At 40.6% G+C, this 139,897-nt stretch overlaps 15 protein-coding genes and 1 long non-coding RNA gene across 27 annotated transcripts in view; 7 read left to right on the forward strand and 9 right to left on the reverse strand.

Annotated features, from left to right (window-relative positions):
- Nucleotides 1-4,565: 4,565 nt before the first annotated feature.
- On the reverse strand, nucleotides 4,566-44,862 carry LOC124174337 (pituitary homeobox homolog Ptx1). 3 transcript variants are annotated; one of them, XM_046553383.1, is made up of 4 exons: nucleotides 44,529-44,862; nucleotides 16,271-16,468; nucleotides 14,644-14,900; nucleotides 4,566-5,619 (listed from the first exon to the last, which is right to left on the reverse strand). In XM_046553383.1, the coding sequence occupies exons 1-4, from the start codon at nucleotides 44,620-44,622 to the stop codon at nucleotides 4,834-4,836; spliced, it is 1,335 nt and encodes a 444-aa protein (XP_046409339.1). In that variant the 5' UTR covers nucleotides 44,623-44,862; the 3' UTR covers nucleotides 4,566-4,833. The 3 variants fall into 3 exon arrangements, with proteins under 3 accessions (XP_046409339.1, XP_046409338.1, XP_046409336.1); XM_046553382.1 differs by lacking the exon at nucleotides 44,529-44,862 and adding an exon at nucleotides 29,179-31,397; XM_046553380.1 differs by lacking the exon at nucleotides 44,529-44,862 and adding an exon at nucleotides 29,176-31,397.
- Nucleotides 44,863-45,089: 227 nt separating this feature from the next.
- Nucleotides 45,090-50,639, reverse strand: LOC124174338 (uncharacterized protein C1orf194 homolog). The gene is made up of 4 exons (XM_046553384.1): nucleotides 50,478-50,639; nucleotides 46,640-46,902; nucleotides 46,423-46,563; nucleotides 45,090-45,717 (listed from the first exon to the last, which is right to left on the reverse strand). The coding sequence occupies exons 2-4, from the start codon at nucleotides 46,865-46,867 to the stop codon at nucleotides 45,517-45,519; spliced, it is 570 nt and encodes a 189-aa protein (XP_046409340.1). The 5' UTR covers nucleotides 46,868-46,902; nucleotides 50,478-50,639; the 3' UTR covers nucleotides 45,090-45,516.
- An 8,807-nt stretch (nucleotides 50,640-59,446) lies between these two features.
- On the forward strand, nucleotides 59,447-62,319 carry LOC124174335 (cytochrome P450 4c3). 2 transcript variants are annotated; one of them, XM_046553378.1, is made up of 11 exons: nucleotides 59,448-59,781; nucleotides 59,857-60,063; nucleotides 60,145-60,330; nucleotides 60,399-60,468; nucleotides 60,585-60,711; nucleotides 60,787-60,847; nucleotides 60,913-61,028; nucleotides 61,097-61,165; nucleotides 61,255-61,429; nucleotides 61,512-61,691; nucleotides 61,768-62,319. In XM_046553378.1, the coding sequence occupies exons 1-11, from the start codon at nucleotides 59,625-59,627 to the stop codon at nucleotides 61,932-61,934; spliced, it is 1,515 nt and encodes a 504-aa protein (XP_046409334.1). In that variant the 5' UTR covers nucleotides 59,448-59,624; the 3' UTR covers nucleotides 61,935-62,319. The 2 variants fall into 2 exon arrangements, with proteins under 2 accessions (XP_046409333.1, XP_046409334.1); XM_046553377.1 differs by having other exon boundaries at nucleotides 59,447-59,781; nucleotides 59,857-60,330.
- A 160-nt stretch (nucleotides 62,320-62,479) lies between these two features.
- On the forward strand, nucleotides 62,480-65,238 carry LOC124174336 (protein ST7 homolog). Its single transcript, XM_046553379.1, has one exon. The coding sequence runs from the start codon at nucleotides 62,772-62,774 to the stop codon at nucleotides 64,320-64,322; it is 1,551 nt and encodes a 516-aa protein (XP_046409335.1). The 5' UTR covers nucleotides 62,480-62,771; the 3' UTR covers nucleotides 64,323-65,238.
- A 995-nt stretch (nucleotides 65,239-66,233) lies between these two features.
- LOC124174333 (phosphatidylinositol 4-kinase beta) lies at nucleotides 66,234-75,079 on the reverse strand. The gene is made up of 12 exons (XM_046553374.1): nucleotides 74,589-75,079; nucleotides 73,197-73,443; nucleotides 72,222-73,108; nucleotides 71,222-71,339; nucleotides 70,998-71,132; nucleotides 70,719-70,888; nucleotides 70,476-70,606; nucleotides 70,064-70,294; nucleotides 69,429-69,746; nucleotides 68,965-69,341; nucleotides 68,372-68,844; nucleotides 66,234-68,279 (listed from the first exon to the last, which is right to left on the reverse strand). The coding sequence occupies exons 2-12, from the start codon at nucleotides 73,379-73,381 to the stop codon at nucleotides 68,095-68,097; spliced, it is 3,210 nt and encodes a 1,069-aa protein (XP_046409330.1). The 5' UTR covers nucleotides 73,382-73,443; nucleotides 74,589-75,079; the 3' UTR covers nucleotides 66,234-68,094.
- Nucleotides 75,080-98,822: 23,743 nt separating this feature from the next.
- LOC124174334 (ATP-dependent RNA helicase DDX54) lies at nucleotides 98,823-104,335 on the reverse strand. Of its 2 annotated transcripts, XM_046553376.1 has the most exons (13): nucleotides 104,190-104,335; nucleotides 103,693-103,888; nucleotides 103,248-103,624; nucleotides 102,871-103,186; nucleotides 102,584-102,794; nucleotides 102,238-102,464; nucleotides 101,951-102,142; nucleotides 101,719-101,860; nucleotides 101,453-101,645; nucleotides 101,161-101,299; nucleotides 100,883-101,030; nucleotides 99,089-99,313; nucleotides 98,823-99,007 (listed from the first exon to the last, which is right to left on the reverse strand). In XM_046553376.1, the coding sequence occupies exons 2-12, from the start codon at nucleotides 103,885-103,887 to the stop codon at nucleotides 99,117-99,119; spliced, it is 2,337 nt and encodes a 778-aa protein (XP_046409332.1). In that variant the 5' UTR covers nucleotide 103,888; nucleotides 104,190-104,335; the 3' UTR covers nucleotides 98,823-99,007; nucleotides 99,089-99,116. The 2 variants fall into 2 exon arrangements, with proteins under 2 accessions (XP_046409332.1, XP_046409331.1); XM_046553375.1 differs by having other exon boundaries at nucleotides 98,823-99,313.
- A 2,643-nt stretch (nucleotides 104,336-106,978) lies between these two features.
- LOC124180110 lies at nucleotides 106,979-108,048 on the reverse strand. Its single transcript, XR_006870209.1, has 4 exons — nucleotides 107,964-108,048; nucleotides 107,645-107,771; nucleotides 107,293-107,380; nucleotides 106,979-107,113 (listed from the first exon to the last, which is right to left on the reverse strand). It is a non-coding gene; the product is annotated as an uncharacterized LOC124180110 (long non-coding RNA).
- Nucleotides 108,049-110,915: 2,867 nt separating this feature from the next.
- On the forward strand, nucleotides 110,916-113,252 carry LOC124187148 (eukaryotic translation initiation factor 4E type 2). The gene is made up of 6 exons (XM_046579443.1): nucleotides 110,916-111,073; nucleotides 111,448-111,523; nucleotides 111,619-111,861; nucleotides 112,038-112,190; nucleotides 112,309-112,445; nucleotides 112,532-113,252. Exons 1-6 carry the CDS (start codon nucleotides 111,054-111,056, stop codon nucleotides 112,566-112,568), a joined length of 666 nt encoding a protein of 221 aa, XP_046435399.1. The 5' UTR covers nucleotides 110,916-111,053; the 3' UTR covers nucleotides 112,569-113,252.
- Nucleotides 113,253-113,744: 492 nt separating this feature from the next.
- LOC124187124 (motile sperm domain-containing protein 1-like) lies at nucleotides 113,745-118,051 on the reverse strand. 3 transcript variants are annotated; one of them, XM_046579389.1, is made up of 6 exons: nucleotides 117,831-118,051; nucleotides 117,285-117,465; nucleotides 117,032-117,195; nucleotides 116,788-116,947; nucleotides 116,525-116,668; nucleotides 113,745-115,377 (listed from the first exon to the last, which is right to left on the reverse strand). In XM_046579389.1, the coding sequence occupies exons 2-6, from the start codon at nucleotides 117,430-117,432 to the stop codon at nucleotides 115,274-115,276; spliced, it is 720 nt and encodes a 239-aa protein (XP_046435345.1). In that variant the 5' UTR covers nucleotides 117,433-117,465; nucleotides 117,831-118,051; the 3' UTR covers nucleotides 113,745-115,273. The 3 variants fall into 3 exon arrangements, with proteins under 3 accessions (XP_046435345.1, XP_046435352.1, XP_046435362.1); XM_046579396.1 differs by having other exon boundaries at nucleotides 113,745-115,310; nucleotides 117,831-118,049; XM_046579406.1 differs by lacking the exon at nucleotides 113,745-115,377 and adding an exon at nucleotides 115,594-116,444 and having other exon boundaries at nucleotides 117,831-118,038.
- Nucleotides 118,052-118,738: 687 nt separating this feature from the next.
- Nucleotides 118,739-121,811, reverse strand: LOC124187025 (ectonucleotide pyrophosphatase/phosphodiesterase family member 5-like). 3 transcript variants are annotated; one of them, XM_046579283.1, is made up of 8 exons: nucleotides 121,631-121,811; nucleotides 121,200-121,446; nucleotides 121,018-121,116; nucleotides 120,577-120,940; nucleotides 120,226-120,435; nucleotides 119,894-120,145; nucleotides 119,318-119,408; nucleotides 118,739-119,144 (listed from the first exon to the last, which is right to left on the reverse strand). In XM_046579283.1, exons 1-8 carry the CDS (start codon nucleotides 121,705-121,707, stop codon nucleotides 119,078-119,080), a joined length of 1,407 nt encoding a protein of 468 aa, XP_046435239.1. In that variant the 5' UTR covers nucleotides 121,708-121,811; the 3' UTR covers nucleotides 118,739-119,077. The 3 variants fall into 3 exon arrangements, with proteins under 3 accessions (XP_046435239.1, XP_046435226.1, XP_046435231.1); XM_046579270.1 differs by having other exon boundaries at nucleotides 121,592-121,810; XM_046579275.1 differs by having other exon boundaries at nucleotides 118,739-119,188; nucleotides 121,592-121,810.
- A 23-nt stretch (nucleotides 121,812-121,834) lies between these two features.
- On the forward strand, nucleotides 121,835-126,436 carry LOC124187140. Of its 2 annotated transcripts, none has more exons than XM_046579431.1 (7): nucleotides 121,835-121,937; nucleotides 122,860-122,911; nucleotides 123,001-123,056; nucleotides 123,180-123,213; nucleotides 123,376-123,482; nucleotides 123,565-123,671; nucleotides 123,730-126,436. In XM_046579431.1, the coding sequence occupies exons 2-7, from the start codon at nucleotides 122,882-122,884 to the stop codon at nucleotides 123,990-123,992; spliced, it is 597 nt and encodes a 198-aa protein (XP_046435387.1). In that variant the 5' UTR covers nucleotides 121,835-121,937; nucleotides 122,860-122,881; the 3' UTR covers nucleotides 123,993-126,436. The 2 variants fall into 2 exon arrangements, with proteins under 2 accessions (XP_046435387.1, XP_046435377.1); XM_046579421.1 differs by lacking the exon at nucleotides 121,835-121,937 and adding an exon at nucleotides 121,958-122,581.
- Nucleotides 126,437-126,532: 96 nt separating this feature from the next.
- LOC124187154 (EEF1A lysine methyltransferase 1) lies at nucleotides 126,533-127,655 on the forward strand. Its single transcript, XM_046579457.1, has 4 exons — nucleotides 126,533-126,751; nucleotides 126,903-127,050; nucleotides 127,143-127,352; nucleotides 127,503-127,655. The coding sequence occupies exons 1-4, from the start codon at nucleotides 126,599-126,601 to the stop codon at nucleotides 127,634-127,636; spliced, it is 645 nt and encodes a 214-aa protein (XP_046435413.1). The 5' UTR covers nucleotides 126,533-126,598; the 3' UTR covers nucleotides 127,637-127,655.
- A 310-nt stretch (nucleotides 127,656-127,965) lies between these two features.
- On the forward strand, nucleotides 127,966-132,279 carry LOC124187012 (centrosomal protein 43-like). 3 transcript variants are annotated; one of them, XM_046579253.1, is made up of 6 exons: nucleotides 127,966-128,175; nucleotides 128,360-128,413; nucleotides 128,726-128,998; nucleotides 129,057-129,879; nucleotides 129,974-130,182; nucleotides 130,309-132,279. In XM_046579253.1, the coding sequence occupies exons 1-6, from the start codon at nucleotides 128,080-128,082 to the stop codon at nucleotides 130,384-130,386; spliced, it is 1,533 nt and encodes a 510-aa protein (XP_046435209.1). In that variant the 5' UTR covers nucleotides 127,966-128,079; the 3' UTR covers nucleotides 130,387-132,279. The 3 variants fall into 3 exon arrangements, with proteins under 3 accessions (XP_046435209.1, XP_046435221.1, XP_046435216.1); XM_046579260.1 differs by having other exon boundaries at nucleotides 127,968-128,175; nucleotides 129,075-129,879; XM_046579265.1 differs by lacking the exon at nucleotides 128,360-128,413.
- A 1,078-nt stretch (nucleotides 132,280-133,357) lies between these two features.
- Nucleotides 133,358-134,467, reverse strand: LOC124187164 (mitochondrial import inner membrane translocase subunit Tim13). The gene is made up of 3 exons (XM_046579481.1): nucleotides 134,219-134,467; nucleotides 134,076-134,144; nucleotides 133,358-133,780 (listed from the first exon to the last, which is right to left on the reverse strand). Exons 1-3 carry the CDS (start codon nucleotides 134,327-134,329, stop codon nucleotides 133,682-133,684), a joined length of 279 nt encoding a protein of 92 aa, XP_046435437.1. The 5' UTR covers nucleotides 134,330-134,467; the 3' UTR covers nucleotides 133,358-133,681.
- A 2,093-nt stretch (nucleotides 134,468-136,560) lies between these two features.
- On the forward strand, nucleotides 136,561-137,560 carry LOC124187158. The gene is made up of 2 exons (XM_046579467.1): nucleotides 136,561-136,776; nucleotides 136,851-137,560. The coding sequence occupies exons 1-2, from the start codon at nucleotides 136,750-136,752 to the stop codon at nucleotides 137,382-137,384; spliced, it is 561 nt and encodes a 186-aa protein (XP_046435423.1). The 5' UTR covers nucleotides 136,561-136,749; the 3' UTR covers nucleotides 137,385-137,560.
- A 621-nt stretch (nucleotides 137,561-138,181) lies between these two features.
- Nucleotides 138,182-139,897, reverse strand: part of LOC124187090 (venom acid phosphatase Acph-1-like) — a 2,279-nt gene continuing 563 nt past the window's right edge. Inside the window, exons 2-6 of the mRNA XM_046579346.1 lie at nucleotides 139,664-139,777; nucleotides 139,353-139,566; nucleotides 139,066-139,274; nucleotides 138,653-138,988; nucleotides 138,182-138,575 (exon numbers count right to left, since the gene is read on the reverse strand). Of these exons, the coding sequence (XP_046435302.1) occupies nucleotides 138,339-138,575; nucleotides 138,653-138,988; nucleotides 139,066-139,274; nucleotides 139,353-139,566; nucleotides 139,664-139,777 (1,110 nt within the window). The 3' untranslated portion in view covers nucleotides 138,182-138,338. The remainder of the gene's footprint in view (nucleotides 138,576-138,652; nucleotides 138,989-139,065; nucleotides 139,275-139,352; nucleotides 139,567-139,663; nucleotides 139,778-139,897) is intronic.

Below are 139,897 nucleotides of genomic sequence, written 5' to 3' on the forward strand. Positions count from 1 at the left end.
GGTAATATTAAAGGTGGTTTTGCGGTTTTTATCCTGTATTGCATGCGATTTTGAACTGGGTTAATTGTTTCGAGTAAGAGTTGATTCAATTTCCCAAACGATTAAAATTATAAAAATTCAATCACGTTTTGAAAACCTCAATCATTTATATCGACAAAAAAAATTCTACAATACGACTAAACGAACGAAATTACGGGTTGACTCGAACTAATTTCAGTTTATCCGTCGATCGACAGTTGAAATCAGATAATTGACTAATTTGAAACCTAACACACAGCATTATTGAATAATTTGCTGAATAATTCTGATTTCATCGTGTCTGTTCAACCGGCATCATTTACGAAAATGACGTCCAGTATACTAAAACGAGTTTGACAAGTCCGTTAATTACGACAAACCGTTGCCGATTAGTTCTAGATTGAAAGAAATGGATTCTTTGAGAAAAACAATTCAACTGTTAACAAAATCGGCTCCCGTTATCTCGAACATCTCGGAACGATCTACACAACTGTAATTTAACTAACGACACCTCGCAGTGTCTCGAAGTCATCGACGCATAATTACGAACGTCCGAGCGATATTGGTCCAGGAATTACATGTACAGAGATCGACAGACGGATTCACGCGTATATATATACATACATATATATATATATATATGCGTAAATTCAAGGGGGGACGGACCGCGGTGTTCGGGGAACAGACAGGGGGTTGGGATTACGTAATGGGGAACATACGGATCATAATATATCGTAATGGATATAACATTAGCGAGCGACGACGATACTGCAGTGTAATACGCGTTTAGTTTAGTTTGCGTGTTGGGGTTACCAAGTCTGTCCTTTCCAGCCCAGCCGCCTCACTGGTACCCCAAACGCGGTGAACCCCGCTTCCACTGACAGAGAGAGGGTGCATAATTTATCACCCCTTGGTCCACCCCTGCAGCCTCCCTCGCTTACCCTTCCCCCCCCCCCCCGCCCCTCCCCACCACTCCCGTCTCCTACCCTCACCACCGAAACTTCTCTTCACCGTTCGCGATCTCTCTCTTCTCGGTCCGTATAAGCAGCGTAATAGGGAACGTGCCCACCGCTATTCCGATGGTGTCTGTGCGTCGAATGCCAGCTAATAAATGTACACGTATTTAGGGACAAATCTATACATACATATATATATATATATATGTATATATATATATATGTATATATGTATGAAACACGTGATCGCGAAGATGCAGAAGCACTGCAGATGCTGGCAAGAGGGACGGATGGATGCCAATTTGCATTTGCAATGAAATTATTATACGTATAGGAGTCGTTAGCACCCTGCACAGACTGTGGAACCTGTACCCGCGAGTAAAACGGATGAATAGTTGATTACTTTGGGGGATGAAGGACGAAGGGATAGGAGGGTCTCCAATGCTAATCGCCTAAGGAGTTTTAGAAAATATCAGGCAGGGCTACATTGTTTTGCTTTCAAATGAATTAGCGTCGTTAAATTCTCGCTCTGTCTGTTGTTCTGCGTTGTTCAATTTCGGAAATCAACGATAAAAGAGCCGAATGAATTGGACAGTCGTAACGTTTTCGTTCCGGAATTTATGCGGAAGCTAAGGATATTCAGTTGTTTCTGTTGGCTTCGACGATGTCTCGCTATTCAAACACACCGCGGATGGCCATTACTACAATCCACGATTCATTGCCGAAACTGTTACAGTTATGGACCATTCGTCACAACTGTGAATTAATTATTGCACGGTCGTTTGTTTAACCGCCGTGTATCGCGACACCATGACAATAGCATTTCAACAAGCTGTATATTCGTCCTTTGACTGAAAAAACTATAATTAATTGATTTTTCAAACTTATACCAGTTTCAAGTCTCAAAAAATAATGGCAATCCGATTAAGGTAGTGTTTTTATTTATATATATATATATATATATTTATATATATATATCTCAATTATATCTGGTGTTAAATATCCTTTTAATAAAAGTCTTCAACCCGTGAAGCTGACAAAACGTTTAAGCAGGAGGCATATTGAGACAGCGTCAACAATAATAACTGGTATCGAGAATGATTAAATAGTCCAAACACAAACCCAGTCACAGAGATCCGAGAAGCTTTTCTTCGAGCGGCTTTTTCACCCCTTTTTATATATTTCTGTTTCTTTTTCCGGCAACGAAAATAACCAGAGGGAGTCAAATTTTTGTAGATACAGGTAAACATGCTTCCGGAGATATTTGTATAAGAAAAACCAACAAACAAACAAGCAATAATTTACGACGTTGTATTAAATGCGGATTGAAGACGGAAGCCAAGGATAATCTACAGGCGAGGAAAATATTGAAAATACACCGATTAAGGCTACGAGTAGAATAGAATTGGTTTTTATTGTGACTAGATTACAAACGGAACCCTTCGACGATTGCCCGTCGAGTTTTATATAAGGAACGCGTACACATGGAGCGAGTGAGTGATTCAAAGGATCGGTATAGATTATTATTATTATTATTATTATTGTTATTATTATTATTATTATTAATCTTATTATTATTATTAACTCGTTTCTCGTCTCTTTTTTCCTTTACTCCGTTGGTCTTAATTTTATACAACGAACGCACGTACATGAAACTTTATATTATACCTCGACGTTTTCCACACAGCCCGGCATACAGTCACTCGCTTGAAGATAAAATTTTTGCATGACGCACGTTACTTCGACGAACATTTTGTACGACATCGGTATTCGTGTAAAACAGCTGCAGTCGTTTTTCGTGCACTGTTTACCTCATACAACATATGGCTAGGGATTTGCGCGCATCGTTTGGCCTTTAAACCGTTAAATCTTACACTTATTCCTCTGCATCTTTTTCGCCTGGCTGCTGTCAACGATTTCGACGTATATCTCACCTTCGTCGATCTTAATTCAATTATTTCTGATCGCGAATTAGTTACATTCGGTAACCAAAAATAGAGCTAACGTAACTTTATCTTGGATTCTTTGAATTTTCAAACGACCAATCAACAACGTTCAACTCCAAGCTTTTAAGGAAATCGTATTTTTGATAAGTCGCAGCGCGGACCTTCGAAGAATTTCCTCGTCGGCCATATAAATCCGAGTACTTTACAACGAGACTCTGATCACCCGCAACGAAAGATTGACCCTTTTCTTTTCAACATGCATCAACCTTTGCGAAGAAGAGGAAAAAGAATATTTCACAGACCACGATCGAGACCAAACATCGCGTAAAGATATAGAATATTGTTTATATAATTATTCATTAGTAGCAATAGTATGTATGTCGTAGGATACGGCCAACTACTAGAATAATCTGTGCTCGTTATAGATATACTGTACACCACGAGTCGCTTTTTGCAAAACAGCCCGACGCCTATCGACGGCTATCCATCCCTTAACGACCTAACATTTGGTATTTGCTGAACGTTTATATTTGTATTATTCACGTATTATTGTTATTAATTCATTATTATTGTTGTTGTTGTTGTTGTTACATCTACTACTGTTGGTTTCAATACCGCATAATTATTATAATTGTTACTATTATCATTATTATTATTATTATTATTAGTAATGGTATCGTTACCATCATTATCATCATCATTATCATTAATAATATTATTACCATTGTTATCAATATTATCATCGCCCTCATCATGACCACCATCACCATCAGAATCATCATCATCGTCACCATCACCTTCATCATCGTCATCATCGTCATCGTCGTCATCAACCATCATCGCCACCACCATCATCATCATCATCATCATCATCATCATCATCATCATCATCATCATCGCCACCACCACCATCATCATCATCATCATCATTATCATCATCATCATCATCACCATCACCATCATCATCATCATCATCATCATCATCGCCACCACCACCATCATCACCACCATCATCATCATCATCATCATCATAATCATCATTAATCATCATCATCATCAAACTTATCATCATCATTATTATTATAATTATTACTATTAATATACGATCATTACGATTTATTTCATGACCTTGACATAATAATATAACAATTTGGTATACATATTATATTCGCACGCCGTATGGGTGCCTACTATACAGTTATCTACAGAGTAGTGAGTAAAGCAACGCGATCCGTACGAGAATTCAACATAGAATATAATTTATACATATCGAGCGTACACGATCAACGAATAATCGCGATCCGCGACGACACCTGCATTCATTTCCATAAAAACAATTCGTGTTTTAGAAATTTGGAAATAGAACCCTCGCTACCCATTCGCGTCGTAGAACCTACCTATCCAGCTCTCCTTCGTCGTCTCCGTGCATCGGCAATTCGGCAGGTACCGGATTCCAGCGAAACCTATGCATGAAAAGAAGAAATTCCATCCTACTGGAGACCGCGGTTTTCATCCCTCGGTAGGGCCAGCTGCTGGGGTCCGTTGGCGACCGAGGGCGCCGTCCAGCAGTCGAGGAGGGTTGGCCAGTAGCTGGCGGCTGCGGCGGTGGTGGCCGCGTGTTGCCAGTAACCGGCGAGTCCCGCGCCTCCCGCGGGGGTGCGTCCGTCGTCCTGAAAGGCCCTGGGGTCCGCCGCCGAGGGTTCCTCGTCGTAGAGAAGATACGGCGAGGGCGATGCCGTCGACGATGGCGTCGACGACAGGGCGGGCGAGGCGGCGGACCGGGGCCTGGGTCACTCGGTCTGAAGCTGGTGACCCTTGCCCCCGTTGCTCCCGTGGGCTACGCCGGTTCCTCCGGCCTGCGATACGGCCGTCGCGGGTGTCTGGTGGGGGCTCGACGCAGCCCCCGCCTCGCCTCAGACCTGGGCCCTGGCCGTCGCGTTCCCGTGTTCGGGTCCCGGCGAGTGGGGGTTGGTACCCGTCGTCAGGGCGTACTGGCAGGCGCTGAGGCCCCCGACCGACGAGGCCCTCGAGCTTACGGGGCTGATGCTGCCCCCGGTGGTCCCAGTCGTACCTCCCGTGCTGTACGGACTCCCGCTGAAACCGCTGCTGTGCTGCTTCGCCTTGAGCCGCAGCGAAGCGATGCTGCTCGACATGACGTTGCACGTTTCCGGCGCCGCCGCCGTCCTGTGGTGCGGCGTGTAGACCGGGGGTCCGTAGGGGTGGGGCGCGGCCGGCGCCGCGTAGGGGCACGCCGCCCCCGAGGCAGCGACCGGCGAGCCGGCGACCCCCAGGCCCGAGCCCATCCCCGGAAGCATCGAGGTCGCCGCCTGACCCACCGACACGGACATTCCGCCCACGTGGCTTCCGGCGACGGACGTCGCCGCGGCGTTGAAGCAGTTCACCGGGCTGACCTGGGCGTGATGGTGGTGGTGGGAGGCCGTCGGTACGACCGAACCCAAGGGGTTCACGGGCCACGGAAAGCTCTTGCTGCTGAGGGGTGAGGGCACCTTGGCCGCCCAGTTGTTGTAGGAACTGTACGAACTGTAGAGGGCGTCGGCGTCGGGAAAGGGCTGGGTCATGAAGCCGTTCAGACTGGCGGTACCGAAGCCGGACTTGAAGTCCGCGGCCGCGGCCGCGGCGGCGTTCATCGCGTTGCGTTCCCGCTTGCGCCACTTCGCTCGTCTGTTCTTGAACCACACCTGAAACCAGAGGCATGAAAAATGTGTAGGGAGGTTTACCTCAAGCTGGAATATTACAGTAACGCATCGCGGCGGGGATCTTTCACGCGGGATCGCGTGCGCCGCCACAAGCCCCCGACGGCGGCTCTTCTCCGACGGAAACCTCGCGTCAGCATTTTCCAGCCCTTGGTTCTCGGGGCCGGGAGGCGTACGTTGCCAAGGGGAACATCCCCTCCGGCGACAATTACACGGCTGGTTGCACACCCCGTACCTACACGTCGAGCTACCGCGTTACTGCTGAAGGTATATGTATATGTATAGATTTATGAATGTATATATATATATATATATATAGGTATACATATAGGTATAAGACGAGACGCTGTGTATCCTCCGGCGGAACCAAGGAGCCCTGGGACCGACTCAAGATGGATGGCCTCACGATCGCGTCGCGGAAACGGTAAGAGGCGCGACGAATCATTGAATGAGGGTAACAGGCTAATGAAGAGTAATGTCCTCGCTGTTCCATACCGCCTATGGTATAGGTATACCGCTCCATCAAGGACGCCTACCTCTCGCATCTCACCACTCGGTTAACGTCTACACGCGCTGACGGTGAATCGACTCCTTTATCTTTTAATCCGAACCTCTCATCGGCTCTTTGATCGTTGACCCGATGAACCTGCTTTCGGAAACGAACCATCCCGTTTTTCAAATTATTCACTACTGCGCGTGGTTCTTTTTTTTTTTTTTTATTTTCATGCACACTTGCGGTGACGTTGAAAGTTTAATATATATTTCTAAGACCCGTTGTCAGTATCAATTGAAGTAGCTAGTAAACCAAATGTTGAAACACTTGTACCGATGGGGCGTCGTGTAGTGGAAGGTACAGAGTTTCAAGAAAAATAGAAGATACAAAAGAAACAAGTACTCGATCACTGAAGTAAAAGACCGATGTTTATTCGAAAAAATGCAGATAATCAGGATCTCGGTGTGGTCACATTATGTTCGTGAAGCAAGGAACTACGAAAGATGACGAAACTTTGTCTTACTCTACCCGCTAATCTTTGAATCCGTATTCTAAACAGCGTTGGTATCGAAGCGCCAATTACACGTGCGAAAATGGCACCTTATGCCGATAATCCCTTATACGAAGGAAACACAATATCGATACCTTACAGCAGGGAATGTAACCAATCCTCGAAGGTAATTTGGAGTTCCTTAATCAGAAAGAGGGATCCGTTTCACTCCTGGATATTGCCGCGTCAGTATAGAAAGCTACAACAGAGGATACCTCGCGTGGATGCGAAAGAGTTATTGTGGAGGAACCGTGGGGGTGAGGGCGAGGGCGCGGAGGGCGAGAGCTGGTTGAGCCAGCGAGGGAGTCAACTCTCTGTAGCACAACAGCAGAACTGAACGTAGGCGGAAGATGCGAGCTTGGGAATCAATAAGGCCAGGGCAAGGGCAGAGGTTGGGACGGAGGGCGAGGCTGGGCTGCAAGCGGCAGGAGGTAATGCCGCGCCCATAAAGTTTAACGGTATCACAGGATTCTGGCAGGTATATAGTGCGAAGAGCCTCGGGTACTTCTTCCTCGTAAACTTTCTCCGGCGCGAAAATGCGAGCTTGAAAAGCTGCGCCGACTACCGGCAAAGGGTTCCGTCCGCGACTCCTCATAGCCGCCGAATTAGCATCGCCGTTGAAAAATTTTTTTTCCGTTTTTGGCGGGGCAGCTTTTTGCGACAACTTCTATTACAGACAGTCACTCCGTTCCTCGCGACTCGGGAGTGCTCGAATCGGGGAGCAAAAGTTGCTGTTGGAGGGTAACTGGTGTCTGGTGGCGAGGTCGTCTCGAGGGCCGAACAACACGTCAGGAGGGCAATAAAATCTCATCAAATCACAGTGTCCCTCGCTTCTTTCCGCCTCCTGCAGCCCTCCCGCAAAGCTCCTGCACCAGGCTCAATCTACGGAAGCTTATATAACTGTAATGAGACTGTGGTCCGTGGACTCATCAATCACTCGACGGACCCCAACGAAATTAACGTTTTCTTATACCGTTGTTACGGACGTCCGCTTCTTGGACCCGCTTCAACTTCCTCACGTCCAGAATCCGAGGATCCGTATCGTGGATAAAATCGCGCCGACAATTATGCGAGATATTTCTTCGGGTTCGTTTCTCTTTGCTTTCGCAAAATTGACAAAGTTCACGCGAGTTTCCGTTTCTGACGAGATTTCCTGCGCACCACCGGAGAAATCGGGGAATGTGTATTGCGTGCCGGAGTTTCGAGCTATCGGGCAACGAAAGGATAGAACCGGAGGGAGCTGCACGGGCCGTAGAGAGAGAACGATAGAGAGAGGAGGAAGGGAGGAGGATAATATTGATCCCCTCGTAGTCCCGCCCCGCCTGGTAGCCGCCGCCATCATTATATTACCCACCATCCCTCCGTCCATCTCCGTCTTTGTCCTCCTCGCCCGCAATACCGGCTTTTCTCGTCTGCCTACCGCGTTTCGCGCGTCTTGCAAAAGCACACGCTGTTTTCATTTTCCTCTATTTTTTTTCATTTTTTTTTTTTTTCTTTCTTCTTTACGTAAATGATACTCTGTTTTCTGTTTATCTCACGAGGGACGAGGAAATCCGAATGAAACAAGGACGATTTGCAAGGTGTACGCAAAAGTCAGGAAAACGAAAAGTTTGAACGAATACGATGAAGAAAAAGAAGAATAAGTGACCGCGTACGCGGCACCACTTCATTAAAAATAAATTCCGTGAAGGAGCCGCCGGATATCCGGGGCTTCGCGAGGATTTGATGCCGCAACCCCCGAGCAGTAGTATCCATAACTCTGAGCCACCCTTTCCTCCTCCTCCTCCTCCTCCTCCTCTTTTCCTTCTTCTTCTTCTTCTTCTTCTACTTCTTATATCTTGCGCCGCTGTTTCTCACCCCCTCCTCCCTATTCACTCTCCGCGAGTGCGACCAAACGACGATAGGTAGGTACTGTCTACCTGAATATTTTTCGCCTACCTCTCCAAAGCACCACCATACATGTATACCTGTAACGGTGCATTTATACTCCAGGTTCGCGTCACTGCGGCTCATTTATAAATTTTTTTTTTTCTTCTTCTTCTTCTACGCGCCGAAGCGAAGCTAACCGATGTTTGCTGTTCAAGGTGAGATTGATGGTATCTTTCCTGCCCTCTTTTCTGATAAACGACTCTCCGTACTATCTCGAATATCAAGTAAACGTCCAAACACCTCGTGACTTTCGTTCATTTTCACCCAAATCGCACGTTTCAAAACACTATGGATCGGTCTACATGGTTGATCGAGAATTTCTACATTCCCTTGTTTCTGCTTGCGCTCTTCTAACCGATCGATCCATCATGTTACACGCTTGTCAGATCCGCTGAGTAGGTGAACTGCAAAGAAAGCCGGTGCGCGAATTGCGATTAGTTGCAGGCACGGATTCATTAACTGCGTTCACGAAATCATCGGTTTATAGATAAGATATACATGCTCTAAACTCCAGTTTCAAAACACAGGCGATATAATATTTATACGAAACGCCGTCGAGCAATCGATTTCACAAGAGAATCAATCATCTCTGACGAATGAATTGCACAAAAGATGAGATCCGTAATCAACGTCCACGTGATATAGCGAAGACTTCATCCTCAATTTAAGAACGATTCAGTCTTCCCTGAATCCAGCCCGCGTCTCGGGGAATGCGAGGATATAGCGAGGCGGTGAAAATACTGAAAAATAGGCAAAAATAGGGGGAAAAAAACGAAACTGAGTTTGAGTCGAAATAAAGGAGCGAGAGCCAACCGGAGAGATATTCGCCGGTGGATATATACGCGGCTGCACGGACAGCTGCGCGTTGCGCGTTTCGAACGAACCAACGTCGGCCATCATGGCTGCCAGGTTGGATGTGCCGCGGTTTCCCCCGGTTCTTCTTACTCTCCTCCTCTCCTCTCCTCTCCTCTCCTCTCCTCCTCTCTCCTCTCGCTCCTTCTTCACCCCGAGGGGAGATCCTCCCTCTCAGATTCCCTGCCCTCGTCCCACGTTCTGCAAACCTCGCTTTCCAACAGCAGCTTCTCCATAAATCTCACTATGCCGTCGAGATGGATCAGCGAATACGTATATCTTAGGGTGGCATCCACCCCAACCACCCTCACTGTATACGTGTGCCCTGCACCTACACCCACACCTGCAACAGGGCTTCAAGAGCGAGACTGGTGTACGTTGATACACAACGCATCGGGAGTGGATACGGAGCGAATTCGTCACATCGAATACCGGCGAAGTGGATAGAGGTATGCGTTCACGTGTGTGCAACACCGACTCTATTCTCTTGACGAATCGCGACCGCCTCTTTTATACATATGCGCTCGTTACACTCGGCGACATATTTTCTCTCGGATGAATTGAGTTTCCGAAATCGTTTCGTATCCTGAGAAATGGAATCTGACTCGAGGAAGTCCTTTCCTATCGAACTTTCGAAAACATGCAAACGATCCGGACTTCGGGGTGTTTTATTCCCGTCAAAGTGTGATTATCAAGTGATTATCAAACCGCACTAACAACGAGTGAGAACGGAATCGAGAACCATTCGTGTACTTGCGTACAAGCCGACTTACTTTTACTCTTGTAAACAAAGTGGAACCAGGCGATGAGATTGGAAAATCATCGGCGGGTAGTTATTGGAGATTTTCAAGAAAAAAAAGAAGATTTCTTTCGACAAAAAGTCAAGCGACCGATTAAACTTGGCCAGGTTCGAATTGCTTCACAAACGTTTTCGACGGTCTGCATGCAACACGAACGGGATCTTCGGGAATTATACCAGGCTCTTGTTAACGAGACGTTTAAGCGTGACAAATCTTCTAGCCTGATTCAAAGAATTATGTTATAAGAGCCGTTTGGGTTTAGGGATCGAGAATAACAACGTGTATTTTTAAAACGATCAGTAAGTATATATCGGTTGGCGTTCCACGCCCAGATCGTATCACGCTGCACGCGTACGAACATAATTCATGAAATCCTATTTTCGACGTGTATTACTTCTAGCGTATGGAGTCCGTTTGGTCCGTCTTCTGGTCGAAAAGAATTTTTTACGTTGGCTAGGGACGATTTTTTTTTCCGATTGGGATTTGTTCGGTCCAAAATTCTCATCCGACGGGATAAAAGATCCACCTGCGGACAATTCGAGTTACCTATTGGTCTATTGGTTTTTTTCTTTCTCTTGGCTGATATCCCCCTCGGGAGGTGTGAAAATATTCGATTACTTTATCTGGAAAACGGAAGCTCTCGAGCCTCCGTCGCCTACTTCGCGAACGTTAAAATAATCTTTCCATTCCCGCGGTAGTTTGCGTGGCTCCACCAGGAACGCAGTGGAGCAGGTCAGGTGGGTATATAACGTTAATGTGATCCCGATGATCCTACGGGATTTGGCACCACGACCCTTATTTGTAATTGCCTGTGAACGTGAACCGCAGCCTCAGCTGCGCCGCGAGCGTCACACTCTTTTCGTTTTGCCGAACCATTTTATATATATATCCTCCTCGTGTTACATCCCTTCTTATACGATTTTATCGTCGGTATACGGAGCATTGTACACGATTCTACATATTTCTTTGTTCTTTTTCGAAATTAACTGTGTAAACATTTTTTTTCTATTCCACGAAATGTTATCGCAGCAAAGCTTTCGCGGATATTTTTCACGGCCTCGCGAGTTGATTCGAGAATACGCGAAAACTGGCATCGTTTCCGGGACCATGGAAACACACGTAGTTAAAAGTTGAATGGTTAAAGCGACGCGGTGCGATGGGATATGATACAAATGTTATTAGCCTTTACGTTTGCCTAATACCAGCGCAAGACTGAATACGTGTGTGCACAACGATCGGTAACCGGCGGAATGTGGAAATAGAGTAGAGAGAACGGGGAGTTTTATGGATTTTTTTTTCGTTCCGTTCGTCGTTGTGGTAGTGAAACGTATAGCTGCACCAGTGGGATTCGGATATTCAATGTTGGCGCACCTGTATGGATATTAAATTAACACCCGTAAGCCGCGAGTATTAACAACTTTGCAAAAGATTACACGAGATTATGAGCTCAAGCGAAACACGTGATTTTTAATGCTCATACCGCAGCAGCAGCGCGGTTTCAAAGTGGATCTTTCAAATTCATAAATTAATAAACAAACGTAATTGCGCGTCCCCCCAATTTTCGTCGCAAAGGTAACGCGACGCGTCTCGTTAACGGATTCGAAAACATCGTCCAACGCTTCAAAATTCTCAAATCTACGAACAGTGTAACGCGAGTAAGAGTCGGATACTCGATTTTCACCCTTTTCCAAAAGACGCGGGACTAAAGAATTCTCTTCTCACCGTCGGCCGAATGGATCTTGCGATAAGTATGGTAAAATTTTACGGCGAATGGTTGAGAGGGCGAGACAAGGGGTGCGTGGCGCGTGTATAAAGGGACCGATTTGACCTCTTTCCTCACTTTAAAGACTCGTCGAAGTGGCTCTCGAGCCGACTACAATGCAAATATACACGAGTCCCTCCTTTCCTGTCTACAGAGTGCAAACAATAACTCGAGAGAACTGAAAATCCCAAAGTGCAAGACCTTCGAGGATTGCAAATTCCGATTGATCGACCCTTCGGATACCTCCTCCCTCAAACGACACGAGTGACCGATTTTCCCGTGGCTCCAATGGTCTGGATCACCAATTTGCCAAACGCGGTTCGTATTGCGTAAATTTGCAGATCGCGCAAATGTGACGTCGCAGTGCATGGCTTGGACGTAATAATTGATATATACACCGACGGCGTTCCCCGTTGACAGCCGCTAACCCGGCGAATACGGATGACACCCGGTAATCCGCATCCTCGTGCCCGCCGCGCCGCTACCAACGTTCGCTCTCCGGCGGGTTGCAGGGTGTTCCAATCCGACCACCATCCCCGGTACCAACGGCACTCTCGCCATTCTCTGTGTGTATGTGTTTCCGTGCGCGATGCAGCAGCCATACTAATCCGCCGATGGATTTATGGTCTTAATCACCGCCGGATTACGAGGGACAGCCACGCCGCAGATAGACACGAACCGAAACATACGCCTGCCTCTTTGCAGATAACGCGAGTTCAACCACGCGACCAAAGGGATGGACAATTTTCTCAGGTAGAAAAACGAGGGATTTTAAAGCAAGGAGAAAGTCGTCCAGTACTGCTGATTTATCAACTTCTTGGCTCGAATTCTCATTTTCTTGTTTTTTTTTTTTTAATTCTTATTCGTTCTTTCATTTTTATTTTTCAACAGCGCGACTCAACGCAGATACAAATTTTCTCGCCCACAACGCCAGATTTCTCAATTCCGCAATTGAGGAATCAGACTTGATTTATACGATGTGAAATATTTACCGTGCGCGTGGATAATTATAAACGCGAGTATGCGACTATCCGTTGTTGGAAACGAATTCACGGTGAATTCCAAGTGACGTGAAGATTTATCGCTGCGAACAACGTAGGTTGGGAAATATTGTCGTACTCGACACGAGAACAAGTTTGTCTCGCGTATTTACGGACCGGACACACACGACGATTTTCTAACTCTTGTAAATCTTGGACACTCGTCTTGGCCTATAACGCATTGTCGAGCATGTGCGAATCGAATGAAGAATAACAGAATTACACGCGTTCTGCGATCACGTTGAGTAAAAATAAAATAAAAATCACTTCTTCGTTCAATAAAAATCCAACGATAATTGACATATTCGCGAAGACACGCGAGGCTGTTCCAATTCGATTGAATTTGAAAATGCGTACGAATACCGCACGTGACAAGTAATTGGAAAGGTGTTCCCGTCTCGAAGCGAAAGGACTGATTGTAAGCTCCGAGGTTTGAGAGGGTGATAAACCCCGGAATCGTTACGGGCACAGTACAAAACAGAATCGGTGTATAAAATAAATTCCCCAATGGCGAAAGGCTTAGAGACCGAGGGTAGTGTACGGGAGACGAGGTGTGACTTCGAGCCGTTTCACCGTCGGCGGCAACGTCGGACGGATAACGCGGTAATCGTATTTTAGCTGTTCTGCCAGTGCGTTAAACAAAGAGCCACGACCTCGCGGGGATCACCGATTTACAACAAAGAACCGGTGGTCGGTGTCGGGTTCCGCAGGATCCACTGCAGAGGTGCAGCAGCATCGAGGCTGGATATCGGCGAGATTTTGGCGAACATTTGCCGCGAGGTCGACGCCACTGTTGCCGTGTGTGGTTCGGTAAATCCGCGGGAGCTTAGCGTCCCAATCCTCCTCCGGACAGGGGGTGGACCCTCAACCTCTCGCGGCGCAATGACTCCTCTCTACATCGGCTCGCAAAATTCAAACGTGCAACCGGATCGAGCGATTCTCGTGATTCGGACGATTTTCGAGCGGGTTCATCGAGATCCTGACGAGACGTTGGGATTACTTCGAGGACTGTATAACGATGTTGCGTGTGTCAAGACGTGGAGAGGTGCCGAGGCTCCGCCCTGGCGCTATAACCCCCCCTGACGAAGGAGACAGGATGCGAGGATGAGTGTTTTACTTGTAACCGATATACAACCGGCGCGTCAATGCCCAGCCTTGTATTCTCCCCGAAGGATATACGTATATCCATACTTCAGATATTCGAGGATTAGAGTTTGTTATTTTGACCCTTCGGCTCGAATCTTACACCGCTCTACCAACGGCAGGTTGCAGACGTCTGGCGTGGATATTTCGAAACCCAGACTACCCTATACCCCTCGTGACATCGGACCGAAACTCGTCGACCTCGGTATCCAGACCTGAAGCTAAAGAAGACCTCTCAATGAATGAATACCACACCACGATTTCCCAAAAGTTTTTTCCTCCAACGAGTACAATCTTCGATAAAATTTTAATCGCGAGAATTGTCGCACAAAGTTGATTCGCGTCGTTTCTTCGTTTCGAGTAAATCACAATCGATATACAGAGACTTACGATTCGCGTGAAAACTTTTTTTTTTTTCTTTATCAACGAGCGTAACTCACCCTGACACGAGCTTCCGTGAGGTTCGTCCACATGGCGATTTCCTCCCTTGTCGACATGTCGGGATAACGATTCCTTGCAAAAGTGGCTTCGAGCTCCTGCAGTTGCTGCGAGGTAAAATGCGTCCGTTGCCTCCTCTGTCTTTTGCTCTTCTTCCCATCCTTGTCCTCGGCATCGTTGACCCCGACACCTCCTCCGGGCGAAACAACCCCACCGGCCGATCCAAGCTCGTGTTTAACTTCCGTCGGCGTTCGGACACCTGCAAGACAAATAATTCGATCGGCTATATTCAACGATGCGAAATTTATTCTTCGCCGATGATCGAGATGCGTCTCTCGGAATGACTCTGTACCGATATCTCTCTGCTGCGAATTAATTTAAGATTCAAAGAGATGTGACACGAGTAAGAAAAAAAAAATCTCCTCACGCACGCGTGAAACTCCAGAGTCTGTTTACGCTCGCCTAAAATTTATCAAAGAGTCCTACTAGAGCTCCGAGTGTCGGGGATAGATCACGCGGTGCTTTTGATAGATAATCTCAATACCGCGTTTCGTTCGGCATAGGTTTTAAGCGTCCACATATATAGGGCACACCAACACAGATCGAGCTCACGAGCCTCTCGTTTACCTGCGTCTAGACGGGTGAAAATGGGGGAGTCCGTGAATGTGAGGGTGACAGGTGAGGAAACGCCTCCTCCTCCTCCTCCTCCTCCTCTTTCTCTCTCTCTCTCTCTCTCTCCGCCCCTCTCGCCTATTTCTCTCTAGCCGGCCCCTAAGCGCGGCCAGTACTGACAGCCGCGTGATGGATTGGCTCTGGTCAAACGTACCGCTATCATCGAACCTCGCTGATGGTGATACCGACTCGAAATTTAACGGAGAAAACTAACCCGCCGAGGCCCACAACCGCTAACCGGCTAACGAACAAACTACGTTCAATGGGGGAGGGACGGGGGAAGCGGATGAGGTCTTCATCCCGGCGTCGCGGCGCCCAAAACATTACGCTAGTCTGACAGATAAGGGTCCTCGACGACGTCGAGCCCAATCGCTTAGCCGCTAAATTTACCGCTCGATATTTGCGACAATTTTTTAACACGCTCATGCGGAGGCGTTTCGGTATTTGGCTGAGCTTTTCCAACATCGCTGCTTTTACTTTTCGTTCTTATTTTCCTAGACCGTAAACACGTGTACAGAAGAGATCAGGGAACGCTAAGTGATCGGCAAACAGTATGGGAGGTGATCCTTGAGGAACAAACAGACTTCAGACTTGAAGAATGTATGTTTCACCAACAAGATCCGGACGGTGTTGTAATAAACTTGAGAAGAAAAGACGAAACTAGTTCCACTAATTTTCTTAGTTGCAATCAAAGCAGGGCAGAGTGTTTTTCACCTTAGTAAACCGCACGTCTCGTGCATGAAGTTCAATCCCTGGTATATTATGGACAAATGTCGAATATAACGAGCATATATAACTTCATTCGCGTTACGAGACAATTTACATTTTGACTTTAAAATCGCAGCTCCCGTTAATACAATCTCGAAAATGATCGTGTCGGATTGCGTCAACCCCTATCTCAAAACTTGGCAAAATTCCAATCGTCGCCGTGAAACAATAACTTTGGTCGCCACTCACCTTTCCGTATATCCGGCCTGTGCGTGTTGTTGGAACGATTCCTTGGCTGCGCCGAGGAAAAGCCTCCCGACGGTGTCGTGGGTGTAGCACCAGGGGTGCTCGGGGTGCTGCCACCCGGTGTGTGCGCTCCGTGACCGCTGGAGTCTAGTCCGGTCAGGGCCCCGTTGTTGCTGTCCCGGAAGTCGCCCTCCGCCCACACTGCAACGCAACACCAAACCTCTTGCAACATAGTTTAAACTGACCCTAAACACGTGTAGGGCAAAAACCGCGGGTGAAAATAAATTCGGAAGAAAGAAACCGCCGATTTGTCCGAAGTAAATCCTGCGAGTCAATTTTCACTGAACAAATTCGCGAGAATTATAAAAGTTCCTCACTGTGATACGGAGTTTCAATATTAAGTGTATACCTACATCGAGAAAAATTTCAGGCATTATCCTTGCGGGACAAATATTGAAATTCCTCGACACTTTCTTATGCATACGTATATCCTGTGTGCACACATACGTAGATAGCGTATGCAAATTTCAACCACTCTACGGGATAGAATTGTCCCGGAGTGTTTCACGGTGGTGAGGAATGAAACGAGAGGAAAAACGAGGAACGAAGATAACGTAAGCATTGGACCGAAAAAGAAAATGGATTGAAGCATTCGTGTCGGAAGTTTAATTAATTTCATTCTACTTGGAAATCCTGGATTGACGATCGAAATGACTGGGTAATTTTTTTTTCAACGGCGTGTTTTATTTTTGTCGTTTTTTTCCACGTTTCCTCAAGCGTAGCTCATTTCATGATTATACGGATAATAAAACAATACGATCTGAACGGTTGTATATTCCTAGGTATGTAATAACGTGTGCCTACCTATCCATATATATGTATATGTATATCAGCCGGCAATAAACTCGTCCTTGCCAAGTGCAATCGCGACAAAAGCTTACGCAGTTGTTATACCTATATAGTCCCCTTATCATTCCCAGGTGTTTTATATTTCTCTGTCGTTAATTATACAATCAAATATAATTATGTATACACGCGTAGATATATGGATGTTCCTTTACTATTGACTTTGCAGGCTTTGCTTATTACGCTAATTGGTAGGTGTACTTTACGCAAGCTCGCAATAATTTTGCCTTGATTTGGATATTTTTATATTTTTTTTTTCATTAATATACAATTGCGCAATCAGGCCTGTTTCTTGCAATTTGTCAAATAATACAGTCAAGCGAATATAACAATCATTTATGACACTCGTGATAGAAGTTCGTAAAAAAGGTTTGAACAATAAGAAACATAAAAGGAAAATACTTATTATTTCTCTGTCGGAGTAATAAAATCGATCAGCAATCAGTTATCGGTTTGTCTTTATTGCGTCCTTGCGCAACGTCTAAATTGCGCGGTTGAATTTTCTCGAATTTTACGTCGTACGCGTTACATAAATCCAAGTAATTTGTATAAAATTGTCGCAATTGTAATTTCTCGAGCTGCAGCGTCGTTATCAATCTAAAAAACAATTAACGAAACAAAATACAAATGCAAAATGTCAAACCCATCAAGAGTACGTATACGTACGTATATAAACGAGACTCGAGTTTAGTCGTGAAAATTTTCCTCTCTTTGCTTTTCTTCAAGCAAACATAGGTACCTATACCTACACGGATACACACGGATACGCGGAAGCGAAGAAAAGGAAACACTGGGACAAATAAACCGCGGGTCTCTCCCGGCTATTACTCGAAAAGATATATACCCCGCATGCGAAGGCAGTTTTACGAGCCTCAGTCCTCCCAGTTCCTCTGCCCGCCCATTTTTCGTCCAACATGCGTACGATATAAGATACGAGGATAAAGTTGAGGCGTCCAAAGATGCCGCCAGCTCCTACTTTGCGAACCCAAACTTAAATCTGGAACAATTCGTTTTTCTTTTCCACCCCCAAGTAGTGTGTACATAAATATAAGAGGTATAACAACTGCTGTAAGCTCCTCAATTTCATCCACCTTGCCACACTTGGCTAAATAATTTATCACGTCGATTTCGTGTGGTTCGGAAAAAAAGAAAAAAAAATATCTACCGTACATTCGTACATTATCGGTAATTACTCGGTATCTATGCAGGTTATCGCAGAAACGCGGTAAATTAAATCAACCCCAAAACGTCTCCAGTTCAGCAGATTGATCGTCACGGCTTCGAGTGAGAAGAAAAATAAATGAGAGTTGGAGGTTGGGGCACAAAAATGGATAAAAGATACCGTTCTTGCAGCACTCTCGAGCAAAGTCTCGTAGCTTTTCTTTAAGGCCTAAAGCGCGAGATGAGGATACTTAGCCGGTACAAGCTGCTAACTGAAATAAATCATAGCTGCCGCGTGGGGCTGGTTATATAGGTATAACACGTTTTATACAAAATGTTAAATGGCGGCTGCAAGCCCCGGGCGTAAATTCCGTCGGGCTCTCTCGTTGTTCGAGTTGAAGAGTGGTTTAAATTTGAGGCATTAATCGTGGCCCCGAGCCCTCGGCGCCCCCTCCTCCTCCTCCTCCTCCTCCTCCACCTCCCCCACCCCCCTCCCCTAACCAGTGTTATTTATCTACTCGCTGCGCGAGCGTCTTCTAAAAAACTTGTCAGCGTCATTCGACCCTCGAAGAGATCCCCGTAGGAGCGAGAAGAAGAAGAAGAAGAAGAAGAAGAAGAAGAAGAAGAAGAAGAAGAAGAAGCGAGGAAAGAGACGAAATACACACGCTCGGTGCATCCGGAGCTGAAGCCGAGGAGCAGCGAGTCGTCTAATCGACCGATCCACTAGTTTCACTCTCAGTTCCGTTTAGTTATATTTGGTTACCCCAGGGTCGAGAAGCGACGGGGTGTGGTTCACAATTAGTCGCCCCATAACTTAGCCTGATTTAGTGTATTGCCAACGCCGACACGCACAGGCTGCATCCACTGATCCCTGTATCGCGACACGGGACTCGTTTCGAACCGTGAAACCAAATCTCGCCAAAAATTTCGGCGAGACTCGTTCGTTTTTGAAAAATACACCTCTCCCCGTTCTCCGATAGATGGAAAAATTAATTAATAAAAAAAGAAAAACTTTTCTCGCCGACGTTGCACCGCAAGCCGTAACCTCAGGAAAGGTAGGAACCGTTGGGCATTAGCTGGCAGGTTTATCTGAGAGTAGTCCTTGGGGAATCTCCGGGCAAACAAGCCGCCACCCACCCGCGTTAACAAACAAATATACAAGGTTCGCCGGGTTTGAGGGCTCGCTTCGTTTCGGTTCACCCTTATTGTCCCTTTCCGTGTTGTTACACGTGTTCACGAAGCCCTTAAACGACGCGCAGTTGAACGCGATCAAACAGGTAACCGATCTGTTTGTTGCCGGCAGATTATATCAATGCTTTTCGTCAAGCCTATGTTTGCTCGCGACTAGAAACGATAATACGGATTACATATACGAGTACAACTCCCCGCCTGTTCCGAGGCAAATATCTCGCGGTAAACGACGATAAGTTAAAGATGAAAATTAACGGAATAAAAATATACAGCATTTTTATTCCTGGACGCACGTCCCCGAGTTTCTACGTAACTCAATTTGTCTGCTCCGATGCGGGAAAGACGAAGTTATGTTATTAAAGTTAAAGACCGGAGAGATAAGGTGAGAAAAAAAACCTCTAGTCACGGTTACTCGGCCTTAATTTATTTATTATTTCTCATATTGTTTTTTTTTTCTCCTCTCGCCATTCCTTTTGTTCAAATTTATTTCTTTTTACCTCTCGACTTTGTCCGGGTGATGATGTTATTTCTAAGATTGATAGAAGCCAGCTGAGAGTCATTCGTTACATGGATCTTTGCTCGGCGCGATATCCAAAAGACAGATTTCTATTAACGCATTTCTCGCCTTGTCTTCGCTATCCGCCTTGTTTAAGTCGGAAGTTTGACGGGAAGCGATTTTTCGTCTAGCCCACGGTCGATCTTCCTGGCCCGCATTTTCACCGCCTTGGCGTGTAAAACGCGTATGTATATTTTAAACGGAACATAATATCGCATCGTGTTGGAATGAGAGAAGCAATTTGTTGAGAATCAAGTATTTCGTGACGGTTTCTTCTATCCCTCTCTCTCTCTCTCTCACACACACACACACATCTTTATAAATAGCTTCATGGAGGAGGTTACCGATCTTTCGCCACCGAAAGACAACCGTGCGTCTATTCTGCTTACTGCATACTGCAGGTTTCGAATAATCATATTATATGGGTCACGAGACGGCGATGGAAATTGCCTTTGTAATTTTCGCCGATAAAAAATCACCTTCAATCAAGTCTCCGCGTAAACATAGGTATTATATGTACGTATACATTATACGCACTGCAGTTTCGACTGAGAAATAACGATTGAGAAAATGAAAGGGGTTTTCGTCCCCCTATAAAACGTAATCGAAAGTCGTTTCGAATCAGGGATCGGTGCGCTATATTGGCAGGGAAAGTTGCCAGCTTTCCCGCTCTCTCTCTCTCTCTGTCTTTTTTCCTACGTCGTAATCCTTGACGCGCGCCGAGCTTTCTTCCCTAGGCGCTTTTCTCTCGTTTTTTTTTGACTCAAAAAATTTCTTACGCACGATGCGGAGAAACGGTTTAACACCGTTCCCACGGGAGTCCCCGCCGAGTTCCGGGAGCTTCCAGATTTTAGGTCAATTTACGATTAAGTTACCCCGGCCGCAATCCTTCGGCTGACCGTATTCCGCAGCTTCCAAGAGGGTCGAAAACTATCCCGCCCTTCTTGTCAAACATTTCATCATTTCACACCCAACCGACCCTCACTCAAAGTCTGTACGTTTCAGAATTACAAATGTTGCAGGAGTAGAAACTTTGGACTATCACTGAAATAGAAGAATGATACATTGTCGGATAAGTAGTAAAAATTATAGATGTACTGCGAAATGTGAAATATGCTTGTGGATTCCTCCGGTTTGTTTAAAAATGAACAATCCGATTTTTCGCCTATTTTCACATCTTTGAATCACCAAAATTTAGAATATCAACATTTTTCGAAGATCTATTATCGTACATTTATCCGCACTTCGAACGTAATTCTATCACATTTCATTTCTCCTTCGAACCGTTAATCAACGTGACCTTACTTTCTTCTTCTACACATCGCTCGCGTTGCAGCTTTCCATTTCATCCGTAGCGTAAACGCGATCACTTCGCTAAATATGGCACCCTGTCATTACAACGAGAGTTAAGAATTTCTGCCAAGACCGGCTAAATTCGCATCGAGTGAACGTAATTTTGGCAGCGTTCGGGAATAAAACGATCGTAATATTTTCGCAGGCTAACAATAAGAGAGGACGAGGGTTTGGTCCCAGACGCAAGGGAAAGATGAGAAAGTTGCTGCAGCCAGGAAAATTTATCACTCTTCTTCCACGCTCCGCAAGTTATTTTATACCAAAGACAAACCAGCGGTGCAACCGCGAACGCGAAGCCTCAAGCCCACCCTACCGGCTGTCTCAGCTGCTCGCCGAGCTTTTTGCCCCGCGGGACTATCCAATATATTAGCGGCGACTAATCCCCGGATTTTAAGCTCCCTCAGCGAGATGCACTTCGGAAACGACGATTTTCGAACTCGGATCAAAGAGCTGCGAGGAGTAAGAGAATACGACGATTGGTCCAAAAGGGTGCGTCCGAGTTCGCTCCGCGAGAAACTGGGATAATTATCACACACCGCAACGATTCGTCTGGATGAATGCGACGAAATTTCGACGGGCAAAATGAAAAAAAAAAAAAGAAAAAAATAAATAAAGAAATGCGTGATTCGAGGCATAAAATGTTGGAACAAAAATTACCGAACTATGCTCGCTACGTAATATCGAGACGATTTTCCGCCTTCGCGATTCAACGAGGAGAACTGCTGCGGGGTAGCAAGTTGTAATTTATTATTATCAGTTTAACGGTAGAGAAGGAAGGCTTCGCGGCTATGTGAACGCGGTTCGAAGCGATGAATAAAACAGCACGTGACACTGAAAGTGGTGCCGTGGGTGGTTAGTGGGGTGCATCGGAGTGTGACAAGCATAATCGGAGGGTCGGAATTTGCGGCTCCCGTAATATATCCAGGGCTGGATGCTGAGCGAGTAAAACATGCGAGGCTGTTGCAGCTGTTCCATTGTGGCGGCCTCTCACGGCGTAATTATCCTCCGCGCGAAGGCGTGTAACCCGAAGGAAACCCGAAGGAAAATGAATCGGAAAGAAATTATAAGCAAGCGGCCGAGCGAGCTTTTCGACGAGGATGTAAAACGGGAGAAAAAAAAACAAAAACAAAACTGAAAACTGAATACATACGGTTGGAGAAAGTTACGAAAAATTATTCCTCCAGTCACGTAGGCGAGTTTTTATACTCCATCCGGGGAGCAGCTCATCCCTCCCTTCGATAATTACCCCTAGAGACATTTTCATAGACGCGACGCCTCCGACGACGGGTGACGCATGGCTACGTGGCGTCGGCACCTGTGAACGCCGGAGGATCCGAAGGAGGACGAAACCGCGCTAATCTCCTAATCCCCAGCTTCCTTAGGAAGTCGTTTATTAGTAAGCTTCGCTTCACGCTCGACGTCGCGACGCCTCCGTTGCTTTTGTCGTTAAATAGTCACAGCGCTACCCTGTCGCTATATATAGTTTGCACCCGCGCAAAACGTATACCCTCACACGGCCTCCAACACTAAATGTAAAAATTTTCATTCCCGTTCGTACGATGGGACATTTATGCCCTATACCCACAATGGACACCGTAGGATAGTCAATAATTGTAACTAATCTGATATTCTTAGTCTTCAGATACCTCTTCTATAACTTGACTATTTTTATGCAACTTGTCGTTTGTGATCAAACATATCAAACTTGTAAATTGAAATGTAAAAGCTGTACGTTATCGAGTAGCAATTTCACCTCACGGATTAAGATTTAGACACATGTCTACAAACACGTGTGTATTCGAATACAATTTAATTACTACAAATTAGATTCAAGACAGAGTCAATTAAGAAGAGAAACACTTGTCAAACAATTTTTGTTCTCTTTTATTATCGGTAGTCTGATGACGATGGGTTGGACCTGGTCGAAACGTCGCAAGACATAAATTTCGAATAAAACAAATCTACTATGAACAAACATAAAGGATAAAATCACCAAAATGCGTGTCGCATTCACTAACAAAAATGTAACAAATAACAAAAATATAAAGCGGACCCGCCGAGACGTTATATTTAATTAAATTTTTCTATAACAGCGTAATTTCGTAAAACAATTATTCATATCAACAGTCGTTCGCTTGTGCTGTAATTCCACATTCGTTTATCGTTCCAAAACAAAGGCTGTGTAATACGGGCAAATATTTGAAAATTCGAAATCTTCGTCAACCAAATTCTCATCCCGGAATGAATTATCACTTTACAGTGATATCGGAGTTACTATGTAAGCGTCTCATCGCGTATACCGAGTTGATACGCGTATGTAAGTCATAAAGTGTGGCCATAAGTTACAACCAATCTAAAAGACGAAGAAACGGGGGCAAAATGTTGATTTATCGCGTTACAACTGCAGCTATCCAGCGTTTCCGAAGGGGATCCTGAGATGAAGTTGGCAAGTCTCGAACGGATCGGGTGTCCTCGAGGTTCGACGCGAGTCCGAGTAGTAAGAGAGTATAAAACGAGAGCGTATGCCGGGACTCCTGGAAAAGCGTGTGTCGTTCAACGTCTAGACGTACCAAGTGTCACGGGTTCGCACAACTCGTTGGCCCTCGACGTGGCAATTTGTTTAGCTTCAACTTGACGCGGGGGGAGGATGAACGAGGAGGAAGAACGCCGGGCGGTTAGTCGAGTATGCGAACCATGTGCAGGAGTCAAAAACGGTAACCGGAGAACCGGAGTACCGGCCTCGACAACTTTTCCGAAGAAGGTTCGACCCGCCGTCCGATGAACGAAAACGAGGAACGTTTTCAGACTGCTTGGCGCGGCCGCAGCGGAATTAGGGGAGGAAATACGGGCTGCAGTCTGCCACGGGGAGAAATTTTCTACAACTCTCAACGATTTAGGGCTCCTCTTCCCTCCTTTCCCCCCTTCCCTTATTCCGCACGGAGATTCCGGCGCGGCGTTTCTCCCGTTTTCTCACATATCGGCACGCACGAGAAATGACAGAGTTCTTACCCTCCGATCTCGCCCTCTAAATATACAAACCGCACGGTTAAAAGGGCGGCCGGGGAACCTGCCGGGATCTCTTATATACGCGCAGCTGAGATAATGGGAACGAAATCAGTTCGTTTCTATGTTGATCCCTCGGCTATTCCTCCGGGGGCACTGATGGAGTTAGTAATTGAGCAAACCGCTTATCCCGATTCCTGTCGCGACCGTCCCTCACGAGTGCTTTATTCCGCTACGAATAAACGGCAAATTTTTCGAGATATCGTCACGGTTTAATACGAAATCCGAGATCGATTAAAACCGTTAAGTTCGGTCCAAAATTTATGGGGCTTGATGAGTGAGGGAAACGTCAAGAATCTCAAATTCTCGTACGAAAAACTTTCGAGTTTCTCAAACTCTCGTAATCCTGCACACGTGCCGTACTGGAACGATTATCAAACGTATAAATCCATCTAAATCTCAGATCAGGAATAAAAAAAAAAAAAAAATAAATAATCGTCTCATCGTCAAAACGATCAGTTACATAATTCGAATGTCAATTTTCGTTTCCATGCAGCGATAATACCGTAAGAGAGTATCGCGTCAGCGATTGACCCAGTTCAACGATACGCTCGTCTCTCCCGTTTGTCGTCCTGCGATTTATCGCTTATCGATAATCGGAAATATTTATCAAACCTCAATCGCAAATTGTCCATATCTTTTGCATATCTGAATTGAAATTACCAAATCACACTGAACTTTGCCCCGCGCGATGTGTATGTGATTAAAATTGACGTATAATAAGAAAGAAAAAAAAAACAAAAAGAAAAAATCACAGCTCATATTCTTTCAACGGTGATCGCGATCGATTAAATGTTTGCGAGAAAAGAATTGACAAGCTCTCAAACCCGATGATAAAAAATAAACTAGCCAGGCATGGATTCCACTCGCGACGCGACTTCTCCGACTTCGTACCTATACCTACGTACGCGTCAGTGGTAAATTTATATACACAACCGAGTCCTAAATTCCCGGTTGAACGATTTTGCGGTGCGAAATAAGCGGCTAGAAGGTCTCTCGGATCTCCCGAGTCCCCGTGGTGGTGGTTCCCTAGGGAGAAACGGGTCAGCCAAGGCAATTTGTCAACACCATTAGCGCGACTGCAATGGAAAGGGGTTGCGACTCGATCGGGTCGCATCTGCCAACCAATGCCGCGGTCAGACAATAATAAAGGGGTAGTGGGCAATGACTCGGGGCGTCAGGTCGAGTCGGCAACAACCCTTAAATCCCCCTTCGCGTTGTTGGCTAAATATTGGCGTTCCGAATTCGCATCGGGCAATTCAGACGACAGATTTTCACTTCGAAATCGATCTCGATGCGTCCCCGCATTGCAGTTTCGGGAAATTGGTCGATTACTTATTTGGTAGTGACTTGCTCATACCCTTGACTACAATCGGAATAGAAAAATAAATCGTAGTGTGAAACGATCGCCAAAAGTACAAGCAGGATCACAGTTTTAGGAAAAAATAAGTTCTTTAAGAGAGAGAGAAAAAAACTTGCAGTATATTATTTGTTCGTTGTCCTGTCCAACGATCATGTTTAACATTCGAAAAATAATGAAAAAACCTTCGATCCTGTAAGCTACTTTTCTCAAGCGTGTCGACGAAGAGCGAAAGAAAAATCAGGGTGTACATAATACGGGCTAGGAGTAAAAAAAAGGAAAGTGCAAGAAATCGGTGCCACGGAATGAATGAGAATGCGAAACGCGACGAGCGAGCTCCGGACTGTGAAAACGAAAAGACGAGACATGGCAATGGGAATAGGATGGGACGGGATTGGAATAAGATCGGGTTTAGCCGCGGTGTCGGGTTCGAGCCCCAGATAAGTCCGGCTTATCCCGATAAGCCGGTGAGTTAATGAATCACAAAACAGGTGGTGGGACTGGTACCCGCGGCACGGCGCCTTCGTGCAGGACCACGTCTCTGGCTAGATAATATATACGTTTATATACATATACATATATATACATGTGTGCATGCACGTACGAGCCCAACACCTTTCTGTGACCCAAGTTCACGAGTTGCGAAATTTTACGAAAACGCCAAAAAAAAAAACGCGCGTTTTTAAATCCTTTTCCGTTGTCTCACTGCGACAATTTTGTTCTACTCGAAAGGGTCGAGTGACAGTTTTCTTGACCCGAAGATGGGCTTGTTATATACTGGTAGAAAAACCACGTTTACGGGCAGGCCCGGATTAACCGTATGGCTAAAAGGGGTATAGTTTTAGGCTCTCGAAATTTTCTGCCCGTCAATTTTTAAAATCACATGTTTCAAAATAGTACCTAGATGTTCGAAAATCCGGACATGCGAACTCTTTACCAATCAAAGGATCGGATGAATATCAATGTCTCGCTGCAATCCGATTCCGAAAAGTTTTCTCCACAAAGTTCGCTAACTTTGTACACGTGTGTACAAAATATCGTGAAACCGCTAATTTCTTCCCAAGTATCACAGAAAAATCTAAATGATTTGTGTCTGTTGAGCATAGAGAGTGAAATCGCTTCGTGATTTGGATTTTGAAAATATAAAGAACGATTTTGTCAGCGTTAGGGCGAGAAAAAGAAATACCCAATATAATTACTCAATATCGTAATGGAAAATGTGTTTCCCTGTCCATCTTCCTTATTCCTAATACTATTTTATACAAATTTAATTACCCAAGAGAAATATTGTAATAAAAATATTTTTCTTAGCCTTAGTCGGTTTGATTTTCTGCCGCCGCTTTATACATCTGACCTATTCTATCATTTTACAGGACCGAAGTTCGAACTTTTTTTTTTATAGAACAGCTTTAGGCATCGTGCCCCCTTAATCCGAGCATGTTCACGTGGAATTGGGCGGAAAGAAAGCAAACAAACAAATATTCACAAGGTGAGTTTGGCAGTCGAAAGACAACCGCGAGGCTCGTTGTCGAACGTGAAACGACGAACTTTTACGATCTTTCCAAAGTCCCAAATTTACCTTATATGTAATTTTGTACACAAAAAAGTTTCGTACAAAAAGCAGAGGATAAAAGCACGTGACGCTTTCGACGCTGTACACTTTATATCGCGTGTGTATTACTCCGACACGCAAACAGTGCACACACACACGCAAACCCAAAACCTTATATCTCAGATTCACGGCTGTAAACAGCGACGAGTTTTATTCTGATAAGCGTGTGTGCCTGGATTTATTGTCCGCTTATTACACGACGTGTTCGATTGCTTCTCTGTGATAACTCTGCATAAAATTATGATAAATGTGTATCTTTTTTACGTTTCAAAAATGGGGAAAAACTAGGCAAATGAATCAGCGGAAAAACGGTGTTTATACAAACAAACGAATCGTGCGCGTATGTACAGTTTTTGTGCCTGTCATGGGATGCTGATAACGAGAAGGTGGCGGAGAGACGATGTCGTATCCCCGTATAGGTACATGTATTATTTTTCACAGATCAAACTTGACTGATTCAGATATAACCGTCGCACAAGCGATTACAATCGGTACAATCGCAAAGATATTTGGAATTTTCGCTGTCGCATTGAAGACATTATCTATCGTTGTCAGATATTATATTCTATACATATAAACACGTGTATGTGTATAGATGCGATCGATTGATCGGTGACTAGATATATTATCCACGGGAAACGACATCACTACACGCACCGTATAACGAATAGAAAAGGTTTAACGATTTTTTAATTCATTACCAATGCGCGGACGATACACGTTGGCGTAAGCCAAACGATACACAAAAAATTATTAAAAATATTCATCAGCGTAATATACGTGTAACACGAATCGAGACCTGTCGAAAATACCAATCGGATACCGATCAATTATTGAACGAAGCATTGATAGAACGAAGCTTTGGAGTTTCAGATTAAATTTTTTTTTTTTTTTTTTTTTTTTTTTAGTCAACATAGGATCAAAGGTACCGTCGATACATCTATAAAGGCTGCACTATAATCAATTTCGACAAACTGACGACTAAATAACGACGAAGATGACTTTCCCGTCAAACGTGCGTTTCATTAAAATATTATAAATCAAAGGAAATGAGCATCGTTCAACTGTACATCTCCGTAAAATTACGATACCGTTAGTAGGTACTCGTAAGGGTTACGCGACGGCCGTCGGTTCTTTTTACAAACCATATTGTAACATTTCAAGAAATTCAGTCAATTTTTGGTATACAAAGTCGGATTAAGACCAAAGCCGAAACGAAGTTTCAGATTTCAGAATGAAGAAATTACAAAAATTATTTGAAAAAACCAAAAAACCAAAAAAAAAAAAAAACAAACAACTTATTATTCCACCTCTATTTTTTATCACCTCTGCATATCGTGTCAGCGGCAAGCAACGGCTTGGATGACGGACGCCCGCGCGGTTGCTTATCTGACTATTTCTGCTGAAACTTTATCTCTCACTCTGACAGCTGACAAAAACGTCATAAACAAGCGACTCGTTGCCGAGCCTTGGGCACGTCGCGGCCTTACCCAATTCTACGAGCGTTATTTTTTTTTTCTTTTTTTTTGTTTTTTCCTCTCTCACCATTACAACCGTAACATCGTCATCGTAAATTGCACGAATTCCGCTCAACGATTAAATCCGATGGATCGTGTCCAAAAAATGGACGATAATTTTTACTCCTTCGAAGTTGGAGAAAGATTTTTCTTCACGTCGCGCAGTCTGCGGTATTGTGAACGACTCACCACGTTTAAGTTTCTCCAATGGTTCGTGATGGAGTTGGTGGGAAGCCGAGGGGTGATGGTGCATGGAGGATCCGTGATGCCCGGTAGAATGGAGGTCGTGGTGATGCATCGTCCCCTGGAGATGGTCCCCGTGGAGTCCGGCCATGGAGGCGGCGGCGGCGGCATGCTGATGATGCTGTACCGAGAGTCCCGTCGCCGATCCCGTTACGAGGTCCTGGAGGCAGAGGTCCGAGTTCCCTCCCCCGCCCCCCGCGAGATCGAGGCCTCCTCCGCCTCCACCCCGCTCCATGCTGTAGAACGTGAGCGTCGTGTTGCTGTGAATGAACACCCGGGGTGTTCCACTAGCCTCACTTCACTGCCGCGTAGTTCCTTACGTTTGCCTCTTGCAACGATGCGATTTATCTTTTATGCCTATTACGCTCGTCGATGCGTATATTTCTATCGACGAGAATTTCCTCCACACCCCGATATTCTTGTCGGGCCGCTTCTGTAAAGGCGCGGCTTTACCACAGTTTGTTAAAACAACAGCGCAACCCGACTGATCTCGGTATCTTCGAGACGTTGTAAAACATGTGTAACGATACTGCACTATTACACTGACGAAAGCAAATCATTCGAAAGAAATGAAATCGAACGGTAGGAGAAATAAATTAAGTAAAGATAATGATGAAAAGAAAAAACGAAAAAAAAAAAAAAAACAAAAACGGAAACAAATTAAAATAAAAAACAACCAACAGCCGGTATCGATATATTATATTGCCCGAACCGGCTGCCGCGCGCACGTAAGCACGCGAAGATCTCTCGTCCAATCTCGTCCAGCGACGCGTGTTGATACGTGTAAATATATATGTTTATATATATATACGTTATATATATATATATATATTTGTAGGTGACAAGCATATATCGCGATATACTTATTTAGCCACACTGTCTTAACACACTGTCCGACATATCTACGCGTGTAGCTTGATATTCGCACGAGTTTCCAAATTCGTACGAATTCGGAATAGCCGATGGTACTTGCACGTTGTCAGTCGGCTGATTTTCACTCTCAACTCGGTAATCTCAGAATCGGGCACCGCACTTGCTTCCGTGATTTACAGGCTCGCGTGGCGAGAGAGAATAATTGATAAATAAAACGACACTGGAAAAAGACGTCGTCCGCGTATCGAAGGGTGTAAATAATCGTTGCGTAACATCAGCCTCAACCTAGGCACAGTCACAGGCCGGGTTATCTGCACTCCCCGTAGCATCCGGTCACCATGTATATACTAAATCTCAGCACTAACACCCGATGACGCGTTTCCTTTTGCTCCTCAGGGTGGTGGTGGTGGTTTCGGCGATGGTGGGGGTGTGGAGGTCGCACTACCGTTACATATCCTGGCGTGACACACTGCAACCGCGCGTCCAACACCAAAGACGGCGATGCTCACTGCAAAGATCCGGGGTCAATCATCACAGGTGTGTACAAAGTACAAGTCGCGCGGTCCGATCTCGTTCCCGTTCTCGCGCGCGCGACGATATCCGCCGTTTCTCGTTGAAACCAAACCGCCGTCGGGGGCGGGGGAGGGCGAGAGAACTCGGCGTCGACGTTTCCGTCCAACTTGCAAATAATCGTGCACGTGGCGTGTCGGATTTGCACAGTCACCGACGCGGTGGAGGGAACGTCGCGAGTGCGAGGGATGAAGGGTAGGGAGTGAGGAAGGGAGGTTTGCCAAGGAGGGGGTGGAGGGACCGAAGAATATGCCGCGGGTACAAACGTCGAGAGTCTTCCCCCCAAACGACAAGTCACCCCGACGATTTCCGCCAAAACTCTTTCGCTGCGCGTATCGTACAATCCACCGAACGGAAATTTCAAAAAAATCCCCAACGTTCGCGCGTGACACAGCGGCGTATAAATTTTCACTGTTAGCGTTAACACTGTTATCGACGGAGGCGAGTATCCGATGAAACGTGCGAGTAAATAACTAGGTACGTAAGTTGCAAACAAGTAGGCCGCAGGAGGCGTCCAGGAAGTGGGTTGCCGGTAGCTCTAGGAAGTAGGTGGCCCGGGTCTAGGCGGGTGTAACGCGTTGTAGGTGTGGAGGTCCGTATAGAGGTGGGTTTCGCAAGGCTTAGCTGCTTGAGCCGACGGACTGCTAGCCGGCTTAAGTCCGTAAGTCGCGTAAGCCGCGTAGATCTAGTGGTCTTGGCTCCTGCCTGCACTGCCTCGCGCGCTCGCTTGCCGGCCGGCCTGACTGTCTGACTGCTCCTCTCTCCTGTCCCTGCCCTGGCCTTCTCACCCCCTCCCCCTTCCACCGCCCCTCACCCCCGCCTCGACGCGCTACCGTCGCCACCACCACCGCCGCCGCCGCCGCCGCCGCCTCCTCCTCCTCCTCCTCCTCCCCCTCCACCTCGTCCTCCCGTATCACATCTCCCCTCCCCCCTGGTGGCCCAACGTCCTTCCCACCGCAACCCCCGCTTTGCATTGTGTACGCGCTGCTTTCCGATCGACGGTGCTTGCATACGTGAAAAGAAAGCTCGACTCTTCGGACCGACGGTTATTCTTCCGAAGTATTGCAGCACGGTCTCTTTACGACGATTCGAATCTCGTCGGGACATTGGGGGTAAAATTTCTTGGAGACGGGAGAGGGGAAGGGGTTGACGAAACACCGAGATCGCCGGGTGCAAGCTCGATCTTTTCGAATTCACGGATGAGTCGTTGACGGTTTGCCGATCGGCGTGTACCGAGAGGTGATACGGACGGAAAACGTTCCCCGCAGCCCCGGCAAGTCGGTATCGCGCCGCGTCGAAACGCGTTATAGGTATATATACACACAATAACGAAGTGAGGAGATTGGGTGCGGGTGTAATGGGCGTTCTTCTTCTCTTCTGGCTCTTCTCTTATTTTTTTCGGGTGAACTTGCGGGGCAGTACATACGTCACCCCGCGTGCAGGCAACTCTGCCGCCTCGGCGTCCCTGCCCCGCGACGAAGAAGAGACAAATGACGAGATGGCCACGCCCACCATTCGCGGGGGCGGCGTCGTTATTGCGAGCGACGCTCTCTCCCTCTCTCTCTCTCTCTCTCTCTCTCTCTCTCTCTCGCTGCCAGATAACACGCACACCACCGACTACGACGTACGTCAACCTGCAGCGGTGTAAACCGTAAACGTATACGTATCCGTACGTACCTACGTGTGGACCGGCACGCGGGTGGGGAGATTGTTGATTTTTGAGCAACGGAAATATATCAGCCTCCTATTGTGCGTTGTTCTCTCCGCTCGTTGCTCGCGACGCGGACTCCGCGCGACCTGGTGGCAGAAGGTGGGGGCAAGGGGTGGTTTGAACTTGTCGTAGTTCGATAATTAAGGGATTACGAATCGCCGGTTTCTCACCCCCCTCGCGTCTGGCTTCTCCCGAAGCACCAACGCCGCCCCCTGTTACCCAACCGCACTGATTATTGGCTCTTTGATTATTGGCAAGCGTGATAATTATTCGCCAGCTCGATAATTAGCCGCCTGTAATAACCCCACGCTTCGCGGAGCTGAAATTCGACTGGAACCAGGTATACGTGTAATCTGCCGCGCGTATGCTGTAGGTAATTACGCAGCCATTGTCCAGAATTCATCGTCGCGTACTTTGACTGACGTAAAGGTAGATTATATAACGTCAGTGTATATTAGTAAAAACAAAAGAGAAGAAAATATTCGCGTTACGGTACAATTTTACACGAGCAACCCTGACGTTGTACGAAGTAAACGATTTTTACGGCAATTTTAATCGAAGTAATGTTTCACCTCGATAGTTCGCAAACTCGACGACACGGCTACATTGCAGAATTATTCTACTCTTGCAAATCAATTTCGCAAGTAATTGATTTATGATTAAATTCGGTCTCTAGAATCTGTTCACCGGCTTGTAACTGCATATATTTCCCCTCATCCTTTCTCGAAAATACGAGATTTCTCAGAATTTGTAACATCCGATGCGCTTTCATCCTAAACCTGAGCACCCGAACATCGCGAGGGATGAACGGAGTGACGCGCAGAGCTATAAAGAGACTTATTGCAAAGACGTCGTAAAAAGTCGGAAAAAGAGAAGAGGAACAAACTTGATCCGTGCGAGGCTTGTTGGCTGTAACTGTTTCACCCAAATCAGGGCTCAAGGTTCTTGGTATTACGGTGTGTGTTTCGGGACAAGGGACTGTTTCCTCAGTTCCGAAAACGTGCTAAAAATACTTTCGCTACCTCGTTACACCGAGATCTTTGTTATATCACAGGTTTTAATATCAGGATATTATATTTGCGAGTCAAGAAATCATTTATCATAAAATATACCCGAGGTATATGAAAATTTGACGCCGTATTCTCGCGCTGTTGCAAAAACCTACGATTTAACAACACCGTTGAGAATTTATCTTCGCTCGCCTGTGTAATACTTCCATCAGAATCTGTACAACACCTGTTCCGTCTACCGGTCCGTAATGATTTTTAGGTGAATATTAGTTTCTAGCGTACGTGTGTCAAGACGCCGGTAACCGTTTCACACGTGTATAAAAAGCGTAAATACGAATGCGTGAATCGAAAGCTGGGCGTCGTGTCGTTACGCCGTTTCGTCTTTACAAATTTTATATCATTTTTACGATGCATAAAGTCGTCGAGAAACCGGGGAAAGAAATAGTCGAAGAAATCTCCTACGTGTGTATATATTCGGGGGTGCAGAGTTAGCTCGGAGTTCTGTTTTCCGCAGGTGGGGGCAGGAAGTAGGGGTCGTGATATCACGTGGGTGGCCGAATGGGCGGAGCGGAATTTCATCCCCTCATTTTTAGGACGATGGAGGTGGCAACGAGTGGTGGGAGAAACACGTGGAGGGGGTAAACGGAGCGAGAGAGAGAGAGAGAGGGAGAGGGAGAGATAGAAACGGGGAGAAAGTGTGAGAGAGAGAAAAGCTAGCGTCATAACCCGCGGATGGGTCTCCGTCAAAAAACGCTCGAATTTAATTAAAAAATTCAGAAGCCACAGAAAATTACGGGAGATTCAAACGTATTAGGACGGGTATTAGCCCCGTGTCCGAGAACGAATCGGAGGGCCAGGTTTCGAAATTGTTGCGCAGGTCGTGTCCGACGGCAGCATCGTAGACAGACTCCCGAGTTACAATAACAAAGCGCCTGATTACATCCCAAGGGTTGAACTTTCGCCGTGAACCTCGGTGAGCTCGAGCTTTCGAGCGGAGAAAAGTTGCGGCCGGAAATCGGGGAGGTAAGAAGAAATATCACGTCACCCCGTTTCGAAATGGGTATACCTGTATACCTCCTAACGAAAGAGGAGGAAGAAGCTGCGGGAATGATCGCGAACCGATTCGCTCGAGTGTGCGAGCCAAGGGGGTGCGTTTGTCTTCTCGGGTGTTTTGATAAACGAGCCGGCGGTTGAACGTCATCTCTTTTCTATCTCGCAGCCGCCTTTCTCCCCAGGGTTCACCCCTCGCGACTTCTGCCTCCCTCCTCCTCCCGATTCCAGTCCATCAATTTTCAATCACAAAGAGAACGTCTCCGCGCTTCGCGGTTATACGCGTTACACCATCGCTTCCTCTCTTCCCATAGGCCAGGATTCCTCTTTCCCCCGCTTACCCACCCTCAGCCCTCCACCACCGCCCGTTCCGTTTCCTCGCCTCTCTTCGCCACCTCGAGTTCTCTCGTTCTTCAAAGCACTGCCGTCACCCCCCGACCCTTCGGGGGCGGCATCGCCGGCTAAGAAATATAGTGAATAGAACTCGGTATATATAAATGTGTATGTGTGTAATACTGTACGAGTAAATTCGAGTAAATGAAGCTATCGTGCAAGAGTCGATCAAATTTTATCCATTTCGAACTAGTATACGTCCACGCGTCGTTTTATTTCACTATTTTATCCCTAGGGATTTATTATCAGCCGCGACTTTTTCCAAGTTTCTGACGTGTGACGATCGTTAGTCGAACCTCGACCGTGTAAAGAATCGTTAAATTTGTAATCACAAGTTTGGAGAAGGTGTCTCCATCAGGAATATCTCCATCAAATATCTAAATGCAATTTCATCGAGCATAGTTAAATAGGTAGGATTTATTAGTGGAAAAATCGACAGTTTATAATTTTGCACTCTCCTTTTAAAAAAAAAAAAGACGAGTTCAAACAAATTTTCTATACCGATCCGAATTACAATGATAACGATAACGTCGCCTCAAGAATTTAATACGAATTATTTTCCTCCCTAAAAAAATCAAGCAATGACTATTCTATGATAGTAAAAATAACCTTGAATAACGCAGAAGGACACGATCTGTCACTGGACTAAAAGTTACACATCGATACCGCAACATTTTTATCAACGTAGGTACAATATAAAATTCGTATCATTCTTTGTGTACTTTTTATTTTTGCCAATATCAATTTTTCAATTTCATTACGATTTACGACACTCGAGATAATCGTTATCATTCCATGCAATCTGTACGCATACACGTGATATTATAAATTACACCGTGATCGACGAGTATATTCGTACATATCATTATCCGTGAAACAAATGGATTTTCCAATCAAGAATCACCCGCGCGATAAGTCCAGCCGTTCCGTGCTGCGTGTGAAAGAAACAAAAATAAAAATAAATAAACAAATTTCGCGCGCGGAATCCTGGAATCCCCGAGAAGAACAAAGCCCCGAAAAACCGTTTCAGGTACAACAACAAGGGGTTGAAAAACCAAGCTACCCCTAGAGTTTCGAAAAATAACTCTCTTCTCGTTTGCCGCCGCTGCACGTGCCAGCGGACGATCCGCGTCGCGCGCACCTTCTCCTCGAGCCGACGACTCGGTTGTGTGGGTGCGACGAACGCGTGTGCGAAGGTCCCTGATATCGCCGCGGTTTCCGTAACCAGCCAATGAAATCCGTCTGACGGGGCGGCGCCTGGCATTCCGGCCAACATGGCAGCCGCGGAAGTGACTCTCTTCTCTATTTTTTCCCGGGGATGCTCTTCGTCGGCGTCGCAGGCACCTCCAGTGCGCGGTGGACACCCTCTTCTACCTGTCAATTTGTTGCGTACCGGCTCTCTCCTGACCGAAACTACCACCCCGAATAAACCTGTTCCTCGACTCATCCCCTGCGGACCTCCGTTGTCCGTTGCACCCCGAATATATTATGCGTACCGTTGTGCGTTTCTTACAGCCGGTTTTATACCTGCAACCCGTACAGGTGCGCAATTTCACCCCTGGTCGTAGATTATGAATTTATTTTTCGACCACGTGGTGCTCCGAGTATCGTTTCATCCTGCGTTACATTCAATTTTTCAATTTCATTCTAATTATTTTTCCGATTCTCGATCATAGTACTTTTATACATGTATACGATATACCGTATCTGAGAATATTATTACAGTCTAAGTATATTTGAATCAAAGATTGTTATTTCGACATTAAAGTCACCAGCCTCTAGCGCTTAACGTGTAATTCTTCAAATTTTCGTCACTGATCGTATTTATCCAAAATACGCAATGGTAAAAATATTCAATAATTCATACAAATTTTAAGTAAAACGTGAACCTCGACGTTTTTCGCACGAATGAACGCAACGTTACGGAAATGGTTTCCCTTTTGTGCAATATATGTATACGCACAGTTGGCTGGATATTACTTTCAGAGATTAATAAAAATGATTCGTTCAACAGCTACCGCAAGAATTCAAACTTCAATTAAAAACAATTCGCATTAGCTGATTGCGGTTCGTAATTTCTTACCGATCAACTTCCAATGTCAAACAGAAATTATACTCATAATTATTCCACGAGATAAGAATCGCTATAATTAAAGTATAATTTAATTTATCGTTAAATTATTACAAGCGTATATTTTTAGAGACGGGCGACGTGTTAATCGTCACAATTAAATTCGAGGCCTGTGATGAAGCAGCAAAAAATAACTATATTTGAGAGAATGATTGGCATTGAAGGAATTTTATACGGCAGATTGCTAGGGCATGCTGTAGGGTACGTTTCGTTTCGCTTCTTTATCATCTGGTAATGTTTGCAAAACAAAGAAAAAATGTGGGGGGGGAGCGAAATAAAATTTGCTCCGAGTGACGATGATCATGCGGTCGTTAATTGTGGCTATTTTTCGATGCTATCAAAGGCGCGTCAACAAACGTAATAAAGATTAAGCGGGTGCCATATACAGAGAAGAACGCAAGTCATTGCGGTAAAAATGAGTATCAAAAGTCCAATTCGCAAGTAGGCGTACGATAAGGTGAGAAACAAAAAAAAAAATCTTATTCGCGTGGCAAAAATACGCGTAGCGCGTTACGATGACAAAGAAAAAAAAAAAAAAAGAAAACCCGTCTGGCGAAATAATTATCGGTATTCCTCGGCGGGTCAGACCGATATAATTTTTTTTTAAATTCCCTCGACGATTTATATCGATACCTAATTTCGATGCGGCGTTTATTATACATGTACAACGGTACACGCGTAAGTATTATAACGTACGCCAGGAAAATGGTAAGGGATAGATTTCTGTAATGACCCCTGCAGCTAATCTCTCCTGTGTGGATAATGCGCCTCGTATAATAACTGCAACGAAGTTTATGCCGTTATTTACTTACGCCAAGGCTTACCTAACGTTGCAAATTATATTTCCGTGTAGGTATAGATGCGCGGCAACGAAGGATTATCTTACTTTTGTACGAAAAATAATTACACCTTTCGCTCGGCGCTCGCCGCGGGTACGTTGTGTCCGAACAAACATACGTGAAACATATAATATATAAACGGAAATGTATTGTACGTAACACCGTGCGGCGCGATATTAACGACGTATAATAACAATATCAATTAACCCCCAACTCACATGATTACCTTACAACCGGCAAGCTTATTAATTATACTCCGCATGTGCATACGGAAACTTTTTATCCGTGCCTTATATCGTGTAAATATATTCAGCGAAACAAATTGCTTTTAGTTAATATTTTCCACCGCGTACGGTTACAACAGAGTTTCGCTAATTCTACGCATCATACGATACGTTGCGGGTTCTGCGTTCTGTCAGAAAACCTAGCGTCTGACCCAACAGGGTACTCTTACTACTCGTCGTTTGAATCCCAGAATTCAAAGCCTCGCGTATCACGGAATATAATTCCGATCATTGACCAAGAAAGCGTTTTTCAAAGAGTAAAGTTAATCGATTATCGCTATCTGAGAACTTCCCCGAACATTCCTTCGCGCGATTAACAAAATTTAACAACGCCTCAGAGGTGCGATAAGATTGTGTAAAAACAAAAAATAACGTTAAAAAAAGATAATCATAACAATAATACCTCGCAGAGAAAATTTGATCATTTCAATATTTCATTTTGATTTTGATAAATTGCGATGCAGCCGCGGGGGTAAAAATTGTTTAAGAAACTCGATACGGTTCGCCTCGCACCCCCGGCATACTTTCGGAGTAATCGAGGCGTACCGCTCTTCTTCCACAAGGGGTTTTTCTCTCGGATATTTTCCAAGGAATTGGATGAAGGTCGGATGGGGGGGGGGGGGGGGGTGAACCTGGGGGAAACCTAACTCTCTCACACACACACACACCGTAAAGACGGGCGTATAAACGTATCCTGTACACGGCCATAGATCCAAGAAGAGACGCGGGTCCGTGGCCGGTTCCTCGTTCATCATTTTCTTAGCTGCGGGCAAGCTGGGGAATATTCATAGACCTTAACCCTCTTTCCCCCGTCTTTCTCTCTCCTCGACAACGTTTCCTCGCTTCACATATTTTTCCTTTTTCTCGCCGTACGTACCTACGTATACTTTTTCTCATAATATACGTGTTACATGCAGAAAAATTTGGTCAAAATATTATTATTATTATTGTTGTTGTTGTTGTTGTTGTTCTTGTTCTTGTTATTATTATTATTGTATACGACAATATTCATACGTCTATAGCGCGGGAGGTTCTTTCGGATGGTATTTAATTAAATCCATACGTCGGTGAAAATGTTAGAACCTCTTGGTCGATTCATTCACCGCGGATTTATGCATATTATATATGCGTATGCGATAGATGCGGCGATTTAGCATCGAGTATAGGAGACAACGAAACGCGCCGACGATCTCGTCCCCGATAGCGGGCATATGATAGGCGTGCATTTCACCCTGGAAGCCTGACTTGGCTCGAAAATGACTGACAGGTCATAAAATTTTATCGGGGCCCCGCTAGCTCGCACTCGCTCGCTCACCTTTTACACACAAACAAACCGACACACGCACACACGTTTATACAGCGTCGCGACGCTATCGCTCTTTGCGCCTTCACGCGCTACGCAAATACCACTGGAATGATGAAACGCAGCCGCGCTTGCTTTCAGACGCGTATGTACACCTACCTATATGTATACCTATACATAGGTATAATGTACGAGTTAGGTACTGTGTAATGTACTGCGTGTACCGTGAAAAGTTCTCCTTCGATGGCCGTTCCACCCGAGTATTTAAAAAAAATAAATTGTTTTTTCTTTATTTTCTTCTCATTTCAAATCCCCCCCCCCTCTTCATATCCTTATATAAAAACCGAGGAAGCGATCAGCAGCAGTGAGGAAAAAAAAAAAAAAAAAATTATTTGTTCCCGATAACGGTTTGACGATTCGTTGTTATCTGTATAGGCATAGCGTTTAAACTTTTGAGTCAGCACTTTTTTACTACTTATTTTTCTTTTTTTCTCTGTTTATAGTCAGCTTACAAATATTTACGTTACGGTATATGAACCATACTTTAAATTCTACGAGTTTAGAATTTCGGGCGGCAGTATAATGGAAAATGAAACAGTCGGTATGACGGATAATTTTTTATTTGTTTATTACATTTTTATTTTTTTAAATTTTTTTTGCTACGTCTCCCAACGCACAGACAAACTTGAAAAATTCTAGAATTATATTATTTTCAATTCTTGCATAAGCGTCTGCAGTACGAAACCTTACCGATTTTATAATTCCCCCGACTGTACAAAATACAGTACATGTATCCTTTGTCAAAAATTTCGCGACAAGTAGGATGTGCTTTTCGCGATTATACACGTATAAGCTGGGCTTCGCGATATCAGCCGGGGGTAGGAGGGGGTTTAACCGTGCGTAGGAAGTTGAGGATTCGTGGGAACCCGGCCACGCGCCCTTATTTCTAGGGTAGTTCCGCGGGCCGTCGGCCACCCTAGTCGCGCACTCAACGAACCACGGAGGTGGAAAATGTGACGGATAACATATCCACCGGATACGTAACAATTATGACGGGCGAGCAAAGTGACAGTTCGCCCCGCGCCTCCTATTCCAAACCTTCGCCTATCACGCGTGTTTCACTCTACGTATAATCTGACTATTTCACGCCTCATGGATCCGCGTCAAATAAGGGTCCCGGGAAATTAGTGCGATGCCGATACACGTAGGTACTCGCGCGTGCGAAAACCCGATAGGATGTATCGCACGACGTGCGATCGGTCCAAGTTTCGCATCTCGATTTTACGAGGACGAAGAATTTGGCGGAAGAAGGTTGAAATGTATCGTACCTGGAAATGATTTCTTTCAAATCTTTGCCACTTGTTATAAACAATAATTATAACTCTCTTCCACTTTGCGACTTTCATAACACCGGTCCACACACGAATCTTTAGTCTGAGTTCTAAACGTCAAATTTTTATTTCCTCTGCGCAACTAATGAAAGAGAAAATAGTTTCATTTGATAAGGTTTGCTGTCGTAAGAATCAGAACGATATTTCGAATTTTTAGAAAAATTACCTATCTTCTCAAACGTTTATTGTAATTAACAATTAAACGAAACAGTTTCGCATGTAATCACTATCGTTAAAAAATACTATTGTTTCGGTTTTTTATTAGCTGAGTAATTGAAATCATAGATTTTCTTCACTTTTGAAACATCGGTCTCCTGACTGTAAAATCAAACTTTTTCGAAAAATAGTCATTCTCGTCCGTTTGATATCACTTAGCATACCTGTAATAATCACGTACACAAAGTCTCTGCAGACCAGGCAAAAAATAATAGCGTTTTGTTTTTTTTCTTTCGTTCAGCGGTGTAATAATACAAACTACCCCCCAAAAGAAGAAAACAAAAGTAAATTAAAAACGAGAAACAAATAGAAATTTTCGCTTTCAGGAAATGCGCGGAACGTGACGGAAGAGGAGAAAGGAACGAAGGAATGAAAAAAACAACGGAGCGGCAGGTATTATTGTACCTTATATATATACTCGGCGAAACTGTTGCACGTCGGGATTATGCCAACGAAAATATCCATTTTAGTAGACAATAAAATCGGGACGTACGCGAGGACGGCGAGAGTGTTATTTTAGGTAATCCAAGGGCGCAAGGAAGGGAGGAGGGCGACAGAGAACCCGGCATCCGAGGGCGAAGAGACCCTCGAGGTAATCTTGGCTCGCTCTCGCGGATGGCACGCTTTGATCCCCTGGCTCGACGATCCGGCACGCTCCTCCGGTTCAACGAGATGGCTCACACATTCCCTATAATTAGGACTGCCTAATTAGCGGCCGAAGCAAAATTACGATACGCGTAAGTGCAGTGTATCTACAATTATAACAGTGATATTCCTAAGTAAACAATTTTTTTTTTTTCAAGTCAAAATTATTTGCTAAAAAGCATGCGCGACGGTTCGTACATGTATATTATTTTGACAAATCGAGCATCGTACGCGCAATCGAACAGCAAATAAAACGAGGTAAAAGAGAACAATAAAACGTAAAGTATATTCGAATGGAAAACCAAACTACCACTGTCAGTTTTTGTACTTTCATTTTTTTCACAAACATTTCCCCAGCGGTTTTAAGTTCGCCCGGCAGTGAATGAGCCCGAGTCTTACGGTCTACGCACAATACGGACACAGTGTTCAAACTCTCTTGACAAATAGCAGTGCAGTCATTGTAATTTGAGTTTTTCCCACAGGTCGAGGAACCCTTGCGCGTTCGAAGCCGAGTGTGCGGAGCATCTCAACCCTCCGACGAATAAGCGAGCAGAGGGAGGGAGGGGGTGGGGGGTGGCTCGACGAAGTTGTTTTAAAACAATTTTAAAATGTCGAATAAACACTCGGGTGGCGTGCGAACATATTGAAGAGAAATTATAAAATAAGCTCTGTGAAATAAGCTAGCTCGACGGCCGACCGAATCCCGTTTGTCATTTCCTACCCCCTGTCAATTGTTATTTTTATTTCACAGAGCAGCAGCCTGATTTCATTTAGGTATACAACGCGTTGTTTATTCAACGAACGAGCACGTTCTTCGAACTTTCAAGATATCCCGTTTTCAAATTTCCTTACGTACAACGCCGCGCGCAATCGCGAATGATAATTGAAAGCTCGTGTGCGGATCGACGATGTCGGGAATCGGAAAATCAGACGCTATCTGGTACCTCTCTTTCTTTTCGGTCTTTTTTGTATTCTTTTCATTTCACCCTACTTTTTCAATATGTTATAAAGTCAAGAACGACAAGGTGCCGAGGCAGAAAGCCCCGGACCCTAAGGCGTACCTACGGTGTGTACCATGCTGATAAATATAATGTAACAACTCCAATGGGATAACGGCTCCATCCCAGGGGATCAACGAGTCTTTGCCACGGATACCTCGAGGCCTCTTGCGCGCCCAGACTTTTCTCCCAACGAAAAGCACGCGTGCATGAGAAAGCCGGGCTGAGATAGGCGTTATTTTCTCCACGGAACCGTCAAATAACCACTTTCTTCCACCTCGCACATCTCGGTCCATCTATGCGCGAACGCAGGTATCGCCGCATCGCTAACGACGAGACAATTTTTCCTCGTCTATTAATATCGGCAAGGCGTTAGCTGCACCTTATCGTTAGACCAGGCATACGTAACATTGCCAAAAAGAATTGAGGGGTAGCATTACTATAGTGTTTTTTAAAATTCCCATTTTTTTTTTATGCTTACACCATTTCTACCAAATTTGATTGAAAAAAAAAACTCCTACGTACTTCCATAGGCAATAGTACGTAGATTATAAAATTTTTGTTCCAGGTCTTGTACTTTACGAAAAATCCGTCCTTCCGTGAAGAAATTTCAAAAAAACAGTTGATTTCAAATATTGGCTCTGTCGCCACCATTTTGCATCGAAATGATGATAACATTTTTTATTTCCATACTTCGATACGTGTTAAATAAACCCTTTAAAAAGAGATTCCATTCCTTTTTCCATGCTCCCAAAATAAATCGCGGTGTTACCTCTTAAGTAAAGTTTTTTAAGGCAAAATGTCTGCACGTGTATTGAGAAGAAAACGAATCTAGGTACAGTTTAATGAAATGGAAGCCCTGCTTCACATGTGGGATAAAATTGAGACCCGCAATCGGCACCCCGAACGGACCTTACAGCATCTTCTTTCCGTGAAGACGCGGTGCGAACGCCGAGAAGCGAGGAGAAATCGTCTTCCATTTCGTTAACGTTAACCTGCAGGGAGGTATAAGGGTGCAGGAAGCCGTAAAAAGTAAATTAAATAAGAATTAAATAGAAATAAAACCGCTGGCCCAAGTAATTGGCTGGCTGGGCTGGATGGCTGCGGATACTTTTTCTCCACGACCAATGAAACCTCCCGGATCTCAGACCCTTTGCTAGCTGGCTCATACGACGCTCTCTCTCTCTCTCTCCCTTTCTTCCCTTCCCTTCACCGTCACCTTCCTCCACCTCTGGGGTAAAACAATCCGGTCGTAAACCGACGTACGCGTGGTAAAAGTCTCTTCCATGCGACTGTTTCGAGCTAAAAAAATTATCTTATTCTTTCGCGTCGAAACACCTTCAACGTTCGCAAAACTGGCTATAGCTTCGGATTGTCCAAACGACTAGAAATCAGTGAAGAAATCGTCCAAATGTAAGAAGAACAAGTCAGAGTAAGCTTCTTGCGGTAGCTAAATCCAAGTAAGTAATCCCCAATTCACTTCTTCCGTTTCGACTTTACGAACAAATGACGCGGTGCGTGAAAAAAAAGATGCAAATGTGCACAAGTCCGAGGTTTTTTTTTTTTCTGAGCAAGGGAGGGGGGGGGGGAGATCCAAGGTGATTGAATTATCCATGGTAACGCGATAATTTTATCCGATCGTGTCGACAAATTGACCCGTACAGCCAGCGATGGTATCTCGGATCTGAGATGAGGTCTCGGTATTATACAATGTCCCTATACTACGAAAGTCCCCGAGTTCCGAGTACCTACCACCGACCGACCGACCCTTCTCGCTGCTTCGCGTGAGTCAGTGCACAACGATCAGTGCTCAGGGGATGCAAGGGAGAATGAGAGGAAGGGCGGGAGGGAGGGAGAGAGAGAGGGAGGGAGAATGTCCCATTACCCGGTAATCCTTGTTTGTAATAAACCAGCACCCTGCTGCTCCGCAGTCCTGTCCCTGTCCTGCACCCCCGTCCTGCCCCGCATATGCTCCTCATGGAATATCATTTATGTTCCATCGCATCCCATCCCATCCCGGTCTTCTCACCATTTCGTAACCAACCCTCCGTACCTTCGTCAACCACCCAGCTCCGAGTCTCTCTCTCTCCCTCTCTCTCCACCCTTCTCAACCTCATACATAGGCCTAATCCAGCCATGATTGCGCTCCGCCTTGGTGACTCTTCACCTTGCCTTGCCTCACCTTGCCCCGAAACTCGAACAAACCGGGGTTGCTTGCCCACCCACCTGTACCACCCCTCACTGTCGGATAATTTTTTTTTTCTCCTCTCTGTCTCCTATTTCTCGGCCAAAGCCTGAACCCACTCGGGCTGTAATTTAGGTCTGCGAATTCAGCCCGGGTAAATTCGTGCGTTGACTGCAAAGAGGCTCCGAGTCCGGAGGCTGCTGTTTAGAAGACAATAATATATTAACAACGCAGCCATGAATCTTGACGGAAATAATTCTTCGAAAGTTAAAACCAAAAGTTAGCTTAAAAATGTCTATATTCGTACAGAAATTTCCTCCCACATTTTCAAGTTTTTTCCTCTTTCCTATCTTTCAGTTGTCATTTACCGCGTTTCAGGAAAAAAACGTATACACAATTCCTTCTCATTACAACTCTAGTCCCAATACGAATGTAGAACGAAAAATTTGTTTGACCTGTTCGAAAGTACATTACGATGAATCACGACGATCGTTTCGACCAAGCGAATCTAGTACCTGGCCCTTCTCTCTGATGTACAAATTATATTGACAATCGTCAAATTCCGACATATATCGTATGCATACAGGTACATGTGCTGCGAAGATGAAGAAGCAGATGCCCAATTTCGTACGTGATACACTCGTCGCACGATGTCTGCTGCCTTCCGATCGAAAGCGTCCTGATCCAATTAAATGCTGTACAAGGTTCCGTCGATTTTGCGGGTGAAGCCAGGGTTCGTTTGATCGGTGTGAGGCCCCTCGATCGTTAACTTGAGGCTGCTGGGATGGATTCTTCGCTTGATACCACCCCCCGGATTCTCCCCGTCGTCTGTTTTCGAACCCCCAAAGTACAGGTTCTCGCCAATTCGCGGTGGAAGTTTCGTGTATACCTGCACGAGACGCTCAAAGTTACACGTAACCACAAAGAAGAATTCCGTCTTATCCGCATTACTCGCATAAACTTTGCGATACGAAAGAAAATGGTCGATCAGAAATTAATCGCGATATGCGACAAGAGTTTTACCTCAAAATTCAGCCCCACCCCAAAAACGGAGCCAATCAGAACGTTTCGACTCGTCGGCGTTTGTCAAATCTTACAATCTAATCTATTTTTGTTGGCAATAATTTAATTTAAACACAGTACGTGCATTCCAATTTTTTTTTTCACAGCCATAAATTATTGATACCGATATAACGTATTATCTTTACAACCGATACGTAACGCGTGTGGAACATCTTAGGAAAAATTGTATCGATAGAAATCAGTTCGGGATTAACTATTGGTGTAGCATTGAAACGGAATGCAAAGTACAGAGTTGACACTTGCCTGAAATTGATGAATAGCGTCAATTAGTCCGTTAAAAATATCATAATTTCAGCACCGTTTAATCAAAATTTACATTATCTTTTTCGGCCTGTCATTCAAACCGCAATAGATGTTCAATAAACCCGAGAACTGATCATTATTTCCGCCCATCGTGACATCTCTCTATCTCTCTCTCTCTCTCTCTTTACACATCTTTCAAGCCACCGTCTCTCCGCGTTCACACAAATCTTATCTCGCAAGACCGACGGTTAATTAAATATATCGTAACCTTAATCTGATTGCGAAGGACACGCCACGTTTCCTGCTTCAATGTCTCAGGCTGCATGCAAACGTACGCTTTCGGTACCATCGAATCCTCGTTGTGGACGTAGCTCGAGCTCAGCGCGAGGTCCAGAGCGTCGTTCGGCACCTGAAACGCAAGAGAAACTCGATATCCGAAACAACACAGCGAGTGTATGTAACGAAGACTCGGTAAAGGTCCTCACCTTGGTTCTCACGAGGCGAAGATCCTTCCGTACGCTGTTCAAAGTGTGATGAGCAAAGAGCCTCTCGTGGGATTTCAGTCGTTTGTACCAGTTTGGATCGTCGACGGAAACTTTCGAGCCGAGGATCGGACCCCGTGAAGTCCAGGATCCTTCGCGTGGCGCGACGTCTGGAACAGCGTAGGGATTTCGGACGAGCGTCGTCTTGAACCGTCCTTGAATTTCGACCATGATTCGTTGCGTTCTCCGGACTCGGTACCTTGTGCCTTTCGGGAAATGATTATCGATTAAAAAATGGGAGAAAAAAAAACAACACAAAATTAAATAACATCTGTCTGACAATCCCGAATATTAGAATATCCCTTAATCATCCCCGGTAACGAAGATTTTAACCACGATTTTAAAAGACAGCTGGCTGCTGTGGCTACTCGACTGAAATCAGCCGAATTCCGACGCGGTTCACGATTGGTCGATATTTACAGCCAATATTGTTGCACACCTCGTGTTACGGGAACTAAGCAAAAGATGAAACAAATATCGAGGTCTCATACTTGGATCAATAATTATGTGATAATGGTTTGTGTGTGTGAAGAAATTAATCTACACAGAATATTCATCAAGTAGAGTATTACAAGTAAAATAGAAAAATATGAGAATTTTAACAAAGTCTTGTATATTATATAAGCTACGTTGCGTCAAAGTTTCGAAGAGGTATTAAAACATTCTTCCCTGCACTTCAATTCAGTGCAGCGATTACTCAACGGATTATATACGCGCACCATAAAATAATATAACCACAGCATGCGTGTAACGCTTGCAGACAGACATAAAATTATCTTCACTTGTGTAATTTGATTGCTACAGCAGCAAAGGAATGCAATCAAAATCTTGACAGATTTAGATATTCAAATTTGGAAAAAATTTCTTCAATCTTCTTCACGACTCAAGAACAAGCTGTTTGCATACCCTATTTTTTTTTTTTTTTATTATCATCACGAACAAAACAAGATGCGAAAACTTCCAAAGGTTTCTATTACGGCTATGAAATCCTCAATTAAAACTCATTTCAGTTTCTAAATAGATGGTACAAAGGAACAGAGTTTCATTCTAGCCGTCGAAGTTTAGGCAAAGGATCAACAAACCCAGGGAAGATATTTTCTTCCTGAAAAAGAGACAAGCAAAGTAGCAGCAAACAGAGGACTGTTAGTCAGATAGCGACTCTTCGCTGGTATATGGTGTGATACACGTTGGGAGATATCATGGCGAGGTATGTTACTCTCATGCAGGGAAAAAGAGAGAGAGAGAGAGAGAGAGAGAGAGAAGGAATAAGGAAAAAAAAACAAGAACATTACATAAGGAATAAAAGAGCAGAAGCTGTGCGACGATGTCCGCAACGGTGATTCTGATTTCGTTAACTCTCTCCTTCTCTCCCTCTTTCTCTCTCTCTCTCTATCTCTCTCTCATCTTCCCTCTCGTGGGGCGCCTCCTTCACGTGTTTATGACCAGAATACAGGTGGGCACGTACCAATACATGCATACGCGGTGTAATTACCGTATACGAGGAAGAAGAAGAGGGGCGAGAGGAGGGGGAGGAGGAGGACTCGCTTCCAGCCTCCCGCCGTGATTTACGAGTGTCTGTTTGCCTGACCTCGCGATGTCACCTGTCTGTTTGCACCGGCATTATGACTACTTAGCTTTTGCTTACTTTGAGTGTAAAGAAAAAAAAAAAAAAAAAGGAGGGTGAAAAAAGAAGAGAATGGAAAAAAAAATAATTAAAAATAACCGACTAGGCTGCAGCGGGAATGACCGGGCGAAAAATAAGGCAAAATCATTGTACGGACGTCATTAACCCGCGTAATTGTAACATGCAAATATTACAAACAGACGAAAATTTATTGCGTAGGAATTTTAAAGATTGCGGAAAAAACAAAAATTGAACAAGGAAAGAGATACCGTAGCACGTAAATGCCGCAGGATATATATTCTCCGCAAACAAATACCGATTCTCGTTCTTAAATTTCAGTCTTGTCTCGACGCGGCTTTCGGCTCCCATTCAAGCCGACTCTGCCTGGGGTCCATCAGTCACGACGGGGCGACTCGGCGTAACTTCCGGAGTTTGATCGACAAAGTGGAGCGGACCGGTATCGGGTTCTGAAGAGGCCGAGAACCGCGTAAGGAAAAATAAAAAAAAAAAAATCTCCAGAGCTCATCCCGCCTCGCGTAAGAAAAAACCAAAAACCAAAAAATTTGGCGCTCGTCGTCCCTACTTGGTATCTATTTTTCCGCGGTGCGCTGCTCAGTCCGATATTAAAACCTGATGTAATTTATGTCGCAGCGAGGCATGCATAATGCTGTTTGTACAAAGCGGCTAGAGTCACGTGCCGACGCGTGCCCTGGGCAACCGGCCCTTAATTCTTACCGCCTCTCATTGTTCGCGAAGGCCGACCCTACGGGGGTCCTAGAAACCCGGTTACGGGTTCACGCCCTCGCCCGACGACGCGTGGGAGATCTTTATTCGAATAAGCCTCGGTAACCGATGACTGGTGACGGGCATCCGAGCTAAATCACATTTTAATGCCGGAAAATACGATAAATATTACATCGGGAATTTCTCGCAGGTTGAAACCAGCGAACAAAGGCCCGCGTAGTTACGTACGATGTAAACGATCGTCGATAACTCGAATGTCGTAGAAACCACGATTACAATACGTGTACCATATTTTTCCGCCAACCCAGATAATTAAAACAATTTTCAAACTTTATGCTGCACCAAATCACGTGTCGAGGAAACAAATTTTTCCCATGCCGTCCTGAATATTTTTATCACCTACTATCTACGTAACTCTTCATTTATCGCCTGTGATCAATGTTATTTTAAAGCTTGAAGATTTGAAATTGGCGCAAACGAATGACGCTGTGAATGATTTAAAAACAGTTATATCGGTGCAGAAAATGGACTTGTATACCTTCTAAAACGCGGGTAAAATCGACAGCTGCACCAATTACGGGCCAGGAATTGGCTAATCTTTCGCGTCAGTGGATCGTGTCTGTACCTATCTGTGTATCGCACCACTAGATCCCCGAGCGAAATGACACGCGTAATCGTATAATCGGAACGCGTGTCTCCGCACGCGGCTTTGACAAACTCCTGGGCGCAAACGCCGTGGATAAACACGAGATATAAATCTCTGTACCAGCCAGTGATTCGTTTAAAGAAAATAAATTGGAAAAGAAAAAATGAATCTATCCTAGCACTTGAATAAAAAAAAAAAAAAAAAATAATAGTAATAATTCAAGTATCTACCTAATACGGTATTTTGCCAGTGTTTGCTTTTTATAAATCAGATCGACCCATCCGGTATAATTAAGAAATAACAATTCCCTCTTTGTTCCTGTTGTTACTTTATCCCGTTAACCTCGGAAACTACAAGTTCCAGCAACCGGCGTCGATTCGTTGTTTAAAATATTTTCGTAAGGGTAAATAATTTACAGAATCGACCTCGGCATCCCTTACCTGCGGTCAAATGCCGCAAGGAACGATATCCCCGGACGGTGAAGGTAAGGAGGGATCATCTCCCGAGTCCCTAATCCTCCAACGGGGTACGCTCAGGTATCGGCGTTGGTGTTGGTGTTTGCAACACGAGTGTAGAATCGGGCATTCAAACGGACATCGTTCGGCGTTCCCACAATAGGGGTAACAATGGGCATTCGTACGTGGGGTGATGATATTGCCAATATTTGGTTTGATTCTCGTGGCCGCGTGAGGCGAGGAGGAGGCGTCGGGCCGACGGTACGAGCGACGGTATATTAGACGCGGGTGAATTACCATTTGAATACCTACCGCACCGCTGCCTGACGGTCACTCTTTGTCCTCCTCCGTCGCCGAACCTTCGCCAAATACGAGAGACCCGAGTGACCCACGTCCGCCAGTGTCCTCTTTGCGATTTTCACAAGAGTCCCGGCATCATTTCTGCTATCGTATTATCCTACGGTGTGAATTTATCCTAGGCATTTTTCTCTCTGACGTCGGGGATTTTTTCAACTTCCCGTTTCTCTATTTTCAGAGGAAAAATGGATGTTATCGCAGTCACGCCGAAAATGAAAAGACGAGTTCTCGCTACAGTTCCACGTTTTTAAGTTCAAACAATCACCGCCAATAATTTTCAGATCGACTTCTGTGTGTGTGCGTGTGTGAGTATGTACGTATGCGATCAATTTTTGATTGTCCTACGATATTTCGAGAAACGAGTTGCGGGATTTCAATGATTTTGATCTCTATCGACGCGGTTTTACCAAATTTAGAATTGATTAGATTTTGGGATTCATCGGCTCTGTACTTTCTCAATTATTTAAATGAAAATATTCTGATTTTGGTAGAAATTGGTAGCCGTAGTTTTTTTGGGTCACTGATAACGAATCCAAGATCAGACTTCCAAAATTTTTAACGATAGATCCATCATAGCGGTTGGAAATAAAAAAAATCGTCATATTTTCGTGTAAAATGGTACCCAAGGGCTTTAAAATCGTTAATCACAAATCTGAATTTGTAGTTCGAAATTCCTATCGGACATTGTTCTTTGATTTCTCTATAAACTTGGAACCTGCACTTTGATAACGGAAAGTTCGCGGACCGGCTCACGGCCAGTCTAATGCCGGTTGTTTTTAATTTGCTTCTCTATCACAGGAAGATCGCAGAGATTTTAGAGCGTGTTATACGAAAAGAGTTTGCGGGATGACTAACACCGACCTGATGCGTTCGATCTTGCGTTAGAAGAGAAACGGATCATACCCATAGTCCGAAATTGAGGGTGCGTATTGTGGCGGTTTTGTCGGTACCGTGCGGTTCAGCCGGTCGTACAACAATAGAGAAATGACAAAATATTGGCACAGCAGCTCTTAATGAAAATAACCAAACATAGCACCGTCCACTTTTCTCGACAGCTATACGAATGCCTGTAATTATTGATACAACAAATTCGGCGCTTAACGTGCGTCTTTTTTGTCTCTATAAAAAATAAAAAAAAACAGCAACTCAAAGCCTCAGAAACGCACGCGTTCGTACCACGATACAAAAAACGATTCCCTCAAAATTTGCAATAGCTGAATCGCTTCGCGATCATTCGATACCCTCGACGTGAACCGATTAAAAATCATCCACGCACTCGGCGTGTCTAACATATTCAGAACGTGGTGCAGGAAAAAAACCCCTCTTGACGAAGCCTAACGACGACACGTGGGGGTGACAGTCGGCCCGTGAAATCCGAACAAAAAATCAAGTGCAGATCGCGGATCGAATCGTTGAGTAAGCGTAGGTTGTTTAACGTTCCGAAAAAACGTCGGTCGACCCTCCGCCTCGGAGTTTCGCAATTCGGTGGTGAATTATTTGCATTCGACGATTGTACGCAGATCGGAGATTCGAGGAGTGCCATGAAACGTACAGGTACTTGTTTCGGAACGAAAGCACCGGTAAAACGAGGTGGAACAGGGTTTGTTCCACATTTGCATACCGATGATCGAGGAGTTAGGTACGCGGTCTAGGTATACGTGTAACACACGTATACGCACCCGTGTACATGTGTTTGTATAACGTATATATGCACGCGGCGTGTATAAGTTATACGTACAGGTATGCGAACGAGGGCGACGGCGTATTTTAGCGTTTCGCGTTTGTTTCCATTTAAATGGTAATCGAGTTCATAATGTAATTGTATTCGCGCTTAAGCCCGGCTCACCGCGACGCCCCCGCTTCCAACCCCCGAAACCCCCGTTGTGAGCGCTCTTGTGCGCGCATTGTTCTCGGTAACCGAACAACGTGCCCCTGGAAGGGAACCGGCGATGCTATAAAGCCCACTTCCGAGCCGATATTCCTGCGGACCGACAGAGCCGTGGCGTATCGTCGTGCCTTGATAATTTCAAATCAATTCTTCGAGGCGAGGTTTGCAGACGAATCGTATCCGGGGTTTTGTGAGCGTAAAGCGAAAGGCGAGAGAAATCGGGAGGTGCGACGAGTCGAGAGTGCGTGTATGTATTTATCAAATTCATACGTTCTCGGCGTTGTAGCGTTGATTTTTTTAAAAATGTACCTCCCAGGAACAGAAATACCAAAATTATAAACTTCCAAGACCAGAGAATCGTAAATAACGAAAATGACTGTAGCGTACAAAAAAGGGAATGGATCCAAAGGGGTTGAGCCGAGGGTTTTGTCAAGACCCTTATTTTTATGAACATTGCAGTATCTTTGATCGGTAAAAAATAATATTAAACGGACTAGACTGGATAAAAAAAAGCAACGTGTGTTAGTGATTTTGTGAAAAATTCTTTTCTTGACAAACTAACAATAAGCCTGCATCGTGGAGTGAATCGGAAAAATCTAGAGATTTCCAACCATTTGGCAAACGATTTGAATTGTAAAATCGACATCTAACGTAACAAATACGATAAATATGACAAATGCTCAATATTCAACCGTCTATCTGCATGGTAATAAAATCAATGTAGAAAGATGTTGAATTTCGACTCAGCATCCTCCTCAAGTGCCTCACAAGTATAATAAACGCTCCAAAATCACCCTCCGGTGAATTGTTTTTCACCGAAAATAACTCCGTGTATAAGAATACGTTAACGGAATTAGTCCTGTGAATAATTCAGACAAATTACTTTCAAAGTAGAAAAATCTCTGAATTTACAAGTACATTTAATTTCAGAAAACCAAAACTCTGCACGTACAGATTTCGCTCAAATCAGTCACATCACCGAAGTGCCGTTAATATTATGTCAAATTCGAACATATTCTACGGTGCGATCCAAAAACAAAAAAAAAAAATCAGATCAATCAGATTCCTCTCGTTAAAAAAAATCCTTCCGAATTGAAACGCTTCCATCAAATGCAGCTCGCGGTTAATCTCCGTTCATTCCCTGGTTCAGGCTGGTTACGGCTGGCCCACTTCGCCGAGATAGCAGTTGAGATGCATTCGCGCAACGGAGACACTTGGTCAGGAACGAATTACAGAAGGCGGCCACGAACAAGCGTTGATGGTGCAATGCGCGCAGGATCGCGATCCGCCGGTTTGCCGGGGTTGCGAGAGGGTCAGGACAGGGTCGAGGGAGGAGATTGTTCGCAAGGGGTTGCTGGCTGCGGCTCATACATATTCATCAAACGCTAATTAATCATCGCCCGGCAAACCCGCAGTGCTCCATGCGGCACCTCTCGCCTCCCTTTCGCGCCCTGAGGGATGCTTCCAAAAATACGAGCCCGTAACCACGCAGCGCGGACATCGCTTGCAAATATACCTGCGGTGCAAATACGGCGACGTTACTCACTGGTCGCTGTCTATGCACGGCCATCCGCGTTGCAGAGATTAGGGCAAAAGACACGTTTTCTTCCAACCCCCTTTTTTTACGCTAGCCAAAGTCAACATTTTATTGATCCGTTGTACGGTGATTTGTTGGAATGCGTTTATAGGATTTGATTTTCAAAATTACCCGACTTCGAAGAAAGAAAAAAATCATATTTAAGACAGTACTTATTCCAATAAGATCCTTAGCATACATAGATATGTAATTCATCGATTCGAAAACATATTTGATAATTCTAATAAAAATAATTATCAAATTTTCTTGCTACAATTAAATCACAATTTCAAATAATCAAATCTCCGATAAGGACTGTTGGAATAAATGTACTTTTGGATTAAACTATGTTTTTTTTTCCAGGATATAACTCATAAAAAGTTTTTCGTGACCCAGAGAATCCGATTGTGAAACGGAGAAACGCGAGCGTGGTAATATAATTCGGTTAGAGTCACGGATAGAGATGGTTCGTTTGAAAGAACGTCGGGCTGCGATAAACTTCCGAGTCAATCCATTTAACGCCTTAAACTTCCATCATATTTTTTTATATCTCAATGCAGGATCATTCACTCGCGAGATGAACGGCCGTTTGATCACCGGGAATACTGGATGCGCGATTCACGGGCATCGTAAAATAACGTAGTAAAATAAGAAAGTTGAAGTGTATCGAAGGCTGCAGGTTGTTATGCGACAGTGATTTGGAAATCGAAATTTTGGAAGAGGACGGTTAAACGGAGCACAAAAACTCGTCCAATTTCATTATACTCGTCGATATGCGATCATCGAATGATTCTTTATAACTTTCCTCCCAGATGGACCGATCCAACATTTTCCAAAAACGAAATTTCGCCGCACATTGGCGTCTGCTGTTATAGATACAGGCATGTCATTACGGGTACGCGTATACTGGGCCAGTTTTTTTTTGACCTTTTTCTTCTTATGTACCCTTCGTTTTGGTTTCATTTTTTAGATAGTCAAATTTCTTTTAAAAAAGATCGTTACTACTACGCGATAAAAATTTACAAGGTAACAAGCATCTTCATTCGCTTATTCAATCATGCACTCAACATCGAATACAAGATGAACATTTAGGTGTACAGTAGTCTCAACCTTTTTTATAGAAACTTTGATTATCTACAAAATAAAATCACAAACAGCCTCCCAGCTTCTACAGTTTTCGAGATACATCGGTTGGAGTGTTCCAAGAATTCCAACCGGATGATTCACCTTTTACAATTTTTCTACAGAGTTCCGGTTTCACGAGGTTTTACTTCAGGCTAAAACCTAACTTTTTGAAGGGTACGTAGTATGAACAAAAAAAAACAGCCTAGTGTACATGGCTGTGTCCAGCCGCGAAACGCACCTTGCACGGTACTTGCATTACAGCACTTGGCGCGGATAATCGGGCTGAATTGTTAATTCCTTAATCCTATTTGCCACTTTCATTTTCCATTTCAGGGGCACCGCACCTTCCGCTGTTCGACCCCACTTGCTCACCCTCATCTGCGAGCCGTGAGGGGGTTTCGTGTGTCACGTGGTGCCGACGGGAGGGTTGCAGCTTCTCCTGCATAATCATATAGGTATAATCTATCCGTCGCGTATTTTACACCCTGCAGGCTTGATCTCGGATCGTTTCGTACTTCGATGTATACTGATTGATTCATCGAACGTTTGTAAAGTCCGCAAGACGATTGACGACGGATTACCGAAAGACGTGGAAAAGAAAAAAAAACCGAACGAGAATTAAAAAAGTATAAAATAAAGTCGACACTGTTGAATAAATAGTATTTTCAAGATACATACAAGTATGTATGACGAATTCGTATACTTCCGATTTCAACATATCGATAACTGTACAAGCGGGGACCGGTTAAAGACCGGAGCGTTCATAAGTTTAAAAAAGTTTTCATCGCCGCCTGAGGTGAGCTCATTCAATTGCTAAAGAAACGAAGACAATCGATCATCCTTACGGAGAATTTACATGACATTGCCGTTCAAGCGTTATATTGGCCCTTTGGCGACGCGCGCCCTCCCGGCGTCTCGTCCTGCAGGACAGATGCTGGGGGGTCCATTTCGGCATACAGGATACACGCAGGCCCGTAATATCTACCCCAGCAGCCCTAAAGCGACTGCAGGGCGACAGTGGCTAACGTCAGACGATTTAAATGCCCCCGCAGAGAGCCCTTGGTATTTTTTGGCCTCGTAAACTGACTACGTCAACACCGCGATTTGCGAATAATTCCTCAATATTAATACGTGCGTGAATTTAAACTTGTCCTCAATAAAATTGGAAAATAAAATCAGCAGTATAATACAGTTGGCTTGTCGGCGCGCTCAGGAATTCCATTTTACAATACCTACACCCGTAACTGTTGACAACCAAAGAATGAGAAAAAAAACAGAAAAAAAAAATTCAACGACGCACTTTTATTTTCCAACTGAATCCACAAAGTGACTCGTCTAAAGAGTTCACCCATTGCACAATCTCGCACAGCTTCGGATGTTCTCCCGAGCCTGCAGGGCGACAATTAAGCCAGACGCAGTGTCTCTAAACGCGTGCAGTGTAAACCTCGAGCAACGCGTACTTCCATAAAACTATAAAACATACCATAGCGTAATTTTATCAAGCGCCATGCGCGTTCTTAAACTATTTGACTTGGGGTTGTGATGGATGCATCTTTGTTTTTCTCACTTCATCTAAATTGTTGGTTGAAATGAAACGCAACCTGAACCCGGAGTGCTTGGGTATAATTCAAACGGGAGCGTAGCCCTCGTACGCCTTAGGTTTGCATTCTGTACGGTAGCGTATAAAACCAAACTACACGGACAGTCCGCGCACTCATGTCACGGTATGTATCACACATCGGATATATAACCCCGGTGTTTTGACCGCGTGTGTGTACATATCAAATCACAGCAACAGATCGGCAGATTGCCGGTTGACAAATGACCGCGGGTTTAGCACCCGGAAGACATATGGCCACATAAAAAAGAGATATACAGGAGGTCGTCGATCCGATATTAATGGAGACCAAACACCACGCGTCGCTTCCACTCTCTCTCTATCTCTCTTTCCGCCTCTCCCCGGAGAACAGTATGCAGCATATCTCTACCCGGTCGTACACACCTATCTCTATAATATACACTGTTGGTCACGAACGCACGCGGCATACGTGTATGTTGTACAGTTTGCAGAACGCGGAGTCATAATATAATGCACTGGTAGGCGGTAATGCCAAGAATCGTCTGTGTACACGCGCCCATCGCCAAAGGACAATGGGATGATCTATGGACTGGTGTTACAGAGCGAAAGTCGCGGAGTCAACCCTCGGCTAAAATATGTTATATTGCCAGATCAGGCCCATTGCAAACAAGGCCCAACGAAGGCCGGTGCCGCATCTGTTGCAAACCGAACCACGCCTCCTCCCCTGAACGCCCTGTACAACGTGAGATAAATTCCAAAGTCGCATACCTCCTCCGATGTTTATCGGTAGACAGAAGGCTACGTTGACATTTTTTTTTATACCCCTCCTTTCTGTCGTCGATTCGTTTTTGCGAAATTTGATTCTGTCGCGAGAAGTGTCCTCCACATCATCTGCCTCTTCGTCCATTGTTACAGGTACCAGCGAGCCAAAGAATAAGTTCACGACGACGGGTAGCTTTCCACGAAATACCGAAGAACCCCGCAACAGCCGGCTTTCCCTTTTCCTGCAGATACTTTCTCCCCTCCGGAGAAAGGAGAACGTAATTTTGATGATTTTCGGTGCGCAAACAATAAAATTGGATTTGGTAAGCCTCTCCCTGTTCTGCAGAAGCCTCGCCTCGCCAAACCTCGCTCGAGGCGCGTGTCGCCCACTCCCAGGGAATACCTAAACCTACCCCCGAACCTCTCGCCGAGGCCCCGAGTGTACGGACGAGGGTGGAGGGGATGCTGGATATCTCCGAAGGTGCATATAAGGGTGGAGAGGATCAAAGAATCCGTTGGCACGAGCCTTGCCTTCGACCCGTGACATATTAGCCAGAAATTGAGCCAGACAGGCACACGCGCAATTCTGCACCTTGCAGCCAGCCCAAATCCGATTTTCTACCCACCACTTGATCTAGAAACGAGAATCGTGCGGCTACGCAGGGATGCATGGTTACCATGAAGCGGTCTTTAACTCGCGACACGCGAAATCTGATTTCCGCGAATACTGTCTTTCGGTTTTTGAGTTTTGATTGCAAAATAAATCTTTTGCTCTTTTTTTTCTTTTGTTTTTTACAAATACCCGTAAAGTTAATGAGAAGAAATAATTCGCTTGTTCCAGTGACGTCGTTCGATTCGTTTTGGAATCAGTTGGAAAACAACAGTTATCGCTATATTCAAGTGGCAATAAATTTTCATTAAAATTATATGGAACCGATCGCAAAGAGTCGATTAAATTTTATACGCTTGTTACGTTATATGAGGCGCTAATTTCACCTGATTGCGTTGTAAGCCGCCCGTCGAAATGTTTATCGACAAATTAACTGATTGTTCGATAGTGTAATAGTTGTATCAATTCAATAAAGTGTTTTCACAATCAATTTATAATTTTACAAATTCTGAGCAACTAACAATAAGACTCACATATAGCTGATTGTGAGAGAAGTCCTCGCAGGCTCGGTGAGACTAACTCGAGGAGAGTGAACAGCGAAGGGTAGTTTGGTAGCCATGGAAACCGGAGAATCGACATTCGTATCTAGGCAGTAAAATTATATCAATATAGGGCATTGTTCTCTGCAAAGTTACATTGTCAATGAAAAAAAGAAAAATGCCGAGGTTTTTCTACCGGTATTGTTGTTGTTTTGTTACAAGTTGAGAAGGATTGTTTTCGTTCTTGAATGATAATTAATAAAAAATAGCAACGAAGGTATGGAAAATTCTCCGTACTGGCAGTGAAATTTTGGAGAAAATTGAGTTATCGTCCGTCTATGAATCCGACACGTTTCTTGTTACTGACAGTAGCTGTACGACTGTTCGTTATCGGTAAGGCTACAGTTACCTGCAGAAAAGTTACTTACAGTCGAGTTTGTACGCGGAGAATTTCCCCGGAAAAAATAAAGCAATAAAACTCACAACATGGGAATGATATAAAATTTCTTTATAAAATGGCAATGTAAAATATTAAAATGCTTATTGGAATCGGAAGGTGCGTTGTCGAATACGTGCGAGATATATTCACTGGCATTGACGACCGACGAGTTTATAAAATAAATCTTCGTAGAAATTAAATTAATAACAGGATGTTTCATTGCAAAATCGATTGAGTTATGTGTCAAATCAGAGGCGCGACATGGAATAAAGATTTGTTACAAAAGACAAACGCGTTAAACCCGACCTTTGTACTTGTAAAAATTACAGCTGAATCTAATTCCGTAAGTGAAAGCGGTGTCGACTGTATACGGTAATTGCTGACCTGGCAAAATACCTGTCGAGACACCGCGTAGTTCATTCGGTTACGGAATTAGCCAAGTGATAATCCTCCGCGCTCCGTAAGAACACCGTTTCCCTGATCGCGTTTTGCAATACCAGCGAACAATCAACAAATTAACATCATCAACAACAACGGATTATCGAACCCCTAAGGAATTTACCTTTCATCCACAAATCCGGAAGATGAACATCCTTTTAATGGCGATTTTGACGGTACTAGGATGGCTGGCCATGTGGTATCGTTCCAGACGTCGAATGCTGAAGTTGATAGAAAAGATTCCGGGACCATGGGCTCTGCCGCTTCTTGGTAACGTGATCGAATTGAACGTCGACCACGACGGTGAGTTTGTGAAAAATCGAACGTATCTTTATTTCAAATTTGATATTGCTCTGTATTGGAACGACTATACTTCAGAATTGTTCCAACGTCTGATGGGGATGCAACTGTTCTGGGGTCGGAACGAAGGAATCAACAAAGCGTGGCTAGGCACAACACCCTACGTCTTCCTGAGCAAGGCATCAACCGTGGAACCGATCCTCGGAAGCAGTCGTCACTTGGCCAAGAGTAAGGACTACAGATTTCTCCAACCTTGGCTAGGCACGGGACTGCTGACAAGCTCCGGTAAGGTTGATCGACGACCTGAAAACAACTCTAAATCGTTATTGAACGTTCGATCCCAGATATCTGTTCCCTCGTTTCCAGGAAAGAAATGGCACTCTCGGCGAAAGATCCTCACACCGACGTTTCACTTCAAAATATTGCAAGACTTCGTCGACATATTTTCGGAACAGACGGAGATACTGGTAGAGAAAATGTCGAAGGAAGCGGGCAAGGGCTCGTTCAACATATTTCCCTACATTACTCACTGCGCTTTGGACATTATTTGTGGTGAGTTTCGGGTAACCTCTGGCCTGGCATTGTACATTAAAATCGTACAAACGACAGACTTTTTCCAGAGACTGCCATGGGACGTCGCGTCTACGCCCAGGATGACAGCGAGAGTGTTTACGTCAAGGCAGTTTACGAGTGAGTAGCAGCAACCTTTCAACTGAAATTCATGTTTTCTCAACTTGCATTCGTATCGTGTAAGTTAATGGGGGAGGTAAGAATTTGATTAAGCAATTTAACATACATCCGTACAGAATGGGAGGTATCGTCCAGACTCGTCAAGCTACGCTCTGGTATCATCCCGATTGGTTGTTTCGTCTGACGTCCTTCTACAAGAAGCATCAAAATAACCTTAAGATATTACACAAATTTTCCATGAAGGTGAGGCAAGAAATTGAGCAACGTACGAGCACGTAGTTGGTAAATTGTAAACACATGTTACGATATCGTTAACAGGTAATTAGTGAGAGGAGACAGGTGATCGAGGACCGACTTGCGGAAATCGAATACGACAAAGGTACCTAATTAGAAAGCACGACTTGCCTCACCTCTTCGTTTCACAATCCAGTCTTTCTTTTGTAGAACAGTGCGTAAACAAGAAACTAGCCTTCCTCGACCTACTGATCGAAGCATCTCGAGGTGGAACTCTCCTCTCGGACGAAGACATTCGGGAGGAGGTTGACACGTTCATGTTCGAGGTAAACGAACCGACATTTTTTTAAATAATTTCACAATGACTCCTCATTAAAGCCGTGCACATTTTCAGGGCCACGACACGACTTCGTCCGCGATGAGTTGGACGCTGTTTCTACTAGGCTGTCATTCTGAAATACAGGTAAACGAGATTAGCTGAAAGCTGAGCATACGGCTAGATTTAAAAATTTTTCACCAACCATGGACCCTTCAAATTTCCCATTTTGAAAGGAAAAAGTCGTCGCGGAATTGGAGGAAATATTTGGCGAAGGTAATTCTGAACGAAGACCGTCCATGCAAGACTTGCACGCAATGAAGTATTTGGAAAGATGCATCAAGGAAGCTTTGCGACTGTATCCAAGCGTTCCTTTACTCGCTCGACAAGTCTCGGTGGATACTAAAATCGGTAAAGCACTCGACGACGTTGCGATGGACTAGCAGGGACTTTCGGAAACAGAAAATATTATACATTTTTCATATTTTTCAAGGAAAGTACGTCGTTCCCAGAGGAACCACAGCCATAATCGCTGTCCCCATGCTACATAGAGACTCCAAAGTCTTTCCGAACCCTGAATGCTTTGACCCGGATCGATTTCTACCAGAGAACATGATCGGCAGGCATCCTTACGCTTATTTACCGTTCAGCGCCGGGCCGAGGAATTGCATAGGTAAAATCATAAATCAATCGATGGCCTGTTAGGAAGCCCAAAATCGTTTAAAGTTGATAATTGAATTTTACTTTAGGACAAAAATACGCCATTTTGGAAGAAAAAGCTGTGCTATCAGGAGTGCTACGAAAATACAAAATCGAAGCCGCGTGTCGCAGAGAGGATATCATAGTTAGCGGAGAACTTGTTACCAGAGCGAAACACGGTTTGGTAGTAAAAATAACCGCACGAAAAAAAATCTGACACACATCTCAATTAACGGAACCTGTGTACAACAGGATGTCAATAATTCTATTATTATCGCTATCTTGTGACGCAAAGTTGTACGCATCTTGTCTCAGATGGCGGAAAGAAATAAGAAAATTTTATTCGTAATGTAACAGCGTAAATCCAATTTCTACATTATAAATCCTCCCCATTTCCCTTGATCTACAATTATCGATTTCAAATTTGAAATATTGCACGAACCGATCGAACGTTGTTCAAATACTTTGATTTAATTAGATCAATCAGGACTTGTTTGAAGTTGTAACAGAATAAACCAGCCAAATGAATAAATTTTAGTAGAAACTGCGTGGTATACGTAACATGGTATAAAAGAAATCAGGGCCGTTACAACATTGGTATAATCGGTGCACACGCGACATACCGACTCATTTGTTCAATAACAACGTTAAGGAACATTCTAAGGGATGTCGCTGCCGACAGATAAAGAAGATCGCGATACCTGGTAACAATATTCCGAACTATCCTCGTCACACATGCGTGTCCCTGCCACATCTGAGTCGAAACGCTGACCAATGATTTTTGGTTAGTGTCAAACAATAGTTGTTTCACAATATTTATTTGCAACAAGAACCGAACAGTATCGTTAGTGAAATAGACAACAAGAAAAAAATACAAAACGATAGTACAATATACAATATTGACATATCGAAAGAATAATAAAAAAAAAAAACTGCAAGATAACCGCCGGGCTCTGCTACTTGTTGAAAACCGTGTCGGCGTAAAGGTCGACTCGGGGCAGATAGATATACATTTGACGTTTGGAGCCTGACAGAGAGATAATCCCGTTTATAAATGGCTTTGTTATTTACGAGCATGTGGGACTCGACGATGTTTTTGAGCACGTTAACGCCAAAATTTTACGTCGCTCTTACCGGGACCTCGTCTCTGATATCCGGATTGATACTGATATTCGAGTGGTGGTATTTCCGTAAATACGGTACATCCTTCATCGAGCAAGTATCCCTGAACCACATATCACCCTGGATAGGTGGTGGAGATACAGCGAGCGATAGCAACAGTCCCAGTACGAACGGCTCTAGTATGTCGAACCAGCAGAACGTCCCGGAATGCAAGGTCTGGCGCAACCCGATAAACCTGTTCCGCGGTGCCGAGTACCAGAGATTTTATTGGGCAACCAACAAGGAACCGCTGACTTATTACGACATGAATCTCTCTGCGCAGGATCACCAGACGTTTTTTACCTGCGAAGGCGACACGGGTAAGGCGGAGTACGAAATAATGCAAACGGCTTGGAGAGAGCGGAACCCGGTAGTGAGAATAAAAGCGGCGCACAGCGCTTTGGAGCAAAATCCAGACTGTGCACCGGCGTATATACTACTGGCCGAAGAAGAATCGACGACTATTCTGGAAGCTGAAAAGATACTGAAACAGGCGTTAAAAGTCGCAGAGAATAATTATCGAAAGTCTCAAAATACCCAGCACCAGGGATCGGTAGCTGAGGCGATGCACAGGAGAGACACCAATGTTTTGATTTATATAAAAAGACGGTTAGCTATGTGCGCCAGAAAATTGGGTAAATTGAAAGAGGCGGTAAAAATGTTCAGGGATCTCACAAAGGAAGTACCTCCGATAATGAACGTACTCAATATTCACGAGAATCTAATCGAAGCTCTGTTAGAAATGCAAGCATACGCCGATGTTCAAGCGGTGCTGGCAAAGTACGACGACATTAGTCTACCAAAATCCGCCACTATTTGCTACACTGCGGCTTTACTGAAGGCCAGGCTTGTAGCGGATAAATTTTCACCTGATATAGCAAGCAAGAGAGGATTAACGACCGCAGAAATGACCGCAGTCGAAGCAATTCACAGAGCAGTCGAATTCAATCCACACGTTCCGAAATATTTACTAGAAATGAAGCCCCTCATTTTACCACCCGAACATGTACTAAAAAGAGGCGACTCTGAGGCTATTGCCTACGCATTTTTCCACATCGCGCACTGGAAACAGATGGAAGGAGCTTTAAACTTGTTACACTGTACGTGGGAAGGCACATTCAGAATGTTACCTTACCCGTTGGAAAGGGGACATTTGTTTTACCCTTATCCAACTTGTACAGAGTGTGCGGATAGGGAACTCCTACCTTCCTTCCATGACGTTAGCGTTTATCCAAAAAAAGAATTACCATTCTTCATTTTATTCACAGCTGGCCTCTGTTCCTTTACAGCATTGCTCGCCCTCTTAACCCATCAGTATCCGGACACGATGGGTGTTGTCGCTCGTGCTATGCTGGCATGGCTCTCTCTTCCATTTTATTATGTCTTAGACAAGCTAGAGGCTGTCCTCCCTTCCAACTTATTGCAACAGCTCTCTAGAATTTAAAACAGTTATTAGTTGTTTTTTTCTTTCCTTTTTTTTTTTTTTGTTTACAATTAAGTCCTGATGTGATATTTTTACAATTCTGAAACAATTTTTTTTTCCTCGTCTCTTCTTCCTTCTTATATTCATCATTTTCCCTGCCGAAACACAAGTGTTCCAACTATTTATAATTAACATTTGTTCACTTAATATTGTAAGAGTCAATTAAACTTAATATTGTAAGATTTAAATGTACAAATACAATTGTCGAATATAATTTAATATCCGTTTCTTCTTTATTTCCACCCATATTACTTTAGTACCATGTTAAAACGAACAAATTAAAGCAACATGCAGCTGATAGATAACACGTGCACAATGTGCCATTCCGTCATTGTACATTTTACTTACATAAAATTAGTACTTCTAATTATGTTTCGATGAAGCATCAATTAGATAATTATTGTTATTTGACGCATGTGAAAACTATATCAATAATATGAAAAATAGCTTACGAGTGACACTACCTTACGCGTATTATTTATGAATGTAATAAATTCAGGTCAAATAATCAGTACACATAATATTACAGGATTGTATCGGAGGACTCACTGTTTATAGTCCGATAATCGATTACAAGGGATCACGAGTTAACGGTAGAACGTGTTAGAAGAAATCAATATGGACTCATCATACCGTTTATTGTTGACATTCTCGAATTTATTAAAAAATACAATGGCGAATTACTTATCTTAAAGAAATATTCAGAAATACTGGAAGGGAAATAAGCCTGGTTATTTATGCAATTGGGAAACAGAATGTTACTCCCATCCGTTAATTATTTGTAATATTGAGTTACCGCCAATATCAGGTCGACGGTTTATTATGAGACTACCAAATAGTTGTGTAAGGTGTGTCAATTTCACCAGTATAATTTTTTCAAAACAGAAGATGAAATAAAATGTAATATAATTATCAACTCATGTTAAAAGTTTCAAATAATTTTGGAAATATTAAAATACAAATTTTAGTGTCAGCGCTAATGCTGATTGTGAGCACCGTTAAATACCAAAAATATTATGCGTACGATTAAAATGATCTCACTTGTGTGAAAATGAATTAATAAAATGAAAATCAACAAAAGTTATCTCTACACGTAAATAATTAATTAATATACTAAAATCGAACTGAAATCAATACAAAACTATTCTCCAGTAGCAATTATCTGGTCCAGTATTTGCGTAATATTTACAGATTATTTTCCCATAAAATTCGATTGAATTTTACTGAAATAAGGTAAGTGATAAGGGGAAGGTTGAGTGTGTTTATCATATTGAGGGCCGGCGCTTTCGTTTAAATTGTCCTGCGCGCCCTACTTTCATGGGTAATTGACAGGACCCATCAGTCTTACAAGAGTCTTTACTTCGTCACCATTCAAGTGACCTAAATTTAATTCAGTGAGGGTTGTTTTACACTTTCAGTGTAGTAGTATGTTCAATTGTTTAGAAACTAAGGATATTCCATATTTGTATTTTGTAATAATATTATCATTACTGTTATTATCATTATTCTTATTTTTATAATTATGATTTAGATGTAAAATATATATATACTAACACGGGAATATAATATGATCTACTAATTTCAGCGAGCTGCATTAAAATTTAGATTAAATATAGTTGCTAAATAATTTTTATTTACATGGCTTGTGCCTTTTCAAAATTTAATTCCACTATGCCAACAATAATTAATTAATTATTTCTCATTTAACCAATGTTTTATCAATCAAAGAAGGATTTTACACCGTTTTATTTGTTTTACTTTTTTTTTTTAAATCGACTTTCAACGTATTCTACTAAATTTTTACTAAGACTTTATGTCTAATAATAATAAAATGGGATAGATCATTTGGGTAGCAATGACGAACAATACATATAATTGCATCTTGAATTTATTACTATCATTATTATTATTATTAATATTATTATTATTATTACTACTTTAATAATTAATAGAGCTCATGACGGAGTGAGAGAGAACAAGGCGTACCATTGATTGATAAAACTTTGCAAACTACCTGTATGATTTTACGGAAAATTTTAACACCTGTTAAAGTATATTTCGTTATATTATATCTTTACTATTGAAAATGCATTGCTAACATACTTAGGGTGATGTTAAAATATAATTCGCAGTAAAGTTTTTAATTTCGCTGAGAATAATTGTAGTATAAAAAATTGAACGTGAAGTACCAATTGATAAGCAAATTTAGGCTGTAGCGCAGTGACACAATAATCTTGAAAAAAATTTCAAGCACAGAGAAACTAGACGATTAAACTGTACCCGTGCACATATAATAAAAATATATAAATAACTGCTAATGCGTGTAATTATATATTATATAATATTTATATATATATATATATATTATATGTATGAATACTTAGCAGTTCGGGATAGGGACAAAATCATAGAATTTTCAAAGCTTAAATTTTGTCACTTTACGATTGGTAGGTAGTTTACGATTGGCTTGCCTGTCCACCATTAGACTTTTGACGGAGAAGAGAGATAAGACACTTGGAAGTCAGAGAGCCCAGGCCCCTCACACTCTGGGCTTACTCACCATGACTTGGATTTGTTTTCACACAATCATCTTCAATCGTTAAATAATTAATCGTTATATATTTTATACTATTTACATACGAAATTAACTTGTTATACGATATCTTTCACTTCGGATCAAAATTTATCTAACCAAATATTTTCTAAATCGATCATTTTGGCATAGCTTTGCAATTATCAATGTAGCTAGACTCAGTCCACTACGTTACTGAATAAGAAAGAAGTAAAAATTTTAAGTTTCATTTCGTTATTAATATCCAGTTAATTTAATTTTATGCTTTAGTTTTTTTGTCGGCTTTATCTCTTAGTATTCCTTATTAAGCCTGCCACGATAAATTGTAATATTATGTATAATAATATTAAATGTATAATAATAGGAAAAAATTTTTGAGTATTCGTCTCCAAATCTTAGTAATCTTAGCCCCAGCCCTGAAAAACTATTAGGATTATTATTAGTTTTCAGATATTTCTTTCTTACTGCGACTTTTTCACTCAGATGAAAGACTCAACAGTTATATAACGTTATGGTAATGTTATTTATTGCCGAGTACTAACTACGACCCAACAAGAATTCACTCTCATACTGTATGTACAAATTATAGGATTATCTTGCTGACGTTTCCAGCAATCATATAAAATCACTACAGTCAAAACCATCACTGCACTAAATTTGACCAATTTTTCACCATTCCTACATATTAAGGCACCTCCAACAAATTACTCTGTTGTACAAAACGGATCTATAGGTCCAGCATGTAAGTATCCGTCTAAAAAATCGGCACTATAGTATAGCTACCTTTTTGTAATTGTAATTTGCGGTGTCACTCGAGTGTTTTCGTCGCTTGTAATCACGTTGTATTTGTTTTTTCATATTATTTTTTCTTTTTTCTTATAAAGAGTCGCATTTATCTTCGTACAAGCAATCAAAGATTGGCCGTTTATCAGATTTCCATGCAAACTTTAATCTTCTCAATTCAATTTTTAGTGATTGTATAACACGTTGTGTACGCGATTTGTAAACGTAGAAATAACACAATGATCCTTACACACACACACACACACGCGCGCACGCACACACACAAACACACACACACGCGCACGCACGCACACGCTCGCGCGCACACAAACACACACACACACACACACACACAGTGGCTAAAATTCGATCTGCTCATTAAAGTGTTCCGTTAGTGAAGTACTGGAAATGATCATATAATTTTGTTGACCAAGAACCGATGCTACCTTTAACAAGATCTTCCACATGTCGTCGCAGCTGATCTTCGGTCAAACTCAAGTGAAATCGATTTTTTAATCCCTGTACAGTCGCTGCACCGCTACGGAAACACGGAAGTTGAGAACCTGCCAAGGAAAAAAATATCATAAATAGAACAAGCGCGACGATGAACACAAATATATGTAAATCTCGATCCAGTACAGTTCAGCATAATTACCAGATCTCATAATCTCAACCAGACTGAGAATCTTGTCCATATGTTTGCGAGCTGCGACCAAACCTTGAAGGATAAGGATTTTGAAGTAGTTAAACATGTCCGATCTGTCGCCACCCATGACTTCCACAAACTCGGGAGTGAGCTTGAATGGGGACGTTTCAAAACCAATGTTGCGAGGTGATGCGGAAAGCATGAAGCCAAAGTCAATATGAATAAGATGACCATCGCTGTGTAGAAGAATATTTCCGTTGTGACGATCTTTGACTTGTATCAGATAACTAACAAGACAATATGCGGCACAGCTTTCCACAAAATTTCGTTGGGCCGTGAGGAAGCCTTCCGAGGTACGAGGGCCGAATTCTCGTTCAAAGTACTGCAGCAATGTCAGTTGGCAATGTTTCTTTACTTGATGAACCGAGACTGTGTTCAGAATGGGCTCTATAAAACCGCTATCATCGGATAGACAAAGTATGCTGTAAATATGAAAAAATACAGATGTTAGTTGTAAATTACACAAAATATATATTTTTTTTTAATTGGTTGGAAATTTGAGAAAACATTGAATTGTAATTCAAAATTTCAGTCAAACCTACTTGTATGGTCTGACCCACAATGGGACGTGTTCTTCCTGCCAGATTTTTTGGAGCATGGATAACAATTGTGAGGCAAGAAGTTCTTGCCGAAAATCGTCCCCGTATTTCACTATAACGGCGAGTAGCTGCCAAGACGCAAAGTGACCGTAAGGGCTAGTAGCCCTGATACGTCGCTGCTTCAGATCCCAGGGTTCCTTAAGAGCTGCTGCTGAAGGGTCTTCACGATCATAGTTGAATGTGGAACTTGGGGTAGAAGCCATCTGAGATAAACGCCTTTTTATGTCTCCCGGAATAAAATTTGGTTCGCGACTATCAGACGATTCTTGACTCAGCTGCGATATAGTATCTCTATCCACTGGCTTTCGCAGTTGTAAATACTGAAAGGTGAAAATAAACGTTGCTAAAACTAGGTGGCATATTTTACTAAATCGCTTCTAATCGATTCAAGTGTAATTTAACTTCACCTGTTCTGATATTTCTTCATCCTCCTGACTCCAGCAATCATTGGGATCATCTTCAGTGGAATTGAATGTTGCATTGACGCTCGCCTGAGCAGTTGTGTTGTTTACATCAACTCCAGATTGTCTCAGCGTTGATAAAGTAGATGTTTGAGCTTCTGCAGATGTAATGTTCGAGGAATTCGTAACATTTGTCTGTTCGTCCGCGGTGAGATTTTCCTCGGACTTTGTATGTCTCAGAGAACTGCCCATAATCTTTGGGGGTACTGGTGAAGTATGGATATCTTCGACTTCCAACACTTCAACGTAGATGATATAAGGAGCCTTGAATAAAGTTGATGCTTATTTGTTATTCAATTCACAGAGAGAAAGTTTGATTGTTCATCTTATTATTGCACGGAAATATAAAACGACCTTTCACTTTGCTACATCATTCGAATAGAAAATGTTAAAAATTAGAGGAGACAAACAGCGTTGATGGTACGGACGCAACGTAGATATGGAATAGGATATAACTTGTTAGTAAGTGTCTAAAAGAATAAAATAAAAATAATACAGTGCCTTTCTAAACATAGGCAATCACTCTAGAATATAATAGACTTCTTTTCGATATATAAAAAAGAAATACATCATCTGCTCACCCTGTCCTTGCTGTTTAAAATAGCTGCAGACTGCGATGGCACTCTAACAATGTGATGTGGTACAGAACTGTATAGAGGTATCCACACACGTGCAGGAAGATTCAGGTTAATGGCATTCAACTCTGCAGCCAGTTGTACGATTTTTCCTTCTTTGGTCGGAATAGTGCCGAGTAATTTACCGATCGAGATAAGTGACTGGATAAATTCGTACTCCGGAGCTAGTCGAGGTGCCTACAAATAATTTCGACTTAAATAAATATTCATTTTTCTGTATCATCAATATTACTACATGATAAAGAATCGTTGTGCGTATTGCAAGCTTACACTTGTGTCAATAAAAGGCTGTTAAATCGTGACACTGGAGTAAATGTGAGGTAAAACGATATTAATCGAATCAACTGAATATACTTACGCCACAGAAGCAATCAGTTTTTTGACCACGCAAGTCATTGACTATACCCTGACATGAATCGAAACAGGTACAGCCATTATCGAATGCTCGTCCAGAACTCAGATCTCCCAAGCTCACTTTGTTTATTAACCCTAAAAATGGAGGGTTGTTTTTTTTTTTTTTTTATGAAAACTCAGCTTAGGAGTTCAGTTAATCGCATATTTGTCTACGCGTTTTGAGCTGTAGGAAATATTTTAAACTTACCGGAATGACTGCGACGAAGAGCTTGGAAAAGTCCAGTAGCGTCGGACTGCGATCTTTGATGAGTTTTTTTATTTGGTGAAGTGACAAATTGTATGGATGGCAGTGGCGGCGGTAAAGGAACATGTTGACCAGAAACACGCTGCCGCCGACTGACTTCGTTTTCTTTTGGCCTACAGATTTCAATAAAGTTGAATGACGACAGCTATCGACATCTCCGTACCTAAATTGTTATGCCCAGCGAAAAGTACGCAGATATTATATTTTTCAATGTGAACTCACCTAAGCTCGTCCGACAGAATAAGATTCTTCAATTTTGTTCCGTGAGACTTCTTTTTGGAGGGAAGGTGAGCATCTGAGCTATACGCATCCAGTAGCCACGCACACTTCAACGAGAAGTCTGCTGACCGTCTACACCTATCAAATTCCATAATGTTGATGTTGCAAAACGACAATATTGAACAATTCATATACTTTCAATAAAATATATTTCCTCAAGTATTTACCTATGGACAAGATATGGGTGGATAACTTCTGCAACATCGTGCATTTGTATGTACATTGAAACGAGCTGCGGTAAATAAAAATCCACCTCGTTGTCAGGGAAACTGAACAATTTGTTACCTGGAAATGTAATTAGAACAAATGTTTACTATGGTAAGAAAAGCACAGCACTTATCAATATGAAACGAAATTAACTTAGATGAATTTTTGGGACATCAAAAGTTTCCTACACTTGTTTACTGTTTCGAAATATCAGTGGTTGACATTTAGATTTCTCAGAATTAGCCTATCATAATAAAGTGAAAGTAAAAGTGCCAGTCATAAAGCAAGAACCGCATTATTTATTCAAATCTGCAGAAACTGGTTGGACTGCTCTAAAAAGAAGTAATTTGAAAATTCGTCAAAAATATTACAGTTGAATGATTTGTTGCTGAAAAATATGATTGAAGTTGGAAACATTATTGTAAAGATGGATGTTTAGGAAAAATTGTTACTTTGCAACTTTAGGATTTTCCAGAATTTGGCAAATTAAGCAAAAAATACTCATATGAGTATTCATGAATCCTTCTTCAGAGTCATTCTAAAAATGCAATATGGTCATATTTTTTTCCCAATATTGGGTACATTAATGTTATCAACTCAAGACTCTCATTAAGAAACTATTACGAAGCACAATTCTCTGAAAACTTTATTCCTTCAAAAAATTTTTTCCTTTTTGCTATCTCGCACCTATCCATCTAGCTCTTCTCTTTATGCAGAAAACATTTACAGAGTTGTTTGTTTATGTGGTTACCATAAACAATGTTCAATGAAGATGCTAATGAAATCTCGTTACTACCATTTATTTTAATTAAAACTTCTTTCCAATCATGAATACGTATGCGTTAAATTATAAGTAAAATAACATCGTTTCTCTAATAGAGAGATAAGAACGAAAAAAAGCTATTTTTGATACAGACCGTTTTAAGACCGGTTAAACGTAATCAACAAACAGTGACTCACCCAAGTAGCTCTGCACTCCAGGCTCCTTGGAATTGAAGAGATAAGAAATGGCCATAGACATGTCAAATACTTGGCTCTCAAATAACCTCAGCAAGCATCCTTTAGAAGATTTTGGTTGGGCCAAAGTCTCTTGCCTACAGACTTCAAGCTGTCTCTTGGTCAGTTTAGTCTCTGGTTGACCTGTGCCGCAGCACAAAGTGATCGCAGCATCAGCCAGATCATTTTGCAAAGCGTTGACATGGAGGGTATGTCTGCATACAACTTGACCACTATCATTGTTTTTCACAGAGTCTTTGGAGGAACAATCACCGCAGCATAATTCTTTGGAAGTAAAATCTCCCTGCCGGCGGTCTCTAACATCTTTGGAGTTCAAATTTTTGGGTTCACTGTCGTCAAAACTGTCCGCAACATCGTCGTCCTCCTCCTCTTCCCGACCGTTACAAACTTCTTTAGTTAAACAATCACTAGGCACTAGTTCGACACAAGAATTTGACACAGCACTCATATCCCCATCCACAACGTCGACACTGTCCAAATCACCAGCTTGCGAACGTGCAGAGTCCAAACTCTCTCTACTGTGCAAATGTTCCACGCTGGATTCCCTCGTTGTCGCATTAGCCGTATCGCTGGCACCGCTTTCCGAACCGCACAAAATACCAGAGTCGTCAGATCCAAGACTTGCAAGGTCTTCGCGTTCTCTGTTGTGCCCCTTTATCGATGTAACGACGATCGTCGACGGAGTAGGATTTGCCTCGCATTCGGGACTCGGAGTTACGTCGACTTCTGGAATTCTTTGAAGAGCCGAATCCAGGCTACGATTTCTGTGATGCATCGTTAGTGTAGCCGATGTGGCCTGAGGTACCGGCGGCAAAAGGATTCCCATAGATCTGGATTAAAAGAGAAAATGAAAACATTTAGGTTTCGTCACGCCGACAACCAAACTTCGCTGAAAAACGAAAAAAGCACAAATTTTACCTGAAGTCGAGGCTGAGGTTCCTTTGGTGCGTACTGAGTCTGTTTCGCACGCTAATCGGTGGGTTAGGCCTGCCGTGCACGGGAGGAACATTGTAACCGGTTAATTTTTGCCTCTTGACATGAGCCACAGTCTCCAGGCGGGTCAAACCACCGTTGGATCCAGTTACAGCAGCTATTTCGCTCATGCTAACATATGACGAGCAACGGCTCAGCCAACAGTCATCTAAAGCTCATTTTGCCACTATACCTAGGAAAATAAAGCACAGTTGTTACAAAATTGTCTACAGAGTTTTCTCAGGTATGTCGTCAGTGTCGTTTTGTTTTCTTATCCGCCCTTTGATTTCTGTTTTTAAACTCGACAACATTCGAGACGATAATTTTTCATTTGCTTCAGAAATAATACTTTCAATTGAAATTCTGTTATATTACTATGCTAAGTTCCTTTCATCGTTGTGTATCAATGTTAGATAATTGACACGATAAAAAATAGAAATATTTGTTAATTAAGTTTATCAATAATCACATTAGTTTGGTTAGTTAAGAAATATCACTTGTGCTTCGATAATAATTTAATACAAATGTTATTCTTAATTAACCGATTATTTTTTAACCATCCTGGGTGATAATTGATGGTGGAAAAATTCTCAGGCCACACCTAATGTCATATATTACAAATGTTTTACGAACGTAAGAGTTCCACTGAACTAAAGATCAAAGAATTCGTAACGCTGAAAAACACGATTTGACATTTGTGAACACATACTGGATACATAAAACAGCCACAGATAATTTACAAACTAGCGAGAGTCAAAAGCAAACCGAATGATGGAAAAAATGAATTTTAGGTTCAAAATCAATCATAAACATCAAATAAGTGTTTAACGGGCATTTGAGACATTGTTTTTAATTTTACTCCGTATTGCAGATATGCTCTAACGTTGAAGAACGCGGTAGTGGTAAATCGCGTAGGAAAAATGAGAGAGAGAGGGAGAGAGATAGTCGAAAGATAGTTGTGCGACCATTTGGACGATATACAAATAATCCGGTATATTTACGGACTGCTAGAAAGGATCAAGAAACGAAATTTAACGTTTGGCTGACAAGTGTAGAATGTGAAAGTAACGAGGATACTGGACTAAATCTAGGCTACACGGCATTCCTTGCGTGGTGTTTCGCCTCGGTCTTCCAACATCCCGAAGGCAATGGGTGTGCCGGTGTTGACAATTAAATTCCACCCTACGGAGGTCAGGCAGGCAGGCGAAGGGTTTGGCGTCCCTTGGCAATGCCGTAGTACGCGGAAACCGTAGTATAATACACATACATACACGGTATACACACGTACGCGCGTGCATGCGTACGTATATGTATACTACGGAGGTATAAAATGCCTACCTTGTTTATCGGAAGCAAGGTTGTCCGTCAATCAGGAGAGCATCATCATCCGGAGCGTAGTGATAAAATGCGAAGAGAATGTGTATCCGAACGGAGTAAGAAAGAAATAAAAACCGATATCAAACCCACTCGCTGGATACACAGATACACAAAAACGAAAACGAGACAAGATACGACCGCTGGCGCGATCCTTCCTTTCCAATGGCTGTCTGTCACTACCGTGTTGAATTCACGAACCTATCCCGTGAAAACTCTCGGTAAAAACGATCGACGATACGTGGGACGAATACTCGACTATAAATATTAATACGACACTCCTTATCACTGTCTAACGACAATCGCACTACGAACAATTTACAACGAATACAGGACTAAAAAAAAAAAAAAACAGTGGTAAAATGACGCAGAGAGGAACGAGTTATGCCAACGCGAAAGGCAAGGCGACACACATTCGACTGCCTCTACGTCGGATCCACACACCTCGACGCACGGGTGCCAACTGAACGGGAGCGCAAAGTCCGGGCGGCGGTGTTGTCGGTTCGCGTTAAACCCAGATAACGTCGGAATGCGAAAACGCCACGAGCGTTTCACGAGGTTGGCTTGGGGAGCGCGTGCACTTTGATTGTCATCATTACCGAATAATCGTCCCCGCGTTTCCTTTTATCCGTCAGATTTCTACAAGGCGGTTTGTTTCGCGTCTGGCGGCTCTTCGCCTCTGCCAACCGCGGCGTGGTTCGTTTGTTTTATGCCGCATACGCGTCAGCGTCACTGCGTAGAATTTTCGTCGCAGGTCCGCGTTACGTTGGTAGTAAGGAAAACCCACCGCGCTGGGTGTTTGGATGGGAAAGGTCATACAACCGCGAGTGCAGCTGCACCGAGCGAGAGAACAGCGCGACTGCCGCTGTGAAGTTTCGCCTCTCTTCGTCTCACTTTATTTTCTTCGAATACCTATTTTGCTTTATTTTCAGCGATGAATCGCGGCTCTTAGTTTTCGGTACTCTTTTGTCAAGCGGTTTTCTCAGGATCGCGATCGTGTAGACAACGAAACGAAAAGAATGAAAAAAACGAAACTGGCAATTGACAATAATGTAATTTTTTTTTTTTTTTATTTCTTTTTAAACCAACGACGCGATACGAATCGAGTATATCGGACACAGTTAGCTCGGTTGATTTTATCTCGGCTCGATATCCGTACGATACGCTGTAATACGACGCAAAATCCACGACGTGTGTGCTTCGCCGCTGTATAACTATATAATCTGTACCTATATGTATATATACAATCATCTTTGCGTATCTCTTGCGGTTGCTTCCAGAGATCTCCATCCGCCGAAATGTAAATTGATATTGTACGAATTGAAACAGCTCTTTTCTCCCACCGAGTGTAATTGTTATTATTATTGTTATTTTCAAAGATCCTTGACTTGAGATTTTTTTTTCTTGTTCTTTTTTTTACTCTTTCATTCGAGTTGTAAGACACCCCCCCCCCTCCCCCTCCATCTGACACCGACACGTTTACCCACAAAATAATATGCGAGAATATGTGGAAGAAGACGAAGAAGATGGCAGCTGAATACAATATCGTGCGAGTTTATAGCTGCGTGTATTACAATAGCGTCGTGGCGATGATTACCGGGCAATCCTGCCTTCTCTGCCCATACTTCCTGTAATTTCATACGCTTTCTACCTACCTGCTTCCACGGGTAGAGAGAGAAAGACAGCTCGAGAGAGAATATGTTAAAGCGCTTCACCCCGAGCAGCAATGGCTACAAGTAAACATTCTGTAATGTTCTGTACAATGGCTTATATACTCAAAAGCAATAGACACGGCTACCCGTTGTAACATGTAACATCGTAATCGCAATGTCGCCGACAATGCCGTGCAACGATAAGGATCTGAAAACTAGACGCGACGGGATAAAAAGTGATCAATTCGAATCGAATCTTCCACTTTAATTACACTCCCCCTTACTTCGTTACTTAGGCATGAATTTAATACTATCCATATTCGAAAGTACGCTGCTACGAATGCCTAACTATTAGTTTTAAAAACGTTTCGAGAATTTTCTATCTTTCGGTTATAACGTCGAACGTTCATATATAACTAATAATCTATAGATAATTCTCAAAGAAGTTGAACCAATTGATCGAGTAATAAGCTCAAACGTCACTAAGCCCTTATACCTTGGACTCCGCGGCATCTGCGGGTCTTCTTCGTCCAGGTCAAAGAAATATTATTCCACAACTTTCCAGAGCGGCGAAAGTTACGTGTATATATATACGTATATGTATATGTACGTACGTATGTATACATAATAACACTCAGCACATAAATTACAGCTACGCATACGCGTAATTACGTACCATGAAAGTCTGCCTAAAACAAAGATGCTGTTCTCGGAAGGTTTATTATATACACCCGAAACCGAATGAATTTTCCCTCGCTACCGTATAACCGAACCACCTTTGTGGCATTGGTATACACAGTAGCTTGTAACACAACTTTGCACAAGGCATCGAGAAACACGTTGTGATGTACAATTATCATTCTACTCTCGTTGCGGTAACCGATCGATACAAACATTACCGGAAGAACGATGCCTTGGTTGTAAGTTGTATGCGTGTATTACGATACAGCAATCGTGTTACTAAATAAGAACGAGGATCTTTAACGGTAGCATATACGAAACGGAAACGCGAGTGTAAACTTATGGAGTAAAAGAATTGCTTACGAAGAGGTTGGCGTAAAGAAAAATTCACAATCAAATTCATCCAGCGGACGGCGAATAAAATAGAATAACGATACGGTGTAAAAATCACAAGCTTTAAGTTTTATCTCGATCTTACGTACATGGAGCAATTTATGCTTATCGTTAGTTGCTGCCGAGCGGATAAAAGAAAATATTGAAATACTGTCTGCGGCTTACGATGTCGTTCAGAAATAGTTGCAGACAACGACGAACCTAGAATTCAAATCTTCGAAGTGCGAAACAGCGATGGTCACTAAAAGCTAAAAATAATCGATGCATCGATTAATCCAGTTCAAAAAAAACAATCAAACACGACTCGATTGAATCGGTAAAAATTAAGCTATTAATCGATTAATTCCTATTTTTTTGAAACTGTGCATTTGAGACCAAAATTTCGTAAATTTCAGTACGTATTCTTAATAGCGGAAGTTTTTCTTGATAATTTGTAATTTCATAAAAACTATGGAGGATGCCCGAAATTCTTAAAGCAAAGAAAGTAAAACAATACGCAACACATACGTGGGGTCTTTGCGACTCAACAGTTTTTTCATCTTTTTTCGTTTTACTTCCACAAACTATCCTGCTTCAAGTACGCCGAGTTTAAAATTGTACGTTAAATTCGGTTCTGGAGTCAACCGGACCCAATGTCAGTGACTAAGGTTATTATCATAGAGTTTGAAAGCTTGTACTCGATTAATCGGGATTATTTTTTATCATTCTGAGTGCGAGGTTTCTCAAATAAGATTGTCTGTACGCGTACTTTAGTGCACAGAACTTACGCTAATCAATTTGCTAAACAGCCCGTCGCGTCGATGAATTCTTACACACAATATTGCGTATGAAACATACTCTAAAGTTTATACACCGAGTACAAAAGCGTCTCGTTTCGCACCCGCGATCATAATACAATATCGACTTCACGGCTCAGTTTACACACACGCTGCAGCATTGAGGAATTATTATTACTATCATTATCATCAATTTTTTCTTCTCTCCCTCTCTCTCTCTCTTTAAAGATGTGCGATGCGGGTCCTGCAGTTCGGTAAAACAGTAGCAATTTTACCAGTAAATTGATTCCGCAACGTCGAAACTTTGTCAATTTGCGTACATAACGGAATATGCTCATTGGAGATGATATGCGGGGAAAACGGAAAAACGGGCATGAAAATGCTGAACATCGCGGTAATTATCGCCCATACGGCATCAACGCCTCTGCTTCGTAACGGTAACTCATGGACATCGAATTATCGCCCCGTATACATACTTTGTTTCGCCTAGGTCGCGGCCCTGGGTTTTCACACCTCTCGTCTCGAGTTTTCTTCGTCTAATTCTACCTGCCTGTATAGCTCAGATACACACGAGTACCTTGTACCGCGTCACGCGCCGCCCTCGTGCAGGACGGTATAAGACAACGCTATTAACACGATCCTCGTACACACGTACACACACATGCGTAAGTACGGTAGCTGAAAGAGAAGCCGAGAGTCCATTTAGTCTGGAATGTCGACACCACGTGGTCTGCGCGATGATCGTTTGACAGGGACAAAGTTCGGGGATATTATTCGTCTCCTCCTCCTCCACGTTCATAATAGCCCCTATTTTTAGTCAGTGGATTAAAATCGGGGGTAGACCTCCGAGTCGTACACGCATAACCGGGGGATAGATGGACGGACGGACGGATGGATGGATGCAGATGTTTGTAGAGCTAAAAGTAGCCGATGAAGAGTCGACCGAGAGGGGAAGGGAGAAAAGTATGGTGCAGACGCGGAGAGGGGCGCGTATATTCACTCTTCGTTCGTTCGTTCCCGCCCCCTTGATAACGCGAGGAATCTACCCACACCGTAAAGCCACTCCGCGTGTCAGAGTGCGTGATGAGCTTTTACACGCGACGCGAAAGACGGCTAGAATAGAAGCCGAAGGGTAAGGGAGAGAAATGGGATTCCCGTACGGGGAGTCACGTCACGTCGCCGGAAGTCGACGATGACGAGAAGTTGCGGCCGCTGATTGTATACAGGATGATCCTCCAGGCCGATACACCCGTTCGGAACTGACCGGATCCCGAGTCTGCTTCTTCCTCTTTCTCCCGCCTCGAAGCAAGGTTGTAGTATCTACCAAGTCAAGTAAGTTCATACCAGTTAACGACGCGTTCAGACCCGAGTATCGAATCCTTAAAAATCCTTCCAAAATTATAAATTTGAACGTATTTCTCAACGACTAAAACCAATTGCCAGAGCCTTAGACACTGCAAATTTAATTTCTTGCTAATTTTATAACCAAGGATCGATCAAACGGGTACAACCGAAAAGGGTCAATAACTGGTACGCTTACCTTAGTTCTGAACTTCCGACAGGGTTCAAAGGTCGCGATTTATACGCGGGTCGTCAACTTTAATTGGGGTTAGACCCCATTGGGGTGTTTACAAGTTCCGAAACGTTGATCAAACTTTTGTCACCTATCGGCACAAGGGGACAAAACTGGGGTGTTTGTCGGTTGGTTGAGATAATCGATCTAACAGCGACGAGTCGGTAAAACTTGACGGAATTTTTCGGGAATCCGTAAACACGTAAGTTAGAGATTATCTTCATCTTCCTTACCAAGAAGTAGTTGTGCATGTTCGATACGTAGCGTACGTTAACATAGCTCTGTGTTGGTTTGAAGAAAACTTTCCTTCAATGGATCGATACGGTATATATAAGCGTTATAACACCATTATCACCGCTACGCGTATAACAAGTTTGTCGAAGAGAAAATCAGTCTTTACAGTTAATCGGGAATAAAAGTACCTACACATATTGTAAAGGAAAATCGTGCAGATTATGTACACACACACACACACACACACACACACTTGACTCACAGTCGCGAACTTTCTTTAGAGTTAAACACATATTTACTGATATATTGGGCATTCCTGAAAAACTTTCAAACAAATTTTCACATTATTTTCAATCACTCGTCTTTACCATATGCTTTTCGTAAATCCAACTCGAAAAGGCCCAAGTTGGTTTTTACGAAAAAAGAAAAAAAAGAAACATTTCGTTTCGAAAATGAAACGTGTTTACGCAAGGTTCAGAGTGAGTCCTCATTTTTTTTTCAAATCGCTTGTTTCTACGTCTCTGCCGGTTAATAATCCGTTATAATATGTACCGCATCTCCGATTTGATTACTGATTGTATTTATTGCTTCTCTGGTGCTAGAATACACTCTCGATTTTCTTTTTTCTTGCAAAATTTTACAATAAATTTTCAACAGGTATGAAAATATAAAAAAACGAGGTCCACCCTGAATCTCTCGTGAAATTCTTACATTCTGGAAAGCAAATATTTTCTCTTTCTTCTTTCATAAAAATGATCCTGGGTTATTTTTGAGATGAGTTTAAAGAATCATAGAGCGAAGTCGAAAGTTTGAAAAAAAAAAATAAATACAAATTTTTCTAAATTCCTTGTAGGAAAAATCATTGGTGAAATTAAAAAATGTCGTCCTTTCAATAGTTTACCGAGTCGGCGTACGCGGAATGCCCCATACGTAACGAGTGGGATATTTCTTTCTTTTTTTTTCACATTTTTCATATTTTTTTTTTCCCAAGCCAACAACATCACGCCGCGTGGTCCGAATCGTGGAGAGTCTGCCTCTCTGCATCCACGCCGACCATATGGCGTATGGTCCCTTGTTGCAGGGCGTATGGTTGTCCGGAGGGCCGGTAGATCGGATCCAGTGTGCGAGCAAGTCACGCACGTCCTGTGCGTTAATGCGTCCATGAGTCAGTGGATAGAGGGTTTTACAGCTTTTTTTATTACAAGGAAAGGAGACTACAAGCGAGGCCTCCTCTCCTCGTTGCTGCTGCTGCTGCTGCTGCTGCTGCTTTTACACCGCGGGATCCACGCACCAATTTATATCACGAAAGCGAGGAAAGGAAAGGAAAGGAAAGCCACGCAGCCCTGCGGCAGGAAACTCGCAGGGAACGTTTAGGGTGCGGTCGTCGTCGGTACGAGTGACGATTCGTTTCGATCGTCACGATATTTCGATTTCACCTTCTACCGTCGCAGCCTTGTAGCTGTATGCCCCGAGTTTAGGGCGTGTAAAGTGAGGAATGACTAGGCGAAAACCTTCGATTCCCCCTCGTCTATTTCGGTAATAAAGAACTTGTACGTTGATAAAGCCGACCGAGCGGGGCTTTCTTTGCATCGAATTCAGTGGGTCGAAATTTCGAGAACAGGACACGAGATATTATCATAACGTGCGTCTAAAGCTAATGAAACGGCCTGTGATTTAGTCTAATCATTTGAATATAGTCCAACAAATAATTATACTATATACATATTCTCGAAAAAGATGCATGTCAAGTGAAAGATGACGGTCGTTTCATTTTCGCATATTTTTTTTTTTGTCAAAATATTTTTCTCGTTCTACCATTACTTTGAATTCACCTGCAACAAGTATGCGTAATATAATAATGCGTGAAAAAAGAGAAGAAAAAAAAAGTAAAAAATATGTAGGATTAAACCGATATCGACTCGGTGGGTTAAATATGGTTATATATATCACGTATATTTCCTCCGAAGCACCGTACAGATTTGCAGTACTTTTAGTCAGAGGTCGTGAGCTGCAGTCATCGGAAGGGTGCGGCTGAGGAACGGCGTATTCTTTTTTTTCCCCCTTCTTTCTCTATCTCTTCCATACCGGGGTCAATTGTACCGACAACGTGTAGGAGGAGTTTCCCCCGTCAATTTCCGGGGACTGACAATGATAACAGAAACGTTTGCTAAATCTGTCCTTTTGCCTCTAGCGGTATCCACACACACACACACACACAGAGCTCGTGCATACATTGGCGCGGGTAAATATAGACCATTTGTTCTCTAGCCTCGATGATTAAACGCCGAAGTCCCCGGACCGTGAGTGGAGGAAGCGGTCGCCGGACGTCAATGGTCATGGGACTGACTACCGTGCATGATCCAAGTTGCGAAGAAGATCGACGCCGTTCGTAAAACGCGAGGCCCAATGTAATTTGAATACAAAGGTTAGCCAACAACGTTTCTCGATATACATAAAAGATATACTTAACCGCGTCAGAGTAAGGCTAACTCGAACAAAGATCTAGACACGAAAGCTAGCCAAACGACGAGAAGAAGCGGTGCTTACATTAGGATGTGCGCCAATTAGATTCCCTTTAATTGTACAAAGACGCGTCTATCGTCCAACTACATGCATCGCACACCGTGGGAAAGCGTCAGTGGCGGTAAAACAATGCGTCTTGTGATATTATGCTCCCCTCCGCCCCTCCTTCGCCGACTTTTCTACGTTACAAAAGTGCAGTGCGCAACGTCGAGCCGAGGAGTCTGTTTTTCAAGCCGTAACAGGAAAGGAGAAGAAAGAACGATGGAACAGAGTTGAGAAATAGAAACGAAACTTCGACCGCAACACAGTTTGAAATATCAGCTGCGCTCCTCTTATCTCGCAGCGCGACGCTTACGCGATGAAAGACTAAGTTATACCATATATGCGTAAATTGACACGAGTTCTTTGCGGGTAATTTCCGATCTTGGTTACGTTGCGTTACACGTTAAGCGTTGTGTTTGCGAAAAATGTCAGGAAGCGATTGTATAACGTCAACGCTGCTGCACTACGCGATACGCGGAACATCGTCGTACAACTCGATCTGCGTTGGAATCCGAACGACGTTACAAAGTCGTAAAGAACGTCCCGCTTCTTACGGCATTGCGATTTTATAATAAAGAATTACTTATCAGCTTCCGTATAGTGAGCTCCCTAGAATTTAAACTTCGCCTGGAAGCCCGTCGTCGGATCTTCTAAAATTCTGAAGTCAGACAACGAAGTCGTTCCAATAAACTATTCCGATACCCGATACGTTTTCCCGGGACTCGTTTCAACCCAACTTTTTAATAACGAACTCATATATTTCATGCAAATTGGTTAAAATTTAGACATTAGACGTTTGCATTGTAAGCCAAAATAGTATAATTTTTCTTTCGGTTCAATTTTGCTTAAACTCAATTACCAAATATATCGATAAACGGACCAATTTTAAGAAACTAACGAAGATTAGAATTGGCCATTCGTTCGAAACGTGAAGGTAGAAACGTTGACCTGGGAGTATTCGCTATTTTTAGTACTTGTTTATATTTTTTACAAATTTTACATACTGCTCAACATCGATTAATCAATTTTTAAAATTCCTCCAAAAACTTATACCCTTTTCACACCGATTACCCCCTCAATTGTCTCACGTAGAATAATTTCCTGCATTTCAAAGAATCGTACGCATAGTGAGGAAGAAAATAAAATAAAAAAAAAAATCCTTATCATGTCGAAGTTATTGGTAACATTATCGTAACGATTCGTGCTGTGAAAAAACCGTCGTTTCACAATTTTAGAATCGTCTGAAATTCATTAAACCGTAACGAAACAAAACGCATTCTCATTCCAAAATCTGAGTTCCGTAAAAACCATTCCAAAATTAAAAAAATATCGATTTTTTCTCCTCAACGTTTCGCTACGATAACGTGACCAGCTTCAACCTCATGATTCCCCGACTTTTTCCCAATGAAAATTCCCCGTCAATTCCGTGTTATCCAGATTTCCCCGACAGCCAGACACCCTGTATATCGACAAGTCAATTGTTAATAACTGCGCAAGTTAGGCTCTTTAACTATACAAATATACCTATTTTATTTAGGGTATTGGGATGTGTCAAACACAGAGAGCGATCGAGCTAGATTTGTAAATAACAAACAAGCCGCGGACCGCAGAATCCGGCATGCGTGGATCGGCACAGTTTTCAATTAAACCTGCCCACCGATGCGTGGCGACCAGCTTGCAGCGATACGTTGCATATAAAATACACAAATGGTAGAAATCTGCACAGCACGCGTTCGAACCGATGATTTGCAACGCGGGATTGAAAACCACGTGTACAACCATGCTGGAAAATATTGATTTCGCAAGCAATCAGTGCGGTGTAGGTATACCTAATGACCCATCGTTGGTTATTTGTGGATATACATATATTGTTGATACTTATGGAGAGTCGCATATGCAGCCTGGAGTGAATAACAAAATCCTTTTTCAGCCGGCTGGTATTCGCCTCGCGAATACTCTGTCATGCGTAATACGTACCCTGACCACAAAGTTAATTGACGAACAAATAGCGTTGTTAGATGCTCGCTGCGCGCCAATTCCTTCTCTGATTATATACACGTTATGTTATACGCGCTTATAATTTAACCACGAGTAAAGAGACGTTGCGAGGTTAAACTGAACTTAAGAACTTGGCGGTTCTTACGAATCATTTGCAGGCGCGAAAGAAGGTCTTGGATTTGGAAGATAATGAAAATTCAAATCACGACGATGCAAAGTTCGGAAAGTAAAAATATCGATAATCGAAAACAAAGAAGGATCAAGGTCGTGACAAAAATTGACAGAACCGAAAACCTTTGATAATTCAAAATTGCGATGTTTCAGATTTTCAAATTTTCGCGTTCTCGCATTTTCGAAAGTGCGAAACTTTGACGTTTCACATAAAACATGCAAAGTTCAACGAGCCGTATTGCTACGCTATATTACATACAATTAAAGTTAACGAATTTCAATAAAAAATAATTCCCTCCCCAAGCAAACATCGTACAGGTATAATAAATGCAGCGATTATACCAACGTCATCGAAAGTCGCTGCGTATGTCATTATTACAGGAATATATAGGATTGGAACACCGGACTCACAATCAGCTGTTGCGCTTTCCTCGAATTGAAAAACAAAGAACCTGTAGACTAATAGCTAATTTTTTTATCTAATTATAAGACCGATCAGCTTGACTAACGCTTGCCACGATTGTAGTTTGGTACATAGAGTAACGTCCACACGTACAGCGTTCAGAGTTCAAAGTTGAGGAATAAATTTAATTAAGGCTCGCAAGTTTCGAGTATCGATATCGATTCATTGCCTAAACATCTTTTCACCAGTTATAAGACTAAAGCTGCCAATCGTCAAAGAAGATTGTAAAACATCGTGTAATTCAGACAAGTTTCCGCCTATTCCTATACCTCAGATCAAAAGAAAAAAAAAAACCTCGGTAATTGATTTGACAGCGAGCGAATCACGGACATATATTACAGAAGAACGATTACAAATTACAGTCGCAAATCAGTGTTAATTTCAAACAGAGTATAACAAATTGTCACAACGCTACGCTAGGTGTTTCGCAATAAGCCGCAGAGCATAAAGTGACGAAGCGTGCCCAGAATTTCCTGCTGCAAGGATCATTTCTCGGTGACTGGTCGACGATTTTAGCACGCCTGCGGTGAAGTGGACTAAGGTCTAATTTTTTTTCTCACGTTTTACCCCGTCTTTTCTATAAAAATAATATGCATATCACCGTCCATTTTCAGTTTTCAGCGTGAATAACACCTCGGTCGCGGATTAACGCCTCGTATCACTCGTATATTACCGCAGATTATCGCGACATTGCACGTACGCGATAAGCGCACAGAGATCTATTCGGAGAAGCGTCATAGTCGCGGTTTCTCACAAGCTGAGATCAAAAGTCGACGCGGACGTCGTCGGCTTCTCTCACTCCCGGCGATCTGCATCCTGAATAAAGGGTTTAAATAGAGAGAACGCGTATCGCAGACGCTACGCGATGCTAACCGAGCGGATTGAGGATATGACGTAATTCCCGTGGCAGATACACCGTCGAAGCAAGTCGGCGGTGCCGGTAGATTTTCGATTTCGATATTCTTTAGGCGAGCGAGTCACTTCCCACGCAGCTGATTTTTCTTGCGCACCTCGTACGAGTACGTACCTAATATACAGGGTTATAATATGTGTATTATGGTGTTTGAGAACAAAAAATAAATTACGATATTACACCGTGGCGTCCCATTAAAAGTTTCTTTATGGTTAAAAGAAAGGTTCTGTGAAAAGATGAGCGTTCTACGTCATGTGAAAGATCGCGCTCGTTTGATTTTTCCCTTTTCATTCTATTTTATTTTTATTTATTTATTTTCAATGTATGAAAAAACATGTTTTAGCACTTCAATTATTATTTTTTTCCTGATATTTATATTCAGCCCAAAGATCACGATCTCATAAATTAAGAGTTGGTATTAAATTGTAAGTATTTATGGGATTAAATTAATAATGAAAAAGCCGTCAGATACACTGCTCAAACATCAACTGTAGATCTAATATTACAATTGGGGGTCTTATTAGTGACGTAAATTGATATTACAATTAATGCAAGCAATAAAAAAAAATTTCATTCGAGATATTTCATAAATTTTAAAAAATTCCACGTAACGTACAACGCTCATATTTTGACAGAAGCTTTCTTTCGGCCTAAAAAACTTTTTAGGGGTGGAAAATTCCAAATTATTTTTCTCTCAAACATATTAATACACACACACACACACACGCACGCAACAATAAATTCGATAGAACGCAACAAAATTTCGACTCCCATTCTTCACGGTTTAAAAATTTTCTCATCGTTTTACACGTCAAAATATTCTGCAAATATTTTCCGACAATAATGACTGTAGGAAAAAGCTGCAGGAAAGACGACGAAGAGCTGAAAGAAGGTCCAAAGGTGGCCGACCTCCATTTCGTTATTATATACTTCACAACTCTATACGAAAGTTTCGAAGCTAGATGAGGAAGACCGCCGCTGCAGATGTGATCTGACGCATGCCGCAAGTACGTAATATAATAATCTCTGTAACATTTCCCTCGTATTTAACCCTCGACGATCGTGAGCCGCGCGGTAGGTTTTTCACATTCCTAAGAAGCGTAATGAATACACTAATTATATTAAGTAACGCATCAATGTAAGCGTAAGGAATTTACTACGGCGTGACGATATTACAAACGTACACGTACATATGGATATGCAAGTACGCAAAGAGCGATTGCATCGAGTGAACATATTGCCCAATTAAATTAGATTTCGGCGGTTCGCAATCCGCGTGTCACGTTAATGATTCGCGATATTCGAACCGCGAAGTTGTTGGATCGATCTTAAAAATACGCGGATTCGTCGCCGGATAAAGTGACTCATTTTTCGAACGATTCGTTATGCAGTCTGACTAATTCGCCAAGTTGTATAATTTGCGTGAAAAATTAGCAATGTTGCGGAATTGAATGTTTGGCAAAAATTAAGCTTGTCGCCACCGCGCGATTCGTGAAATACGCAAGAATCGAAAGAAGTTTAAATATGTCTATAAACGGTTGAAACGAAATTTCGTGCTAGGTGTAATAACAAAAATTATACATCCGAGAACGTGTCTTGAGATAAAATTCTTAAAATTCTTAAAATTCACAATCAACATATCGCGAATATAGATTCAGAGTAGAACTACATGCGAAATAGTGGAATTGCTATTTTTATTTTCGCAGAATTTCCTCGCATATATGATGAATTTCGGCGTAAACCGTTGGCATCATTGTACATGAATAACAGAACGTTGCTTGTTTTCTTCCTACATACATACATAAGTAACACGTGTGAAAACAGCGATAAATTATTCTAAACGAACTTATCATTTCCAGACTAAATCTTTCTCCTATCTTCCGTTAATATACATATATATGACGATAACTCGCGTTACATACATAAATATAAATTATTATGCCTGCATAGAAATAATTGGAATTAAAATATCACCTAATATCATGTCAGCTATAATATTTGCTTGCGTATATAAATAATCGAAGTTCAAGGAACCCTTCGCGAAATTATTACAATATCCAATTTACCGTAGTATTACACAGAGTTGAGAATTATTACACGGAACAGAATATTAAAAATAACTCTCTGACTACCTACTTGCAACCGATTCTTCGAACCGAAATCTTTTTTCTTCACTTTCATCCCGACTATTTTACGAACAAGGCTCTGAGATCACTCTCCAGTATTTACATTTATAAGTTACTTTGTGAATAATCGTAAAAATTATTCATTCTCACTCAAGTATCAAAAATAAATCGACGAGTGACTGCATAGTTCACAGATGGAGTGTAAAAATACTCTCATTTATGTATAATATAATCCTTTTTCCACTTGCAAAAACAACATATATATATATTCCAAAACTAGCGCAGCTTTTTAAATATCGACTGGCATGAAAAAAAAAAATTTTAAATATCCTCATCCGGTAATTTTCGGCATATTACCCTACTCCCGATCAATTTTTGAAACAATGATGTAGATTCGTTTCCTATCACGTGTGTGACGATTAATTAGCAGCGGCTTGATCACCTCGGGTATACGTGCACTAATTTTCGGCAAGTTCCAGCCTTCGCAGTGAGTAACATACGGTGACGGGTGATGTGATATGTGTGATTACATTGACGAGTTACACACACGTCGATATCGCAACGTCGTTCGGCGGTCGTTTGTAACGCGTGTATGAAATAGCTCTACAAGTGCTCGGACACCTGCGACACGATGATACCTGACATTTGAAAAAGACAGGGAAAAAAGCAAACTCCGGAAGATTTTGGACGAATCGCTTGTAATATAAAAAATGGCCGTGAGGAGGATTAATATCTTGGAAACAGATGGTAAAAAAATCTCTCTGCGTTTCAATGGTATATGTATATACACAATGTTCGTAAAGTTGAACGTCAAACGGACTGATTGCGTGTAGCTCGTTAATTCGAAAGATTCCACATAAATATTCTTTAATATGTTAATGATATTTCAATCAAATTGCAATTAGATACGATGTGGAAACAGCTCGTATAATTTGTTGCCTTTGCAAAACAGGGCAGTGTCGTTATTTTGGTAAAAAGAGTCTTTAAAAATAATCCAGTAGTTTCTCACAATTAATTAAGTATCGTCGATTATTTTTGATTTTTACTTCCATAAACGATGCGATACGATATCAATTTATGCCATTAGACCGTCAATTATCATCATTGTCTTACTTTCCAAGTACCTGCTTAACGAATATTTTCACCTGGTATTGAAAAATATATCGATTGAAATTGTGAAAAAAAAAAAAAAAAAAAAAAACACGAGAGTAAAAATACTGAAAAATCTTTCAAAACTGTCAAAATTTCTAAAAAACTATACTTTTTATACGAAGCAGCTAAGCAGCGCCTTGGATGAATCAGACGAGACGACGATAAGCGTGACCGTCTAGTCAAACAGCGTCGAGTGAATTCATGAATGCGTACATACATACATGCGTATACCGACATGTGTATGTATGCATAGTATACCTTGAAGAGGGTCAGACTTATTTCGGAAGTAAGTGTCATTGGGATCCCGAGGAAAGCGTCTTGTTATATACTATATACATAACTTGCCTATATATATATATACACCTTTGAATATACGTACATACGTAATGTAACGCCCGTCGAGCTTTTTGGCAAAGGTTTACGCTATCTGAGAGTGTTTAAAAAATATACACGCGTCTATTATTATTATTATTACACACACACACACACACACACACACATATATATATATGTGTGTATATGCGAGTATGCGTAATTGGCACCTGTTGTCGAGCCAAGGGTAGCTGCCTCGCCGAAGCTAACGATGACGTAGAAAACACACTTTTGCACACACGCACGCACACACTTGCGTCACAAATGCGGGCGTACAAATTATTACGGTATAAAACTAGGAATTAGCTACGAATCTGGCCAGCTATTGTTAAAAATTTCCGCAGTGCTTCGTAAAGCGTTTGAATCCAAGCCTTATCGTAATTGGTAAGTATTAACCCTTTGAGGAGCGTATTTTTCTACTTAACAATTATAGAAAATCGTAGGTGATCCATTGGTTTTCAGGGTCGCTGATTACGATTCCGAAGCCAGAATTACGAAATTCAAAATGACGGGCAAGAAAATTAATTTTTTCGTAATTTCAAATTTTTGTTTTGAAAAAAACTAGAGTACGAAAAACTCTGAAAAAATATGTACTGTAAAACTGGACATGAAGAATACGTAAAAAAAATTTTAGAGCCTTGGCTGTCTACGTTACGAAAAAAAAAAAAAAATGTTGCATGAAATTTCAATGACTTATATGCGTATAAAAAGTGCAAAAATATGTGAGCAATACGAAAAATAGAACCGAGACTGAGACACAGCCTCTCAAAGGGTTAAGTTCGAGCCGATTTCGGATGGAGCCAAACATCGATGGGCGAATCGAATTGATGTCTTGTAAAATTTCGAGGTTTAACATTGAAAAATTTTACGACTATGCAAGGCTGAGCTGATCACATGACAAGTATTACGTAGTTACCTATTCTTTGTCTAAAATCTATGTACATATTTCGCTCTCAAGGTAGGTATAGAAATTGTCATAACCGTGCAAAGGTGATCGGCGTTGATAGTATGCGAAGATAAAAAGAATTAAAGGGGAAAAAAAGAAAAAAAACAAAAAAAAAAAAACAATTTCTACAACCTCAAAGATAATCGTATCTGCGGTGGCTAAATTCGGAGAAATGACTAAGAACTACGTATCGAGTGGGACAGACAGCGTATAGGTTACAACCCAGATATATTATAATATGCTAGAAAACGAAGAAACAGACAATCGTAGTTGTGATAAACGCGTATTTCGACCACAATTTTTTCACACTTTATAAAATCTTTCTATGAGAGGCAAATTTTTGGGAAAAAAAAATTCCACGACATTTTCAGGTTTTCCAGAACCTGAAACCTAGTTTTCCCTGACATTTTCCCAGTTCTAGTAAGGTACTAAAACCTAAATAGTTAAACTTATTAACTCTACATCCGTTTCGAATTCAATTAAAATTGAAGAAAAATATAACGTACAAAACAGTAAGTTTAAGCCAATTTGTTTCCTCGATGAAAAAAAACTAAACTTGATACCTCAAAAAAAAAATCATTTCCGATTCCCATGATAGGAAAATTGATATTTTCAGTTTTTTTCTATGACCAAATTAAAAATCCCCCGACTTATCCAGGTTTTCCATGACCCTTTTTAAATACCCTGACACTTCGAGGTTTCTCAAGTTTTCCAAGTGCGTGGCGACCCTGATTATATGATAGAATTGCACGCATTAACACCGACGAGAAAAATAATAATTATGCGTTATAAAAAGAGAAAAAAAAAAAAAAAAAAAAAAATAGAAAATACCAACGCATTGTATTAAAGTTAGAACGTTCTTATATTATTCCCGCAGCAATGGAAAAACAACGTTTCGTATTTCAGTCTCGTTTGCCAATTACACATTCCATGCGGGACCCATAACGTCGAGGACAATCGGATGCCCACGTGAGGAATAACAGCTGCTATATCGATCGTAAGATGATCATCTTCAGCTAGTGCCATCGATCGTAGATCATCGCGTTATATTACAGTCAAATAATCAAAAATCATTTTCAAATTTTGTCCATATTTATACGCGTAGAAGCTATACATCGATTTGTAATCGGCAGATATTTTTATTCGCATACAAACTTTTACCCGAACTTTCGAACCAGTTTTCTGTTAATTTCTTCACACTTATGATACTATACCGATATAATTATCATACGTAAAGCACCGAAGATATTCCTTCAAATTATTTATTTTCACGGTTGAAAAAAATGTCAAGATTTGTTTTCACATTTATTATACAATCTCGTTCTCGTTTTCTATCCTGATTATTGTTACATATAAATATAACGAGCTGTCAATTTATCAGAGAAGTATCGCGTCTCCGCCGAAAAACAGATCAGAGTGACCACGCCTGCCATCCGAGTCGCAACGACCTTCGTTCGATCCAATTTTTAACCATATAAACCATAGATATATTATTACGGATAGGCCATGCATAGCTCGTTTGAATCTCCTCTCGTTATATTCTTGTAATGAATCCCTCCTCGACAATTTCCATACGTAGATACAACGTGATTGCATTTTACGTGAATTTTATAAGAAGATCGTGCATGAAACGACAGAGAATCATGCAGCAATAATCACGGTATATTATGTAAGCCGAGCGTGAGCCGTGCAGCTTAATTTTCGAATATGACAACGATTTTTACCGCATTACATGCATACGAACACCGTTCTAGCGATTAATTATTACCCGGTAAGATTATTCTTACATGTAACAACAAACGAAAGAAAAAAGCAAATTTAATTTCAACGTATGCATATTTGGCCTAATGTGGGGACGTTAACTTTTGACATTTCGTTTCCACATTTTCATGTATAAATACATGAAACTGCGAATCGGCATTTTATCAGAATACCACGCGATGGGACTTTTTTACCCGTGCGACAAAATTAACACACTTGTAAAAGAGATTCTACGACACGTGGAGTATCTATTAGTTTACTCAACGACATGCGTTTAGCGTGGTTCTTTAATTCCTCTATTTTAAATTTCGAAAGTGACGTTTCGTAAGTTGGCACTTTATTTCTGTACAACGGGTGAATACCAACTGTATTGAGAAGAAAAAATTCACCCAAGTTAATTCGCGACTTGCAAACGAATTACAAATATATACAGTAGAAAAAGATTCATCTTTCGATCGATCCGCTAATTATACGATGAAGATACGTGATTACTTTCGAATGAAAGTCACGTCACTGATAAATTTGTAAGACCGACGACTGGCACGAGGAAGCAAATCTACTTATAGGCATATTTTCTTTAAAATATTAGCGCTCTATAATAATAAGTATAATTTTTCTTATACATGTACATGTATAAGTTTAATAAAAATATTTAAAGACGCCCATTATATACAGTTATGTGCGTGTAATTTAATATTAAATTAAGAGGGTATTAAATTTTGCAGAATTATCCGTCGAGCGGCGCGTGCGTTGTAATTATATTTATTACGCAGTTTCGTCAACGGCCGGTAATCGTAAAAAAAAAGGGCGTTCCGTCAGTCGAGGGTTTATTATACTCGATGATATTAAACGTGGAGGTTTTAAAACGTGACGAAGTTGAGAAACACTGTGACGTAATGAATTTACAAGAGACGGGTAGAAAGTAAATACACGGGAAGCCCGAGTCTCTATCCTTGGAATGTTGCGGCCGTTCCGCGCCGGTTTTTCAAAGATCAGGAAATAAACGAGATAAAAAAACAGAGAGGTTGTCCATTTCCTGAAACGAGAAATGACAAGAAAAAAAAGGGGAAAATTACACAATCCGCGATTTGACTTGAAATAAATATAGTCAATCCCGAAGAACGGTTCCACAATAATGTAACCCCAATTCGTGACTTTGTGTAATTTTGTTTATAAATTAATTTTTTATGCAGTATATATATACATATGTCTATATATATATAATAAAAAAAAGAAAAAAAAACATAACTACTCATTAAATGAAATTGAGAGGGAAAAGTTTGGATTCTAGAGCCTGAATGAACAACGCGATACATCCTACGTATAAGAACAATGCACAGAGGCAGAGATAACGTAGCTGACAACCGGAACTGAAAATTGATATCTAGGAATAAGCAGCATGGCAGAACGTGAAACGGACACCGCTCGACGTCAAAAGCATCCGGAAACGGTGCTGAGCCGAGTGACACGAGCAGCAATGAGCGTTGGAAATTTACCCGATTCGTAAACCGCGTACGATAAAAGTATATATATATATGTGTGTATATATATATATATATATGCATATGCATATATTTACAAAAGCGAGAAGAAAGAGAGAAAGAGAGAGAAAGAAAGTGGCGACGAGTGTTTAGAACGCTAGATCAAAGTCAAAGGTTAATTCCACGGAATTTATGAGAGTGAAATTAGTAACGTTAACGTAACAAACTATGAGGGAAAAAATCATTATTGCACAATTTAAGAACAACGTTCAAGCAGCTGGCGTTTCAAAACAAGAATACGTTTTTTTTTTGTTTTTATCATTGTTTACCAAACTTCCGACATTGCTAAAGGTGCAAAGTAACGATTTTTCCTAAACATGCATCGTTACAGATAACGTTACTAACTTTGTCCTCATCGGGATTTATAGAGTATAATATAATTTCGACGAAGCTTTGTTCGAAAAAGACTAAGGAAAATTCTCTCGATACGCCTTAGAAGTAGCATAAAGTTGAAAAGAGGTTGAAAATTGTTTTCGAAAAACAGCGCCGACGTTATTTTACTCAAATTAAAATTCCGATGTAGTTGAAGAAAGTCAACGATGGATTCAAGTCTGTAAAGGAGATGCACCTCCTTCATACATCTTCCTTATCCTCCTTTTCCTCCTTCGAGATGTCGAGAATAAAAATAATTCTACGTATGAATATAATGAGTAATAATACGAAATCCACCGCAAACTCTGACCATAAACCTGCACCGGTTCTGCAAACATGTTACACACCTACACTCGCACATTATATGTACACACCTGTCACATAGGACGACTTTTATTTACACCTGCAATGAAACTCTTACGGATCTCCGCATATCTTCAACGCATGTAACAAGCAACCGGTCAAACATTATCGAAGAGTATAAAAGCACCAGGAGAAAGGCTCGAAGAGCTCCGAAAGCTTGTCTAAGAGATCTGATAATTTCTTTGCACGCATATCAAGATATTCGCTGGTAATTTTCCAAATCAGTTCCGATTTTTCATGACATTGCAGGCGTAGAACCGCCTAAGAATTGAAATTAATTTTTATATACGGTATAATACGAAAATATGTGCCGTTCGAGATTGTAGGCAGCTCGACTAAACGGTTTGATTAAGCGTTCAATATTATGCCGCGGAATACTCGGTCGCGGGTATAATTGCGATGCAAATAAATTATTCCAAAATTTGTCAGCGAGGGTTATTGCCTCACAAGTAAAACGGAAAAGAAAAATAGAGCAGGAAGGAAAAGAATACACGAGTACTGGCGAACTCTGACGTGTACTTTTCTATAAGCAAAAGGTTGTTAAATTAAATATCGATGTGGATAATATGGGGAGAAAAAAAACAACGTTCTTAAAATCGTAAAATTTGTACACATGACCGTTGACCGTAGAATCTGTGAGAAAAAAGTTACTACGAACAACTATTCACACGCGTTCTAATATCTGGAACGTGACGATTCATCGTGGTCTGCGGCATTGTAAGGGTACGATTGCGACAGCGTCAATTTACTTTTAAACTGTTAAACTCTGATGCGTCGGAAGAAAGGGAGAAAGAAGAAATAAGCAACGATCGCACCGTCAAAATTGCATGTATCAAAATTGACCAATACAGAAAAATATTCGTCGTAAATTCAGAACTTGAATTAGTCAGACAGTGTTACATCGACGATATAATTAGTGTTAGATTGAAATCAGATAGCGAAGGATTGAGGTAAAAGAATATTCTATAGAAATGGTTTTGTTTTAATTGATTTTTTTTTTTTTTTTTATTATTTTGTTTCACAGTTAAATGAGTAAAATTTGCACTTCCAGAGTTTAACGTAATTCATGGCGTTGAATTCCTCGGTTGTATAAGGTATTTACGTACACAAGACGTATTGAACAATCGGTCAAACGACCGAACGACCGGCCTATTCGTTACAATTAACGCAGGCAGTATAACGATTACGCAACTTTTGCACCGAGAAGCGCGGAACAACCTTGAGTGTGCAAGAGCGTGTCTGCCATTCCTCTGGTATGTGGAATAGATTGGTAGCTTTGCGTATTTCCATCGAGTAGAACGAACGGGTTTCTCTGCCCGTGTGTGACACGCGTATAATACACGCGCGCACACACGCGCAGTAAGCGAATGAACGGAAAATATCGTCGGTGTTCGTTTGATATTCGCTGTTGATTTTACCCCAGCGAGTGGGAAATGCGTGTCCCCCGCCCCTCGGGGAATGACGATATTTTTTGGGAACAAAAAAATGCCATTAAATTTTCAGGTTTTCCAGAACCTAAAACCTAGTTTTACCCTGACATTTTCCCAGTTCTAGTAAGTTACTAAAACCTAAGTCGTTCAGCTTATTAACTCTATGTACGGTTCAAATTCGATTCGAATTGAGGAAAAATATAATGTACAAAAAAAAAAAAGTCAACTTAAGCCAATTCGTTGTCTCGACGCAAAATCATTTCTAATTCCCATGACAGCAAAATTGATACGTTCAGTTTTTTTCCCGACCAAATTAAAAATTCCCCGACAATTCCAGATTTTAAACCAACACTGTCGAATACCCTGACATTTACAAGTCTTCCAGGTGTGTGGGCGCCCTGTAAATGTCGTATCGAATTTTTCACGTCTGTTTTATTAAACAGTGATTTTCTCACGTGGAGAAAATTCGTGGCGCCGCGTCGATTGATGTATAATCGATGATAAACCTAACGAGCAAATATCTGTTTGCTAAGGATTGCTATGATAGCTAAACGAGATAATAAATACACGAGAAGTACTCGGCGCGTGTTGTACGTGATGCGTAAAGTCTGGAGATGAATAGAAATCTGCATTCACACAAATCGACGCGTGATGCGGGAACTAGAAATCAAGCGAGCTTCTCTGTTCCCCTACATTCTATTCCTTACACATACAAGTAGGCGCATGTAAAGGCATAAGAAAGCGTCGAAAATGACAAGTTTGGAATTCGCAACGCGCGGATGTATCTAATGATCGATTGCTCGCTGGCTGAGAACAATATACGCCATACGTATAACACTCGTAATTGCGACCCACTTTCGTACCTTTTCGTGTCAAATTGCCGCAACTAACGTGTGTTTCTTTCTCCTCGCCGCAGGTGCGGGATGGATATCTTATCCAAGTTGGGTGCGCCAATACTTAAGTGTGAATTATTATCGAAGCCGAGAAATCATTCGCATCTTTGTTTCTTTTTACATCAGTTATTTTTGGTTCCATTTATGAATCTGGTCACAATCGGTCTATACCAGTTTTCGATAATTGTAATGACGTACCGGTTTAAACCACATCTCGAAACTTGTACCGAGAAATTCTTGCGTTCTTCCCCCCCTCGCTTTTAAATTCAACATGTACTTTGAATTGTAATCGACACGCTGGCCAGACAATTGTTTGTGTTATATTCGAAGTTGAAACAACAATGTAAATATTTTACTGTTACTTGCTTAGTACCGCAGCCGACAACATCGTGAAGAAATGCACGCGCGTAGTCATCGTTCGTGTTCGACAACAAACCGACTCACGGTTTTATTACCTGCGTATATATTTCACCACAAATATTTTACGCGTATGCACACGGCACGTATTTGCGAGAAAAAATTTGCCAAAGTAATGGAAAAAGAAAAGTTACAAAAGCGCTAATTTGAAACAAAGATGGCCACCGTTAACACGCTTCAAATTCTATTTCGACCGTAAGATTATTTCCAGCGCTGAGCGATTAGCGAATGATACTCCATGCCGAACAGAATTATGGCAAGAATAGTCTAGTCCCAATTTCAACATCGTTAAAAATTGCGAATAACGTAAATCTGGCTGTACGTTGTTCCGTAACTTCTTCTCAAGTAAAATTCGATATCCGTAACTGCGCGCAGTAAGTCATTCGATGTTGTGCAGTTAAGTTTTGATCATTTTTCAAATAACAGTAAGGCAACCGTACACTTTGCTTCGAGCGATATAAAAATGGATAATTTCAATTTGTCAGGTGAAGGGCAAATTGGTCAGCAACTCATGCGAACATGTGAGAACTCTAAAACGTCGAATCGACAAGTGAGAGTAACGGTTTGCGACAAATCTTGATCGAGAAACCTGTTTTCTTACGCAGGATATTCGTATCTACAGATCACCCGTATGTTTATTTTTGGACATTGTGCAATCTTACGTATAGATATACATATGTAATCGACTTTCGTTACAATCGCCAAGGCTTACAATTAGCAAATTTTAAATGGACCAACCCGCGTTCACGAGCAATTTCATCAACCTGATTAACCCAGATCTGGAACCAGCAAACCTCTCGTGAAATAAATCTAACGTTGCAGCACTCTTTTTTAACAGCTCATTGTCTCTAATTTTTTTTTTTTTGCGGTGTAGAAAAAAACAACTAAGGAGAGGAAAACAAAAATAAAGAAATATCGCGTCGTAATTCTTTGGTTTACCATTGTAAAATACGCGTACGTACGTGGAAGAAAGATAAAATGTATCAAACCGCAATCAGCCGCGTATACACAAATGTCAACCAGTGCTTGTTTAATGCATATAATATAATCGCGTTCATTTGTGTTTTGGTTCTAATATCAAATAAAAGTTGGTTTTAGCTTAGTCCCTCTAATGTACATCGCAGCAGACATCAATCTCCTATAATCGCTGTAATTTTCGATAACACAACATACTCTAGACTTTCAAAGCCTTCTAATGGAATGTCATAAATTGACAAGTAGAGAATCTTATCTTTTATCAGAAATACAAATAGCATTTATTTACTTGAATAATCTATCTGAGAGTATCTCTGAAGGCAACGCGTGTATGTAGGTGGGCGGAGATAAGGACGGTGTTTGAAGTGCATAACGGTTTTTTAAAGCACCATTATTAACTTCGCAGTAAATTGAATAACCCGATATACGTATATGCGTGTAAGTAACTCTATTCAATTGGCACAATTACATAATTTTCATCTAAATTTCATTTATATTTTTTGTTCCAATCGATAGATAGACAGATAAATGCAGAACATTTGTTTGCGTAACAAAGCTATGCGGTTTTATCTTGTTACTATCAACATGGCTTTCCAGGATTATCGTTTGAATGAACCTGAAAAATCATTTTCACTTCAAAATCCCTAGCACGATACAAACTTATGACGTATAAAATATTTCGTCAAATATAATTTACCCCGGATGAGACGGATGAATTAAGGACGTTAGGAACGCCCCTTACTTTTTCCTTTGTTTCCCTTTCCACGACCCTTTCCTTTCTTTTTACCCTGTCTTTTCTGCTTCTTCTCCATTATTAACCTGGCCTTCAATATCTGCTCTGGTTTCTTCAGCTCAGCTTTCCTCGCCTTTTCCTTTGTCTTTTGATTATGACGTGCCCAATGCGTATTGGATGTGGTTTGTACTGAAACAAGGAAAATACTTGAAATAAATCACAGAGCCTTGTAGTGAACACATCAGTATTGTACAAAATAAGAATTCCGCAACATAATTTCTTACAAGCAATTACGTGTACTGCCGAATAATTATCAAATAGACTCTTAATCACAGACTGATTTTGTAATGAAAACGGATTAAATTAACTGTGACAAAACTGTCTTTAGACATAACGATGCTGTTGATGCCTAATCAATCTGCAGTTATCATTATACCACGATGGTGGAATGTATGTACACCCAAGTATTATTGCTACACATTGCAACACAGTGGGAATGTGGACAAAAAATGGTATGATATTGCTTATTGATGAAGAGTTCAGGTCATTTCTGACGCTGATTTTTAAAGAATCAGAATATTGTAGAAGATTATTGTACCTAAACGAATTGATCATTGACCAGCAGCTACGAGTTTTACACATATTTATCATTTTTATGCATCGTACCTCCTCCATTTCGATCAATTACTTCGTAGTCATCCATTTCTGAATAAATGTCACGATCTATTTTTAGACCCGCGGGAGTCTTTAATATTATACTATACATGTTTGGGGTACACTTAAACAATAAAACGACCACTCACTGTCCATTGGCATATCATTCAGTCGCTATGTTTGTCTGGGTTTAATAAAATCAGGAAAGCCAGAGGAAATCTAATCACGTATGTATATTTTAAGCACTCGAATCACTAAAAGATACACAAATGGCTCAAACCTTATTCCATTGCATGAATATCATGCACTCGATTCGGTGCATGGCTACATGGTGGAAAGGTGAGTGAATTATCTCAGAACGATGAGTGCTGATAGGATAAGAGTGCTTTTGAAGTAAGTCGTTGTGAAAGAGAGCAATAATAACCACAGACATAACAAGTTTACCACAATTTAGATGGTACATATGGGCCACATGTATTTGGAGTGATGGTTAGATATACCCTAAGCCAATAAACAGAAGTCGAACGTTTACGTGACGCAAATTTTAGTAGAAGGTATATATCGTGTGCGTAAAAAAACCTAGCGAAGCATGGAGAGAAACTAAATAAAAACGAATACAGCAAGTGAGAGCAAGGTCAGATCCAAAATATTTAATCCGGATTTAGAAAAAGTTATTTAGCTAAACCCAATAGCAGGAAACAACGAGGAAACCAATTACTTCAAGTGATATTGCCTCTTTTAATTGGTTAATTGAACAGAGACAAAAATCAATGCAGTCTTGGAGTGACAGACGGTACAACGATCTACTTCCTGCCATTAACTATGACCGAATCAGGGTACAGTTATTTTAACTCACGACAGAGGCACAGTGGGAATGCAAGGAAAAATAATGCCACAGTATAGCAACTTGTATACATATGTTTGGATTTTGATTTCAAAGATATAATTTAGAAGTTAACTCTTGTCATTACCTCACAGATGTTTTTTATAGGCTTACAAAAATATGGAAAACCAGTATTCAAGTCATTATGTGAAAAACGGGGAATGTTGTTGTGTCTTTAAATTCAGAGAAAAATAGAAGTAATTAATAAATTGTAAACTCACGTTTTTGGAGTTTTTCAGGTTCCTCGTCATCGTCGTCATTGGCAGTGTCCACCTTTGATCTTTCTTTCCATTGTGAATAACGGTTTCCTTTATATGTAGCAGGGATCCATACACCTGATTCTGTGCGTATCTTGGCTGATTTTGTCTCCTGCAATGAAAATAAAGGAACCGCAATATTAGTAAACATTTATAAACGGTGTGTACATTTCAGCAACCACATCAAAATTGTACAAATAAATATGCTCAACGGATTGTGCACTTAAATCTAATGTAATTACCTTTTGAACAGTAACCATCTTCTTCTTTTTACGATCCCAACGTTTCAATTGTGTTTGAAGGCGGCGGGAATCTTCACTATCTGCAGTCAAATCCATTTGCAATCTTTCAGCTTCTACAGCAAAACTGTTTACTGCCAGGCTATAAATGAATTTGAAACAATTGAAATCATCAAGCATGACAAGATTGTAATCACTTGCAAATTCAGCGGCGCATCAATACTGTAGAGCTCTGAGCTAAAATTTACAGCCATTCAATGAAAAATATAATAAGGTATTTGGAAAATACACTTACCCAGCCTCGGTGTGTTTATCTGGAGCAGAGTAGGGGATATAAAATTCTTCGTCACGTGTTACTTTCTGTTTTTTTTTCTTCTTTTCCTTGTAAAGATCGTCCATTTTCCTCTTTTTTGGAGTTATCACAGAACTAAACGTAGCACTAATTTCTTCCGCACTGCTAGGCACCAAATTTGACTTCTTTGCAAACTCTAGAGTAAAGTACAAGGATATGAGACGTAAGACCTTGTTAACTTTACCGAAAAATTTCGACTAAAAATTTACCTTCACTGGCTATCGCTTCTTGTTCTTCTTTTTCATCAATTTTTCTATGAAAGTTTGCAATGTTTTCTCTGTGAAAAGCTCGTTTGGCTTTCATTACCGTATAATCTACGGAGGATGGCTTTGTACCGATTTCAAATACCGTCTGAAAATAAATTTGTCCCAAATTAATAATGACATTGTTATTAAATGCAAGGACGATAGTAAATCTCATATAATTTTAAAGGTTACACACTCCTTGTGGTCTGTAGTTCTTCATCCTGCAAAGCAAATCTGCAGCCGCAGGTGTCACATCACAATATTCCGGTATTACACCTGCCGATCCGATTTTTAGTTCTTTTACTCTCTTGACGCTATCAGCGGAAGATCCTGGCCTCGACCTGATATACTGCTGGTATGCATTGCTACATACCTTTTTCATATTTTCCTGCAGAAAAAATGAAAATTTTCAGTAGCTCGTATTTATCATGAATTGAATAAGGATTTCTGTTCATGCAAAAATTGAATGATTTGAAAACTTACTATGTCTGAGCTATTTTCGTGCCAAAGGATTAATTCGGCTAGTTGTTCTTCCACCATGGATTGGGGCATCCTTCCTATAGCTCCTTCAGGAACATTGCCGATAGGTTTAGCAGGCATAATGTGTAACGGACGACCAAGAAATAGATGTAAATCTATCAAGTAAGAGTATTCATCTGGTCCTACAATACTGTAAGCCGTACCAGTGCGACCTGCTCTGGCGCAACGACCTGTTTGAGACCACAAAAATATTAGTTATTTTCTCGGAGTCTAAGATAAACAAATTGCAACCATATTCAGGATTACGTTACATTAAAATTACATGTAACATCTATAAATTCTTACTTACCAACTCTATGTACAAAAAGTTTGCTCTTGGAAGGAAAATTGAAATTAATCACATTGTCCAGCTGCGGTATATCAATACCGCGGGCAGCAACATCGGTTACTACCAAAACTTTTACTTTTCCAGTTTGAAACTTTGCTGCATTAATTTTTCGCGCAGACGGATCCAAGTTTGAGTATATGAAAGTGTTACTGATGTTTGCTTTATCTAATATCTGTAAAAATTTTAGACATTATTGCAAAATGGTTTTGTATGTAGAAGTAAAACAATAATGAAGAATAAGTAATTACCATGTGAATGTATTCAACGTGATGTATGGTAGCTGCAAATACAACGGTTTGCGATTCAGGTTTGACAATATTCTTTAATAAGCACAAGAGAACAGCGAGTTTTTCTTCCGGCCGACTGGCGATGAAAGCAAGTTTCAACTCATCTGGTAATTTGCTTTCTACGTCCAATCGCAACAGAACAGGATCGCTCAGTCCAGCTTTAGCAAATTCAACCAAAACTTTTGGTAATGTTGCAGAGAATAACAAAGTCTGCCGAGAAGTAGGGAGTCTGTTTACAATTTCGTGCAACTGTTCGCCAAAACCCATTTCAAATAGCCTGTAAAATATTTTTAAATTCAGTATCAATTCATTAAATCAATTATTTACAATTTACTCACCTGTCTGCTTCGTCAAAGACAATATATTCAATGCTGTTCAACTTGAGATCCATTTCGACGCAGATGTGAAGAAAACGGCCAGGTGTAGCAACAATTATGTCAGGATTTCCATGTAACGCACTGAACTGATTGTCCATGCTGTCTCCACCCAAAATCACTGCAGCTTTTAGTCCAGTAAAACGACCCAACTCCTTAATAAATTTTAATGTCTGAAGAGCTAGTTCTCGAGTTGGAGAAAGCACTATAGCTCTTGCGCCAGCTTTTGCTTGACGCATTTTAAGCTTCTCAAATAAAGGAATGAGAAAACAGGCTGTTTTCCCACTGCCGGTCCTCGCCATAGCTACAACATCCCGTCCTTCAAGAACTAAAGGAATCGTCTGTCGAAATAACACGATTTTTGATTATTAGAGATGAGAATAATAAAGTGAAAAATTTTGCAACTCACCTTCCGCTGAATGGGCGTTGGTATCTTGTACCCCCGTTTCTGAACACCTTTCAATATAGGAAAACTAAGACCCATAGCTTGAAATCCACCTGATCTTTTGCCACTCTTTTTCTTAGTGACCCTAAGCTGTCCATCATCATCGTCATTGTCGATATCATCTGGATCGGCAAAGCCAATAATTTCGTCTTCAGGCATTCTAAAAATAAATGTGGCAGTTGATTAAAATCGTACAAAGTATTATGAAACTTTAGTGAATCAGAAAAATTCATCAACAATACAACCAAATATATTCTTTAGAAACAGAGACAAATCGACTACTGACGTTATTGTCGATCAAAAACTATTGGTGGCCATAACCTCTACTTGTGAAAAGTATTTGCTGACGTAGGAAGATTTGATTGATCGTAGGATACTACATTTACTCAATCGCTTAATTACGTATATATTTATTGTTTATTAAATGCATTCTTGATTACTGTCAGCATGTTATTACTTACTTTTGAATACAGGCTGTATATTCTCACGTGGATACGGCATGTGCTGCAGTACAGAAGTAGTCGAAGCAGAAGTCCATCAAGACTTGACGCAAGACACGACGGCGAAAACGCAAAGCCATTGGTATACTTTGGTATATACTGCGCACTACGGCTCAATGGATAATACAGAACGTGATTGCCATAGCGACGTGTCGCTGTGGTGGTCATAACGAAATAATTTATAAATATATTACGAATGATATTATTGCAAGAATGATTAAGAACGAAATAGAGTGTGAAATTTTCATGGGTTATCGTTGTACAAGCGCGTCTCCATACGCGACAAGTAAACCAATCGTATCATTCTTACACAATAATACTCGATACGCCTAAACGATTAATCTTGGTAACAGAAGTTATGTCGGAAATACTTGGGATGCATCAGAAATGCGAACTGTAGTAATTCCGACGAAACTTTTATTTATCAACATCGAAATAAATTTCGGGTACAAACCTCATAATTGTGAAAAAAAAACTGTTAATAAATTCTGCAAGTACCGGATTGGGATGTGCCACGAAAAGTTGCTGATCTTTATTATATTATCGTCGATTCACGAAATCGTAGCAGAAATGGCTTCAGATTCTGTTAAAAAAAATTTCATCTAAAATAAAGATGATTTGATTGTCTGGAACAGAAAAGAGATTTAATTAGCTGAAACAGACAAAAGATTTGATTAGCTTAAACAGACAAAAGATTTGGTTAGCTGGAATAGATGAGGTTTGGTTAGCTGAAACAGACGTAAAGTTTAATTGTCTGAAACAGAAAAATGGTTTGATTAGCCAAAACAGAAAACGAACTGATAAGCTGAAATAGACAAATGATTCGATTAACTGAAACAAACAAGATATTTGATTAGCTGAAACAGACAAAAGGTTTGGTTGGCTGAAACAGACAAATTATTTGATTTGCTGAAACAGACAAGAGGTTTGATTAGCTGAAACAGATAAAAGGTTCCATTATCTGAAACAGATGAAGTTGCGATTAGCAAAATATGACAAAAGTACATGCACCGACAAATACTCTGTCGAGCCCAACGTCAACTTTGCGAAAACAGTCTTCTACTCTATCATTTCTAGGACTGAAGAAAATATTATACATTCTTTCAATCAAAATCAATTTTCTACATGGAATTGTTGAAATAAAAATGTTGTTCCAGTGAAGACTCAATATTTGTCGGTAAACTTGTATAAAAAATTATTCCCTTGCCCTGAAACAAAAGCCAAGACGTACGCTAAAGAAAAAAAAAAAAAAAAATTATACTTTTGTACACCTCTGGTATGTTTTATACATACTTACGACAAGATTCTTTATTTTCACTATACACTACGCGCCTTTTATCCGCGTGAATTGGCCACCTGCCTGACAATGCCACGCCTTCTCTCAGAACCAAAAAGTATTATGTCAACGCGCAAATGACACGTCCGATTCCCGTGATTAATCTACGCGCAAAAAGGCGCGACTGATTAACCTGTCGAAAAACCTTAAATATCTAGGACTTGTCGCAAAATTCTGTAGAAACCCAATCCGCATCTGCGTCTTTTTGAATCCGACACATTGCGATGCGAATTGTTCTTCTGAGATACGAGTCAAGTCCGGGAGGGAGGTTGGAGGACATGCATTATTGTGTGGCGTGACGGTCGGCGGTCCTCTTCGACGCGAAGTCTTCGAGCTCAGTATCTCTCCCCATCCAGCGTACCACGGAACGCGATGGATGGTCCAGAGATGCGTTTTGCCCATTCAGACGATCACAGAGATCAATTGAATCAAATAGTTATCGATAATGACTGAGTAATTAAATTGAATAACTACTGGAAAATGATTGCAGAGCGACAAGAAATGGGTAATTGAACCTCGTTAAAATTTGAAAGCTCACTAATAAAACTCTTATACATAATCTTTCACATGCTTCTAGAGAACAATCACTGTGATCATTTGACGCTGTGGATTACAAAAGTTAGTAACATCGCAGTACATCGCGACCTTCCTACCCTCGCCTGATTCCCAAAGGAACCACCCAACGGAAATGTTTAAAAGAGATTCACACGCACATCCACATTAAACCCCGCGACGGATCCCAAAACGACCACCTACCTACCCGATTACCTATATTCGCTCTATGCGATTCTCCATTCTTTCCAACACACATCATTCTTTCTCATTTGCGCCGTGGTCACTGTGACTTACTGTTTCGTGGGTTACCTGTCGGGAGCAAAATGTTTTTGCACCGTAGTCAGCAAAAGTACTATTATAGTGAATGCTGGCTGACTATCGGTACATCAACCTTTTGTAATACGGATTAAAAACATCCTGTATGCCAATCAGCATTTTTCTAAGCGAGCTAAACCTATATTTTTACGACAGTTGCAGAGTATTAAAAAATTGGAAATGATTCAAAATATATCGTGCAAGTTGAATATGTTACATTCTGCCAGACTTTAAAATGTTATTGAATAAACTATCATTGGAATATGTTTAAGCCTCAGGTGTATCCACCACTTAAACGACGTCATTTGGAAATTCAAACACAGGTAGGTACTTATATCTGTAGCTAAACATACATGTTTTCGCGAACACCGAGTAAGTGATGGTAACCTGCCGCGATGCTCATTCCACTTTCAGCAACGTGCAAAATTTCTAACATTGAGTCACTATGGTAGAATAGGTCTACTGCACAAAAAGAAAAAACGATTCAGCTTGAAGTCAAGCATCGTTGCGATCATGAATGAGCCTATCCATGCATCTAAGAAATCGTAGATTCGTGTAACAGTGTTACCGCCACGCCACGGGATGGAGGAGTCCCAGGGAAATACCCGTAACCTAACACATGCAAACTCACCAACGTTGCTGAGTAATGGAGAAGTTACTCGGATGTCTCTGCTTAACTCTGAAAAAGCGAAAAAGGAAGCTCGAATTAATTTAGCAAACTGGTTTATTAGTTCTCAGATAAATTGTTGTTGTTGTCTATTTTTATATGTATTCAACACATGCTACGCAATGACAAAACTTAGGTTTCAAATGTACCATACTGAATTATCAAACAATAATTAAAATAAATTTTCTCACCTCCTCCGGGTTGCTCCACACTTCGCATGTATGTGTAGTAGTTCTTGTAGCATCTCAGGTTGTATGGTGGTTGCACACACTTTTCACACTGCAATAAGAATATGATAAAATGTTACTCGCACAATGTACTTGGATCAGATTTCATGTCACTACAAATTGTCTGTGTCAAAATAAGTTATTTGCATGATATTTCAGTGATTTCTGATTCATTTATAAATGATCTGCAGAAATAAATACTAGGGGTCTAACAAAACAAGAACAGATATTGAAAAAATGCCTAAAATTAGTGACCAGCTAAAATTATTTACTGTCAAAAGGGACATGGTAATTAAAAATCATATCGAATATGTACCTTTCACTTCTATTCACTGCCTAGCATGTGGTTTCATTTTTAGTTTCTTGTCAGATATCGATTGATTGGGTTACATTATTTGGATCATCACTTAATGTGGTCGATAGTGCTACAATGTAGTGTGCCCCTGTAAACACATAAGAAATAACATTTTATTAGTATTTGTTTTGCAGAAATCAGATATAAGGCGTTGAAAAATTACTATTATTTTTTTTTAACATAATGAAAAATTGAAAACCTATTAATTTCAATTGACTGACAAATCTTTTGAATTTAAAATAACCCAAAAGTATAATCTAAAATGATTTCAAATGTGTACCTGTTCTCTAGTCTTCTACAAAATGACGACCTGTTCAGCTTCATTTAGTTTTCCAACATTGTATTACTGGGTCACTTGCGAATATTCGCAAACCTCTATCATTTTTACAGTAGCTCAATTCTGTAATCGAGTGAAAAATTTTATCAATATTTGATCTAATTCAGCAAACCATTTACTCAATGTTTGAACACGTGTAATTTTGGTTTTATGCCAAGATTTGGAAAGTTATATCACTCACATAAACAAATGCGAAATGATTGGGATTGTTTTATACCTGTTGTTTATATGCAATAAATTCGTCAGTTCCGTCACCCAGTGATGTATTCCACGATTTATTTCACAGGACCTTTCAATCTATGTAATCACTAACGCCAATCAACGTTGTTGCAGTTTCTTTCTGCAATCAGATAAGATAACACAATATTTTGTTAGTACTTAATGTAACTTTATTAACAATTTCAACAGTATTCAAAATTCCCCATAGTTGTCCAAAATATGACAGGTATGAGGAATCAATAACAGTTGACGATTTAGACTCACTCGAAATTTCGAAACGATTAGGAACACCGTGATGCGTTAACTTTTTTTCACACGTTAATAAAGGATTACGAAATCGAGGATTCCTCTATCGAGCGATGTCTGGAAGACAAATTCGGAAAGAGATGCAACCGCTTACAGTATTTTGTTACGTGCGAAACAACGCCAAAATCAACTACGCAATAACGTTATTTTCATTTCACAAACGTATGTCCGCGTGAGAGACGCGATCCGCGATCCGCGAACCGATATTGGAAACAAAACTCGCTCGAAGGTCACCTTCCACAAGGTCTGTTCTTTCAGAATGTTAGAAACAAAACCACAACGGAAGATTATTGGAGCATTTTATTGTGACAAAGCGCTTGTGACTAGTCAAAAATCTGCCCGAGAGGCAATTTTAATCTGTTGATAATCTCTTGAGCAAGCTTCGGAAAGCTGAGATTAATTACACTCGATTTCAAACCCGTTCACACATTTTGTATTGGAGCTGGTTGCCTAAACAGACTGAGTTAACTAGCTAACGATGCAATTACGCACTTACTGAAGGTCGGCCACACAAACAATAACAAACGACACCCGACGCGGAGACAATCGACAACCGCAATCGCCGAAGCCTGAAGTTGCACTATAGAATGAAAATTTCAAACACGAAACTAACCTTCGATGTCGCATGCTGCTTTTATTTCAATAACAAATGACACCCGACGCGGAGGCAATCGTCAACCGTAATCGCTGAAGCCTGAAGTTGCACTATAGAATGAAAATTTCAAACACGAAACTCACCTTCGATGTCGCATGCTGCTTTTATTTCAGTAACTTGGTTCTTTCGTGGGCCAGACACTGCACGCCGTCCGTATATTATTCGCAATGAGTTTCGTGGGAAGACACTGACCGAATGACGTTGCACAGCCTTTTTTTCGAACCATAATGTATCGGTGCTTGGCCATGTCCCGGATAAAAAGCCTGCACATGCCGATCTGAATTTTCGACTTACGACTCCCGTGGTTTCACTACGACGGCTCGGAAGCGAATGATGCGGCGCTATGCTCGGAAACAAGTCTTAACCGGTCGCCATGCGAGTTGCGCAGAACGCTTTATACGTTCAAATAATTGCCGTTGCAAACGATGTCAGGCGTCGATTGAAATTTTCTCGCGACTTTTGACGAAACAAAATATGCGTTTACGCTTTTTCACGCACAGCAATCAACTGAATGCAGCAGTAGGAAAAATGCTCTGATCGGTCAATGATTCTGGTGTTAACTTCAACACCTCTCTTTAGATAAAAAGTGCTTTTCGAAGTAAAATCCACGGAATGGAATACAAACCTACTTTCTACAGCAATTGTTTTTGCTGCTAACAGCAGAAGCACAGTCTTTAAAGGGAAAATGAAAAAAAAACCACCAACAGTCTCTTTTCAATGTATAAACATAGAACTGAAACTAATATGATAATATTGCCGGGTACGCATCTGTACAGCACTATTTATATGAATGTAGATTTGTAGATAGTCTGATTTGAATGTGAAGATTTTATAATAACTGTGTATGCATTTACCGTCCAAATGCCTTGAAAATTCATTCCAAAAACCCATTTTCTGTCAAAGAACGCTAACAAATCAAGATTACAAAAAACACGCATTTATGCTCTTGAATTTGAGTCGATACAACATTAGCGAGTTTTAATTTGTATTTACTTCACCGTAGCAATCATGAATTACATGAGAAATATATTTATTTCCCAAGTATCTCGTTTAAAATTATTGGCCGGTGATTTAGATCTACTCAAACATTATACGTGACATTATATTTCGGAGATATCCCAGAAAAATTCACGATTCTTTCGCGTGTTAAGTACTTTAAGCATGTGCTACATTCGATTTTTTATCAGTACCTCGATTAACCAGACGCTGACGCATTACCCACACCAAATTTAATAATATTTGTACTCACAATAATCTCGATAGCAGTAAAAAACGACGCATGGGTTGAATTAAGGACCAACTTAAGTGAAGGTTAAAAACTTTTACAAGCTATGTCGTCGTGGCATAGGCAATACAACGATAGCATGCCTTCCATATAATAAATCTGACGAAAGGAACGACCAACATTTAAATATTTCAATCATCCATATCGACAGTGATGTTTGATTCTGTACCGTTCCGATTACCCTCAATAGAAAAGTTTACTCAAACGAAAGTTACAGCTTCCGATGCCCGATCGGAAAATCTTATTACATATTTCCTACTTAATATAATTTTTTTTTGGCTAGTTTTCTCTACAGGAATGAGAAATTAATTATAGATTTGAAATGCGAGCTACAGGGCATCCAACATGTTAAAAATGAATGAAAAAGTCAGCCTTAGCGGCCTTAGCCAACTGCACTTATACCTATCTATGTTGCAAATCGTATGAAACTGCTGCCAATATAGGAAAATAAAAATACATAAAGAGAAGTGATACAAGAAGCTTTTATATTTTTAATCATACGTTTTTAAGCGTATTGTTTATAGTATTTTAATCATATTATATATATATTTATACCACCACTCTAACCATGTCCAACAAATTTGACGCGTAAGTAGGATAACCGTACCGATCATCTTTATACGAGTATTCCATAATCCCATAACCATATGCAAACTAGGGGTTATGTTTTGTGTTTCCAATTCTGACTGAAGATCACCGTTGATCGCAGTTATCATGTGATTCTTTTCCAAAAAATTATTAGGATCGATTTTTCAAAACCCTTCCAAATTGGGAAGATCAACAAACAAGCCGAACACAATTGTCGCTTCTAAAATCCTTCCCGCTTTACAAATATACCACTCTCGCTATAAAAATTTATCCACACGTTTGAATAATCGGTGCTCAAGAAAACCAATGTGACAACGTTTTGAGACTAAATCGAGTAACTAGACATACTGATCGATCGTGTGCTGTTCTTTCAGCTTGAAGACAAGCGACGACAGCGGTGATGACGATTTGCAGTCCAGAGATAGTCAGCGAGCTGAAAAAGACACATTGGTATTCAGTTTTGGGAATGAACGTCATACCTTAGTAACAATCGTCAGACTCGCAGTTATGTTCTTTACAATTGCTTAACTTAACAATTGTTACAGCCCCCCATAGAGATAAGTCCAAACGAGCACAAACTCCAGTACGCATATTGCCTCTGGTATAGCAGACGGAACCCTGGGAAACAGACAAATATCCAAAGTTATGACCAGAATTTAAAGCTCGTTGGGAGGTTTGCTAGTGTAGAACAATTCTGGGGCCTCTACAGCCACTTAGTCAGACCTTCGGAACTCACTACGCACACAGATTTTCATTTATTCAAAGCAGGAATTAAACCGATGTGGGAGGTACGTGTAAATCCTGGAGAAAACTTTGAAAATGTTGAAAATGACGGAATGTGAAATAATTCAAGTCAATGTCTAAACCCTCAGTGACATCAGATCCCAGGTTGAGAAAATCTTTAGAATCTTTGCGCAAACGAATCCGAAGGAACCGATTAATAATTATCTATTTTTTTCCAAAGGATGAAGCTAATCAAAGAGGAGGAAAATGGATTGTCAGGTTAAGAAAAGGTTTAGTTTCGCGCTGTTGGGAAAATCTTGTGATGGCAATGTTAGGTGAGCAATTTATGGTTGGCGAGGAAATATGTGGCGCAGTCGTATCTATACGATTTCAGGTGAGATATTAGTATTGTAACATTTGTTAAAAGAAACATCACCAGCCAAATATTAGTTGCATAAGACAAAATGTTTGTTATACTGCTTACTATTTTCATTTTTCTGTTTTTTTTTCAGGAGGATATAATCTGCGTGTGGAACAAAACTGCATCGGATGCCGCAACTACAGCTAGAATTAGAGATACGTTGAGGCGTGTGTTATATCTTCCTGCCAGTGCCTCTATGGAATACAAGACTCACAACGATAGCCTCAAGTAAATATTTTGGAATTTTAATGGTAATTTATTTCACTGATTCTCTTACCATATGTTTACTCAATTATATTTTTTTTTAATTTCAGGCATCTTAATATGATACCGCAACACCAACATCACTGACTGACGATATCCTAACTTGTCGTTTGTTAAAGATTATTGTGCTATAGTGGGGCGTGATATTCGAAAGCCTTGAAATTAAAACACTTTCTAAAGGCATATAGTTGCAGTTAGTTCTGCTATGTCCACCTGTGACGATGATCTCAACCTACGACTAGAGAAAAGTTCTGGAGTACAAAGAAAAGCAATTGTAATATTTAGCAGTTTTTTCTACAATCCATCTACGTACCCTACTTCTCCAACAGCTGACTTTTCATCGGTAAACCGAGCAATGCGAGTGGCGCAAACAGTTTGTTGCAAAAAAAAGTTATGCCAAGAGGTACGACTGTTAACTACCAATTCGTTGAATCCGTTTATTGAGTACGCAATGGGATTATATTTTTATATGACAATTTACTTTAAGATTTACGATCAATCGAATTTTACACATTTCAAGCAATCACCACATCTCCCAAGTCTACTATTTTCCACAATCTGCGAAAATTTGAGAAAAATTCCTTTCCGATTTTTACTACTAAATTGTCCTAGTTAATATCCTTCGTTAAGTTTAATCATAATACTCAACATTCTAAATCACTTGCTGATACAATTTATTTAGGAAGATCCACATGCTAAGGAGCTCAAGTCATTGTAGTTAGTGTTCTTTACTGTATTGTTAATAAATATTGAAATCAACTTCCGTGCTAATACTACAGAAAGTTTTTATTATGGCTTTGATTGTTCAATAGCGTGTAGCATATTTATCATCTACATGAAGTGGCAAATAACAATTAGGATGACAGTAATACGATTACTATTTCTTACTCTAAGGAATAATATATCGCTAGGTTGCCGATTTTCGACCGCTTCTTAAGTAGGAAATGCAAAGTCAAGGTGGTCAGTATCGCGCAAGCTAAGTATATATGGTATAATATGCTGCTGTTATTATTAAGATGATGTTTTTAAAGATTTTGGAAGATCAAGTAAATGTTTATTATTCGATTGGTACGTACCTGTATTATACGCCCCCCCCCCGCCCCCCCATTTTTTGTAATAAAAACCAATGTGTAAAAGTATTTTTTATTTCATTTTTTTTTTCTATCTTGATGTTACCAGGATGATTTTGTAAATGGTTTCAATTGCAATTAATGTTATTAATCACGCCCTACAAAGCACATATTCCGTTTTTCGAAAAAGTAGACAAAAACTGTCTGCCCCATTTCATGTTAAATATAATAGTGGCATGTAAAAAACAATTCGGAAAGCGAACTTACTGATGTGAATATATGAACACAAATCAACCAATGCAGCAGAATGCATCTACTACATAGATAAACAGACGAAAGGAAACAATTTTTATTTATTGTTCAGTGTACAGAAAAAAGGAAAAAAGTATAGCATTGTTCTGTTTACCTTTCTGTAAATGTATATTATAAATTTTTGAAAATTTTCCTCCGCCAGATTTCTCACAATAATTTACTCCCCTTGATTCGTATCCCTCATCCCCTATTCCTACCACTTTAAGTATTAACATATGTATATACATGATAGTAGTGTTGAAAAATATTACAGAATAATTACATAAAAACTAAAACCGGCAAAAACATTTATTATATCTAATGCATAGCATGCATATCCACAAAATACAACAAAAGAATTGCAAAAGTAACAAAAAAAAAGGAATCAATTTTTTCTGTACTTTTCATAACTGCATAAATTATTACACTTTACCTTTACTTAAACAACTAAACCATAAGTTTAAGGAAGGGACAAACATAATCATCAGTTTCGAATGATATCCTACTAGGTTTTTGAATTCTCTTTCCCAATATACACTGATCTCCGTCACATTTGATATGGCTGTATCGGTGTTGCAATTTAGTATATTATTTGATCAATATTTAATTGACGTTTTGATGCGAGTCTCTCTTTACTCACATTTCCGCAACAGGAAACATCATTTCTTTTCTTTATTCACTTTGTTGGTGGTTGACCCACATCAGTCCTTCGTAGGATTCAAAAGCTTCGCGATCCCACACACCGCCATCTCTCAACTTTTGGGGATCGTTTGAACTTAGATAATGTATTACGTCATATATGTTTCGCTCATGAAAATATGATTCGCTGTCATCATACGCCCGAATCATTGTGTCCAATAATGTGGCTACACCACCGGTGCTTATGTTTACTAACACCATGTCTTCGGGAAATCGTTTTGTTCTAGCCACTGGATATATGTAACTCAAGGTTTTTAAAGGACACACCACCGGGTTGTTTGCAGATCTTTTGAAAACAGTTCTCTTTGCTTCGTGTAACACATCGAAGAGTTCTACAGCGCTCACGAAACGATGCATAGCCAAAATTTTCTGATGACATCCCCACGGTTTGTAGTAACCTTCTGATATATTTTTCGGTGGTAAATTACTCATTTTTTCGACCTCTAACTTCACGTTATAGACGACGATGATACAGATTCGGCTTTCTTGATATCTTTAGTCTCTTAGATACTGGAGACGTTATCGCGCATATTTTCGCCGACTGATTCGAGTTCGAGATTCTTGTTCGGCGTCACAATGGTACGTTATTTGCCGTTATTCCCCTTCTCGAACTTGACGGAAGTGATGTGAGTTCCGGTATTATACTTACGAACCGGACAACCGGTACGTTCGATCCCAGATCCAACTTCCGGTAATCATCCGTGAGCGGATCTTTGACGAAATTCGAATAAATCATACGCAGCCGTAGCCCAACGTCGGGAGTTCCAAGCTGGTTTTCACGAAATTGAATGATAAGTGACAAATCTTGAAATTGTAAGAATATTTGAGAACAACATCTGGAAAACAGTTTTGATTAGTTCGAGGAGGGGAAATAAACGCGACTAGTACTTGGTAGAATTGAAGGTCAGTCAATGATGAAACGATTAATAGCTCAAAGAATGTTAGAATATACTTAGGAAAAGATGCAATATAATATAACCAGGGAGTTCGTTGGTTGAAATTGTTTGTAGTATTTTTTATCGTTACGATTCGTAATAAATGAGACTCAAAAGTTGGTGTAATAATAACGATAGTTGATTCAATCACTTACAAAGTTTTACATGATGACGTATACTTTTACGTCTAATCGTTTGTAATATTATGAACAATTGTTTTGGAAGAAAACTTATTTCTTATTATCCCCAGCGCTTTGTATTGTTAGAAGACACTTATACTTTTATAAATTTAAAATTACGTGTATGTATATTACAATTGCCGCACTAAAATAATTGTCTTGTCCGTAGAAAATATTATAGGGAAATGGAACATTATTTTAAAATTTTATCCCAACTCCTGACCTTCGCTACAAATTTTTCATACCGAATGCAATATAACTTACTGATAATATGGTGATTGTTATTTTTTCTCTCAAGAAACAAAATTAAATAAAAGTAAAATGCATACTTAATTACTTTAGTCTTTAGATTATGTCTGAAATAGTCTTGGTACGTACATGTGCAAATTGATTTGACTACACAAGAGCAAAAATAAAAAAATCCAGAGATGATAGTTATTGGAAATCATATGAAATAAAAAGAATTTTATTATGTGTATATATATATATATGATATGATATTCTTATATATATATATATATATATATAAGAATAAATATCGATAGCTGCACGAGGTTACTGGAAAAACTTAAGTTTTAAACAGACTAGTGTCAGGTATACGCGATAAAACCAAGAAAAAAAAAAACAAGTAAAAAGTGATAAAATGAATCACGATGACTGATTTAAAAGGTCTTAAATTAATTGTGCATGTAATATATTAGTTTTTTCCTTGATAGTGTGTAAAGTTTGTTAAGAAAAATATTTTTAAAACATCACGTTATAGCCTCAGTACAATTATCGTGACCATACCTGGAATTGAAGAGAAAAAAAAATAACCATGTTTAGTGAATTTGTTAATTTGTAACTGGCAGATCTTTAAATCAACTCACCTAATACAAATGAAAATATAAGCTTGAAGTTAACGGAGAGATGTAGATAGTCAGGAATTCTAGGACTGTGCTCCCCTTCGGTAGGCAAGAAAAGCGCCGCTATGCAAACAATGCCAGCTACTAACGCCACATAATTTGTCCCTCCTAGATCATTAACACCATAAATTAGAACCCCTATCAATGGGCAGAGATACATTTTGCCGGAACATAATAGGGTGGTCTAAAGCCCGGAATATCTTTATAAAAAAAATTTTTATACTTACTATCAATTTGTTTATTCTGAGGTGTAAGCGCATAGGAAGTTTGCTGCTTTCCTTCGTTAGTTGGTAAGTGTTGAAACATTTCCTGTTCCAGGTTACTTCTCTCGATAGATTCATACGTTCCACTTAAAAGTCTTGCTTCCACGTCTCGTTTACCTATTCCCTAAACAAAGCAAAGATTCAACAGTTCCTGATTCAACGTTGTCATTTTCAAAATGAGAGCAAAAATTTTTTTGTGAATTAGTACCTGCTTTGATGGATGTTCCTGCATTTTTATTCTAAACTTATCGACCACGTTACAGTTTGCTATTGTGAGAGCTGTGTGCCTTACAACTATGTCGACAAAGCAATGTGCTTTGAGTATTCCTTCAGGATCAACGACTTTGTATTTATTAGGCGCCGTGCTCAGCACTGAAACAAATTATTATATAGTAGATAATTAATAGTTCTGAATATTCATTTTCACTAAGCAATTCACTAAATGACAAGTACATAAATACCTTTGAATTTTATCGGTATATCGTAAGGGTTGTATAGGGTGAGAACTTGTTTATGAGTCGACTGATCATCCAGGTAAAACGTAATGCTTTGAGGAAAGACGAAAACTGGCACTTTTCCAGATGTTACTGCTATTGGTGGTGGTTGCATTGTTTTTCTCTACGTTCAAACGATTCCATGCACCTGTGAGGATGTTATAATTTTTATTATGTTATGGTGTCCCATTCAAATATAATGAAATATATACGTGACTTCGTTGTTGTGCGTCAAAACAAGACTGAAGTGATGACAAAGAGAGCGTTAGGTTATGTTTGGGAAGAACAGTAATCGTGCAGGACAGAATTGATTCCTTGATACGTGGCATTGATTAGAATTCATAAAGCACAAGTCATTGGAAATGAAATATCGGAAGGCTTATTGATGACAATAGTATGGATTTGTTGAAATAGCGATAGAGGAACAATAACAACAACCTTCTGGTCCGTAAAGGCGAACGCTATTTGGTCATCTAAAAGCATTACACTCGAATTAAGTCCAAGAAAACTTACCCTCGTTTTAACCTCGGTAATCCGACTGTCCAAATCCACAGCAGTTTATTCACAAACTCAAATTTGAATACCTAATTGTCAGCAAACGTAGGTAAGGATCTGCATTTTCTATTGTGAGTAGTGACGCTTGTTCGTTGGCTATTCGGTACAACTGTACGAAAACATATGTCCGTGTGTACGACACTCTGTGCGATACTCACTTCTTCAACAAGGTACCGATAGAGAGACGTGTGTGGTAGAATATTGTCACGTGGCTTACGGCGCGGTAAATATGAACTGAAAGTCTGTAATAATTGCCTAATTTTGTCGGAGGTAAAGTGTATTCGAGAAATTCAAAGAAACGAATACTCGTAATTTATTTTTCTTGGATAGATAAAATATTTACATGACAAAATCACCGGAATATAAAACTTAAATACATGTGTCTTATTCTGTAAAACAAGCAAGTGTATTCAAACAATAGACTATCATGTGTTACTTCTCACAGCTTCTCATTGCGCCAGTGATTTTTGTTTAGATAAGAAAATGATATTTTTCAACCATAGACCAAGTAGTTGGAAGATTTACTTGATTCTTGTAATTGTTCAGATTCGCAAATTTGAATAGAATCTGTAGCTACGCATCATTTTCATTTATACATATATACTTCAATATTATACTACACTGACAAGATCTCTGGAGAAATTATGATAAACTAGACCCAGGACCCAGCAATGAGTGGCGACCGTAGCAATTCGTGATTACGGCAGGTAGTATTTCTTGGGCATTATTACATTTACTATAAATTAATTTTGCTATATTAAAATAATATACACATTATTCAGCAGTACGCATTCGTGCTTCGGGTCCTGCTCAATAATAGCTAAAAAATTCACAAACATATAATCCATATATGTTCAGCATTTTCATGATTAGTTTTTTTCAAGGCACAATACGTCTTGGCACATAATACTATTGTTACATCTACTTGATAGGATTTATAGTTTCTGTTCTTCGCTGGTGTTGTTTTATACTTCATTAAGCATACGTCACAACAGCAGACTTCCATGATATGTTACTATTTCCTCATGACGTTAAATACTGTGTGTGTTTAGGGTCACTGAAGTTTGGTCACATAATAAATCTTGATACTGAATTAAAAACTAGAAGTAATTCTGTAAAATCTTACATGTCACTCTGTGTCTCTCTTACCATTTTGTAGATTCTACTTATAGATGTCCATTAAATCTAAATAAATTCGTGAAGTATTAAATTACCTCAAAATCCGAATGTCTATTTTGAAGATATTCGTTATCAGGTTCAGTAGATAGTATCCTAGGAAATAAAGTTATTTTCGTGATGGTACACTGAATTGGCAACTGAAAAACGTTATCAAGAAGTATAAATTTTCATCACGAGTATAAGCTTTGTAAAGTTATTGTCATGCAAATAACTGAACAGTGCTTTTCCTCCATATGATTAATACGATACATAATTTAACTAATTACCTGTAATATGCGTTTAATCGGTCCCTTCGCTGTCTAACAATATATACAGTCATAACGATTCCAATTCCCAGCAGTAACAACACTCCAACAACTAAAGAAGCATAGGAATGCAGATTAGAATTGTTTGCAAGTTATAAAAATGCTGATGCTATGTAAAATTTCGATTAATTCAAATTACTCGTCCACTATAGGTAGAGATTATAAATCTAATGATAATAAAACTATTGATATAAATAAATAATGGTATATAATTCTAGTGCATACATTTCAGGTCAGGTTTATGGTGGGGCGGGATAATGAGAGTTATAAAATACAAAAATGTTATTATATCATATCACGGTGATAAAAACGTAATTATAAATAACGATACAGTAACTGCTTTAAATAACATAACACTCTGAGACGATAAATAAATTATAGAATCCGAAAATACATTGAATGGAGTAATACCAATTGTACTAAAGGTAGTCAATGGTCCAATTTCCAATTGAATAAATAGCTTCGATTGATACGACTGGATACCTCATTGTTCCTGCCACACCTTTCTGTACCTTTTTGAATGCGGATTATACGTACTTGCTAGTCCTATTTGAAATGGAGGTATTTTCAATGCGGAATTTAGGCCACTTCTCACATTCTCTAGAGTTCCGTTTACGGGTGGACATGACAAATTTAGTATTTCACAAAATAAGGGGAAAAGGTCTATATTACTGAATGGTTGAATCTCGTAATTCTTTTTGAATATTGAGCCGTAAGCAAAAAACATCGGTCGCATAGCTGGCTCTTCATTGTCATATCCGTGAAGTCCAAATTCCGATAGGTTGTTGGCTGAAATAAGAATATTGATGATGACTTCATTATCTGAAAGCCTAAAAATCAACAATTCATTCAAATAAATTATACTGTACCAGTGAAATTGTACGCTTTCTCATAGTACTCGATTTTTTTGTACATATCATTAAACCCATATCCAATTTCTGCCACAATAAATATCGGTGGGATTCTGGGGTTCTTTCCGAAGTGATACCTATCAGGAATTTCTTCTTTCTTGTAAACAGTAAAATGTCCAGTTTTGTTCGCCGCTTCTACCAGCTGCCGATGTACTATGTCCAGTTTTCCTAATAGCAAACTTTGTGTCAGATCAAAAAATAATTGCATAAATGATGAAAGATGAAACATCATTTGAGTCATATAAGTTATTCCAAAAATTTAGTGTAACAGAAACACAAATTTTCTTTCACTCGGATCACCAGACTCACCAGTAATAGGAAAAATTTGCAAGGCTGCTGAAGATTCCACGATAGTATAATCTGAACTATTAACAAAATTATTCAGATCTATAATTTTCTCCTTTGTAATACTTTCCATTCCATGATCGCTCAAGTGAATGACGTTCACATCTTTTAGACCATGGTTATTCAAATTCTTGTAAATATACTTTGTAAGGTTGTCCAATTTTTTAAGGACCAAATTAAAGGCAGCGTCATTAATTCCTACTGCATGACCAGTTGTGTCTGGTTCTTCTATATACAAGAAACCAAGATTTATTGGTTGGGTCGGATGCGTAAACCAAGATATCATTAGATCTACTCTGTCTTCCCATGGGACAGACATATTGAATTTCTGAGAATGAACGTCATTTTCATTACTAATTGGGTATATATATTTTTTTGTTTTAAAATATTCATTAGGCACCTTACCTGGAAAAATGTGGGTTCAACACCAAGATATTTTTGATCACCCCCAGGCCACATCATTATTCCGCTGTGTCTGTCTAGGCTTGCTTTTTCATTGACAATCTAGAAATAAATTTTAAGAAAATTACAACTTTCACAGATCGATGTTTAGTGTTTTTGGAACTAAAATACAGTATTAAACAAACCCAAATAGGAGCTATTTGTTCGTTGTAATGAAACATGGCGTAAGAATATCCCACAACTTTATGAGTTTCCGGGATGAAGACTTGATTACCAATTACACCGTGAGTTTCCTCATAAAGGCCTGTTGCAATAGAAAAGTGATTGGGAAAAGTCTTGGTCACGAAAACATTCTCCATATAATCTGCATGAGTATTTTCTTTCTTTAATTCATTCATAAAGGGGGTCAAATTTCTGTTGAAGTAGTCGTACCTGAAAATGAATAATTATCAGTTGAAACAGCTGTTCAATACGCATTTTCGAAGAATTTTAAAATAGAAACTTGGCACAAGGGTAGATGGTAAACAGTTGTGCTAATTTTATTATAAATATATGTAAAAAGATTAAATAATATCACCTAAATGCATCGTAGGATACAACTAGCAGTTTTTCGTACCGCGAAACTGACGAGACATTTTCGGTTCCTACAATAATGATTATTATGCAGAGCGAAAGTAAGGTTGACGGCTGCATCGCGGCGACCGGTGTTCGCTATTCGACAACCAGCGATTCTCCGCTATCTGCAATGAGAATTTTGCACTATGCAACCACGCATGACGGTTGCAATTTATTACGCGTATCGCGTACAAGCCGCGTTCGTGGCGTTACGCGCGGCGTTGAAAGGAGTTGTACGCTTGCCGAACTGCCGCAAGTCTTTTTGCTTTTTTCATACGTTTATTTCGTATTGGTTCAGGTTAGGCGAGGTAATAAATACCATCACGAAAAATATTGAAAATTTTTCGTTGATGAAACCTGTAATTTGTGAAACGCGAACAAATTCACCCTTTCTAACAATATCTGTTAGGCTCGCTGATGTCTGTTAGCGTTGACTGAAGACTCAGTGATATTATAGGTTGTAATTCAGTTCATTCAATTATTTAAAATTCTACCAAAACTTTCAACAGCTCCATGTCTTTGAACACATTATTAAATGTTTTTTTCAGAACTACTGAATCATACGCGTCGAAACTAAAATTATCTACAGCTTTTTTATGGAAATATTTACATAGATGTATAAAAGAAATATGTTATTGCTAGAGTATTGCGGGAATGATCCCTAGAATGATCTCTGTTGGGTCGAAGCATCAAACTTGACCGCCAAACGGGTCAGCACACACAAGCAGACAATAGTTTCGGGTTCGGTAGATGGGGTCGTCGGATTGGCGCAGTATTGGAAATATGTTGAGTCGTAATAAGTTTGAAGCGATCGGAGACGCGAGCAATGAAAAAGCATGACTAATTCAAACACCTGACTAATAAATGAAAGAAAATTGCCCGCAAGACAACGGGTCATGGGGAACTGCCTCGGCCGTTGTTTTGCCACTGTCACCGATCCGTCGACGTACAGGTTAGAATTTTCCCAAACTTCATTCGGTAGAACATTTTTATTTAGCGAAAATTTTTTAGACAATGATCGAAAAAATACAAACTTATCACTATGCGTAACGAATCATGAAACGAAGGAAAAATATTTCCTGAAACTACGAGAGTCGCACATTTCATGTAACGCTATAATGACAAGGATGTTTTTTTTATACCTCTTTGCCACACCGAAACGAAAAATAAACATACCTTCTGCTGCGAAGCATCAACAATAATCAGAAATCTTTATGGTTCCAATTGTAGATCATATCGCCGACATTCGAGCATGTGCTTTCAAGAGGACGAACGTACAGAGGTACTTAATAATCTTTACGTTACAATAATATTTTGACGATTCACAGAATTTGCCTTTTATTTTCTAAATTAAATTTTACCAATTTGCAGTTCTGTCAACAGAGCGATCGGGACGAGCGTATGATGTCTTGTGAGAGACGGAAAAAGTGAGCGAGCAAAATATAAAACATTCTATGCATTGTACTTAATTGATTTATTAAAGTATTACTTGGTATGTTTTAAATTGTAATTTTGTATGTTGTTTTACTTTTTGTACGCTTGCCGGACAGTTTGTTATCGTTTCTTTCATTGAAACGTTTCAAGGTAAACTTTTTCTATTCTCTCACGACCCATTTGTAGTCATTCAATCAAAGACACAGTGATTATTTTAGTTGAATGAAAACTTCTCTTCTAATTGCGTATTAAAAAGCAGGAATTTCTTTTCCACAAGCAATAGGCAGACAAAATTTGAAAACAATGTTTTAGAAGAGGCGCGGTGTCCCGATTTCTTTGGAACTTGCCGAGGACGGTGGGTGGCCCATGGGCGGTAGCAAGTATGTTAGGTTGAACTCCAGAAGTACCGCATCAGTCAGGTATACAGCATAATCAGAGTGAAGTAAATACTACTTCAAATTCCAGCATCAATGATTTAATATCAACCATTTTTCTATCCAGTTCTGGCTTGGATGTATCACTTCAAACTTTGGATGCTAGAAATTTGATGAAACACGGCTACGTGCCAACTCCTGCTTCATCCTTAGACCTTGAATGGGAGCATGAAGGTAGGTTAGAAAATATAAGCAATTAACACGCAATTAATTGATAAACTAATCTTTCCAGGTTTGCCAATATCTCCACGAAGCGATATCAATGCAGACAATACAGATAACTCTCTTTCCTTTCCGTCTGTAAACAACAGTCAACCTTCTAGTCTGACTGCTTCACCTTGGTCCAGAGTATCGACGCCAAACAGCTTGGAATGGGATCCAGTGGAAGCAGATATGGTGTGTGTAGACGTAGAGACTGAGCAATTGCTAACAGAGATTGAGAGACTGACAGATCGGGCACTAAAAGAGACTGGTGACTGGACTAGTAGTAGCTGATAGATTATGGAAAAATCATAAAAAGAAACGACGATACGCTTGGGTCAGTTTGTAAATTGCACATTACATTAAAAGAGAAATGATAATTGACGTATACATCCATTTGAGTCTGCGAATAAAAAACTTCAGGAAAAAGCATATGCCGCAAATGGAAGAGTCAGTGATTGCGGAAGTTGTGTCATTGTCATGTTGTTTAGTGGCTGATATGATATCACAGCCAACATTTAGCTGGTACTATATTCAAATATGGCTTCATGAAGCTGTTTTTGGAACTCAATAAACATGTTTTAAATGTGCTTTTACACGGTTACGAGCTTATGGCGCATAACTTATCCTGACATTTTTTATTCACAGACAATAGCACAAATTGATGCAACTTCCAGCATTCACATGTGCAGATATCATTGATTAATCCATCATATGTTTCGTTACGCACTTTTTTGCTTTTTTAATCACAATCAATTTAGAAAACAATGTTGGCGTAGCATTTGCTATTACAAACGCGAAATTGTAAAAAAATATAAGTAGAATATGGACATTGAAGAAACTGATTTGAATATTATATGGGGTGTGGGGTAAATGAGTTTTAAATGAAAGTTGATATTCATCTTTTTTGAAAGAAGAGAAAATGAAGGAGAAAACCTTTAAAATTATTTAGAGCTGTTACGCGGAAGAGGGAAGGCTTGGTATTCTGAAGTAGGACAACCAAATTATCGTAGAAGCGGGGAACTTATAACATAACTACATAAATACTATGCGCTCGTTGCACTGCTTGAATTTTATATTCTGTTGCACGTTTTCATAAAATTTATTACGTTAAGCTGTAGTTTTATAGAAATTTAAAACTATAACAAAGTACGCGATTGCGTTATAAGAGATCTAGCATATTTATACAAAGATATAGGTATGTACGATACACACTGTATTTACAGATATATGACTAACCGCAATGTCAGTGAATAATGGTAAAAGTCTATGCTGATTTCGCGCAAAAACATGAAAATCGCGATAAGATGTTTTACACACTTCATGCTCTGCCATATGAAGTATGAGGAAATTCATGAGGCAAACTGTAATCGCGTATTTGATAACCGTATTATACTGTAATAGATTCAAATCATTGACGCTTATGCAAATAACAATACTAGTTACGTATAAATATATACATGTAGAAAGTAATGTGAAATTTGAGCAACTAAAAGTAGCGCGTTGAAATATCTGGACAGCTTCAAATTGCCGGAAAAATTTATAAACCACGGTAATAAATTTGATCTTCGTTTAATTTAAATAATGAATTGACATTTAGTTTTTCAACAAACATTTCGATTTCCATACTCTAGGTTTTAATTTGGAATAAATCCTGAATTTCAAGATATTAGGTGTATATTGATAAATAATAATAACATTTATAATAATGATGCGAATATTATTCGACAAGTAATAATACAATAAGTCATTAGATAGACAAACAGTTATTAATTCAGGTCTGCCATACCGAAATATGTTGTAATCGTTGATGTGAGAAGAAACAATTAGTTTGTTGTATAAAGTTGAAAGAAAAAACTGCTAGTTAGCAGTATACAAAAGATAGATCGAGAAATAGATGGGTGTATTAGCGGTTCGTTTTATAAAAATTGCAGATCGAAAGAATTCAAGACCACAGTATGCACTTGAATTGGTGTAAATGGATCCATGGTCTTCGAAGAAGATCGTACTGTACTACATTACGCATAAAGTACAATTCAAACTCACCACTATTAAACTGCCATTAATGTCTAAAATTGAACGGTCTTCACTAAAATGCAGGCACTTTGGTTTCATTTGTTTACTATACGTATTAGTTTTCATTCTCGGTTATTAAAACACTTATACAGAGACCTTAGTGTGAGGTTGGGACCAAATGTCACGGAGGTGAAACAATAATGTAATGTAATATTCTCAAAGTAAGTTGAATTATTTAACTCGTAAAAGTACCAGCAAACAATATGAAATCTTATCGATAAAAAAAGAAAAAGAAGTACGGACTATTTTGAGATTACGTTGAACTGGTGAAATTGAACTGGTGAAATGCAAATAACTATCATGGACACAGCTTGATTTCTTCACAGTAAAATAACTTAGTTTAAAGGCTTGTATATGGTATAAAGTGAAATTGGATGAACGTGCCTAGGAAACGGTATAGGTAGAGCGTTGTACAGGGAAGTGTTATGTGTATTCTGTGTAAAGATATATCAATAGTATATTATTATAGCGTTCAAACGAGTTTGAACATTGTATTGTACATACTAACACACTATACAAGGCGTGAGAGAATCATATCAGAGGATGCGAAAAATGAGTGAAGAAAATAAAAATATTACAGTTGTAATATGAGTAAAAATGCTCACAATTAGTGTATTAAACTGTGAGTTTATATGCTTAAATAAATAAATAACTAATTTATGATAGCCTATGTGTGTATTCCATTATTTAAAGTTTATTCGAGATCACCGCCAAGGTGCTTCTCGCAGTTATACCAATCTAAGACTGAATAATTTACACACGGAAGCACGAGATTGGTCGATCCTACGCGTTCCTTATTCTGGGTACAATAAATTCGAACGAAAATGTCAGATAGCGACGACGAGATGCCGCAGTTATCGTCGGCCTCGCTTGCCGCTCTTCAAGAGTTCTACAAAGAGAAAGAAGCGCAAGAAAATATGTTGAAGAGTATTCACGGTGAAAATGAATCAACGCACATCACGTTTGATGAAAATTGGGTACGTTGGTAAACCTGGACGTAACTTTAACGCGTCGAATTTCAAACAATATAAGTTGATTGACATCGGCGGTTGCTTCAAATTTAGAATATTATGTCAATTTATGTCGATTTAAAGCCTTGAAAATATAAAGATATGGCACCAATTTCAGCAACTCAGTCAATTTTGGTACGACGACGAGACGGTCAATAGTTTTGTTAAAGGCGTCATTCATTCAACTGAAAAAACCGGAAAAATTGCCCTCATCTCTTGTCCGACGCTTTATAACAAAATGAAGAAAGATTCCGACGGCAGACAAGGTATATTTATTCAGCAATAATTATTTTCATTGTTACTTTTATTTTCTAATGTACAACTTATTATCTTCAAAGTGTTTTATTTTCCATTTCAGTTACATTGTTCGAGTACGATCAGCGATTCGCTGTTTTCGGCTCAGATTTTATTCCGTACGACTATAAATCTCCTTTAGAAATTCCCAGAGAATTGGCAGGTGACTTTGATCTCGTGCTTGCGGATCCACCCTTTCTTTCGGAAGAATGTCTAACAAAAACGGCGGTAACGATCAAGTTCTTATCTAAGAAAAATATCGTACTCTGCACAGGTAAATAATCTCATGATACAGATGTACAATGTTGCGAAATTTATTTGTTGTCCAGAAAAGATGGAAATCATAGAATTAATGTTATGCAAGATTAGTTTGAATATAATATGTCAATGAATTAATTTTTAGCATTATTTTTACTGTGTACAGGTGCAATAATGAGCGAATTAGCATCAAGACTTTTGGGCGTAAAAAAATGCAGTTTCGAACCGCGCCACAAGAATAATCTAGCGAATGAATTTTGGTGCTATTCAAACTTTGATTTTGACAAGGCGTTACAATAAAGCTATTTCTTGTACAAAATTCTTAAATAGATGTTTTTATTTTCAACCCTTGGATATGTTTGCCCGCAATATATTGCGTTTCTGTTTACATATACCCACGTATAATTCTAACAAAACGTTTTCCTTTGACGAGATATATTACAAAAATACACTCATGGTTGAAGGAAGCTAATTTTTGCTACACTTGTAACGACTTGTATGTTTATTTGAGTTTCGAGCGCGTTATTCAGGAAAGCGAGTTTGAAAGTACGAAGCATGGAATAGAACCAGGCGTAGTAACAAAAGGAGGAAAAAAAAAACGATTGAAACGGCGTTGGCAATGAACGAAGGGAACGATGGATTCGGGTCAGATCCGCGAAAAGAAAAGCACGCGATGGAAAGCGTAAATATTTACATTTTTTGAGTATTTGCATTAGTATTTTTTTTTAATTTAAAAAACAATAATGACAGACGGAAATATTTCCATCGAGGAGGATACCGAGCTCCGTGATCTCGTGGCCCAAACGTTAGAAAATAATGGGGTGCTGGCCAAAGTGCGAGTAAGTTATTCATAATAAATCAATTTTAGAACAACAACTTCTAGGAAGAAGAACGAATATACAGCGGAGGAAAGATCGGAAGTACACATTTTTTTTTTAGGTTATACACGCGTGTAGACCGAAAAATAATTTAGTGACAACAATTTTGTTCCAAATTTATGCAATAATTATGCCGTCGTTTCAGGCAGAGCTTAGAGCGAGCGTCTTTTTAGCCCTCGAGGAACAAGAATCTGTGATGGTGAGTTATTATTACGTCCGGCAATAAAATAATGGAGAGATAGAGAGAGAGAGAAAGCAAGAGCTAGACCGCGAGAAAGAGAGAGACAGAACGAGAAGTGGTAAGAGGGAACGAAAGGAAAAAAAACCTGTTTCCTGTTTACAGTCTGCTCTCTCAAAGCTTTTGTGTTCTTTGGCACATGAATCCGGATATTTTAAGAAATGGATGCGAGTTTAAAAAAGAGAGGATAAAAAAACTTGATATTTCCTAGTTGAACGTCTATGCATGTACCACGATACAATTATTTTTCATATTATGTTCCATTGTTTTCAGAACACGAAGCCGCTGCTTAACAAAACTGTAAAACAGTACCTGGCAAATTCTGAGGGAAGATTGCTGTTCTCATTGGTCAGAGAATTTCTGGAATATTTCGGTCTTGATTATACGATATCTGTTTATGACCCTGAGACGTACGCCGGTAAGGAATACAACTATGCAGGTAGAAGCAAGCTGTGCGAAGAACTTGGCATAGTTTCAAGCGAGCCGCTGCTTGGGGAAATTTTGAGGACCCACGCACGTCGATCGTTCAATAATTCAGAAAAGCAGGTAGCTGAGAATTTGACTGGTACTTGTAATTTTCATCTTGTATTTACTCCAAATTAAGCCTTTGTTGAATTTTCAGAACGAAGATGACGGCAATGGAAATATGGCAACAAAAATGCATAATATTTCTAGTAACATGTGTAATGAGACATACGACGAAATGACACCGAAAATTTTACACAAAGATTCTGTGTCTCTATCAAATGATAATAACGACTCGTCAGAAAAATTGGAAAGCATGTCAGAAGCTGCTTTAAAAGTTCCAATAAATGTGACGATAACTGACAAGAAAAAAACCATCACTAATAATCAAACGTTCAATAATGTTCTAATAGACACATCTAGCTGCGAGCTTCAGAAAAATAATTCACTCAGGAAAAATGATAACACCAATTTAGAAGATGTAACTGATACTCACAGAGTCGATGGTAACAAAGAGAACAACGACGTACGCTTCAGCAAGTTTTCTATGAATTTAGATGCCGTTAATGTAAATGTTGAAAGCGAGAAGCAGTCATTGAATAAAACCGAGCCATTAATTAAGTTTGACGAAACTATTATAGACGAAGTACAACCAAATCAAAATGAAAAAGACGCCAACAAGCAAAAAGGCATAAATAATACAGAGTTGCATAACGCAAATAATGTACAAAATAAGAAAATCATTACAGATAAGAGTTTAGGAAAAACCATGTTCTTTGACGAGATTATTATTGACGGTAAGAAGGAAAAAGTTGGTGCAAATCACAAAAGCGAATCTTCACTGTTAGGCGACTTACCTCCACTCACCACAAAAGTCACATCCATATTTAGTGATTTGCCATCCTTTAATACTAAGAAGACAGACATCAACGATCTTAAAGAACTCATGGACATTGGGCTTGGTAAGTTTTTATCCAACATTTTTTTTTTAGATTTAAAGAGTCAGCGTATGATGATGACTCTTGGTTAATGCTTTGTTTTTAATTTCTTTCATAGCTTCAGAAGGAATTGATAACTATGAAGAAGATTTTATCTCATCTGCATCTGGCAGTGCGAACGAGCAAAGCCCTTCTAAAAGCCCTGACAAATGCGAGAGCCCGAACAAATCCCGGTACAAAAAAGAGGAAAGACCCCAGAGTGTAAGAAGTGACGACATAAGCGAAGAGATCGAAGGGATTGACGAAATTCTCAGCAGCACGTCTTGCGTGAGTAATAATTAAGTCTTTCAGTTGGTCACTTGTTTAAATTAGAATGCAGTTTAGGTACATACAAGCGAAAAACGCTAGGAAATCATCGTTTGTTTGCTGTCAGTATGTGCATTTATCTTTCAGCTAGAGAATGTTCCTGCAGCAAAGTCTATATCAAATATAACAGTGGACGTCGTCACAGATTATATCCAGGATGTGTGATCTTGAACATATTGCATTTTCTTTTTAATCTTGGCAAATCTTGTCTTATTAATATCAGTAAGCAAGACATTGTCGGGTGTGGCTCAATACTTTGTAGATCGCGCAGCAGAACGTTGGACAAAAAAGAAATCAAAACGTGTAAATAATTATCGAGTTTTACTGAATTCAACAATATTCGTTGAATGAGTAATTAAACTTCTTGCTACTAATTTATGTGCAAGTTTTTTATGCTCTCATCTATATCTTCCTTGTCCAGTATTCTGTCGTGAGCGCTATAGTATTACTATTATTCTAACTAATTAATTTATAAACATAGTGTTTAGGATACCTACACGAATATTTTTAAATGATATAAAATTTACGGATCGCTACTTTTGAATAATTTTGGTTACGTTTAGCCAGGAAGAAAAGTTTTTTTTAATCGATTTAGTAGGTAATTTTTTTTTTTTTTCTTATCATCTTCGATGACTTTTTCTCCGTATTTTTATCTCTTTGTGACTGAATATTGTGAATTACCTCATTTAACTAAAGTTACTGATAATGATATCTTTAAACGATATCTGAACAAATTATCCGTCTGATCATGGATTGCCTAAAAAATCCGCTAGAACATTTTCAAAGATAATGTGGTGCTAAGTGTGTTTTTGAAAATGTGAATAATTTGTGCGAACGTTAGTGGGGGTGCTTACTATATACGTATTAACTTGCATATTTTATTTCGCAAGGTATTTTAAAACATTCAGGTAAACAGAAAAAATGTTCAAAACAAAATAGAAAACGAAAGGAATAATTTTTTAGCAAAAGTAATGATTTTGTGGCAATCCAATAACTATGAAAAAGTATCAAAATAGCTGGGGTGGGAATACGTTAATACCCATGCCAAGATGCAATAACTAAGTACAATTCAAGGTGGATCAAACTGTATACTTGAGGAGCAGGAGAGATCCTTTTCTGGAAATCAGTGTTTTCCTGTTTTTAGAAGAGAATATATGCCGTGACCGGTAAAAATATACAATATAACATAACACACTGCTTCAAGGCTGTTTCGAACGGTATTTCTCTGGAGTAAATTTCAACGCGCGGATTATTACCTAACAATATAGGTATTGGCGTAAACTAATTTCAAGAGAATTCTTTCCGTTTGAATCAACCTTTTGCCATAGAAAATACATTTAAAAAATAACAAAAAAAAAAAGAAGAAAAACAGGTGTGTTCCCGACCAATCAACGTGGTTACATTGTGCTTTCTAATCTCTGTAGATAATTTATAAAAAAGAAATGAAACAAAGAAAATTTCAGGACTGCGTGTAACATTCCCACATCTCATAGAACTTAGGGCAATAGACACATTCCATTCTTATTAGGATTATTATTCTTATATTTTAATTGGCTAGAAATAGGGGGTCGAGACTATTCAACCGATATTTTTCAGAAAATACCCTAGTTTGTAAGTTTGTATCTCAAATATGGTAACACTAATCTAACGCGCGTATGCTATGGCACTGAAAATTATATTGCACATGTATTTTTCTCAGCATCAACTAGAACTATCCGTAATTACATTACAGAGTTTTAAAATCGTCTATTTTTGTTAATCATAACTAGGCAGCGGCTGCAGCCCGTACAAAAAAAGAGGATAAAAAAACAAACAATCTTGAATATAATCAAAAAAACGGATGGAGACATATTTATACACCGTATAATTTTTATCGTTCGATTGCATACCAGTTATTCATATATAAATGATTCGGTTGGTCATTGAAAAAATAATACGTTTAATATTATAGTTGTTGATGAATGCGTTATTTGTTACTAGCAATTTATAGACTAAATTTCAACAGATCAAGTATTAAAACTATATCCAATGGTATTTTTACATTTACATACATATATACAAGTAACCATATTGTAACCACGTTGAAAAATTGGTAGCTATATCGTGCCTTTTAGCGAGTACGAATAATAATATTAAATTAATAATAATTAATGCAAATAAACATTGTGGAATTACGGTTTCTTTTCTTTCTTCCTTTTTATAAGACATTTAAGTTACTTATTTATGATTTACGAACTACGATGTAATGATTTTCATGTATTTGTTATTTATTTTATAAAAAAGGTTCTCTTTTGCAAATTGTTTTTTTCTTATTTTCTCCTACTTCATTTCAATTTCATGATTCCATACCTATTTGTTTTTTGTTTTTATTACACTTTTTGTGACATCACCGGTACAAAGTTTTGAAAACCTAAAAGAAACATAACCTGTAACATAATATTCTTCACGTAACAAAATCTCCAACATATTTTATTTGTACTAGGCGAAATTAAATATTTTTCCTCATATTTTGAATTTGCATGTTCTAATTGCTTAATAAAAGCGAATATTAAATTTTTTCAAAATACGAGAAGCTCAAAACTTCGGCACGCTGTCGACATATATATAGTGTTCAAAGAAAAAGGATTTGAATTTCATCGCTTGTTTGCCATGTAATAATACCTCTTTATATGTATATGTATACAGATATGTTAGACTATTTTGAAACTCCTAATTTCTAATGGAAAAGCATGATATCAAATAGCTAAAACAAATGGATTGTAAAAATTTAACTATAATAACAATTACGAAACCATTGTTATATGTGTTTTCTCACAGTAAAAAAAAATGAAATATGTACTGTGAGCAATTATGAGTCGAACGGGGCAGAAAAGAATTTACTATCCATTGTGGAAACTACGGCAAGAAAGTAATTGGAGCAAAAAAAATGGTACGAAGAGTTCTGAATGTTTAATACCGGCTGCCAGAAAGAAGTCTGACAGAGCATCTTCAGTATGTAAAATCAGCAGTATGCCTGTAAAAGCTGAACTGCTAATCGCACTACATTTAATCACGTAAACCTGGTGAATTATCTACTATCGTTGTTCCTAAAATAATATAATATAATCTGTAAAGGTAATTTAAAATTAGAAATTGCAACAGTCCAAATAAAAAATGTATTTACACATATTAATTACGTATACATTAATTGCTGGGTACCCAGGTGAATTAACAAGAAACAGGAATAATTATGAGCCGTAATAACGAGTGTCGTTATTCGTGATGGCTTGATAAAAGAAATATTTCAAATACGAGGCGGAGGTTAAATTACTGCCGGCTCTAGTTGGGCTATTATGTATTTGTCTCCAGTAAATTTTCTACTCCCTTGAATAGTTAACGTATGTACACACTATTGAACTATATATGACGTCGTACAGAGAATAATTGTTTATTCAATTGATAAATCAACTAACTATAATCGTTACAATCTGTTGCGTTCTCTCTGAAGCCTGTTACTGTACGCTTTAGACACCAAGTTCCAAGCATCCATATATCGATCCATACACATTGCTACGCATTTCTGAAAAAAAGAAAGTTCAATATGCAATGAATGAAATGATTTAAAAACAGTTCCATTTCAAACCCGTCGATCTGTAGACTGTTTTTCCAAGTATGAATACAGGCGATACAACGCTAGAAAGATCCACCGTAACTTAGTTCACAGCGTTCAATACCTCGATACTAGAATTTCTTACGATACACCAAGGCGTTAGGTTGGTTTGTGGTGTGAGAGCGAGCTCTAGTATTTTAGGTTACTTGAATCAATGAAATGCAGAAGTGAGGTTAGGTTATGTTCGGTGTGGTTTCGTATTTACCTGTTCGGAGCTGTCAAGGGACGTTCCGGGCTTCTGGATGCACTTCTTGAAGCACTTTTCCGTCATTTTCTGTATATATGTTTGAAAAGAAGCGTGTTAACTTGCTTGGAATCCGAAGCCGAAAGAAAATTATTTAATTTTACCGTGAGCAGCTCCTGGGCGTTGGCGACGGCTATTTGTTGTTGGACCTGCTCCATTAGTTCGTCCTTTTGAATGCCCGACAAATTTCCCGATGGTAACGAGTCCATGGCCATTTAGTTCAACTTTATTCGTTTACGGCGAGTAAATTACTGCAAGTCTACGCTTAAAGGCTCCAGCGGCAGGAGAAGCGAAAGCACGTGAAGTTGGACTCAGAGAAGTTGCGATAGAACATCGATACGACGCGTAGGATCGATATATCGAAACCCAGAAGCGGTTTGAATATAACTGTGAATGAGCGAACTCGGTGAACGTTTTTTGGTTCTTCTGTTCTACATGAATCAAGTCGGGCAAGTGGTAAAATTTTTTTTTGACTCTACCTGTTTAAAATGAACAACGTTAACCACGGTGAGTGCACGGAAATTTTTGTAAAATTACTATTAGTGGGTTTCATTGCTGCATATTGAATTGTCCCGGAATTGAGTGATGTCTAGTTTTGTCGAGTTTGTTTTAGAAATTTGGCGTAGGATTGTTTCCACGTTTGGATTTGGGATTGGTTTGGGCTGTAGCAATAATAAGACCTCAATAATTTGTGGATATCGTCGGAATTAGTACAACCAGAAAAAGTTTTCCGCAGCTACTATTGTGCTATTTTCGCAATTGCACACCGAAATATTTTGCAGTCAAATTAGTAAGAGAGTTGTAGAGTATTTTTTCGCAGAAAATTTTTCAAATCCTTGTACATAGTCCAGAGATATAGAGCTGGTTCACAAGTGGTGGCGAAAGCAGAAAGCACGTTTTATCTTTTTCTAAAAATTCTTCATTTTATCTACTTATACACAAAATATCCGCGGGTTAATTATTTGAAGTGCAATACGCTGGAGCAGGGAGGCAGAGTGAACGACGGATCCCTGAGGTTAATTCGCCGAAGAAAAGTGCGACTGTGAAAGAGAAAATCATCACCAGCCATGCGGCGGAGAGAACATTACGAGAAGGGCGGAAAGGCGTGAGATTATTTATTACTGTATAATTTTTAATCTGAATGCGCTCACGTCTGTTGACTTATCTGTAATTGCCTATGAATTGAATTCAGGAGGAGAACAATACGAAATTACGTGAATGCGTACTTAACAAATTGTGGGACTCTTTGCCGCCGGAAGCACAAATTTTATCTTTCGAAGAGGACGATGAAAAGGGTTGGTAATTAAATCCAGCTGAATTGTATCAATTAATTGTTTAGATGCAAAAAGAAAGTTCTGTCAAGGATTGGCTACTGTCCTGCACTGTGTGACTTGTTCGTTTTTTGTTGCATATTTCTGCAAATTATGTAGACCTAGATTCTGACTGGACAGAATCGGGCTTGGACGGAGAAGATCAAGAGAACGACCGTGACAACAGGGGAAATACTGGAAAAAGCCCGAAATCCTTTTCCGCTAGATCTGACAAATCGTCATTACCGGCGAACTCGCAACGCAGTGAAAACGAAAATTCTACCGACTGTCGAAGTGCCCGCAGTTCTCAGTCGCAATATTGCTATCGCAAACGAGACGACGATCCGGACCCGTCGTGGGAGGTGAATTTTGACTTCATTCAGGGTATAATCTGGCTGAAAACTACCCTATCTAAACTGCAGCGAGTACCAGCTGACGAATTTAGCAAAGTATTTAAGAATCTGTGGAGACTAAGCGAAAAGATTAGGTTCAGCCAACAAGCAAGTGATACCAGTCCTCCTGTCCTCGCAGCATCTGAAATTCGCTCTTCGGCGACTTTTAGAAAGCCGTTGAATTTGGACGAACGCCAAACTCGGCCTCGGAACACAAATTCCTATGACAGGGTTGATTTTTCCGATACAAAGCAACGGGCACAATTACAGGAGCTCAAGAATCGACTCTGTATCGGGTACAAAACTTCCGCAGAAAGTCAAGAAGATTTTGTTGTACCGGACTCGGATGAAAGCCCACCGGTTAGCCCGGTGGCGACCAATTTACATCGCAAACCAGATCGAGCGACAGCTGCTGTCCCAGTTTCGGAATGGATGGATAGTTCCTCGACGGTTGACAGTGGTTTCAATTCAGAGAAACCAGACTCCGCCGATTCCGCTAACGTCTATCAAATTATAACCAACGGCGAGTCAACAAGGTTGGAAAAATTGAAAACTTCGAGGCCGATTTTTAAGGGAACTTCGGATAGCGATTACGTTCCTAGTTCGACAAAAATTGATAAATCGCTTCGCAAGAGAAAACGCGCCGATTCTGCTCCAGACTCAAAACGACCCCGACTCTTCGTGTCTTCGGCGACGTTGAGTTATGTCCTCAGAAGTTCGGAGTGTAATCAACTGCTGGTCAGATCTGTGAGATCGATTCTAAAGGTATTGGCTAACGAGAAGATAGTCTCGAGTTTCCGAAGCTGGCACGCGTCTGTGCAGAAGGAAGGGATTGAGGCCATCGTGAGCATCGTTGAACTACTTGATAAAGAAAAGGGCTTGAATTCTTGCAGGAGAGAAGTTGTAAAGACAATCGTGAAAATTCTGACGAGGATGCTGCACAGCGATCATCTCGACAAGGTATTACTCATAATAGTTTCTATGTCCCTCGACGCCCAGGGTCAATAACTTACTTTGCTTGTTTACGATTGCAGACGACAATTTGGGAACACCATCGTTTGATCATCCTTGAACTCTGCAATGCATCTTCAGTTTGCACACAGGTGATAAGCTACTTGATCTCGGAATTGAAGAAACTCGTTTTAGTAGTGACTGAAATTTCTGAAGAAAACGTGCTGAGTGCACTGGATTTGCACGATAAGTCCTACGTTATTTTTCATTCGCTTGACGTAATCCTCAGAAAGTACAAAACCGTTGCTTTGGGTTCCTTGGCCGATGAAAGAATGAGTGCTTCTGAAAAGATTCCGGAGGTGACGAATCTTTGGAAGCGACATTGGAGGGTCAATGAGAAAGAGCCTGATATCTTCCTGACGGGATTGAAGAAGCTGGAGGTCGTTGAGGACCAAGAAAAAGACTGGACCAGAGTACTGGAGGAATTGGTCGTGTCCACTACGCAACATTGGCCTCTGGTCAAAGTTATGGCCTGGCAGTGTCTCTCTCTGCTCAAATCAAAGATCGACAATTTATCCACGGGCGATGGGTCAAAGTTTGAGACTGAAATTAAATAATCAAAGTCGATGATAAATTTATACGAACGTGCATTCAATGAGAATTCGGGTATAATATACTTTTAAGCAAGCGTAAAACAGTTTTCACCTTCTTCGACTGCATATCATCTGCTGCTACAATCAGTAATGGGGTCACCTTCACGGAGATGACCTTACGCAAACTCCATTCCAGCAAAGTGTGTAAAAGATACAAACGCGAGCTGCGACTGCAAATGGTCTTCTTATTCATTCTGCAAAAGTCGACAACATCTTACATGACATGCGATAAAAAAATGGTGAAATTGTTGAATGGACCATCTTTGATTCTTGGTATTCAGCATTAACGTTTGCGTTAATTACTGATACACTTGAAATTATGACTGGGAAGCACCAGCCACTTCTTAACCAGAGCATCGTGTTGGATTTATTTAACGATGCGTGGGTGTTCAAATTTTTTTAAATTGGTTTAGATGTTTGTTCCTTAATTTGGTTTCGCTTCAGTCATCGTATACTGGAACGACGTAATCTAGCTTATCCAGTAATCAACACATCCGAGAAGCCCACTTGCAACTAACGTAGAATATGTGTTGTGTACACATCGGATGTTTGAAATGAATATCTCTCATTGACAAATATCCATTTCGTGTTTAACTGCGGAGGCTAATAAGAAAAGCCAATTATCGAATCTAGGATTAACGCATGCCACGGGAAACAGAATATTCATTTCAACTTACTTAGATTGGAAGAGCAATTGGAAGGTCACGAGACGTTTGATTAACAGTGAAAATGCCATCTGATCATAGGATTGCGTAACATAATTTTCTGAAAGTCAGTCCTTTTGCGGAATTTATTATCTTGACTTGTCATTATCGGAGGGATTTTTGCTCGATAAGTATATTTCAGTTAGTTATTTCAAGAAGAATCATCAGTTCTTCGTGTTCTCTATCACAAGAAGTGTTTCAATTGGCATCTACTTCAGATCGGCTTGAGTAGAATGCATATTATCAGCAAAGCGATTGAAGAAGTGGTGTGCAGTGATTCGGATAAGTTTTTACTGTCTTCAGTCTGCAAGTTCATTTGACAAACTTCCTCAAGATCACCCGGCATCACGTTGGATAATAAACTGGTGAAATTGTTGATTGGACAAATTTGCGTGCACCCTGTTAGAGTGAGTGGAACAATTTCATCACTTGTGCCACGGTAGTAGAGAATCTGTACGGATAAGAAATGAATAGTTGCTTGATAAAAAATTTCTTGCGCTTCGTATGATTTAAATACCGAGTTCTTACTTGAATGCCAAATTCGTTGGATGAATTGTTCAAGTAGAGTTCGAATATTACAGCGGAGCTGTAGTCAGGGATCTGACGATTCCAGAGGCCGAGAGTGTTAAGGATGCTAACGATATTGCTCTCATGGCCGCTGTACAACTTCATTTTTGGAATCGATGCCCCCTTCATGGAAGATTTACAGCTCTGCAAAATTTCGCGAAGAAGAGGTCCACCGTATATCTTCTTTATACGATCTCCCCAGTTCATGATATCGTACGCTAGAATAACTACATCGCGCATTTGACCGTCCGGGAAGTAGCTTGTACTCCATGAAGGAAGCGTTAAGTTCAAACTTGTCTGTAACATTTAAGGTAGATTTTGAGCAAGTCGGGCTACGCGTTAAATTGCTTCTTTGAGAACGTGGTGTCAAGTACCTGAGCTTTTAGCATGTGATAAAGAAAAAAAACTTGCTGCGGCGTCGTAACGTTGACTCCACTGTACCGGCTGAGATACGCAAAGAACTCTAGATGAGGTTCCACGAGTTTTCGGACCTCTTCACTTTGCAATACCTTCTTGTACTCATCCTTGTACCGGCGACAGAGGTACGGTAACATCAGAGCGTCTTCATCAACCTTTACGTATTCTGAAACCAGCAAAAGCGTTACATTTGTATTGTTATTGAGTACATCAAGTAGCTTTGAGTAAATAGACTTATAATCACCGTAGGGAACTGGAATCCAAAGGAGATCCTTTTTCCACTGTTGGATTACGGCCGGTGGCCATAGACCAGCATTCACCAGTTGAGCAGACAAAAAGGTTCTGTAAGACTCCGTGGATCGAATCCTTGTCATGTTAATATTGTAATAATCGCCTAAAAAGTTGTTGTACCTTTGACGTAAGAAGACACCGAGATTGTACATGTTCAGCTTTCCAGTCTAAAAACAGAGACGTCATACATATCAATTATAAAAGTCTTGGATCTTTCTGCTTCTCCTCATGCTCTCTATTTTCATATAGTTCACACCGACGTACGTTAGTCAGACTGCCCAGGCCTTCCTGGGAATATGTCACGTTGATGTGAGAAGTATTCGGAAACGCTATGTAGTATTCATTTGCAGTCGGCAACCTTTCACCATGTCTGAAGATCTGAAAGAGATAACTAGTTTGCCGCAATTATACGCAATTCAACGTAATGCTTGTCATTGAATCATCTGCTTGTGAAAAAGCTTGATGATATGCACATAACATTTGCGACGTAGACTCGGT

Source organism: Neodiprion fabricii, chromosome 1, assembly GCF_021155785.1.
Source record: "Neodiprion fabricii isolate iyNeoFabr1 chromosome 1, iyNeoFabr1.1, whole genome shotgun sequence".
NCBI lineage: Eukaryota > Metazoa > Arthropoda > Insecta > Hymenoptera > Diprionidae > Neodiprion > Neodiprion fabricii.

Excerpts from the sequence above, each read along its gene's own strand:
- LOC124174337 (XM_046553380.1), bottom strand. The coding sequence starts at position 29,464 with ATGGAGCGGGGTGGAGGCGGAGGAGGCCTCGATCTCGCGGGGGGCGGG. Across the intron at positions 14,901-16,270 it reads CAGGCCGGATATACGGAAAG|GTGTCCGAACGCCGACGGAA; the intron begins GTGAGTGGCGAC and ends TTTGTCTTGCAG. Across the intron at positions 5,620-14,643 it reads TCACGGAAGCTCGTGTCAGG|GTGTGGTTCAAGAACAGACG; the intron begins GTGAGTTACGCT and ends CTCTGGTTTCAG.
- LOC124174338 (XM_046553384.1), bottom strand. The coding sequence starts at position 46,867 with ATGGTCGAAATTCAAGGACGGTTCAAGACGACGCTCGTCCGAAATCCC. Across the intron at positions 46,564-46,639 it reads TTCGCCTCGTGAGAACCAAG|GTGCCGAACGACGCTCTGGA; the intron begins GTGAGGACCTTT and ends CTTGCGTTTCAG. Across the intron at positions 45,718-46,422 it reads TCCTTCGCAATCAGATTAAG|GTATACACGAAACTTCCACC; the intron begins GTTACGATATAT and ends CGTCTCGTGCAG.
- LOC124174335 (XM_046553377.1), top strand. The coding sequence starts at position 59,625 with ATGAACATCCTTTTAATGGCGATTTTGACGGTACTAGGATGGCTGGCC. Across the intron at positions 61,029-61,096 it reads TTGACACGTTCATGTTCGAG|GGCCACGACACGACTTCGTC; the intron begins GTAAACGAACCG and ends GCACATTTTCAG. Across the intron at positions 61,692-61,767 it reads CGGGCCGAGGAATTGCATAG|GACAAAAATACGCCATTTTG; the intron begins GTAAAATCATAA and ends ATTTTACTTTAG.
- LOC124174336 (XM_046553379.1), top strand. The coding sequence starts at position 62,772 with ATGGCTTTGTTATTTACGAGCATGTGGGACTCGACGATGTTTTTGAGC.
- LOC124174333 (XM_046553374.1), bottom strand. The coding sequence starts at position 73,381 with ATGAGCGAAATAGCTGCTGTAACTGGATCCAACGGTGGTTTGACCCGC. Across the intron at positions 69,342-69,428 it reads ATGAAGAAATATCAGAACAG|TATTTACAACTGCGAAAGCC; the intron begins GTGAAGTTAAAT and ends TTCACCTTTCAG. Across the intron at positions 68,845-68,964 it reads TTGTGGGTCAGACCATACAA|CATACTTTGTCTATCCGATG; the intron begins GTAGGTTTGACT and ends TCATATTTACAG.
- LOC124174334 (XM_046553376.1), bottom strand. The coding sequence starts at position 103,887 with ATGCCTGAAGACGAAATTATTGGCTTTGCCGATCCAGATGATATCGAC. Across the intron at positions 101,646-101,718 it reads AGAAGCGATAGCCAGTGAAG|AGTTTGCAAAGAAGTCAAAT; the intron begins GTAAATTTTTAG and ends ACTTTACTCTAG. Across the intron at positions 99,314-100,882 it reads ACCTGAAAAACTCCAAAAAC|TACAAACCACATCCAATACG; the intron begins GTGAGTTTACAA and ends TCCTTGTTTCAG.
- LOC124187148 (XM_046579443.1), top strand. The coding sequence starts at position 111,054 with ATGTCCAACAAATTTGACGC. Across the intron at positions 111,074-111,447 it reads ATGTCCAACAAATTTGACGC|CTTGAAGACAAGCGACGACA; the intron begins GTAAGTAGGATA and ends CTGTTCTTTCAG. Across the intron at positions 112,191-112,308 it reads TCGTATCTATACGATTTCAG|GAGGATATAATCTGCGTGTG; the intron begins GTGAGATATTAG and ends TTTTTTTTTCAG.
- LOC124187124 (XM_046579389.1), bottom strand. The coding sequence starts at position 117,432 with ATGCAACCACCACCAATAGCAGTAACATCTGGAAAAGTGCCAGTTTTC. Across the intron at positions 116,669-116,787 it reads TCAGAATAAACAAATTGATA|GAGGGACAAATTATGTGGCG; the intron begins GTAAGTATAAAA and ends TTAATGATCTAG. Across the intron at positions 115,378-116,524 it reads TATATTTTCATTTGTATTAG|ATGTTGTTCTCAAATATTCT; the intron begins GTGAGTTGATTT and ends ACTGTTTTCCAG.
- LOC124187025 (XM_046579270.1), bottom strand. The coding sequence starts at position 121,707 with ATGCAGCCGTCAACCTTACTTTCGCTCTGCATAATAATCATTATTGTA. Across the intron at positions 121,117-121,199 it reads AACAAATAGCTCCTATTTGG|ATTGTCAATGAAAAAGCAAG; the intron begins GTTTGTTTAATA and ends ATTTATTTCTAG. Across the intron at positions 120,146-120,225 it reads GAAAGCGTACAATTTCACTG|CCAACAACCTATCGGAATTT; the intron begins GTACAGTATAAT and ends TTCTTATTTCAG.
- LOC124187140 (XM_046579421.1), top strand. The coding sequence starts at position 122,526 with ATGGGGAACTGCCTCGGCCGTTGTTTTGCCACTGTCACCGATCCGTCG. Across the intron at positions 123,057-123,179 it reads TCTTGTGAGAGACGGAAAAA|TTTGTTATCGTTTCTTTCAT; the intron begins GTGAGCGAGCAA and ends CTTGCCGGACAG. Across the intron at positions 123,672-123,729 it reads CCTTGAATGGGAGCATGAAG|GTTTGCCAATATCTCCACGA; the intron begins GTAGGTTAGAAA and ends TAATCTTTCCAG.
- LOC124187154 (XM_046579457.1), top strand. The coding sequence starts at position 126,599 with ATGTCAGATAGCGACGACGAGATGCCGCAGTTATCGTCGGCCTCGCTT. Across the intron at positions 127,051-127,142 it reads AGATTCCGACGGCAGACAAG|TTACATTGTTCGAGTACGAT; the intron begins GTATATTTATTC and ends TTTCCATTTCAG. Across the intron at positions 127,353-127,502 it reads AAATATCGTACTCTGCACAG|GTGCAATAATGAGCGAATTA; the intron begins GTAAATAATCTC and ends TACTGTGTACAG.
- LOC124187012 (XM_046579253.1), top strand. The coding sequence starts at position 128,080 with ATGACAGACGGAAATATTTCCATCGAGGAGGATACCGAGCTCCGTGAT. Across the intron at positions 128,414-128,725 it reads AGGAACAAGAATCTGTGATG|AACACGAAGCCGCTGCTTAA; the intron begins GTGAGTTATTAT and ends CATTGTTTTCAG. Across the intron at positions 129,880-129,973 it reads ACTCATGGACATTGGGCTTG|CTTCAGAAGGAATTGATAAC; the intron begins GTAAGTTTTTAT and ends TTTCTTTCATAG.
- LOC124187164 (XM_046579481.1), bottom strand. The coding sequence starts at position 134,329 with ATGGCCATGGACTCGTTACCATCGGGAAATTTGTCGGGCATTCAAAAG. Across the intron at positions 134,145-134,218 it reads ACGCCCAGGAGCTGCTCACG|AAAATGACGGAAAAGTGCTT; the intron begins GTAAAATTAAAT and ends ACATATATACAG. Across the intron at positions 133,781-134,075 it reads CCCTTGACAGCTCCGAACAG|AAATGCGTAGCAATGTGTAT; the intron begins GTAAATACGAAA and ends TCTTTTTTTCAG.
- LOC124187158 (XM_046579467.1), top strand. The coding sequence starts at position 136,750 with ATGCTGCACAGCGATCATCTCGACAAG. Across the intron at positions 136,777-136,850 it reads ACAGCGATCATCTCGACAAG|ACGACAATTTGGGAACACCA; the intron begins GTATTACTCATA and ends TTACGATTGCAG.